We start from the raw sequence: 144,179 nt of genomic DNA on the forward strand, positions 1-144,179 counted from the left end.
TATATATACACATGCCATTATAATATGTGCTGTGCACATGGATTCACTACATGTGGGAAAGTAGTTTCAATTTTTACTCAGTCTGTCAGCAGTCAATAACCAGAAATGCATAACAACAGCTGAACTTTTGAGAAACTCCACTGTTTGATACTTATTGTTTTTCCCCTGCCTAATTAAATAGTCAGTATTATATAGTATCTTTAAAGCTGAAAAGATGAGCTAGGATTCCAGCAGCAGCAGCTAGAAAATATGAACAATATGCTTCTTGAGCAGAAATTGATGCTTCAAGCACACTGACAGCTGGGTCATTACGAAAACCCTTTTGTTCTGAAGCCAGGCACCTCTAGGATCAAAGAACTATCATCAACAGAGTATTAAAAACTACTTGAGAGTCAGAGAAACAAACAAGAATAATAATGTAGTGTCATTTTTCTCTGCACATTTTTCATAGGGAAAATAGGACCTTTCACCACTTCTAAAAATGGACGCTTTTAACATTACTTAGACATGTACATAAATAATGAATTTTTGGTAAACAATCAGAAGAAGCTATTGCAAGACAGATTTAAATGGAACAAAAGAAATTCAATCAGCTCTGCAGATTTTAGAATTTGTTTGGCTGGTCATTATATAAAGCAAACTCTACTCTGTGTATCTGCCTCCATTCTGCTGTTTATTCTTATGTATTTCAGTGGACTACATGAAAAATGAGATAATAAACCCAGAAATCCCACCCACACTTAAGTCAATATAAGTTTTCCTGCTGTCTCCAGGGGATGCATAACTTCATCCCAACACATGCAGGAAGTAATCTGTCCTGAAAAGAACTACAGCACTTTAATCTAAAATTTGCATGGAGCTTTCAGTCAGCTCTATGCAGTCCAGGAGGTTTATATTCCATTTGACGAAAAGCAGCAAATACGTCCTAAAGTTTTTAATGTGTTCTTGTGCAAATGTGAGCCTGAGAACACAAGCTGCCATCCTTTCAGGGAGCAGGTATTGCTCATGGTTTTTAAGTGACTACAGTTCCTGGGCTCAGTTCTGCTAGATTCTTAAAACTGGACATTCACAACTGAATAACCTGTTAGTCCAAGGTTCTTAGAATTAGTGGTTCCCACTGAGGGCAACTCATGTTCAGAGATACCCTCATAATCAGAGATTTAGATACTTGGTGTGAAGCCATCTTATTTGAACAAAACATCATCACTAGCTCTAGAGACTTTTGACAAGGTTCTGTTAGGCTTGGAATGAATACTCTGGGCAGAATTAATTTTGATAAAGTGTGAGAATTAAAAGTAATAACATATAGGGTAATCTTACCTGCCTATCAGTATTTTACTTCAGATGAGATTATGACACGTTACAGAATTTTGCTATAATAGAAGCCATCAAAACTTCTGAATAATTAAAAATGAGTATTATATCTGAGATTGTCATAATGACAGATTTGTATACTATTTTATAAAGATATTTAAACCCCAAAGGTCTAAAACCATTGCAACTTCTTGCATTGTAGCCTGAAATTTTAACCTTATTAGGTTTTTAAAGTTATACTAGAAATCTAAAAATGGTAGCATGGTGAATCATGAAAAAATATGTTACAGAGAAATTCTGTGCAATGAAGTTTGTTGATAAGTAAGAAAAATTACCCACCTTTTCAAAGAGCAAGAACCTGGAGAGTCTCAAGATGACTAAATAAGCTCTGTGCTACTGCTAATGCAGAAAGACAACCTTCCTACTAAGTCTACTTAAAGTGTATTTAAAGCTCAGCCTCTCCAGTTGCATCACCTCAGATCAGCTACGTGCTGATGATTACTGATGATAAAGACTTTATTTTAACTGCCCTTCTTCAGAATATAGAATAAAGGACAGAAACTAGATCTTACCTGCCTGTTCCATACAGCAGCAATTTTTGGGTGGTTTCGAAACAGCAAAGTTGAAACATACTGGGGAGGTGATTGACAACTGATTTTTCCAAATAGCAATTTGACATTCTGATGAATAGCACTGTTGATGTTTATCTCATATTCTTAACAAAATTTAAAAGTCAAACAAATTGATTAGTGTCCATGCTGGTTCCTCCTTGGTTATACTTTTACTATTTACCTGTTCTAAGACAATAACTTTAAAATCAATAGGACTAAAAATTTCTGCTTTTCTTGCACTCTTTGAAACAATTTTGGGGAAATTCATGAAAACATGTCTGAAAAATTTAAAAAATGCTGAAGGTCATATCTACTATTAAGACTCCATGGAAGTCACTGAAATTATGCCATTAGGTATCTGCATTTGATAGTCAAGAGGATCTGAAAGAAAAAGAGGAAAAAAAAATTTTCTGCCCAGCAGAGACTTGGGCAGAAATTTCTTTATTATAGTATTATTTTGTAATTCTCTTTTTTATTAGAGTATTATGGAAGCACAGGACTGAAAGGGACCACCTATGCTGCTGAGTTCTATTCCCAGAAACTGCAGGAGTCACATGTCTAAACACATCCAAAGATGCCAAGAGCATCTCACACATCTCTCCACAAACCATTTCAGTGCTATGCCACTGCAGTAAGGATCACCATTCAACACTTGATGATCCCTGTGGGTCCCTTCCAAAGCAGCATATTCTGTGATTGTGTGATTTTCCCATTTGAACGAAATAGCTTTCACTTTCACTATCATTCTAGGACAGTTAGCCTCAGTAATGCCTCTTCCACTAAAACTGCTCCTTATATTTAGAAGAATTACAGAGAACAAAAAGAATTTTGTACTTACATACTGGCTGAAGGCATTAATGTCAGCAAAAACAAGGTCAGTTTCTGAGAGCGTACAACAGACTCGATTATTTTTAACTTTCTTTTAAAAATATCTTTTGCTGTTTGCATACACAGTATTAATAGCATACTTCACACAATTCTCTTAAAGTAACCAAGCATCAAATTGTCAGAACAATTTTTTCTTGATCAACAGTTTTTGTCATAAAGGACATCCATGCCTTGATGTTTCTGTGTGATGTGGCTGAAAGAGTGGGCTGTGATTTTACTCACATCATCCCAGGTAACATTCATTCATCTCCAGTAACTGTAAAAAAAGGCTATACACAAATTACAGCAACAAAAGTTGCTTGCATTAAAATATTTCCAGAAATTCCTTAGGAGCCAAGGAGAGCATGCCATGCTGACAGGAAGATACACAATGTTACAGCAAAGCAACTGGACCATTAAATAAATGGTTATGGTGCAATACAAGACTGACAGTACTCACTAATGTTCACATAGTTCCAAGTAACTTCTTTCAAATGATTCCATACTGAGAACATAGCTATTCATTCACACAGAGCACTAAAAAGTGATTTAAAAGCTACTTTATTTAACACACTAAAATACCAGTCTACCTACATACGTGATCTTTTGTACAGCTTTTATTGTTGTTGAACAAACCAAAAAATTTTTCCTTCATATATTTTGAGTATATCTCTGTGGATATCATGATGAGTATTACACTGTACATAGTAAACACCAAGAACACTAAATAGCAAGAATGATTCCTTCTTTATATTTACAGATTGTTCTGTGAAATTAAACAAGTAGTACTAACACTGTATAACAACAATAAAAATAAAATCAATTGTTCTTTCCTGCAATATTTAAATTAACTCAATTAATTAGAGTCCATCAAATATTTCAAACCTTTAGTACTTGATTTTAATAACTACGTCTAATAAAGTAGTTTAGAAAACCAGCATTATTTACTGAGGAATTTCTAAGGATAGTTATCATTGTGGTGAGGTGAATGCTGTTTCCCCAGTTGTTCTGACAGAGTCCAGAACTAAATAAAGTTACTTTTACTCCCTGATTACACGGAGAAGGCTGAACAAAGCAAAAAGGAGACGACTACTGCTTTTAAGGATCCTGCAATTGAAAAGGAATAAATAAAGATGAAATGTAAGGAATTAGGCTTGGTTTATCAGTAACAGCAGACCACAGTAACTGCATCTGCTCCTATTCAGTCTCTGGACTGGAGGAGGGAAACCAGCAAAAAGAGAAAAGGAGAAAGGTGATGTGCACATGTGCACACTCAGTGTATATTCTGAAATACACTGCACTATAGATGGAACCAAACCAGGAGATGACTCCTGTCTTTTAGAGAACCAAGCTTATAATTCAAACCTGGATCAAAACATGAACTTTATATCTGACTTTTCCATTACAATAACTCATATTAAATCCAAACTTGTCACTGCAGAGAACAAAACTGAAACCTGTCTTGAAGAAGAGCACTCGAGTCCTTGCTTTGGCCAAAGATCTGTGCAGAGTCCCCAGGCTGCAATGCAAGCAGAGGGAGCCTAGCCAGCATGCCCACAAAAAGACAATGTGGGTTTGTAAACAGCAATTCTCTTGGATTGATCTCTGTTCCCCAGTTTCAATGTAGTCTTCTGGAAGAACTGTTGTGAAAGACTACTTTTGTAGTGAAAGAAATAAGGATATAAGAAGTGAAGATGAAAGCTACTCTCAAACAGATCCAGTATATCAAGGCAAAGAATAGAGTTACCTTGGGAAGAAAAAAACCCTCTTGTTACAGGAAGCTAAGACAAGGCAAGTTGTAAAGCAGTAACATCTATCACATGGCAGTCTTCCCCTCTGACTGGTGCTGACAGGGCAGCAATACAAACCTGTCAGATAAATGCTTTTCTTGTCAGGTTTGGACTAAAAAACTGTATGGTAAGCTTTGTGTCCAGTTGATGATATAAAGTCATCACTGTAGGACTGAAATGGAGGGAAAAGAGTAAGAACAGAGAGAAGGAAATAACAAGCCAAAATTATTCCTACTGTTTAAGTCCTGACTGAAGAAGAAGTCTCTAACAGTTTAATTCGCTGCAAGCTGCCATACTATCCACCAGCAGGTGAAATGAACCATGAAAGTCTGCATGTCTTCACACAGTCTCTGAGGAAACATCAATTCATTGTTTTTACTAAACTCTTGTGAGAAAGCCAAGTTTGAAGCTGCTGGGGACTTGTATCATTTCCAAGGCATGTGGAGAGGGGGTGAAAGGAAACGTCACTTGAAAGAGATACTTGGTATCAAGCATCAACTGTGGAACCTCCTCACGGTTGTTTAGCATAGCCTGAAATCATAACAGAAAGGGTAAGAAAATACTGTATTAAGAATCAAAGCAAAAACAGTCCATTGTTTTCTTCCCATTGCAAATCTCGCTTTTACATTATGTTAAGCAGACTTGTTTGCATCACTTCCAAATGCCTAGAAGATGAACAATGTAGTAATAATATGATGTAAAGGTCGGGTACAACTACCTAACATCAAAAACTGTGTGTGTGAAGTATCCTGAAAGCTGAATATGAGAAATAATAGTTGTAGCTCTTACCTGGACTTTACGAACAAATGATGGAGTCACTCTTTTCTCAAAGTCATCTATCGGAGTGTATGAGTTGAGGATCTTAACTATCTGTTCAAATTACAAAAGACTATTTTACTATGTCAGAAGAAGTGAGAGGACAAAAAGAAGAAAACATTATTATGACATCCTTATTGATATTTAATTAAGGTTTCAGTAAAACATTTTACAGTAAAGAGAGAGTTTTGACTAGTCACCTAATGAATTGTTTAAATATATGATGATTGTTATGACTCATTTCCAGAGGTGTCAGCAGGATCAAGGAGATGTTGAAAAAGCTGAATTGATTAAGGGAAACAATAAAAAAAAACCCTGTGGCAAAGTAAAGAAGATACATTGTGGAATAAAAATGCGGGATAGAACAAAGCAGGCAAGTATTTATTCACCACAGTTAAAATGCTAACAATCAGAAATAAGGAGTTAAAATTACAGTTGAGCAAGTGATGATTCAGAATGCTGATGAATGTTATTTTTATCAAATGAAAGGCCAATAGCCTTTTGCAACAAATTATTTTAGATGGCTAAGATTCTGCAATCAGTGCTGCCAGAAGAAAACAGATAGTTCATTACCTGCACAGTAGAGAGAGATGTGCAGTGCTCACATATTTCCTTGGCATCATCATCTGTGATCTTTTTAACCTGAAGGAGCCAGGCTGCTTGAGATAGCGGCTCCAAAGTTTCTTTGGCATTGCTGCTTTGAAGATTCTTGTCCTTAAGCCATTCTTCCAAGTAGCTGATATTACATCTGGGTTAAACCATGAGCAAAGAACAGAAACGTCAGGTTCCCCTTGACAAGCAAGTTACTTTAAAGACTGCTAAAGAAGAAATATTTCTCTAATGCAGTGTTCAAATTAGTACATTTTAAGTTAAAAACCATAACCATAGATCATAAAACCCAAACAACTAATAGCTTATTGAACTGTAAGTTTACTCCTACTCCTTTGTATATTTCAAATTGGTGTGTTTTTTTTTTAGACGGGGATTGTTTGTTTGTTTTGTTTAGTTTGCTTTTTTGTTTTTATTTGTTTATTTCTCAAAAGCTTGGCTAATAGAGAGTGAGTTATTAGCTGTTGTTTACAGAAAACTACTATTATATATACTGCATTGCCTATTGCACTGTATGTCATGAAAACATTCATTTACAACTGAGCTTGTACAGGAAATTAGGAAAATCTTTGCATGTTACAAAGCAGGGCCAGCCTTACAACTCATGACCTAAAGGTTAAAGCAGCTTTCTTCCAGTAATTTCCCAGATGGGACAAGATTTTACTGATTTTCTTTCACATTAGTCTGCAGACGGACTAATGGAGAATAAATGAACTGTATCTTCTGCAAAACAGGGGCATGTTTTCTTGGTGCTTGTAACAAGACAGATGATGCTCAATCTACATCCTCAAAGGCTCTGTCTCAGTGCTTTTCTTGTCACAGAGCATGAAACATGCAAGTCAGCTTTTGTCCCTCTGCCAGCCAGGGGACACTGCACCTGTTTACTATAGTAAGAAAGAATTAAAAATACTACTGGTCACATCACAAATGAGCTAGCATGGAAAGAATCCTAACCATGCCTGACTATAAACTTCAGATTGTAATTTTCTCTGCCTTTTCCTCCATTAGTGTTTCCATGGAAAGAACAATTTATAATTGTTATGTTGAGAAAGCTCAACCCAAAATGCAAAGATTTACTTTTTCAAAAGGAATAAAAAAACCAACAGGCTACTTCCATCAGAATGGTCACTTAGAGACAAAGGATATCACATCAAAGTGTTCAAAATTCATTCTCAAGCTTGTTGAAACTTTACTGGCTTTACCTTATCTGCATTCCTTTTCTACACGAGCACATGTCCTTGCGGAGGAAGAGACTATTGAGGGTGACAGCTCCAATTAGAAAGAAAAGCTGCTTCACTGCCTGCTTTAGAAGCTCAGAGTCCAAGCCATTCTGACACATAGTGCTATAAAAATAGCTGAGCTGTTGCAAGATAGAGGTCATTGTGTAGGTATCCGTGTCATCTATACTAGAAGAACGTTTACGGAACCCCGTAGGTTTCAAGCCAGAAATTCCCTGAAGACTTTCATATTCCAGCATGCCTGGTACTGAAATACAACAGAAAATAACTGATAAGAACAAAACTCCCAAGGATCCTTTCGGTTACATTAGTTATTGAACAAAACCTACTTTCAGGGTATTTTAAAAGTTAAATGATAAAAGAAAAATGGGATACTGAAAAAGGCTTCTGGAGCACACGTTTTTTAAAAAGCCTTTTGTTTTTGTATGATGCTGCTCAGATTCAAAGCATTATCCCACGCCAGGAAGTGCTGTGAGGAAAAAGTCTTTCCAAACCCTGTGGGGATACACCACTCAGTGGAATTTATATGTGTGGAAACACACATGCTGGAACACATGTATAAATCAACAGGAGAAAAGTCTGTCCCACCCTTTGCCTCCATGAATAAGCTTTATTCATACAGTCCACAAGCTGCATTAGGTGTGTTTGGATTGGTGCTGTCTTACCAATCATGGCCTGAATGTTGTTCTCCATGACAAGAATGAACTGGTGGTATATTCGAATGGCCAAATCACTAAGAATTTGTCTGTATTCTGAGAGATCAAAATGCTTCAAACAGTTCTTATTCTGACGTGGAGTGTTACACTTCATAAATTCCTACAAGTGAGTTGTAAATATAATTATTAGAATCACATAACATTATAGTTATAAATGATTCCCACAATGTAATGTATGTATTAGAGTAACTCATTCCACCTCTGGCTGAACACAGTCTCAGAATGAGTCAAAGCTAGAGGTAATTTCAATGGATGCTTCCAGTACTTAATTTTCCAGTTTATGCTGACATTTACTCTGTTCCTAAAGCCAAGGGAGAGACATGCATAGACTTCAATAAACTTTGGAACAATTCCTAGATCACTTAAACAGAAAGAAAACTTCCCCTGCCCCCTTGCCAAAAAAAAAAAAAAATAAAAAAAGGCAAAAATATAGTTATTTAAACTATGATGTCAAAAAAAAATTTATTGCTGCAAAGGGATATTATTTTCAGACTTTTCATTAGCAAAGTTCTGACTTCAAAAAGTCTACACGGAATCCTAACTTGTGTGAAGTCTTGAATATTCATTAGAAATATGTATTAACAGTAAATTCTGGATTCAGACCTTTGCCTACTGTTGCAACCAAATTATAAAACACTTGGGTAACTAAGTTTAAATGTTTTCTGCGCTGCTCTGCAGCCGTTCCCGGCACGACCACGAGAGGGAGCGTTGCTGGTGACCCAGCACACACTGGGATGCCGAGGCTTTGAGGCATCTCTTTCCTTTAATCCTGAAGACTTTATTCCATTGTCTCTAATTTCATTCAGTCTATCTGAATGTATAAAACCTAGCCAAAAAAATATAGTAAGAGTTTTCAATTGAAAATAATTAAAAGAATTTTGAATCTCAGGATAAAACTTAGCTTAAACAAGCAACTGAAATAAGGAAAAAACTGAACATTTTATTGTTTTGTTTCTTTCCCAAGGTTTTCTTCTGTAGCCTTATTTTGGTAGCAGTAGGTGCTTGAAAGGTCCCAATAATAAAACAGTAAAACTTTTTTTTATATTATAGATAGATAGATAGCTGGATATCTTAAGTCCAGCCTACATTAAACTCATGTGAAATAGTTCAAATTAAGGAGCAGTTCTCAGGTCATGTCTTTAACCTACTTCAGCACTTTGATGTTTCCTTGATTTCACTTGATCTATTAGTTCTATACTGGTTTTTTTATTTGTATAAGACATATAATACCACTGCACAGCAATCTGAATATCTAAATACCTGGATGGAACAGTGGTGAGCTGGTGAATAATCATCTATTATCACTATTTTTAACTCCAATTAAAGTTTATTAAAAGTAAAGTAATGACATTATTTTATTAAATCAATCCTACCTCTTCCCCACTGTACTGTTTTAAACAGTTAAGGAAATAATATGTATTGGAAAGCCAAAAGGACAACATCTCAAAGTCTTCTGAATGTTCCTGAAAATAAGTAAAGCAATCTTATTATGGTATTGTCTCATGAAGTTAATTTAATAACTAAACTTAAGACCATTACAGCGTTGGCATAATAGAGTCAATCTACAGTACAAGGAGCACACAGCACCTGTAACATCCTAGGTGAACAAATCATTTGTGTTTTCAGGCACACACAGCAAAGATCCCTCTTTTATTTGGTAAATACTGTTTAAGTATTCTGATATGACAGACTGGCTAAATGAATTAGCCTGAACAAACAGTTCTTTGCACACTCCTATGGATAGTGTAGTGTACTGGAGGGCTTCCTGCAAAGAAGTGTGAACAACACCTGCACGCACCAATGAAACTGAACTACAAATAAATAATTCTAACTATGTGCAAAAAAGCTTTTCTAATGGATAAACTGTGCTATAAATTTGTTTCTAAACAAACTACAGGCATTCTCTGTACAACATGTTCAACTGCATAAACCACAGTCTATTCCTGTCTGTGCTTGCTTGGTGTTTCCAGGCATAAATCCACAACAAAGCATTCACAGAGCTGAATTTGTTACGCAGATGAGACAACAGGCTAACAATTCTTTACAACTTAATTTTTGTAAACTGGTTGGCAACAAATTTTAATATTGTGGTACTAGTGTTGCAGTACCAAATGACATATCAGAAAAAAACTATTACACTAGTAGAAGAGCAGTGTAAAAACCTCTAATAATTCTATCTGCCTGCTGCCAGACCTACTAACCTTCATTTCTGTCCATCTGACTTTTACCAGTGCTGAAAGCATAGGTGCATTTCACCTAATTAGCTGCTCATTGTAAAATGAAAAATACTTTTAATTACTTTGTCAAGAGGTTCTTCAGATAAAAATAATTTATGTTAATGCATTCTGTGCATTCTGTGTTCAGCACAGCTGAACCTTACCTGGAGACTTTACAGGGATACTACTGCAAACTTCAAAAAGTGTCACTAATGATCATCATTCCATTACAGGACTAGCAGCAATGGAAGTGCTGGCATTCCCCAGGTCCTATGCATGCATCTGATACTTTATGTTAAAAATAAAAAAGTACAATATATTGCAGCCAAACACAATTCCTACCTTAACAACTTGTTTGATACCATCAATGGTTACATTCATGAAAGACTTCAGCATGTCAGCATCATTCAGATAATCTGCATACCTCACACACATGAATAGGATGTGAGCTGGCAGGCCAGGTATCATATTAACTACAACTCCACGTGGCTTTAAATCTGCATAGAGGAGAGTCATCGGGTTTATTATATGAAAATTCAATGATTCAATGTATCATTCTGAAAAAGAAGCACTATGTGGTTCATCTCTTCAGGGACCAGACACTTCATAATTGATTTATTGATGAATTGCTGGTTTCTGAAAACTTCTGTAACAGTATTGCACACATAATAGTATTAATTAAGTTTTTCAGAGAGTTAGGAGAGTACTGTAGCAAATTCTGAGGTCCAGCATGGGTTACGCCAGGCAGAACAACTTCAAAAAGCAATTTGCATTTAACTACCTACTGGAGGCCCCACAAATTTAGGCATTGTTTAAAGACACACCTTTGTTCACAAAGATACATACATTCACAAGGGTGAAGTAGCTGATAAGAAAAGGCAGATATTGTTAATTTAATAATGGTACCAATGTGCATAGAAAATCTGCTGAATTTAATATTGATTGTAAGGTAATGCAAAAAGCTGATTTGGCAGCAAAATTGATATGGTAAAGTAACACAGATGAAGGACAAAATTCTTCTACAAGACAAACATGAAAGTACAGTTCCTTTCAGTGAAGAGAATGATATGGAAAGGACAGACAGGAGAGTAACCATCACACATGGATGTAAGCCCAGTGACTAACAGACTTAGTAGATGACCAGGAAGAACATAAATTCAAGTCCCTGGTGTGCTCTTGAGATTTAGAGCTTTAGAGGTGAATAAATAATAAAAAAGATAACAGAGTCAGCATTATGTGGAGTCAGACAAATGATTTTTACACAGATAAAGCACTTCTGTACTTGAAATGTCTGGCAATAGAAAAAGAGCAATGCAGATCCTCCAAGTTGTATTGGTGGTAAGGGAGTGGGGAAAAAGGCAACTTTGAATGTAAGTGAAATATGGCCTTGTAGTTTTTGTTGCAGTGTTCTGAATATTGTTGACAACTTAGAAAATGTCAAGTTTTACTAAAATACCAAGGATCAGATTTTGAATGATCCTTTCTTCATCCTCTTTTTTGTACTCCATCATTCCAATGTACTCTTTGGACGAAGTTGGCACATGAGCTTCAGCTGTCAAACACAAAAGTACTGTTACTTCCAGGTTAGTGGCTGAGCTAATGGTCACATCAGAGCAAACTATTGGGGAAAAGCAGTTTTCTCTATAATAGAGTACAGGCCTGTTCACATTAATGTTCTTAGCTTATGCTTCCAAGCATTATGAGTTAAATAACATTTATATTGTTCATGAATAGTTTCGCTGGATTCAGTGGAATTACTTGTGTTAATAAGGCAAATAAACACCAACAGCACATCTCTACATTAAGGCACCTCTGCAATATTCTTAAGAGGTTTCTATAGCAAACAACTACATTGTATATAAGAGCTTTGTACAAACTAACTTCATATCAGGAACCACCTGCCACTTGAAGGGTAATGGGAGGAGTTACTCATCCCACGCAAAACTAACTTTGTTGGCTCAGAGACAGTGTTTGGGTGAGGGTATGTGTTAACTTCTGTTGACAGAACCTTATGCCTCTGGCTTAATATTTATCATACAGTCTGGGTCCCATATGTGCCTATTATTTAGCCTATTACAAAAAAACCCAAACAAACCAGGAAATGACTTTTATGTAATTTCTGTTGGTGGTTCCCCTGGCACATTTTCCTGAGGTTTTGAATTTCTAACCCCACCCCAAACTCCACCTCTTTAAATACATTTTTCTTCAAACAGACACTGACCATGCAAAGCTATTAAAAAAACAGATCACATAACAATATCTTACCTTTCTCAAGAGTTTTGGTAAGAGTTTTGATCTGATCCTCCAATTTTTTTATTATTCTATCTTTCATGTCTAATTTTTCTTCAAGATCCTGTAATAATCCAAGTCAGTGAGTTCAGAGTAAACACAATTAAAAATTTGTTTTCTACTGCTCTATGTTATTGCCACAATTAAAGTGTCCTATGATGTGCTTTTACTTATATTTGGTGGAAGAAACACCTTCATATTTTTTTCTCCCTCAATTAATTGAGAAAACATCCTATCCATACCACAAAATCATTATTTCATTCTTTTTATCTTTCATTTCAGGTACAATTTCTTAATGACAATATCATTTCCTCACCATGTTTTCCACATGGAATCGAGTTGTCACTTGTTTTATCTTGCTTTGTACTTCATCCTGGACTTCATCTTGCACCAAACCATTGCTCAGCCCCTCAGTTTCTTGGGTTGTGCCCTTCAGAGTCTCTTTTTGTTTTATCTCCACTTCATTCTGAGCCTCATTAGTTCTAAAAATAGGTAGATAAGAAGTCTTGTCTCTTAATCTTTTGTTAAAGCATAGTTATGTCTTACTCATCCATTACTTATTAACTGTACACAACACTGTAGGGTAAATCTTACATGAAATGTAATACTTTAAGGTGTTTAATTGACTCTGTTACCACAGCTTATAGTGACTACATTTCTTAAATTAAAAAAAAAAATAAAAAAATTACCGTCTCTGTGTTCTAGTCCCTTCTAGCTCATAATGCAGCCGATTAGACATCTCTTTCATTTTTTTTTCAGTAATAAATAGCAACAAAACCCAAAACAAAAGAGAAACAACAAAATCAAAGTCATTTACTGTTCTGTACTGGTATTCAGTTAATCTCTTCTTACGCTCATAATTTTGTTCCATCTAATGAAAGGGAATGACCTGCCAGATAATGTAGCAGAGAAATATGGGACATAAAGAAATTTACACGGGATGAAGAATTTTCATGCTACTAACTTCTTGCAGGGGGCAGTAAAAATACCTCTAAATTTTAAATCAGTTGCCTAGGAAGACACTGCAGCTAGAGAGACTCAGAATGCTCAGCAGAGTATGCTTTCCTAAACTGAGAAGAACTTTCAAACAAGCAAACTCAGCAAGAACTTTTCCCTCTGACTCTGAATCTTCAGCACTCTCTTAAGTCCATCTCATGGAGTATGCCTTAAGTTCCAAATCATCTTTCCTTTTTATGACTGTTTCCAAAGGGCATACTGCACTCCACATATTCTCTGCAGAGCCCCATTGAATACATTTGTAGACATCCAAACTATAGAACTGAACGCCCTCAAAAAGGTAAAAAAAAAAGCACATGCTTGCACGTATTTTATTCTTTAATGAGATATATAAAATATACAACATATTTTTTCATTGTGTCTCTTACATTTTACTAAGAAGAAAAGTAATACAGCAATGAAGCTGTCACAGAATATTGCTTCAACTTTTAAAAGTTCAAATATAGGGAATCCATTGAACAACTGAAAGACAAGGCATCATACTGGTACTTTACCTTTCAACTTTTCAGTCTGCTCTTGAAGACGGTTTTCAAGATCTAATTTTTGATTTTCAAGTTCAGAAACTTGCTGTTTAAGATCTGGGATCACCTTTTAGAGGAAAAGGAGATTTGTGTATCTCAGCATCTTCCTTCTTTTCAAATGCCTGCAGTAGTTCCTGTAACACTTCAGGAGCTTCAACTGAAAATAGTCAAAACCAGAGGAGAGGCTCTGGGGGAGCACTGATACCTGCTTGCCTGACTTGTTTAACTTTGCTGGAGGCACCTGCTGCTGGCCACTGTTAAAAATGAAATAGTGAGCTAATCAAATTGTTTGACTGTCGCAGTAGTACCATTGTTCTGTTCCAGTTTAAAGGAAATTACACTGTGGCTTTAATTTCCCCAGTTCAATTAATAGTGGAAAAAAGCCCTCAATATGCCATAAAATGTTTTTTTTTAAAAAGTAACATTGTAAATAACTTTTTATTATATTTTCAATTTTCATAACTTTGTTTTGAAAATATTTCTTCAATTATTTTTCAGAAAAATTATGCGGTATATGCTATTTTCTGGAATAATATCTGTTCCTTGGGTCAGACAGTTTTGCACAGCACCAATTACCACACTCTTCAGCCATGCCTGCAGTTTGTTTGGTGTGTTTTGCTATGCTCAGCTGCCCTCTGGCGGGGAGAGTCTCAGAACTTCGAAGAGGCTTCTGAAGAAAAATCTCAAACCGGGTTTATGCAAAAGAAAAGGGAAAAGAATCTCTGTGAGGCTGCCCCAACAAACTGTAGAGCTGGACAAGAAATTTGGCTGCTTCCTTACACACCACCCCAAGCAGACAGGGAAAGAGCCTTATGGATGTGCAATCTGAGATGGCCCCATTTGTTTGAGCCTTGAGAATTCAAGGACATGACTGCAAGATTTTGAGTGCTCTGTGCCACAAACACATTTGGGTTGTACTACTACACTTTGATTACTACACTTTGATTACTACACCTTGATCTTACCAGGTTTTCTGAAGTCAGCCTGCTAACTTCAAGTCGAATACCATCATTTATGTCATTTTCCTCCCGGAATAATTTTTGTAGATGATTAATATCTTGACTAAGGTGTTCAACTTTAAAGTTCAAACCTTCAATCTCCTTCTCATATATTTCTTTCTGAGACTGGAAATGACTTTCCAATACTCTGTTAAAAAAAAAAAGGGAGAAAGAACATGGCAGATGCAGAATGACCTTGGTGAAATGGGTCAAGTTTAATATGAAATGAAAACAAAGTACTGTGATTAACACAGAGATATTCCATTACCTCACCTGTGCATTAAGGGAGCTGAAAGTTATGCATGATATCTCAGAGGAAACACATTTCCTTGACTCATACATACACACTTACTCACTGACTTTTAAAGTTTGTTAAACTGACTTTAAGCTGCTCAGCCCATCATATAATGTAGTGTTTGTTCACTTCTTAAACAAAAGTTCAGTGCTGCACTGTCAAATTAGTTACTCACTGATCTTCCAATTTATGTTCTAGATCACAGCTTGGAGTTATGAAAACACTGAAGAACTGAACTAACCTTGTAGCTTTTTTCAAGCCCTCATAAGCAAACCACAGTTCTCCATCCTCATTTAAGTGTTCCAAATCCTCCGCAGAGAGTCTGGAATGCAAGGCAGTACCATGAGTGTGCACGTGAACAAAATGCATCTCTTAAGGGTTTTTTTTAAGAGACCTCAGAACAAAATTACCTGCTTCTCACATCTTCAAAATCGTAACTTTCAAGAAGCTGTTTTGTAATTTCTGACATCTTTTCTGTAAAAAAAAAAAAAAAAGAATTTTATTACATGAAGAAACTAATAAAGTTTATTATACGAATTCTTTTCTCCGCACATTTCAAATTACGCTTAATTACAAAAATTAAACAAACCTCTTCCTAAATCTATGAGGTTCTTTCCCATTTCTTGGTTAAGTATCTGATTTAATACAAGAATACAATGAGGAACTTGGTTTTACTATGGGACATGCAGGTGCATTAGATTGGTGTACCACCAAGAGTACTTTTTTTTTCTAAACACACCAAACTTTCAATGCAAAGTTACACCTTTCCAGTCTGAATCTGAACAACTGCTAGAGCTGTACAGATGATTTGTCATCTAGTGCTAGGTTACTACATTAAATGCTGCAGATACAGGTTTTCTCTATGATGTTGGTATCACTGAACAAAGTCCACAACAGTGGTGCTTCTTAAGCACCTTCTCCCAGAGGGAACCCAACTCAGCAAGTTATTTAAGCATATTTGACATTACTGGACCCAAGGCTAAAGATGAAGGAAAACTTCATCAGATAATGTACTGTTTCCACATTCTTAGGTCTCTGCAAGATATTTGTTAAGCTTTAAGCGAAGTTTAAATTCTAAGTGAAGCTTTAATTATTAGTATTGAATTTTAAACACAAAGGAGAAATGTAAATCAGAGGTTTTTCAAAGGGGTACACCTGATCTCAGTATTCAGTGATCACTTTGTAAAACTCATCTGTTGAGCCTTTTTTCCCCCCATGTGAGTAAATATATGAATAGAATGAAATCAGTATTGGATGGGAAAGAGAACAGGAGTTTCATCAAAGCTAACACAGAAGAAATCAATTTAAACTGTCTCCATGTCATAGTTGGTAAGTTCTCAGCAATATCTGGTGTGTGTCTTACCCCTCAATTCTCGCTTCTGTGAGTGGGCCTGCTTTTCCACATCCAATTTTTGCGTCTGCAGCAGCTCGATTTCCTTTTGTAACTCAGGTATTTTCTGAATCAGAGAAAAATTGTAGACTGAGACAAGTAGTGAAAAACAAGGGCTGAGTAACAATTAAATCATAAGGATAGTTATAATTAGGAACAGGTTCATATGGTAAAAGGTTTGAAATGTGTTGTATTTAAAGTATCTGGTTCTCAGGCATCAGAGCAGAAAAAAAATGTGATGTACTGAAAAAATATGTGTCTGTGCCATGGAATTGACTCAGAGAAAAAAATGTGACTTTACACCAAAGTACTATTTTCAGGTTCAGTTTATAAACTACTTCTATGAAAAATCCCCTGAGAAACAAATACATTCTCAGGAAAAGGAAGGAAAAAAGATCCGCAGATTTAAATGCATAAATATTCAAGTACAATTATTCTTGAAAACATGCACTGCAGTAACTTACTCGTATTGTGTACTACATGAACAGGATGCTACATAATGGTGTATCAAATATAGTTTATTAATTATAACTTGTTCTAAAAGTGCAGTGAAGATAAAAAAAATAGTGAAGATAATCTATAAATAAGACATGCACATTCTCTACTTGCTTTATCTAGCAAAGACTCCAAAATGAAATATGCATCATGTTTCACCTGTGCTTGTTTTGTAAGCTGTCCTACTTCCATTTTCAAGCCATCCTGAATGACACTTTCTTGCTGAATTTGATGTTGCAGCTGAGTTTTTTCTTCTTTCAGAATCTTAATTTCTCCCTTGAGCAATTCAATCTCCTTTTCATAGTCCTGCTTCTGATTTTGGAAGTTTTTCTCAAGTATCCTACAGAAGACAACGGAAAGGTGGTTTTATTTTTCTACAGTCATAAGTGAAAGAGTGGACTTTGTTTTAGTTTTAATTTGAAGGACGTCTCATTGAAGAAAATTTAAATGAACCATAATTACTTGAAAATGCCATCCTGTATGCTCAGAATCAATCTACAAAATGGATGATAATGGGAGAAGAATGTCCATAGACTTTACTACATGTAATTCAGATGCTGGGACGGAATTAAAGGCAAAACTGAGTTTATTCCACTTCAAGGCTAGTTCTCTGACTCTGTGAGTTAGCCTGCCTGAGTAACTTTCCACTACATTTATGGCCACAGTCAGCACTGAAGAAGGACATAGCAAAAGAAAGCCCTGTGTCCTGCTCAGTAAAACACTGCAAGCAGTTTTCCATTTTCCACTAGTCCCTGATGGATTGGACTGGCTTCCAACATAATATAGATAATGGGCAAAGCAGAAAAACTAGCAAAAGTCTAGTTTTAGTACAGTCTGAAGTAACTAGCAGCTGAAATCAGACTGAGCTGGAATATGACACAGCTTCCAGACCTCAGGACTGTGACTGATTGCACTCTGCACTTCAGAAAACAGCATTTTTATGGTACCTGAGGTTCTCTGTCTTACACTGGAAAAGAGTTATTGGGAAATAAGTACTTGATCCAAGAAAAGTATGCTGCAAAGCAAAAACCATTTATTGAAAAATAACAGGATTTTTACTACTGAAAATGAAACACCAAAGGGAGGGGAAAAAGTTCTTTCCTTTATATCTTTAAGCAAATGTCCTTTTACAAACACTGCCTTTCCTTATACTGAATATTTCAATTCTGCCCTTTAAAATTCACTTCACAGGAATTCTGACTGGCATGGCCAGCAGCTGCTCTTCCAGTCCTGACCGAATTCCGAGGATATTTCTAAAGAAACCATCAGATCAAGGTTGCCTTTCAATTCTTAGAAAGACACATGAAAAGACAGGAAACTGAAAAAGCAGGAACAGTCTCATCATGATTTCCTGCACGACTGACCTACGAACAAGCATTTGCTTTCCTAAACTCTACATGAAGTACTTCAGGACTAGCATTAATGTCCAAGAACTTGGATAGATTCATAACACATTTACAGCAGGAGAGAAAGAAAGGTAGGGAAAGAGAAAAAAATGAATGCTGTTTCAAAGCAATAAAATTCAGATTACATACATTCGCTGTTTTTCTTCTTTTTGTACATCACTGAAGAGTTGCTTTGTGAGGTCATCCATTTTCTCTGTCAAAAGATATTTCAATGTCTCAAAGACTTTCATGCAATTATGTACATTTATTAAAACAGTATGACCACAATGAGAAATTTTTGCTTAAGTAAGTAATCCTTAACATATTTTTAGGCTGAAATTACTCTCTCGAGTGCCAAAAATCATCACAGTACACTTTATAAGGAATGCTATAGAATAGAAAAGGTTCTGAAACACTAAATTGTTATTCCTCTAAAGTATACTTGATCTCATGTGCTGCCTGTGTCCTTTGAAGCTAGATTCCTAAAAGGAATCAATTAAAGGAACTAAGGATGAAGCTACACTTTGAAGGAATACATGTCCATGAGACAGGAAGCATAAGAGGAGGACCATTTTTGCTATTGAAAGAACAAATTTAATTTAATTATTAAATAAAAAGCATTTGCACTACACATTCTAAACATGAATTTCAATTAATGTAAATTCAGCATTTATATTGCTCTTATTAATACAAAAGTAATTTAGTTTTGCTGAAAACTTGACTTTACAAATTTACCCCACTACAATGCCTTTGAAACTCCCTTTAGTTATTGTACCTTTCATTTCCTCAGTTTTTTCTTGGAGCTTTATTTCTAAGGTCTCTTTCTGTTCTTGTAATTCTTTATTCCAATTCTCAAGTTTTAAGATTTTCTGTACACACAAAAAGCAAGCATAATATACAAATTACAAAGGAGGAAGAAATAGGTCACAGAAGATGTTACATTTTAACAAGTATCTATGGACTTCCTTCCTTCTCTGCTGCCTCCCACATAAACACAAAAAAGTATAGTTACCTAGCAACTCTCAAATCATGCATCTGATAAATCCAGTAACTGAAAAAAAAAGGATTTAAAAATAAAAGCACCCAGATGGCAATTATAATTTACCTGTTCGCTGTCCTCTTTATACTTTTTCCCTTTCTCTTCGTATGTTCTCTTTTGAGCAGTTAACTTTTCAAGATCTGCTTCGAGTTTCTGAATTGTGTCCGTGTCACTCATGTGAGCTGAAGCCAAATTGGTCAATCGTTCCAGCAAACCATGATTTTCTCTACTCTACAATAAGCAGGACAGGTTAAAAGGAAACAAAAAAATGCACACCTGAAACTGTTCCATAGAATTTTGAAGGGAGCAGCTGACCTGCTTCTGCTCACCATCCCATACCAGTCATGATTATTTCAACCAGGGACTGTTTCCCTCAGTTAGATTAAAACTACCATTTTAAAGATGATTTGGCTGGTATGGCTCTCAAAAATAAAATGCAAAATAAACATAATGTGGAATTCCCAAAAATATGTTGTACCAGAGCAGTATCTCACACATCCTTCATACTAACAAGTAACCCCATCCAGAGACTGGATGGACTACTTAAGAAACATTTTAAAAAAAAAAAGTTCATTGCAGATTCTTCTCATTTGCATAACTAACCCACAAATATAAGGAAATCCTAGGGGATTCTTTCTAGCCTGGATGTAGGAAGTCTAGCAGTTTATTATAAGGGACCATATCCCTTGCATATTCTCCCATCTTCTCAAGTAACATACAGATATTTAAATCCACATAAGCCTCTGGTCAACATAAGCACTTTTACTAGAACAGATGTGATAAAGTACAGATCATAAACTGGTTTCCCTCACCTGTTCCTCTATCTTCTTCTGCAGTTGCTGCACTCTGTATGAGAGCTGGATATTCAACACGAAGCGCCGAATATTCTGGAACCTGCGCCTGGCAAGCCACGCACGGGCGTATTTCTGAAGGACCACAGCCTTCTGTTCTTCACGCATCTTTAAAATAAAATATTAACATCTGTCTGTAATTATCTATGGCTCTGTCAGCAGCAATAACAACAGCCTGTGAGTCTACATACATGGGCAAGCACGATGCTTCTCATGGACGTATCAAAATACTCAAATTACCAGACTGCAGACAGATTTGAGCCACTGTAGTAATCACACAAAATGATCTGCTTTAAGTATAAACCAGACAATGTTCTTGGTATCTACTGTGATTCAGTGTTTTTATAGTAACAATATAAAAACAGAGTAGAAGATATGAGAATGAGATATGCAAAAGGTAAAGTATTGGGGATCATTGTCCTTGTCTCCATTTTTCTCATAGAGTAACAGCTGTTTCTAGTCACTGAAATTAAATTTTTGATGGGCTGTACCTTCTGATATTTTTTTCTTGCTAGAAATCCTCTTGTATAAGCTTGTATTGTTACAGCAGCCACATGGATGAGCTGGCAAAGTCTACGGACCAGGTAACCCCGACAGTATTTCTGAATCGTTATAGCTGCCCACGTTTGCTTCAGATTTCTTGCAGTTATAGCTTGCCTTGATTCAAAAGACAACAAAGTTTACTTAGGTCACATTAGATTTCTCGTGCTCATTCCTTTGGTCAGTCAAATCAAACATACATACACACACACACACAAAAGACATTGAAAAAGGATATTGAAAACAAAACAAAACAAAAGATACTGAAAACAGGCATTTGCTATCTAAAATAAAGCTTTTTCTTCAAGCAAAGTGAAGGAGAGGGAGTTATCCACAGCCTTTGACATCTGTCCCCAAGCTGTTGTTCTGGTCTCTTTTTGAAAATTTCCAAGCCTACACAGAGCCATCTCTCTCTCAGTCTGTTTTGTGAATGACTGGTGCAGTTCCCTTGTTGCATAACTCCTTGCAATAATTTGTGCATAATAATTTGTAGACCCCATAAACTGATTTTCCTTTCTGCTCCCTGATATCTTCTCTGGCCCTGAAGCTCAGCAGTAACCCCTTGCTGACAACTGGGTCACATATCATCAGATAAGGACTGAGCTTACAGGTAGAGAGGCTCTCAGGAATCTGACAGACAGCATTAGAAACCTGTTTAGAGTACATTCTTCGTATCAGCTGAATAACTCGAACATTTCCAAGTCCACAATTACAATCCAGAGGAAATGAAAATACAGCCTGAATTGCTCTTTCATAAAAATGACACTCTGGGCTTTAGTTTGATCTTCTATCTGCCTTCAGACACCCCCCAACAGCAAATTCATTTATCAGCCAAGAGTACCGTACTGTCCGCTGCCCCCGGAAATACTGCTGGATGGTAACAGCTGCCTGCTTTGTGTGAAGGTATTTCTTCCTCTGCAGCCAGCCTCGAATGCTCTTTTGGATCATGATGCACGCATGTCTCAGTTTATCTGATCGCAGTTTTTCTAAGTAAGCAACCTGTCCTGCTCTGAAAAAAATTTTTGTTCTCCCAAACTGATACTGGTTATGATCCTGAAAAAGAAAACAGTAGGTATATTGAGTTTTTAGTTTATTATTGTAGCCCAGACATTCTCTTCCTTTTATAAATTGTCACTTCAGGCAAGCTCTTCTGAAATGACATGATCTTGCTACAGAAGAATATCCTCTCTGTCCTCTTTGTAGATAAGAGTATGTGGGGAGAAAATCCACTTAGCAGGAAAAGACCCAGAGAATTACATCAAAAGTTGCACACTTGTGATCTAAAATTAAAGGGAGGCTTTGGACTTATCATCAAAGCCTTGAAAACAATCTCTTCACCCCCTTCTACAAGTCTCCCAAGGTTCCATGGGTTCAACACTACCTTTTGATGCACAATTCCGGCCTTGAATCAGTGACCTGTGTGAGCAAAAACTCAGGGGTGAAGCTGCTTTTAAGTTCAGGCTCTTACCCTTGGCCTGTGCCAGAGCTATGCAGCAAGTGTGCCTGTGTTTGCTTTTACACATCCCTGAGTCTGAACTCACTCCTGACATGCTGACTTGAGTTGCTGGCTTGACTGAGACCAGCCTCACCACTACCAGCTCGTCTAACAAATAGGAGAGACGTGTAAAATAGAACATTTTTAGAACAGTTCTCCAACATGCTGCATTCCACCATCAAAAGCCCTCTTGTGCTTGTAATACTTGACAAATCTATACCATTTACTGTTCACTGGTTTATAAATATAGGTAGAATATCTTCCATTTTGCAAGTGATAATGCTAAGCACAGAGTGTTTATATTCTCTGTCTATGGTCACATCATGACTGTGCCACAACACAATGTTACTGACTCACAAGCCTGTGTACAGCACACTAAATCAGGAAAAACAGTAATAACGTAAATATCTTCCCTATTTGAGGAGAAATACTACTCTTGGCAAAAGAGACCTTTTATTACTAATAGAAGCTGCAGTACATCTGTGGGTTGGTGCATACAAACCAACCTGGATTAGCCGCTGCAAAACAATCTTGCAAATCTGCTTCTTGTCATTTATGGAGAGCTCCTGCTGGGTCATAAGAATGCTGTAACGGCTGAAAAACTCAATGTAAGTCCACCTGGAAAATTAGAAGTTAACTAATTAATTTCATTTAACAGACAACCAAATATTTTTTGACCCAAGGAGGCTCACTGCCACCCCTACCTGGATGGATAGCTCTGTGCACTAATTCGAATAGTTTCCAAAACACCACAGGCTCGTAGCTGCTGAGTAACTCTTTTTGAATCAAACCTAAAAAAGTAGAGTTATATTTTACATTTCTGCTGGGTCTGGCATGCTGTAATAATTAGAACCATTTTACTAACTGGATTTCTATTTCAACACTGTTCACACTTTTTCTGACTTCTAAAGCTTTTTTAAGTACTTCTGTGGACAAAAGGTATGTTCACAAAGAAAATGGCAATGGGTTTTACTCCTTGAATATAAACTGGTGCTAGTCCATACCATTCGAAATATCCATCAACTTAAACCAAAGGTGGGCAACCTTACCCCTAAAAATGTTCTCACAAATACACAAACACTAATATACAACTTAAAAAATATTAGGATAATAAAGAATTTTTAATGCATCAGTAACTATTACTGAATTATTCTATTTTTGTAAAATGACAATTTTTTTTTCTACTTTAGTTATCTTGCAAGGAGAAATATGTTCCATATGGGAAGTTGCTCAACAATAAGAATTTAACTTGCAGACATGTTGCTACAGTGAAATGGAAAAATACTCTTAATTTTAAAGGTAATGGAACAGTTCAACACCACTAACATACTTACTCAAAAGGCAACTTCTCATCATTTGGCTTTATGCACCGTACATAATGAGGGGTGGTTGCATTGAGTGTCACCATAAGCAAAGACAAAGAATTCCGGAACTAGAAAATACCAGACATAACAGTTTTGCTGATGAAACATTTCCAGCTGAGCAAAAATTCAAATCTTATTCTTTTAATTATTTATTAGGTTTTGGCTGGACACTGGGATATATATTCTTAGTGTTTACATCTTAAATGCAGGAAAATTAATTTGATGTAGCTAGGAGTCTCCTATATTTAAGTTAAACACACCTACTTATACCCAGTCCTGGAGCACTGCACTGTGGGTGGTTCTGGCTGTCCTGAAAACTGGACAGTCCCCCATGAACAATAACAGGATCCAGTATCACACTCTCAGACTGCCCAGTACACTTCCTTCAAAGCACAAGCATCATAGACTGGCACGTTTCTGCAGTACCTTACTGCCAACAGTTGTCCGGAGCTGTTTGTTGGGTGACTTGAGAACAGGTCTTGCAGATTTGATGTTTATAGTTGAACTGAAAGGTGAAACGGACACTGGATTGTCTTGAAAAAAATTTGCACACAGATGAAACTAAAAGTGTGGTGAAAGAATCAGAGTTAAATACTGTGTAACTGTAGCAACATTTAAATAAAAACAACATTTACTACAGCATAAAGTGCAAACCCCTTAATGCTTAGGCCAGGTATTGCAGGACTTGGAACTGGGTATTTAAGCCACAAACAAACAACTGAAGAAAGAGCTGGAATGATTCTGAGTCTGCTGCAAAGCACTTACACGTTTCACAGACAAAATTCAGCAGCTGTTAAGGCAGCCTGCAAAAGCTATTTCAGTATGAGCAAATACGGACATAAACACAGAGCAGAGTTAAAAATAAGACCACTTAAGGTTATATTTTCACAATATGTAATTCAAGATTATGTTTTTTGGTCAGATGAAGCTAACTTCTTAAGTTAACTCAAGGCTGTAGACTTCAAAGGGACAGGGCCTTCCAGCAGACGGGAAGTGGCAGGCACACATAAGACATCTGATGTTTTCCTTGCCTTGGCATTCTCTTAATCTCTTTTGAAGAATAAACAAAGGCAGTTGTTAATGATAAACTACCTATCAAAGCTGCACATAATGACTACAGGAAAAAAAAGTTTTTCGGTTACAAGGATTACAAAATGGCCTTCAAGGGAGATATTAAAAAAACCTCCAACATAACTGGCAAAGTAAATGCACATATACGAAGAAGTTGAACACTGTGGTTTTTCATCTTCTATATTATTTTTATGTTAAAAATATATCCTTGGATAATATTAAAAAAAAATTAAGACTAATTTTATATCAAAACAAATATTTTAAAACCAGATCTGAATTAATTCCAGTAAAATCAGATATTAAAAAAATTAGTCATTACTGATTGTTCACAAACCTTGCTCTCTTTCAAGATTTCAATCAATACTTCATGTACTGTATCTCTGTTTTTTTCCAGAAATCCTTCACATTTATATTCTACCTGTGCAAACAGGCAAAATCATTAACTTCTCAGCAACACATAAACTGTTAGCAAAGCAATAATTTTTACTCTCTCAGTTGCAGTAGCCAAGAGCTCTTTATTAGTCTTAAACATGATGGTTGAAATTCTTCTTTTCCCAGTTCCATTATCTCAAGATTACATACATGCATATTGTAAATTTAGAAGCAAGACAAACTGTCAGAATCCACTATCAACTGCAATTTCCTTCTGCCTTCATTAGGAATTTCTTTCCTCCTTTCTTCATGATACTATGGTTTCAAATCAAAATATCAAAAAAAGGAATACTATATTTGAAATGTAAATAACTGAGATTAAAATGTGTATAGACTACAATTGTAATTATTCTACTTATACACTCTACTCTTTTTCTGCTTTTTATCTTGATGATTTATTTTTATACTCTCAAATTCATTATCTTAAGCACTTCTTATGTTTATATGGCACATTACAGACACTATCACCAATAAATAAATAGCACTATGTATTGAAGATCAATTTTATAGAAGTTCCAAACAAGTGTGGTTAATATTTCCTATTTTCTAATTCGGTTTCTTTTCTGAATGAGCTATTTCTAGAAACACAGTGAAACATTACTGGGTTGTTTACACTCTACCTTATCAGCAAAGTGTTGAATGATGAAAGACGTGTTTGACATCCTCGGCTTTTCAAAGAGTGCATTTTTACTGACAAAATTATTATATAGCTTTTGAAGCCAGTTTTCATCTTTTCCATGAGGTAACTGTAAAAATGAGAAGGGTGATCTCTTTAGCAAACTTGTTGGACTGTTAAGGGCAGCAAAAACACTTACTGTCAATAAATACTCCGAATAAAACATCTTCAGTGAACTATGAGGCCTGACAACAACCAGTTTTTGCATCTTCAAACTAATCAGTGGCTCCCTGTAGCAAATCATTTTATGAAAGAGCATTGTATTAATCCACAAATTTGCTGACTAGAGTTAATTCTCTGGTGAGTCATAAATAATTTTGTCCTGAGAGGATGCTACCTGCAAATGGGGACAATGTGACCCCTGAGAATGCTCTAGTGAGCAGAACATGTTACCCATATTACTCCATGGATTCCAAGAGGTACAGATTGCCAATATCACCCAAACACCTTTTAGAGACCATTTTAACAGGGCTTAACTTTCCCTGACCTGTTCTTCCCTGGCAAAGCTTCTTCGATAGGTTTGGAAGCCTAGAGGAACTACATATAACATAGAAAAAAAATAGATTAGGAATTTCTACAGTCAGGAGAGGACACAGAGAAAAAAATAGTAACACTGAAGAAAGAAAAGCAAAGATGTAGGTTTGGTGCATTCAACAAGTACTTATTAAAAAGCGAGACTGTGGGGGGCTTTTTTGTATCAAAATTAGTGATTTGTAGAATACCTTCATTTTCAAAATACTGGTGGAATAGACCCCTGGAGATTGAATAGTCCAAATTCCTGCTTGGATAACTGCTGTTTGAGCTAAAATTCAGAAAATGTCAAAGGATGAAGATCCCACTGCACCTCTGCTTAACCTGTTCTAGTACTGCACTACCCTCACAGTGAAGAACTCTAATTACTGGATTGTCTTCTAGCTAAGGATCTAGTTTTAGGTTCTACAAGAGCAAAATAGACTAAGAGGCTTACAATTAAAATTACCAAATAGAGGGCAAATCTTAATGTTCCTTTTATGAGGAAAATGCTCTACTTCCCATATAAAAGGACAAAATATGGATTATAAGCCCAACTTGTAAAAATCTATGTAGGTTTTTTTTTTTTTCTATGAGCTCTAAATGCAAGAATTTTTAAATTACCAAGCACTCTTCATCCAGAAGTTCTAAAATTCCCATTTTAGCTTCAATAAGGTCAATGACAGGCTGGTTGTCATAGAAGTCTATTAAAGTCCATGGGATATCTTCCTTCATATATTCTTCTTGTTCAAGTTTAAAGACATGCTGGATATGTGAAAATTATGCAAATGTAAGGTTACGACAATTAAGGAAGAAAATAAATACAGTGTGTGCATGTGCATGGTTGTATACATAAGACAGAAAAAATATTTTGGATTATATTACATGTCTGTCTTGAAAGAAAATAAACCCAGAAATTTTCATATGTATATGTGTATTTATGCATACATGTTAAAAAAAGTTTATTACTGGATAGTCATTATCCAGAAATATCCATTACTCAAGCACAAATAGCATTTGCTAATATCCATTACTGATAATCTAAAAACTGAAGTAAAGTAAGCTAAAGAACTGTAACAAATAAAAGAACATACCAGGTTAAATTGCTGCTGTAGCTTTTCATTAGCATAATTGATACAAAATTGTTCAAAACTGTTCACATCAAATGTTTCAAATCTGAAACACAATTCAAATAAGAAAAGAAAACATCCCTTGATATCAAAATCAAATGGTAGTATCTTTAAAAGATTTCAAGGCTATCCTAATGTTTCCAAGAAAATTAACTAGCCATAAAACCAATGAAGATGTTAAGGCATTTCAAAACTTCTTTAGAAGTTAATGTTACCACACATAACAGAGCTAAAAAAATCCAGAGTTAAATTTAAAAGTATCATATCAGAAGTTAAATTTAAACGTCATTCACAAAAGACACTAATATTTATAGTAGCTGAACATTTCCACTACTCTGGATGCTAAAGAACTCATATGACCATGACCTTTTAGTAAAACAACCCCCTCCAAATCCATTGCCAGCACAAACTGAAAAATGCCTCTTATGAACTCTAAAGAAAAGGCAAATTAACTTAGAAGTTAATTTGTTTCCAGAGACTGTCTTACCCATAAATGTCCAAAACACCAATAAAAGTATGTTGCTTGCCAGAGAACTGCAAAGCTTGGTTAATTCTTTCCACAATAAAGTCAAATAAATGAGAGTAGATCTTCTTTGCCAGAGCATCCCTTGCATTAACAGCCTGAGCTCTTGTCATTGGCTTTATTACAGTCTCTGAGGTTGTGATAATCTTCCGGTGGCACAACCATCGGGACATTTTGTCACAGTTTAAATCCAGAAGTTCACAGAATATACTGAGATGTTTATCTTCCATCTTTAAAAAAGATGAGTAAATATTATTAGATTACATTTATTACATTAACTGTTGTCTAGACAGTGAAATCCTTGCACTGCTGACATCAAACTATGATTTTTATTTTTAGATAGACAAGGGGCTGTGTTTACTACTTTGTCTGGCAAAATACCAAGATGAGCTGAAGCAAATAATACTGGATAGAACTCCTGATACAGGAGAGAAAAACTTGGACTGGGTGAGATGCTTTGGATTAAGACACTGAAAGAAAGTTACTTTAGTCTGTGTTTAGGTGTTCTTGCTTTTTAGATTTGCACAGCTTGCTGGGACACATTCTGAGAAGCTTTGACAAAGCTCTGTTTCCTGTATCCTGCAGAGAGTCCCAAATGGCTTTTCCAACAGCTGTGGATCAATTGGATATGGGGTACTCTTAGCCACATTTTGCCTTTTGTTAAGACTTTCTGAACTTGGGCACAAAACAGCATCTGTGTTGACTCTCGCTGTGCCTCTGTACAGATGAAGATGGAGAAATCAATCAAGTTTAGTACACCAGATTTAACGCTGCTCAGAGCCCCAGATATGAGAGAAACTATTGCTAAAGGACTTCTGGCACAGAATATAATAGAAAATGTTGGTATATGAATGAGCTACTTCCTTACACTGATGGATGATCTTTCATCTCCAGCAGCTGCTATTTCCACGTTGCCCAAGTGTAGGATTGCTGCCAGCATTTTAAAAACATCCATCTGAAAATCCCCATTCAGACCTAAAAAAACAATTCTCAATTATTTTAAATACCCAGAAACAGTACAATTAATTAAAATAGAACAATGATGGACTACTTGCTTTGTTGTGTAGCCAAGAATTGTACAGCATCTCTGAGGAGTACTATGCAAATCCTTGGTTCTGCCAATTTTCTGCCTGTCTGATCCGATGAAAGATTAGGCATAAATTCCTGTACCTCCCCAAGTGCCAGCTCAAGTCTAATTTGGCTTTCACATAAGCCATACAGGGGCAAAGAAGCTTCCAATTCCACTTCTGTCACAGCATGTTAGCTTAAGGGCCAGGAAGACTCCAGCCGTCAGTGATTCTGACCATTAACAATTAACACCAATTGCTAATTGCTCCTGCCTAGTACTTTTAAAACAGACTAACGGTACAATAAATAAGCTATGAAAGAAATTATTTGGTAATTACCACTAACATTTTGGATAGTTCAGAAACAAACCACTTTTGCCCATTTCATAAAAAAAGATAAGTCTATTGAAAATACATCCCCAAGAATTTACCCAGTAAGGCAAATGTCTTCTGAGTTTCCACCATATTTGCTCTGTCATCAACTCCTTCTATTACAGTGCTGCCACCCATCCGTGTGTAGTTAAATTCTTCTGCGCTTCCTATAGATAAGAAGCAAAGCTTGTAATCCTGCAAAAATTAGGGACTGGGGATAGCCATTTGTTAAAACTCTTTATACCAAAAAATTAAAGAGGATGGCAGATGACAGCATTTCAGTGATGAGCTGGAGGTCCTCTTTTCTCTGAGAGAAATCCATGAGCGTAACTCAGTTAAGCTGACAGAAATTAGTATTCATAATTCCTAGAAATCTTAATATTTCATCTAATAAACAATGGAGACTGAGTAAACACATATCTAAGGTCTGCTTCTCCCAGCTTCTCTGTAGATAAGTGAATCAAGCCCCTAAACTGTCAAGGCACCTGTCACTACAGAAAGTATAAGGTTTTCAAAGGCACTTAGGTACTTGATTGTGCACTACTTGAGTTACTAAGGATTTGCTACCAAGTTCAAAACAAACAGGATTAATAGCTAAGTGACTTAAAAATGCAGGTCCCATTTTAAGGCTGTGAGATTTATGCTATAAAGCACTTAACATCCTAGCATTTGAAATCCCAGCCTTAAAAATACTGCTCTGCAAAAATGATGAGTAGATTATTTTCTTGAGACCTACCCAATTTAAGATGTTTATATTCAGGCTGCATAGCAGATGCACACAACTGATAAAATATATGGTAGTTTCTCTCATTCTCTGACTGTAAAATAAAGCAAAGAATAACACTACAGAAAAAAATAATTAACAACAGAACAAAGAAGCAAACAGAAAAACATTTGATATTCAAGACTATTGTAAAGTGATAATGTTGCCTGAGGGCTAAATTCTGCTGCAACATAGTCTGGCAAAGAAATTGCTCTATATTAAAACGGCACATCTTTGATTTCAGCATGATCTTTGGATTCAAGTATACTTTATTTCCATGACCAATATGCTGAGTTCTTTCCCCAAGGATGTTACTATAATAATTTCTTCAGCTCCAACAACCATCTACTAATATGAACTGGCAAACACTGTAAGGAACAACTGTGTAGGAGTGTCAGCTGAAACACTGCCCTGTGGTAACTCTGAAACCCCTCCATTTTCAAATCATCCTTCAGGCAGCAAACATATAGAAATATTTTTCAGTGTACTTAAAAAGTTGCAATACTATTAATAAAGAAACCTTTGTGAAAACAGTTTTATAAAATTAAATGCTTTCTTTAGGATATCATCACAATTATGCCCTGACCCTGTAGTGAGTCACATGCAATAAGCCCTGGCCTTATAAATTTTCAGCCATTTTTTTACTAAGACTCTCTCTACCCTACCTATGCTGCTCCTTTCCAGATACAACTGGCATGTGTTACTGTTGTGACAGCATGTTACAGATTTCTCAAATACTTCTTGCACTTAGCTCAGGGAATTGTCCCTGAGATGCATCCTTCACTTAACAGAAGGAAGAACACGAAGTAAAATAGTTTCTTTTTATAAATAATATAATCTCCTGTTAAAAAATAAATCCAATGCTGATTAGACACACTATTCAGAACTTCACATAATATTTCCTATATGAAATCAGGAAAGTATAGTAAAGTATAGTGCTTTTGTAGCTATACTGACAATGACTATTTTAAACTTTATTTTACCCACCTGAAAGACAACTCTGGATTTCTCAAGGAGGTATGTTCTCATGTTAGCTCCAATGATTTGGCAACTCTGATCAAAACTGATTTCAGTGTATTTTCCAAATCGACTGCTATTATCATTCCGTGTGGTTTTTGCATTGCCAACAGCCTACAGAAAATTATAAACTTTAATGATTTGATTTACTTGGGTCTCTCATAAGAATAATTTTGACAAAACTTGACTCAACTGCAAGTTTCTAAAATCAAAGGTGCTCAGGGATCAATCTCAGCACTGAGTTGTGTTACTTAAATTTTGAGGCCCAAAACTGAAGACAAACCTCAAGTTAAACAGTATAATGTTACATAAACTGAGAACTAGAACTGTTTTTCTGTTATAAGGAACCTTAGCTGGTTTCTATTCCAACTAATAAAAACAAACAAACAACTTATTCAATACTGTTTTCTCATGATCTAATAGGTGGCCAGACAACACTCTGGAGGCAAACTAGTGCCTCCAAAGGGCCACTGGTAACTCAGACAGGACCTTCCTGAAGGTGACTACCTCTGTCCATCAGTAATATTCAGAGGTTAAACTTCTAAATTAGATATCTAACTCAAGCAGATAAAACATCTCGAAAGACTTCAAACAAAGATTCCCAGCAGCCCATGGAATTCTTTCCTTGATGAGTACAGGCTTGAGAGACACCCTCTGAAACTTACCTCAGTTATTGGATTGGATGCCAATACTTTATCCTCCACATGTGCATTGCTGCTTGACTTGCTCACAGTGGCAAAGTACCTCATAGTGTATCTTGCAGACACAGTCTTTCCAGCTCCTGATTCCCCGCTGACTATAATAGACTGATTTTTGTTATTTCTAGAACCAAATAATCAGACAGTTTAAATCAGACAGTTCAAATCAGACATGTCTAAAATCATGTATAAATGTAGGAATTATAAATTTGAAACAGATGTTTGAAATCACAGCTGTGGTCAACTCTCATATATCAGTTCCATCTTTCATCTACACTTCTCTTACACCAGTTGTAATCTCTAGGTTGGTGTCATTGCTATTCACTGAGCTAAGCCAGTGTTTTACTCCCCATCAAGAATGAAAATAGTTATGAACTCTAGAAATTCCTCAGCTGGTTAAGGAATTCGTCCTCCTTTAGTTAAGCCACCTATTCAAAGGTATTCTTAATAGCCAGTGGCACATACACAGTTAAATGACAATGAACACTGCCACTAGACTTCAGGTGTTATTTATGTACATTAAACAACATACTGAACCTTGCCATTTGCTTGTATGCTTCTTCTGCCACAGCAAATATATGTGGATCCATGTCCCCCATGTTTTGCCCACTATATGCATGGATAATAGCATCTCCATATATTGGCAACTCTTTATAGGGGTTTATTGCAACCAAAATTATTCCTACAACCAAGGGTGCAAAACAAAAATAAAACACAGGTTAGTTAAATTAAATGCTCATTTTTGGCAACAACACTTAAACTGATACAAAGCAGCAATATTTTATAAACTAGGTAGGAGATACTGATCAACAAACAAGTCTATGCTCATACATAAAACCAGTTAACATGAGTTAAAACATACTTGAGGAAAATATTACTCACATCATATTGAAAACTAACCCAAGATATTTTTTTAAATTTTTTTTTAAATATTGCATTTTACTTTGCTTACCACTATATGTGTAGATAAGTTTGGACTCCACAAAACGAACTTTGAGATTGTGTAGAACAGCTGGTTCATGGAGATAACTGAGTGCAGTGAGATCATTTTCACCAACAAGTATGTCAGGATTTCGTAGGGGTGGCAAAGCAGCTGGATCAACAGGGTAATTCAGTTCCTGTCAACAAAAACTACTTGAAACATCATAAAATGCATTATGTTTGCATAAACAGGAACTCCTCTTTGACCTTTACACAAAGTTACAGAGTTGATGGAGCACTGTCTGACCTATTTCATCAATTCCATACATCCCACTGAACTTGGGGGACTTGGAGCTCTTTGTTGCTAATGAAAAAGAAAGTTACATTCTCTTTATTTATGTTATTTTGTATTGAAATCTGTAAAAATGGTAAACAGGTTTAGCTCTCTAAACACATGCATATTTCAAGTACAGTAAAAGCAGCAGACCAGCTGCAACTGAATGAAAGCAAACACCTGGTCAGAACTCAAGGCAGCTCTATAACGATCCTTACTTGCAACCATTCAGTTTTCTTTACACAAAGATTATCACTCACTTCTGTTTCTTTCAACAAATCTATTTAATCATTCATTTAATAGCTGTCTTTATGGAACAGGAATACAGAAATGCTGTTTTCAAAATATTAAATCTGTAAAGAACTTGGATGCTAAAATTAACAGATCTTACATAAAGCAACAACTTTAGGGAAGAAAGAAGTACCAGCTAGCTCTGTGAGGATAACTGCTTTCCTCCAACCTAAGATGAGTTTCAGGGCTTGTTTCAAAAGTGATCTTTGAGGTATGTGCTATATACTTATGTTATACAGATAGTAGCATTGCAGTCCTCATATTTTTGAGTAGCAGCTGTTTACTGTACAAATTTCAATATGATGAAAAAAGAAAATATGGACATGTTATTTAGATCTCATAATGATGAGTCCTATATTTCCACATAAATATATTTCAGCAAACCCCACAATAATACAGGCTTTTCTCCTTACAGTTCCATCTTCTAATTGCACATGGAGAGAACGGTCTCCAGCTTTGTAGTTTTTTGTGATTTCTGCAGACTGCCAAACTTCTTCATTATCAGGGATCCAAACCCTATTGTACTAGAACAGAAAAACAAGATAATAGTTAGCTTAGCTATTATCATGATATTTGAATGTAAATATGCTGTTCAAACCATCTAGTTCTCCTTTGCTGAAGGTAAAATGCTGAAGCATAAGCAAACTCTTCAAATGTTCTGCCTGAGAAGCCATCAGAAACAGCACTTCTTAAAAGGACATAATACAGCTGTAAAACTCAGTAAGTAGGGAATTACTTCAGTGATGTGGAGTGTGTCCTTCTCATCCTGACAGGGTTTGACAAAGCAATCTCATCCATCCCTACTTACACAAGCAACCATAATGTATAATCTTTCAGCATCTTTATGTTTTGATAGACAGAACCCTTCATTTAATTCACTTACCCTTGCTATATTCATGGTCAGTTTAAACTGTTTAAATAAACCCATGAGAACTGCTGCAGCTGCTTACTTGAAAAATTACCATTAGTCAAGGATTTCATGGAGCGTTAGCAGACCCACAGATACCTCGGGGACTCATATACCTTCTCATTTTGGTGCCACAACTGTTAGTTTTAGCACAAGTGACTTTTTTCCTCTCTTAATTTGGAAGCTCCAGTAGATCCTCAGAACATGAGGGTCTCTGTCTCAAGAACCCCTACTGAATGATGGTGGGTGCCCACACAGGTCCCTACAAACTGCACTGTACAACAGCCTTCTTAATTCTTATTCCCAAGGATCAACACCCCTCTTAGGGTAAGAGGGACTTTTGCAGGGACATTCTACAATTTAGCTTGTGTTGCTCAGTGACTTCTCCAGGTGAGTTTTCAGGATCCCCGAGGACAGAAACTGATCTTTCTAGTCAGCCATACGCCAAACTGGTTTGCACATCAGGTGATGATCAACCGAAACCTCAGCCTCTTCCATGATACCTCTTTGCTGATGCTTTCAGCAGGATTGCATTTTTTCACACAACATCCAAAATCACAAGGACATTTTCTAAACAACTCCAAACCCCTATGATGTCAATGTTTTCGTCTATCCCACCAAAAGAGATAAAAGCCCAGCTTCACAAATATCTATTTCATGGCCAAATGAAAAACGTGGCTAAACTAGTTTTCAGTTTTCCATGTGTACCTAAGTATAAATTTTCTTTTGTGTCATTCCTATGGTATGTTGACTTCCTGGTGTACAAAAATGCTTGTTAAATTGAGTTCTTTCACAGAATCAGAGAATATGCTGAGTTGCAAACAACCCACAAGGATCACTGAGCCCAACTCTCAGGCCTGTAGGACCCTACCCAACAGTCACACCACGTGCCTGAGAGTATCACCCAAACATCTGGAACTCTGTCAGGCTTGGTGTTGTGACCACTTCTCTGGGGAGACTGTTCCAGCACCCAACCACCCTCTGGGTGGTTGTTGTTTTATTTATTTGTTGTTATGCAAGTCGGAATATCACCACCAAACAGCCTCAGGGGCACACAGTGTGTTCCCATGTAAGAAGGTGAACTGCACGGACGAGAAAGAGAGGGAAAACAACGTGACAAAAGCACTGATTCTTCAGAAAAGGCCCCTGGAGTTGCAGGAGCCTCCATTGGCAAATGCACCCAGCCTACAGAGCTGGCTGTCTCCAAACCCTGCCTCACAGGTAAACAGAAGGGAGTTTGCTCATTCCCGTGTCGGGTTACACCCGCGCTCCTTCCTCCCTTCAGCTCCCTGACAATATTCCAGTGAAAACTGCCGTTTGTTCTTCCAGCGGCTCCGATTGCGGCACCAACACTAAGAACGAAGAGCTCTGCAGCACCGGGCTCAATGGGAGCTCGTTACGGCAGCTGCTGTTGCAACAGAAGAGACATGGGCTTATAAATCACTAACATATCCATGTTGGGCTTGCTATTTAAAGCTAAGCAAACAAATTATACGCCACGACAATCCAGCGACTTACAGGAAAAGCGGGGAAAGTTGTGCAAAAACTTCAGCAGGTGCACCAAGGAGGAAGAATCTTTGTTTCAAGGCCAAGTTCTGCCACACACATTCAATATTTGCCCAGCAGAAAGCGCAGCGCTCCGAAACTGAGCGCCCAGGGGAAGGGCTTTGTTAAACCTTAAAGTTGCCTAACCGCTGGCTAGCACAGCAGAGACCAACTCCTGAAGGCCAAGAGTCTCAGAAAAAGGTGTGTTTTCCGCAAAAAGGAGTATTTCTTCCCGGTGCCCTGGGATCTGCGGGATGATCCCGCAGCCAGCGCACACAGCCACAGGCGGCCCCGCGCTTTAACCGCGGTCCCGACAGATCGCGATCCGCTCCCGCCGGGGCTCGGCCCGGCCGACCCGCCCCGCTGCCCCCCGTGCCCCGCTCACTGCGTTAAAGCTCGGCCAGCCGCATCGGGACTGCAGGTTCCGCATGGCCCGGTCCGGCCCCCGCCCCGGAGCGTGTGGGAGCGGCTCCGCCCGCTCCCTGCCGGCTCACTCGTGCCACTTCCCCAGCGCTCCCCCAGTGCCCCAGTGCCGCTCACCCTGCGGGGCTCGTCCCGCGGCCACCGCCCGGTTCTCACCGCCCTGTACCTACAGTGGAGCTGAGCGGCACTCCCAGGTACCGCACTGGCACAGCTGGCACCCGGAATACACCTTTAGGGAGCGGGAATAATGTCCCTTCCGACGGCCAGAGGGGTCCCGAGGGGAGCGGTCCGGACCCAGCAGAGAAAACCAACAGAAACATTAATCATCGTCCTACAAGGAGTTTCTTTAGCAAACTTGGAATAAAATAAACAAATCTGAATGCATTTAGTAAGCTGAAGGCACTAACCGGTATTACATCAAAATAGCCTTTATGAGGAAGAAGATTTGAATAACCACAGAGCCAGGCTTTGGCAGGTGGCCCACCAGCCCTCCTTGCCTGGCACCAAAGGAGCTTTCATGGCACAGAATGTAATGTCTAAGTGAAGGAAAAATCTTATTTCAGTAGCAGGTAATATTAGGTGACAAAATATCATAACAGAAATGAGCTACGTCGAACAAAGTATTTTGCAATACGCACAGCAGTTTATGGCACACTGCTGCTATCTGGGTGTGTATTTACACATCCTCAGATTGTAACCAACTCCCCTGGCAGTCAACACCCAGCCTGCCATGGAGGTAGGTAGAGGGAACCATGTGACTGTCTGGGGACTATATTAGCACACAGCTCAGGAACTACCAACCAACCAACCAAAAAAATTCCAAAGCAAATAGTACAGTTGTACTTTTATTTGGACATTTTCCAGTGATAGCTATTAGGCTACAGTTTTTATGATGCATACATTTACTAAGTACAACATGAGACACTACCACAGATCAGAGCTCAGGTCATTCTGACAATGTTTTGTTTTTCAGCTATGTACTGTAGTGGCATCGAGTGAAAACCTATGTTTAAAGGCTTTTATTTATCACATGAAGTATCAGCATCTTAAAAAATCCAAGTGTTTACTCATAGTTTTAGTATGGTATTTGAAATGTGTTCAGTTTAAATCACGCATAGACTTTCAAATTGCAAATGCTGGTGTTTCCAAGTTGGGAACAAATGTTACCGGATAGCAATCCACTTTCAACAAAGAAGTTGATCTTATTTTTTTTCTGTGATAGAACAGATTAATCACATTTAACAGACTTAAGCACTTTCATGATCCATCTCATATTGAAGTGTGAGAAGTAATTTTTCAAAATTTGGAGAGAAGACTGTATCCTAAACATCAGAATAAAATTATCACTGGAATAAAAATACACCAAACTGAATGAGGTAATTATTGTGCAAAATCTCTAGAATAACTGTATATAATTCTAAGGGGTCACTGACAAGTATTTTTCCAGCATCTGATAAAATCTATCATCTCAATAGATAATAAATTAAAATATAAAAGATATGTCCACATTAAAAGAGCATAACAATGATTCAAAGGAAAAAAAAAAAAGTTGTTAAAATAATTCTGCATTATATTCCATGGTTAAAGAGATTTTAGTCCTAAGGTGAAAGATATATTATACACTGACACTAAAATTTTACTTTTGAAAAGTGCATGTAAAATACTGCCATGTAAAATGTTAGATGAATTACCAACTACACATATCTATTCCAACTCAAAAATATTTTCCTTTAAAACATGTCAAGCAGCATATACTTTTAATGTGATATAAAAGTAATACCAGTCAAACCACTGAGTTTAAGGATAATACCTATAAATTACTAACCACTACTTTTTTTTAAGGAAACAATACAATAAGGCTTTTTACAGGTAAACAAACTTAAAAAATAAACAAAAATACATTTAGGCATACATTTTAAACACTTAAAACGCTTAAGTAGCGGATACATTTCCTGATCTACAGTATGAACATACTGTTATGCCAATTGTTTGTTTTTCAATAGGAGAAAAAAAATTTGTAGGTCAGCATGTTCTCTTGTATTTTCTTTCCTAACCCTGTTACTGGGTGAGAAGGTTTTCCTATTACATTCTCCCAAGTACAGTACCCCTAACAGTCTGAAAACTACCTTACACCTTATTTGGAGCCACGTAACAGTAGCCGTAGTTTCAGAAATCAAGTAATATTTTTAAAAAGAGTGTTTGGTATACCATGCAGAGGAAAACAATCTCAATCATTTAGCAAAGATCATTCAAAACGTTTTTGCAATGCAGTCGTAGCTTCTTGGAAGTACTGGCATGATCCCTCAAATGTAATATGGGCTGTACATATTTGAAAATAAGATGACACGAGCATCTTAAAATGATACTGACAAACTTTAGGTTGTCTTTACTTCTGATTTTAGCAACCATACAAACAGCATGTCTGCCTCTCAAGTAAAACAAAACCGAAATGTTTCAGTTTGCTTAACAGTAAATCTTTTTTTCTGTGAATTTGCAGGCAAACAGATTAGTACCAAACAGTCTAACAGTGTACCTCTAGATTATTTATCAATATTCTAGAAGAAATTAATGTCAATGCTAAGATGATAATTATTATAATACATTAGAAATATTGCACAATGCAATTAAGCAATGTGTGTGGCTTTTTTTTTTACATGTATATTTGAGCCATACACCACAGAACTGGATCCTTAAGCAAGGCTTCTGCTGCACATTGTGAAATGTGAATTCTGTATAGCAGATCCAAGATGTGTGAGACAGAAAAATCTTTCCAGTAAGATGTGCAATATCCAAAATATCTCAGTCTCTCATTATGAACCCTGGATTTCCAACCATTAAATCAGCATTAATCATAGTCAAATGACAGCATCATAGTCAAAAACTACTTAACGTTCTTGTTAGTCAACCTTTCAAATAATGAGAGCCTTGGGCTACTGTAGAAACTTCCCATTAAAGTTTTTCCTCTCAAATTCCAGTGTGAAAGAAGACTTTTTATTTAAGTGGCAACAAACGAAAAGAGATTATACTCAAAATACACACAGTCAACTCTGGGGTCTACAAACAAAGGACAACATTTGACAGACTATATAATCTAAATAAATACTAAAATCATTACTGACTTCTGATCATTTGCTTCAAGATTCTGTACTTTTAGCTAACTACTTTCAAAAATAACTAGTTTAAAAATAACGAAACATATAATTTCCAGTGTGCTACTTGTGCTTAGTTACCATTTTCCTCTACAGGTGTTATTCGATACCATGTGCAAAAATCCAGTTAAAATAACAGACTGCTACAGGCTGTAAATAAGGTTGACAACAAAAAATGAAGTATCTTATTTTTAGTGCTTAGTATGATACTGTCGTACATTTGAAAGAACAGAAGAATATGCAGCAGCGATTTAGTATGTTTGGTAAACCACAGTACTAACAAATGAACACCTAAGTTATAGCATATAGTGAGCTGTAAGACTTATCACTACAATTTATGTCAAATTTATGACATAAATGAGGAAGTGGTTTAAGAAATAATTTTATATATTGCCAGTTTGTGTTTTTTCCATTCCAGTTTTTATAAATTAAATGTAACAGGCTCCCAAGTGACTGTGTATTCTACTACAAAATGCCTTACTTTCAAGTCTTCCATGTTCAGGACTGTGACTGTCCCTGTTGGTCCCCGCCTATGAGAAGATTACATATGGAGTTTAATTTACACTATTTAAATATGTTACTAAAGATCTAAAAATGTCTCTAGACAGCTGAAGACACAATTTTTGTCCAAGCCCGATTTCCATACTCTGGAAATGTATGAATCAGTGAAGTCCTCATAAATGCAGTGACTGAGCACAAATGCACATCTTTCTCTTAGCCTTCAGTCTGTGGTGCTGTTGTGCAGTTTTCCAGCTACCTTAACTACAGATCTGGGCTTATACAGGCTGTTTGTTCAGAAAATGTGTTTTTAGTGGCTCACTATGTTTTAACAAGTAAAGATATCAGGCAACCGGTTCTCCATTTAACACTGACGGTACATCCTTGGGATCAGACACGTGATATGAAGCCCAGGCCCAAGCTGGCTGGGATCTGAATGGTTTCTAATGCCAGAGAGGATGGATTAAACGGAAAAGTAACAGGAAAGATGTGTTTAGCATCCATGAGCAACTGAGGAGAGTCCTTCCTGTCTCGCAGACGCACCTGCAAAGATAAGAAAGTGATTACATTATCACTCACTGATAATAATCATCTTGCAAAGAGGGAGTATTTCATCTGTGCTCAGACACACGTGTGTGTACAAACACACGCTCCACAGTAACTGGAGCCAACATATTTGCAAGAATTGTGACATTAAACTGTAGTTACTTTCATTGGCTTCAGTTCTGAATATTTTCCCCTTACAATGCAATCTGAAAGTGTTCAGATTCCCTGCAAAAGGAAGATTTAGCCCAGTATCTGGTAACGGTGTCTATTCAGTAAGTGATCTATTCAGTAAGTAACTTTAATTCAGGAATTAAAGTTTTATCTCAGTTCTACCTTCCCAATTTCCCTTATCCTGCTGAAATGTAATTCAACTTCTAACAGACCAGAAAGATCATATTTCTTTCCTTTATTTTGCTCTACTGTCTGCTTTTCTTTGGAGTTTTCAAAACTTTTCATTTTCATCAATATATATAAAACCAGAAGGGGTACATTAAGATCTCTGGTATGAGCACAGGCCTCAGTTTTCAAAGCAGTTGGAACTTCTCTTGAAGATACAGGTCTGACTAAATTTGCATGTATAAACGTTATCACTTGAAAAGTTGGCATACGTGTATTTAAATACACAAAGGTGTATAAGCACAAAAACCTCTCACCTTCCAAAACCCTCATACATATGACAGAGAAACTAACATTTTCATGCAAGTCTGAGTAACCTGCGACTGCTTAAAATTTTAAGGCTGACATCACCTTTCAACATAGTTAAAAAGCAACAGCTAAAAAGCATAGTTTAATTCATAATCCTGAATGTATTTCGGGATGCAAGCTATTTTGGCTCATCAGAGGTTTTCACAGACATAGTCAAATGATTTTTGATGAAAAGATAAGAGACATACCTGTATTGTACGTATAAATGATACCAAGACTCTCTCTTCAAACTCATTAACTGGAGTATACAAATTCAGAACTTTTACAATCTGTGAAGAAGAACAATCACTATTAGGTTCATTTTACTGCTCACTCAACAGATGCATCCATGGTTATGAATAATATAATTTTAAAATTAGCTATTTAAAAAGTAAAATTATTTACAAGTATCTGTTATTTTTTGCTTTATTGATTCATACAGAATTCCATCACCTGCTCAATGCTATGTTATACAACTGCCTCCTTCAGAACACGTGTTCTTCTGAGGTAAAAACTCTAAATTTCTACAAATGTGAGGAAAATATCAAAGGATGGAAAAATCACATGAGAATTAACTGATTGTGTTCCTAGCCCACCCCCCTCCCTAGAAACATTATGTATTTCTCACCCTAATTTTGACACTGTAATCATGACCTTCTGTAGTCTTACAACTTCACTGTTCTTCAAGAGTGAGCTATTTCTCTAAAAATAGGGTTAAAACCACCAAAGGCAAGAACTGCACCACAAGGACTTTAAATAATAATATGGGCTTAATGTGTAAAACCTATTAAAAATTCTCTTTGCTTTTTTATCATTCTCTTTTTTAAAAACCAAAACACTCTGAACACTTTGTTAAAAAGTTAAAACACTTCAAGCATATGGAATTCTTACTTCTTATTCAGTAGAAAATTAGGAGATTTTCCAGTAATGTGAATTACTAAATCAAAACAGCTGTATCAATGCAACTGCTCGCACTGACACCATTATGAAAAAAATAGAGAAATTTCTTCCTTTTCTTGCTGAGAATTGTTCAGTAAGCATCAAAGATGCTTGGATCCCTTTATTCCTGTACAAGCTGTATGTAAATGTAGTATGGTTTAAAAAAAAAAAAAGTGCAACTTATTTGTACAAAATCTATGCTTTCATAAACAGAGGTCTGTTTACAGAGATACACTGGGTTCAGCCTTCTGAGGCTAATGGGTACAGTAACTTAACACTTTTGTTTGCAGACTTGGAGATAACAGCTCTGTTTGAATTGTCCATTAACTTGACTGGACACTAACTCTGATGGCAGAAAGATCATTTCCTAGTATCCCAGGCAGAGCTGTCTGGACTACAGAGATGTCTTCGAATGAAGAGTTTTCTCAGAGGATTTTCACAAACAGAGATTATGTATAGTACTACACCCTGAACACTCTATTGAGATTCCTCTTATTTGTTCTAAACTTATCTTGAACATCAGATGGCAAAAGGGTCTGGTCCCTTTTTAATCCCTCCAATGTAATCTGTTTCAGTTGTACTAATGCAAAATGAAGTAAGAAACCTCCAATCATGTGTGACAGCAGTGTTGGCAGGCAACAGCAACACCAACAGAGCAGAGCTGCTCAAGAGTGACAGCAGGACAGACAGGGAGAGTTTCCTTACCTGGGCAGTAGTCAGTGCATTGCACATTGAACAAATGGCTTCTGCATCTTCATCCGTTTTCTTTTTTACTTGCAACAACTGTGCAGCCTGGATGAGGGGTTCCAGTGTTTCTTTAGCCCCACTATTCATCAAATTTTTATCACGTAGCCATTCTTCCAGTTGACTCACATTGTATCTGTACAAAGAGGTAAGAATATCAAGACATTATCCCTTGATTATTGCTAAACGGAGAGCATATGCAATTTCTCTTTCCCAGTGTTTCTTCTCTGTCCTTACACGCTTTTCCTTCACACTTCTAATTTCCTTTAATTTTGTCTTTGTACTGTTTTTATCTGATTAAGGCAGGAAATTTTGATTTTCATAACAGTTAGGAACTATGGTCAGACTTTCAGTAACTAGCTTTTCTCATTTGTTTCTGTTCCTATTAATTGTAGGAATGTGACAAGAAGAAAGGCAAATGAGATTTTGTTCGTGTTAAAGTACAGTGAGGCTTTGTGAAGTCACTTGAGGGACTGAAACGCCCTGGACAAATTTCCTGACATATGCCAGTAGAGTCCATTGGACAACTGATGCCAAAATGATTAAGATGGCTTTATCTTAGAATGCAGCACACTAGTGTGGATGAACAGGTATTCATTGCACCACCAGCATACAAAAAAATGCAGCGGGTATGTTTGCTATTCTTCTCTAAAAACTGAGAGAGCAATTACCAACCTTTCACCTACAGTTCTGATTCCCACTTGAGGATGAAATACTTTTGGTTTCCTTCTACCACATGTACTTGGAAGTCAGGTAAGATGTGGCCTAAGGCAACCAAGCTCTTTGTAAACGAACCTCACAAAATCAGTTTAGCAGCATCTGAAACTGTTTGTGTGTGGAAAAATAAATATTCCAGATGTATCTGCAGTTCCATCAAAATGATGTTCAACAATGTCAGGAGTTCACTACAATTTCCAGCAGTGCACACGAGAAAAGTATAACGAGCTCTCCCACCTTATCTGCATTCCTTTGCTCCACGAGCACATGTCCTTGCGCAGGAGAAGGTTATTAAGTGTTACGGCCCCAATGATGTAGAACATCTGCTTGACAACCTGTTTGATCAGCTCTGGATCCATTCCATGCTGGCACATCACTGAGTGGAAGGAGTTCAGCTGCCGAATGATGGAGTCCAAAGTGTAGGTTCCTTCATCAGCAATGCTGGATGTTCTCTTCCGCAGACCCGTTGGTTTCACCCCTGAGACACCCTGGATGGTCTCGTGCTCCAGCATCCCTGAAACTGCATTTGAGTGGCAACATTATCATAATGACTTAAACCTACTGATACTCAAGTGTATTGTGGAAGAGAGCAAAACAGAAAGAGCAGGCTAGGCTTTCTGCTAGCCACAGTTTACCATAATTTGCAGAAATTGTGTGTCCCACTATGTTCTGCAAAATCTAAATTTACAGGGTTTTTACAAAGAATCCAGCATGTGTGTTTGAAAGAAATGTCTAACTCTAGCTCAGTAAAATACTTTCTTCCTCCCAGGATCATATGAGCAGCAGAGTCAGCAAAACCAAGAGCTGTTCCATTCTTCTAAATGTTGTGATTGGAAACCATAATGAAAATTTCTGTGAGAGTAGTGTCTGAACAGAAAATGGAAAGTACTTTTAATGAGAAAAGATCTCTGAATGTGAGCTTCACCACTGCTAGCTATTTCATTCCTCATTGCTGCCCATAATAACAACTAAATATTTTTTCCATATTATTTTCAATTATGAGTTCTCAAGTAAATTATCTAATTTTTCCATCGTATATTTTCCAACAGACAGAGCAATAAATATCAGATTGTCCTGACAGCTTTTTCCTGCAAATGTATGATTTATGACAAGTATGAATAAGGTATATTGATTTATTCTGTCACTGCCAGAAGAACCAATCACAGTTTTAGTTTTTCCTCTAATCCAACCTGTCTTTGTCATTTATGAACACAATACCACAAGAACTATTAAAGAAATTTTACTGGTTAGGAAGAAATACAAGATATAGTACATTACCACCATCATAATTTTCATTTTAGTACTATGTTGTGAAGTTTAAGGAATTCAGCTTTGCCTTACCAATCATCGGTTGCAGAATATTTTCCAACACTCGGACAAGTTGTTGGTAAATCTGAATGGCCAAGTCACTCAGTACTTGTCTGTATTCAGCTAAATCAAAATTAGTGAGGCAGTGCTCATTTTGACGAGGTGTATTATGCTTCATAAACCCCTGAATTCATAAAATAACAGAAATTAATGACTCAATGGAGTATAAAAATATTACACAAACCCCGTATTTTCATTTTTTTCATGCAACTACAAGTAATACCTTTAAAGTAATAGTTACAGCCCCAAATTTTAATTTGGAAATTCTTCTGATTGAGACTAATGCTAGGATTTGCTTTTTAACTATGATGTCCACAGCATCTGCTTCCTTAACTTGAAACTTCAGGTATCTGACACAGGAACAAACTCTTGCCAGCTTTCTGGTGGGTAAGACCCTTCTGTCTCACTCCAGCATGGGCATTCTCACCTGGCCAGTTATGGCCAAAAGCCCAGTTAAGTTTGAAAAAGGAATTAGGCATTCCACAGCCTCCAAATGTAGACTGGTCTGCCATACCATGGTTAAAGGGCTTAATACAGCCTTTTTCGCAGGGAGTGCAGTGAATCATTACTAAACAACATAATGGTAGCAGCCAGATTCCTCTACTTAATCTGAGTTGGCACTTTTGTGAGCACAATGTCATTTAGCCTCTGGGCCCCCAGCCTGCAAGAAAGGGAAGCTGGTTCAAATCTTATCCTCCTGTGCTTTCCATTGATGTCATCGTTCCAAAAAGGTGTAGCTATTTTAAGATTTTGACTAGATTTTGAGATATTACAGGGATTTGTTAAAGAGCAGTGCTGACAGAAGTATTGGAGAGCAAGACACACCAGAGTAGGAGCAGTGCTTACCTCTTCTCCACTATACTGCTTCAAACAGTGCAAAAATCGGCAGGTGTTCGATAGCCAGAAGGACACTGTTTCAAAGTCATCTCCTCTTTTCTGAAGATAAAAACAAACACAGTTCAACAAAGATTGGTAGGAGGAATAAAATGAAGAAATGCTAGATAAACAGTTAAACACTTAAAATACATTTTCTTGTAGCTACTCATTCTGTTGTTTTGCAAAACTGTATTTCGGTTGTGTATTAGAAAAACAAGGTTTTTGGCAAAATACCATTAAACACCCTCCCTGTTTTCTGTGGTATTTTTCAAGAACTTTCAGGATATGATTTCCTCCACAGATATGATATTTCTGGTTTTACAGACCCATCCTAAATGTTCTGTGAAGAAATCACATGGCAATATGACTATTCCCAAAACACCCATTCTATGGTACAATGACTCCTGTTAAGACCCCAACAGGGAGGATGGGAATGATGCAGAGGCAGCAGGAGGAACAGGGAACAATTCAGTTTTGATGAATGTCACTTACATCATAACCATTTTGGCAGCCTGACATGGAAAACAAAACAAAACAACAAACCCTTCTCACCAAGGAACACAGAATCTAGTATATGCTGAGTAATATGCTGAGTAGTTCTAGACCTCCATAGCATACACTCCATTCACTTAAATATGTTCAGAAATTCCTATGAATACCTAAGCTCCTGCAGGATTGTTTATGAAATATTTTTTCAAAACACGTAGTTTGATTAAAGGCTTGGTTTTTGAACACATCTGTCTCATTTAAAAAACAGAAAACTATATAAGCACAAAGCATATTTATATCTTAATAATGCCTTCAGGATACACCTGGCCTAAACTCTCCTAGCCAACTCATTGCAAAGACTTTAGGCAGTAACATATTTTCATCATTGTAATCTGTAGGTGAAGCAAATGAGGGAATCTGTTAACCAAAACTGCAAATGAAACTATTTAATCAAGCGCTCTGGAGAAAATTAACAAAGACTCATTCTGCAAACTTTGACTACATCCAAAACATCAGAAGCACAGCTTCAGAGGATGGAGACTATTCAAAACAAAAGGAAGGTAATTGTTTTCCCACTAATTCAAAGCACCTCTGGTACTATATGGATAAAATCCCAGCAATGTAATTTGTTGCCTTTTAAGACAGCTCTTTTGTGACTTCGGTGGGAGTTCATTGATCAGAAACCCGGAGCCAATTAACTGAAAGCCTTTTCCTCATTCCTCTTACGTAAAACCAAAAGCAAATTTTAAATTAATGTTTTTCTAAACCAAGCAGACTAACTAACCTTCAACACTTTTTTGATGCCATTGATAGTGGAAGTCAACAATGACCGCACTTTTTGGTCATCATTAAGGTAATCTGCATGGCGAACACACATGAACAAAATATATGCTGGTAGTCCTGGAATCAGGTTGACAGCTACCCCACGTGGTTTCAGCTCTTGGGAAAAACAAACACACATTGTTTTGTTAAGTTATGAGGTAATTGCAACCTCCCCAGTTAATAGCACATACACATACATATATGGCCTGTGAAAACACAGCAAAACTAGGAAGAGCCACTTTCTTGGTAAAATGTGAGAACAGAAAAAGAAAACATAACTGCCTGCTAAAAATATGCAGACACTTTAATATGTACTATGCTCATCAGGAAGGAAAACTAGATTACAACAGACATTTAGGAATTTCAGATAAACTGAACACTGACAAAACCAAAATAAGCTATCAATTTCCTAATGCAAATTCTGTGTTCTTATCATTCATTTTTCAGAGTGTATGGGAGCAGAGAAGGCCACAAATGAGAAAGATGCTTACCTAAAATAAGATTCTTGACAAGTTTTTGTTCATCCTCCCTCTTATATTCCAACATCCCTTGGAAGTCCTTTTCTTTCCGTGGAATGTTAACTGGACGAATAGGCTCATCAATGATTTGTCCAGGTGATATGTTCTCCATCTGACCCACTTCAGAGAGAGAATGAAAAGAAATTGTATCATATTTTCCAGTGAAGCCAATGCATACACGAGACATTACTGTGACATTTCTAAGGAACATCCTGGCTCCAGCAGGACAGGGGAGAGAATATTAACAGCAAGAGTGAGAAAACCTGTGGGTTGAAATGAAGGTGGCTTAACAAGTGAAGGAAAGGGGGGGGAACGGGAAACAAAGCAAAGGCAATTACTCATGACAACCCCTCATCCCAAGGGGACTGATGCCCAGCCAATCTCAAACAACAGCTACCTTGTATGCAAAAACCCCCTCTTCTGCTTCCTGATATTAGGAGGTACAGAATGTGGAATATTCCTTTGGCCAGTCTGGGTCAGCTGTGTGCCCATATACCCTCCCACCCCCAGCTTTCTGAGGGGGCAGAGCAGGAAAAAAGAGAAAACCTTGACACTGTGCCAGCTCTGTTCAGTAGTTGTCAAAACACTAGTGTGTTCCCAACACTTTTGTAGCCTCAAATCCAAAACACAGCATCATACAGGCTGCTATGAGGAAAGCTAACTCCATCCCAGCCAGATCTACTACATCTTTCTAAGTTAGTTAGGCAATAAACTCACATAACACTGTGTTTTTAGAAACATTTTCCCACTCTGTATTATGTATCAATATTACTATGGTCTTGTCCACAGCACTAAACAAACAATATTGAAAGGCTTTTTAAAAAAACAAACTTAGTTTCAGTAACCAAACCTCACATTCAAAGGAAAACTGGGTAATTTTTTTCTGCCTAGTTCATATTCAGTATTGCTTTTGTCTTGAGAAAACCAGATACTGTCTTTGACATTCCTTTATGTTTAAATATTTGTTTGCCTTCAGAGAAATATCAATCGCCTTTTCTCATTGCTCCATAGCAAGACAGATCTTTTAAAGGTTCATAAAGGAACACAGAGCTCTGAATGTACCTCCTGTTTCTGCAATCAGCAGGAGCTAATCCTACTGAAGACCTCAAGCCCTCATAACAGCTAAAACAGATGCACATGATGACAATCAGATCACAAAAAGTAAATCAAAATCTTTCTCTTTCTCTCAAAATATAAAAGTACCTTCAAGTTCCCCGATCTTCTTAGCAAATACTTTCAACTGTTTCTTTAACTTGCGAACAGTTTTGTCCTGCTTTTCCAGCTGCTCCATTAAATCCTGTAAATTAAAATGAGAGAAAGATTACAATATGAGCAAAATCCCATCATGTGTGACAGAGACAAAATCAGTGCTGTTAGAATTACGAGGCAGTGAGGAAAGCTGACAGAAGTGTCATCCTCTGGCCGAGGGTTGCAAGCTGGTACACTGCCTATAACACAAGCCAAATACTGCAAATATTATTGTTATGTGCAGTAAGATATAAAGGCAAAGCTCTTAGGCAGGCAGATTCTGCAGATACTCAGAAGTAGGTCAGTTCTTACAGTAGAAGACATTTTGCTGCAAACAAATCTTCCTAATGCTTCCTCCCTGCTCTTCCAAATACCCCATGGAAATAATTTTCTTTATTATTTAACAGCTATCCTGCATCATTTCTGCATCATTTATTCATGCCTTAAGGACTGACTCCTTATTCAGGCCTATCCATGTTATGAGACAATAAGAGAGAGATCTGCAGAAAGACCATAACTTGCACTCAAACTTACCAAAACCAAACACCCAAACATGCACCATTTCTTGTGATGCTTTGCCACTTCACATTTTCTGACACTGAAACTGGTGTCTTACAACTTTTTATTCTGTACCTGAACAACATCTAGCACCTAAAAGTCCTACTCTTGCAATAAACCTGTATTTTTCATTCAAGGGAGCACTCCTCAGAAATCTATGTTTGAATAACCCTGACATATTTATCATAGTACATTCATAAAATAATCATGTAATTAAAAAACGGAGAGTCTTTCTAAAGGAAGCAAAACCTCAAGCTCAAAAAACCTGAAAGCCATTTCAGGCTAAGTGTTGGAAAGCAGCTTAAAAGAAAAATCTCATAAGCATGATTTCCTTAAAAGAAAAATCTCATAAGCATGATGATTCTTCATGGCACTGGTAAGAATGTAAGGGATCATGAACTCCTTGCATCAAAAACATCATCTGGGAAACTACATCTCCCCTAAAGTACTGAAAAAAATTAGTGCAGCATGGGCAACAACTTAGAATTAGGTACAAACTGTTCTTAATCATGTACTAAAGAGTTTACAACCTAATATAATATACTTGAATAGTAAAATATTAGGCCTGTTGACATGAACCATGCTTCACATCCAAAGCAGTATTCAATTCTACAACAGAAATCCTGCTAACACAATATACTTATTGTCGATACAACAATTTTTCTTGAAATTAATAAAAAAAATACATGTAAGTTCAACAGACTGTTTCAAATGTATCAGTGAAGGGATATGATTTCAGAACCACCAGTATGTGAGAAGAATAAAGTGCTTTCTATGGTTCCTCTAAACAAATTGAACAGATCTCACATTTCATTAAGATCTGTAAACTCATACATTATATTCTTTCAAGCTTACATATGGTGCTATCTTTAATTATTATGGAAATATTATTTCCAATGTCATCAATGTCAATATTTTGCATTTTTGAAAAACACTAAAATAAGAACAAACTCAGGCTATGACTATATTGCTGGCATTATTCACCTTGGTAAGGACCTGTATGATCAGTCCTTTGCTGAACTGAATTTAAATGCATCGAAGTTTTAAACCAAAAACTAGTTCTGAACCAAAGAGTAGTTTTGAAAATTGAGCATCTTTTGCATCATGCACCTGTTTTTCAGGGCAGTATTAAGCAGTATTCAAAAAGAAAGGGCTTTGCTCACAGTGCAAGATTTGTATTAGTAACAAAACTGTGCATCAAAAAGAGACGCAGATTACACAAAGGACACTAAGACTAACAAAAAAAGCAGTGAGGGAAGTAATTGGCATCGTGAAGCTCTCTGCAGGGGGATTTCCTCTGAAAGGGAGAAAAGGAGGCAGCCTGCTTTTCAATTAGTGCTTCAGAAACAGCGACCAAGACAACAGAGAAAGAGGATTCACGTGATCTACATACAATCATCCGCTTGTAAAGTGAAATCCGGTACAACTGATACTTCTTGGGATCATCTGCATACAACTCCTCATAAAACTGTAAAAACAGGTACAGGATTGTTTTACCCCCTCCCTTTGAGACACTGAAAATTCAGTAAGCACTGTATAGATTAAAACAGAATAAAAAAAGATCAAGTAATCTCTTATTTTTAGGTAGCCTAGGGCCTTAGTTGTGGTGTCCATGTCAGCATCTCCCAGAGAGAAGCTGATACAGATGAGTTGCAGAACAGACAGATCTTTTAAACATGGGCTGTACTAGCACTGTGAAAGCCTGGAATATAACCTTTGTGAGAATCAGGACAGGACATTTTCTTATGCTAATCAAGATGGGATTGCAGTGAACACCACAATTCTACTATGACATCTGGAAAGCCTGTAAATTATTTCCACTCCAGGGCTAGGAGTGGAACAGAAACATACACCCACAGCTTGGAGTGGACTTGCAATGCCCAAACATCAGAAGTGAAACACTAAGGAATTGAGTCTATATTTAACAAGTAAAATTACATTTGATGTATTTGAAAACAAAGAGAACTCCTGTGGGATATAATTACATGACTGTGTCTTGTCTTGGGAACACAGAGTGTGATGAGTAGGTCTCTGGGGAAAAAAAGGCTAAAAAGTGTAACATGACTCAGCAGTAGGATTGAGCTGTCGGAGACAGAAACATTCACCATTTACCTTTGCCAGTGGGAGATTGCTGCTGCTGAGGCAAACTTATAATTTACTTTCAATCAGTTTTCCAGTATCAATTAGCTGAATGATCTGATGCTTTCCTCAAAATCTTTGGCATTAAGACAAGAGACTGACAATGATAACTCCTGTAGTGTACGTAAGCAGGAAACACTTTGCCTTGGCTTGTTTAGAGGAAGCAATGACACTCACAGCATGTGAATAGCATGTTTCCCTTTACCAATATCAAGCCAATCATATTCTAACACAGGCCTCTGGAAAATTTCCCCAGAAATTAAGTAGCCCAAGCACGATGAACATGGGGAAAGGCAAGGAGTTTCACCCAATCCTTTCTTCCTTCGTACAAAAATGTTGGACAGTAAACAAGGAATACCAATATTAGCTGAGTGACTTCTAACCAAGTTTCTTTTTCTCTAATTATTTCTTTTTTCAAAATATACTGAATAGCTGGAGCTCATAACACAGTGGATTATCTGTGTTGCTTCAGGCAGGGAAGAGAGAAATGGGAAGTAAAGTGATCTTAGTCAAAGAATTACATCAGCATTTTCCAACAAAATAAAAAACTAACATATTTCAGACCAAACGTTACTCCTTGGCACTAATAGCTTTTATGACTTTGCTGGATACCAACCATTTAGCCATGATTAAACTCATTGGTTGAAAGCTGGGATCCACAAGCTTTCTCCATGCTCCAAACTTCAAACAAATTCCCTGAAACATTATTATGTCCTGAGCAATCACAAGTCTCTCTCTCCCATTAGCTTACACACAAAAAAACCCACTAACCCTCGTGCAATTTTTTTACAGGAAGTTGCCATCTGAAAAGTGATAAGAACCTACAGGTGTGGCAAGTCAGTAAGTCCCCTGGCCTGCTCCTGCAGCAGCATTTGTCTTACCAAGTTCTCATTAGTCAGCCGGGTGATCTCATGCTGCAGACTGGCTTCAATCCGGGCCTCTGGAGGCAGCTGCAGGTTCTGGGCCAGGAGCTGCTGCTGGCGATTGTTTTCCTCCTTCAGACTTTGGATCTCACCTCGCAGCGATTCCAGTTCATTCTCGTGGCTCTTCTTCTGCGACTGAAGCTGAGACTCCAGCAGCCTAAGGAGGTTGAGCAACAGTTTGTGTGAACACACTTAGAAAGTTGCATCCCCAATTCTCAGAGGGAGTGTAAAGCTTTAGCTGCTGCTCAGGAACAATTAGCCATGGCTTGCAAACGAAAATGAAAAAGGCAGAGTACTCTTTAAACCCTTCAGTATGCCTTCTAATTAAATTAAGTTTGCATGATCAAAAAGTGGAGAGGGAGAGAAGCTAATTGTGGCACTGCTTTGCATTTCCCTTGATTGAACACACACTGGGTATGGTGCCACTGTGGCAATAAATGTAAAGCTAACTCTTCACAGATTGTCACTGCTTTTAAAGGGGCTCTAAAGAGGTTTTACCTCTAAACAAATCAAATAATCTAAGATGAAGGTGACACTGTGTTCGCTTAAGCTAGCACCCTGCATAATTAACAAAGGACAACATTTTTAGAGTTAACTTTTTCAGTCAGAAACCATTTAATTGCAAATGCACATCAACAATCTTTATTTTTACATTAAAGCCAACATTTTGCAAAGGGTTGTCCTTAGTGCACAAAAGGTCAGCAACAGAACCAAACTCGGGACTGGAATCTGGGAGCTCTGTGTATCCTCACCACTGACTTGCTCTTTCCCCTTGGGCACATCACATCTCAAAATATTCTCCTGTGAAACAGGGATAATGTGTACCAGCCTCCTCCTGAGCAGTGCTGGGGGGATCTACTCCTGCTTCCAAAGCACTGTCCAAGTGCTCTGAATCATTTCGTACATACACACACAGGAAATGACAATACTAGTGACTACCAGTGTTCAATTAGACAATCTTTCAGGGTTTAAATATGCATAAGGCAAGAACATTCATTAGTAACCAGACTGATCAGGCACGCAAGGGCAAACAGTCATTTACCTGCACGGCTCTGCCATTTAATATAAAGTTTCTTGTCCCTACAGTGCTAGGACAAGAAGCAAGAGGCGCAGAGCAAACAAATTCCCATCCTGCTCTGCAGAACACTTGCTGCAAGTTAGGTCTTCACAGGCTTACACAACAATGTTAGGTGTAGAATTTGTTAGCACAAGAAAAGGAAAGACTAGTTAGTAGCACTCATTGCAAAATACCACTTTCTGTAGTTACTGCTACCAAACGCATACAATGAAGAACATCGGCAGTGCTCAACTACTGAATTAGTTGTCAGTGCAGGACAAGGAACCATTTTGGAAGTCTGGGACAAGGGTATGGATATGGGGCACAGATGTGCACAGGGAGCCAGAGCTGCGTTTCCTGACGAGGTGACTCTCACCCATTCCAGTGTGTGGATCTCAGTGACTGCACTGAGGCCTGGGCAGCACCTCGAGGGACTAAAGATTACTTCTGTTTCTTGGTTATTTCCTGACTTATGTTTTGGATGTGGCACAGAGAGACATGGGAGAAGAATGTTTAATTTACTAAACTTGAGTCACAACAAGGAGACTAAGATCCATTTCTGCTTGAAAGTTAACAGTACACTGAAGTTACTTAAACAATAGTTTTATAATTACTAAAATGACGGTACTTCTTTAGGCTGAAAATCTGTAAGGAACATCAATTTTGAAACCTGGTGTAAAGGCAGAAAAATAATACATTTTCAGTTGTGGAGTTTCTGGTATTTTACAGTCTATTTTTGTGCAAGTATTCTTATGAATTATGTATTGGTTGTTCCACCATCTTTAATTTTTAAATGCTAAAACCTGACAAGTAAAAAAGTTTGGGGACTAGGTTTGAGGAAACTCTTTTAATTTGTATAGTTTGTGTTGCATTTTTTTTAACCATTAAAGCAATAGAAGTACTGTAGCTAAAGCAAACCCATAGCAAGGGGCACAGTTAGCTAGAAAAGAAGATGCAAATAAAGAAAAAAAAAACATTCTGAGAAGTCTGGTAACCTGTTGGCTTGTTTTAACCCTTCATAAGCCAGCCAAAGTTCTCCGTCCTCATTCAGCATATGATAGTCCTGGGGAGATTGCCTTTCAAGAAACGTGTTTAAAAAAATACAAGAGATATATGTGATGGTGATGAGGTGACATTTAAAGATATTACACACTAAATTACTACAAAAGAGAAACAAAAAACTCTCTAAAACAACTTAGAAAATTACTTTTTCTGTTTATGTGTTTTTCTTCTTAATGATGAAATTCAGTTCTCAGTGACAGCCCAACTGGTTACAGTATTTCGTGCTGTTACAATAAATGTGTTGTGACAGACTCTTGTGACCACTGTGGTACAGAGGGTAACAAACCACCCTGGGGAACAGCACCCAGTTTGGGCAATGCAGCAATTAAAGGCTGATTTTGCACTTCCCCATCATTTCCAAATCCTTTCAAATATTGCATACAACAATTTTACTAATCAAATCAAATTATAACCCCAACTGTGAGTGTTCTCTGAGTATCTAGACATACATGGATGGAACTTACTGAACATGATACACGCAGTGTCACAGCAGACCCCAACTGATCACAGATTAAAGAAAGAGAACTTGTACCTGTTTGTTTCCTTCAGTCCAATATATGCCTGTGCGATTTCTCCTTTGTCTTTCATCTTTTGTACATCCTCCAAGAGGAGTGTAGCATCTGTCATTGTATTCTGGAAAAAGAATGATGATTTCCACAGTAAGTTTAAACAACCAAACTGCTCTTTGAATCCATGTTTTCTTCACTTTACCATCGTGGAACACTAATCCTTGAGTAGCCACATTAAAATCAGTGTGGGTACCTGAGCAGGAGGTTGGTCCATAATTTCTATGTCTATTTGGTGTATCTTTCAAAATAAATGCATGCAACAGAGTCAAATATCAGTCTGTCTAATAAGTGGGTACATGCATTAATCCTTTTTCATTTGTTCAGCATGTAAAAGGAACAAAATAAATTTGAAGAAATGATGAATTTTCATTTTATGTCAAATTACCAGAAACAGCTGCTAATACTGAAACTGAAGAACGATTTTGCCAGCTTAATTCTATTAATATTTCTTAAACATAGCCTTGCATGGAGTCTTTCAAATCTCATAAATAAGGTCTATTTCTCACTTCGTATATTTTAAGTACTCTGTCAAAGCTGGAAATAATTTACAAGGGTTTGAGACTTCCTAAGATAGAGAGCATGGTAGTACCATTTTGTTTCAGTTTAAATATTTACAATGGCACTTCTGCTTTTCTTCAGTAAAACCTGAAATACTTAATAGGTGTTTACAGTCACCTCGGCCAGTCTGATCTGAGTCATCGCTGTGGAATACTTACAGTGGAACTACAGGACTCTAATGAACATAAGAGATGGAATTCTGACCTTCCTTTTTGACTTTCAAAACAAGCAGATGTTATTTTCCTGAGCACAATTTGCAAAGTATTTAAAATAACAACTTTGTGGACATAAATTTTGGAGCCTAGATCTCCATTTCTAGTATGATTTCTGCTATCTAATATCAAAACTAATAAAATATGTAAGCTCCTCAAACAGTTATTCCCAACATGATTACAAGATCTTTGTGGTTCTTCTACTATTAATTTACCACACAGTAAAACTGCTATATCTCATCAGCCAATCTATCAAGCTTTAACAATCTGAACATCTTTCATTTAGAGCAGTTCAGTTTGTCATCCTCCTAAATCCTATGTATTCAACTACATTTTCTAATCAAACATGCAGCAATTCCTCTCCAATATCTGCAGATCACAATGTGAGTCCATAACGTTTGTTGCATGTCGAGGATAACAAACACTCCAAAGAAAGGTACTTCTTTGTACCATAGACTTTTTTCTTGTTGTGAAATTTATGGATTTTGCAAGTTAACAGAGGTCTGATTCCTGGATCACAGTGCTGTTCTTACTCCCCAGACATATTCAGCAAGAAGCATTGATGGAGTTGACTAGACCAATTCCTAAATCAATCCTTTCATGTTCAGGTTCCCATAAAACAACAGTTCAAAATTATTAAACCTGCTTGTTTTGAAGTAACTTGTTTTCCTTGCATGGACCCTGAAGATAGGGACGTGGGGGACACAGAATTATGAGAAAAGTTTTTCAGTAACAGCAAAGTAAAGTGCAAGAACTTGAAATACATGTAGGTTACTTAAGAGGCAGGGAAATCACAGCTCAAGTATCATTGAGGGATTTTTTAGCATTTAAGAGTTCTGGTTTATAACTGTAAAAGAATATGTGTACCTTATCCTCCTGGCAATCAAATTGGTAGGCAAGAAAGAAGAAAAACAAATCATTAAAAATAAAATATGTCTGTTCTGCAGCTGTTCAACCTAACAAGCAGAAGCTATCTGCAAACTGGCTGTAAGCCATCTCAGAGGTCACCTTCATGTTTCCCTCATACCCATAACTGCTGTAAAACCAACACTTGTATCCCATCATTGCTGAGAAAGAATATGTTATTCAAGGATTTACTATTTACAATGTTCTAAATATTGCAGAAAAATGAGTTTTTTCTTTATAATTAGCCATTCAAAACAAGATATATGCACCTTCATGCATCACAGAACTTCCAATTTATTTAGGACAAATATAGACATAACTTTGCAGTAGCAAAGGAAAGATGACATATCTGTTCATTCCTTGCAGTGGTTATGAAACACTAGATAGCTCAGTTCAATGGAAATTACGAGTTCTTTGAGTTACGTGATACATTTTCAGGTTGAATGATTCTTATTTTCAAAGCTATTACTTCCCTAACTATCTCATCAGAATTGGAGCTTTTTAGAAGATAGCATTTCAGTGGGCATAATCTACTCTTCTCAATAAAAGCACATAGCACCTATCAAGCAATAATACAGAATTTACATACCTTCATAGGTCATCTTTATGAAATGTTATTGATTTGCATGCATCTCTGATCCCAAACAGATTTAGAAGAAATTGTTCCTAAGAACTCCTTTAAATTTTCCAGTCAAACCACACAGATAGTAGAGAAATGATACTGCTCCAAATGAGAATTATTTCTGCATTGCTAAAGAAGTCTTGGGGGATCCTGGCCAGACTTTGGTACCTGACAGCTTGTACACCTTTACATGAATGCTGGTAGAGAAACCCCAAATTGGTTTACTAATCCAGTCTCCCAGTTCAGACTGTCACAATTTGAGCACTAATAGTGGATCAACAGATTAACTTAAAAAGGCTTTCAAACCCACACCATTTTCTTCTGCCCTTTCAGGCACCCTATTAAATTAAGTAACACAGTCAGTGATGCAATGTAACTTCACCACGCAGTAAAGCTGACTGTGATTTACCTTGGGTTGAATAGCCTCTTTCTGGCTAACAAGCTGAGACCTCAGGATGAGAACTTCTTCCTTGCGGACTTCGAGCTCTTCACTGACTGAGGTCAGCTGGTCCAGGAGGACTCTGTATGCAGGGGCACCAGGGGCAGTTACCTCTGGAGCTCGTGTCTCTGTGAGGGCCTTCTGCAGCTCATTCAACTCATTCTTCAGCTTTTTATTCTCAGACTCAAGTTCTTGACGCTGCAAGAAATAGGGACAATTCTGTCACCCAGCAGCGTTGCAACATAACTGTAACTCACAGGTACAAAACTATGGATAAAAATGGTAAAAAATGATGACTAACTGCAACAAATCAATCAATCCCTCCTGTATCCCTGCCTCTTGACTATGGTCAATAGTGCCTGGGAGGATTTCACTAACTGGGTTAACCTCCTGTCTGAAGTGCAAAACCAGAACACATACACATGAATCAGATTTGATGGGAAAAAAATTACCAATCCCTTTTCCCTCTTATTCTCCCCTTAAGAAAAAGAAATAAAGTTCACAACAAATAGTAGTCATCAAACTAAGAAGATTCTGGATTACTCAGGGATATCAGAAAATATTTGCAGTTTTAGTGGTCTAAGATATGCATTAATTTAAATAATATTTTTGAAAAAGAGGGCTACATTTATTGCTATATTTTTGCTCAAATTAACTTGCAATTTGTACTAAGTGTTTCAACAGAGAACTCCCCCTAGTTTAGGGGATCTTTTTGTTTTGTAGCCCCAGCTACACATCCTACACCTCAAAAGGAGCAGTCCTGCAATGAAATGACTGCTGGGGAATATTTGTTCTAGTTTCTCCAGTTAATATTCAGAAACAGAAGGGCTGAAGTAATTACCTATGTCGGCACATACAATTAGTGGCAAGAGTTTCACTAGAAAATAATAGAAAACTGTTTTAGAGTTACCTTGAGCGACTCATACTCCAGCTCAGCACCTCTCATCGGAGGCCTTTCTTCTTCCTATGAAAGAAAACAAGTGTGAAAACTAAAAATTCAATCCTTTCTATTCTTTGATTTAGTGGAGGCAGGAAAAGGAAAGGGAGCTGAAATGATTTTCCTATAAAACTGGAAAACACTCATTCTGGTACTGCTAAGTGCTGTAGTTTGAATATTGCCTTTGTCTCTTTTCATTTAATTATGAGTTTATGACACATAATTGGTTAATATAAATAAAATCACATACAAATCACACTACTGTCACTGGTAATGAAAGAGAGCAGGATGAATCCCAGCATGCTAAAGAAATTCACTACTACAAAAGTAGTGAGAACCAATTGGCAGAACTGGTTTCATAATTTTATAAGAGCTCATGGAGACTAAATCAGAGGAGAATTTAAATTATAATTTGCTAAACATGTCTAAGACCACTGCTTTGGCTCTGCATCCTGGTTGAAACACTTCTTATTCTGCTTAAAATGCACAATTACTCACTCATTCTCCTCAACATTTAAGTAGATTTCCATACTGCTTTTCCTTAACAAAAACAGTCTTTTTTTTTTTTTTAAGTAAAGTCTCAAGCACTTTTTGCTGCTATTGACTTCAATCAGAGGATCTCAAGGACCTTGGAAAACTAAATAACCAGTCCCTAGAACTAAGCACCAGTATAAAACTTGTCATTAAATAAAGCAGGCACTGGCAGACGATGAAGATTTAGTAAAAGCCAGCCAGCATTCACACAGCTACTGTTTCACATGAAGGGACACTGGTGTCAGCATTTGATCAGCGAGAAGGAGTCCACCTTAGCTTTAGCACGAAGAGCCTGTTCTTCCTTTCTGTCCAGTTCATCCTGCAGGGATTGCTTTTCTTGCTCCAGTTCTGTAACCCGTTTCTGCAGTTTGAGGAACAGAGACATATCCAGCGGTGCCTTTTTCTCACTTGGTTCCTGCTTTAGAAAGAACAGAAGGAAGTCAAGAAGTTTTCCCCTTCCACATGACAAGGAAGCACAACAGTGAGTAAAGGTGGGAAACAGACTAGGGAAAGAGAGGAACACAGAAATATTGCTTTATTCTGAGACTTGACTATCTAAAATATTTTATCTGCTATCAAACGCTATTTTAAAAAAGTTCTAGTAATATAAAATGTTTCTAAGCCTAAAGCCTAGCAAAAGAAAGCACTAGAGACTACCTAGCAGACAGGAGGTCTATAACTAAGCATACCTTATAGTCTTATTTTTTTGGAGGGGGGAAAGAAGAAAAAGAAAGTCTGTGGTTAGACTCACCTGGAAACAACTTTTTTGTTTGTTTGTTTTTAGTTTCAAATTATTTCTGTAGTAACTTCTTCAGCTACAGAGAAATCTCTCTGGTGATTTACAGGTTAATTTAGTGGGATGTGACACAAAAAATAGGTACCAGAAAATATACTTTATGCCCTTTTCCTTTTATTATGGTAATTATACAGCCTGTTCTGAGCCTAATCCACTAGCTTCTTCCCATTTTTCTGGGCAAGGACCAGCATTTGCACTCTGAAGGTGCATTAGAAATTGTCCATCAGCCGTTTTGTACTTTATGTACTGAGAAGATCAAAGTATTTACTATGAACTGTACAATAAAATTTTAAAGCCTAAAGAAGGAACTAGGAAATTAATATTAATGACTGTAGCAGACAAGCAAGCACAGCCATTTCCACTTCATCTCCTTTTACTGTTGAGGGGAAGAGTCATAAACCACACCAACAGCTCAGAAAAAGAAAACACACTTTGAGTTTTCTGGCTTTACTGGTTTGCATTGAGGTGGACCCTATTTTTTAATGTGGTTTTGTATAATTAATCTGTATTGTTGGTCTAGAGTCAAACTGGAGTTTGAAATGTTAAGGGGTTAAACAAACCCAGTGCTGCATTCATTCACACTCTTGAGTTCATCCTTTTCATTCATATTCTAAAACCCCAAACTGGCTCTAGAACAGCAATTCAGTAAGTCTGTCAGCCAAAGGCAAAGATGACGTTTGGCTCATACGTGAAATGCAACCACGTGTAGTCACACTGTCCTTTTCCTGGCTATCCATGAAGGTAGGGAGCATCATTCTGGAACAATTACTCAAAGTGAAAAATATAAGTGGGAAGGCACGTTATGAAAGACTCCGCACAGGATCTGTGCCAACATCAGTGCGTCAGGGATTTGCATCCAGAGGAGAAAATAATTCTCTGCGGAGGCTTCCAAAAGCGGCAATGACAGAGGCTGTCAAAAGCAGCTCTTGGAGATCCCTATCCCAGGCAGAGGGCAAACAGAGTGTGCTGTGTGCTCTTGCTCACACTTAAGAAGATCTCCAGAATGCACAGAAAAAGCTTTGAGTCTGCCAAGTGCCAAGGACAGCCAGACCACCAACCTGAGGGCTCTGTGTTAGCAGTCCCCCTGCTCTGGGAAGGGCCAAAAGGGGGAGTTATCTTGGAAATACTAAGCTTGGAGTTGCATCACAAATTATTCATGAATGTTATTCATTAGCCGAATCAAGAGAGTAATCTTTCTGCACATTTTTCAGTATCCTGGGATTTGTATCACTGCATATGCAAAAGAATAGTACATTCTGGGAGTTTTATTAATCTCTATGAACTAGAGGAAAACTGATCCAACATGAGTTTCTCATCCCTAACAGGAAACTCATTCCATGTAGCTAATAAAAATACGGCTTGCCAGTTTTAGTCCTTGAATATACAGTATGCAGACTCCTCAGGAAAGTCCCACTGGTTTTCTAAATTCCCACTTTGTGCTGAAGAAGTGATTGTGCTTACCAACACTGACAAGCAAATGTTTCACATGCAAATCAACTGGATGGCCAAGTATCTAATATATGTGTACTGTAATGCAAAGAAGAATTCAAAGCATACTTTGACAAAGCCTTTTTACACAGGATTTTTACATAGGGAATGAGTGTTTTCTAAAAAGAAATGGAAAAAGTTGGATTAAAGCATTAGATATCTCAATATAAGGATATGGTTTTCAGAAACACTTATGAAAAAAAAGAGAGAGGAATGAGTTCAACCATGGAACAATAAAAAGTTGTGGGGATTTTTAACATTACCTCCATCCTCACTGGTAAGTCTTCTGCTTCTGTGATCTCAGAGCTGAAAGTATATTCAGATTCATTGCTACTGTGAGTTGAATCTGTTCTTTTGTGCCCAGGCTTGGGGATGCTCTGAAGTGCAAATGAAACAAATCAATACCACTGTATGGTTTTCCCTGTAACTGTCTCTTCACAACCTCTAATTTAGCTTGTAATGTTTGGTGTTATTTCAGAGCTATTAAAATTTATAAGAAAAGATTTTTGATTCTGGTCTCTCATGCTACCTAAAACCTCTGAGATGCAGTTCACAATCAAATCTATGGAGATAGGTCAGATACTACACCATCAAGAACTGCTGCAGAAAGCAGAATCAAGCAACAATGCAGCACTTCCTGGGAAAGAAAAGTTCCATTTACAGGAAGCACAGGCAGCAATTCTCTAACTTCCTAGACATTCTATTGAGGAATATTTTTTCTTCCTGACACATAAATTCCTAGAACTACTTAAAATTTAACACTGGATGAAGGTGGTACAAACAACTCCAGGACATGTGAATAACTTTAAATCAAAATAAGGGCAGCAGCACGAGCAATACCACTAGCAAAGTCACAGCAGAAATTTAGTGTTGTCAGAGATGTGACGATTAAAATTTTTTTTTTTTAAAATCAACAACAAATTGTAAATGTATTTGTTTTGGCTGAACTAATCTAAGTAATCAGCATTTAAAAGGACAAACTCTCTTTTCAGGTACAGGTAACCACCACACAGCTGACAGCAGATTCAGTTACTAACCTATCCCACTAGACTCTGCCTAAACACGGTTGTGAACAGCTTTTGGTTTCTCAGATGTTGAGCCACTCACCACCATCAAGTTCATTTCATCCTTGAGATCATCATACCGCTCCTCCAAACGGCTGAACTCATTCAGCAGGTTCTGGTACCGTAACCGCTCGTCATTCAGATCCAGCTCCAGCTGTTTTGTCTCCTCCACAAGCTTCCTCTCCATCGACTCTGTCACAGAGAACAGGAATCCAAAGTGAGAATTCCAGCTCTACCCACCATGCAGTGCATCCATCCTGGAGGTACAGGCAAGTCTGCACCAGCGGAACAGCCTGATGTTTGAAGATGGTGTTTGTGCTTCTGTAGGCAAACATTTAGCCAAAAATACGAAGGGCCAAGGCATTATTCTGTGGTAACCACAGAAGGGCTCACTCAGTCAAGTTAGTCATTCTGATGATACCTTCTAGTAATTCCAGGAGGCAGGAAGAAGGGGTGTTAGCCCACTGCTGTGCTGTGTAAAAGCAAAATGTGAGGTGCTTTACACCTCACGTGCACTGACCCCTCTCATCAGAGCTCCCTCCACCACAGTCTTCACATCTAGAGTTTATGCTTTCCTGGATGCTTCTACAGCATCCAGAAAAGTTGTAGTAGATCAACTGTATTAAATATCAGAGCCTCCTTTTTTAAAACTGAATTGCTTTGGAGCATCACCCCTCAAAAAAGGACCCCAAACTCCTAGGATTTCATGGAAATTCAAGTGGTAAATAATTCTGATGCGAGTTCTTAAAACACAAAAATGAAACCACTAGACCAAAAAGGGAAGCAAACTAAGGCAAATTAGCCCAATCTATGCAGTACAGTGTTGCTTAACACGGTAACCTGAAGCAGAAAGTCTGAATGAAGAGAACAGAGCCAACCTGTTATTTCCCTCGCCTGGTCATGGATGCGGCGGTTCAGCTCCTCCTTTTCTGTTTTCAGTAATGTGTTCTGCTCTTTCAGCTCCGATACCAGCTGGAGGGAGATAGTAAAATATTTGACTCAGAATGCAGTTCACCTTTCATCAATAGCTCTAATAGCAATGACATCTTTAACAGTTCAAATACTTAAACTTTTCTTCAGAGAATGAAACTGGTGAACTAAGTTATATCTTCATGGCCCAAATTACATTTCTTAAATATGTTGCACTGCAGATTTCCCTGTATGTTCTGCACTCCATTTCTGATCAGATGCCAAAATTGCCTTGAACCACTCCACAGTGCCATATATTTTTCAGTAAAGTCCCAAGGATGTAACTGGTTCATTAAAACAGAAATACTCACAAAATAGTTACACATTTGGTAGTTCTGTATATTCTACTGCATTGGCTAACATCACAATCTACCATCTTGCCTCTGTCCTAAAGCTGTGCCACTTTACCAGTACCCAGGTTTGCCAATTACTAATTTGTCTCTGATTTTGGTTACTATGCATTCACTTTGCTTAATCAATTAATATTTTTCCTTATGTTTATCTGATCTTGAAATATATCACTGCAGCATCACATAATGATGGATTGGTTCTTCCAACATTCAACTCTTGCACCATTATCAGCAAGTACTCTTGCCAGGAAACAACCTGTTTGATATGTTTGTGGTTAAAACAAAGATAAGAGGTTAGCTGAAACCTGTTGAACTAGACTGTGCACACATACATGTGTTGAATAAGCTGGCTGTTTAAATTAGGTAGGATATGGCAGTACCTTTGAATACTGAGTATGGGATTTCTGATACCTATGTGATTACTCTCTCTAGGTAGGTAAAATGATTTCTTTTTATGAATGCACTACCTCTAATTCAGAGTGCTTAAGCATTTGGATTTGCAAATACTTTCAATATCAAAATCTGAATAGATTGGATACATATATTACATACAGTATATGGATTGAGCATATTCTTCTACCATAGTTGTAGTCATTTAGGTATCAAGGCTATTTAGGATTGTACAGGTATAACATTGCTTAAAAACACAGTAAAAATACCAGCCACACAATTGAAGCAATTAAGCCTGGGCAAAACCTGAGTGGACACCAGGCCTCTGTAAATGTCCCCATGCACCTGAGACCCCATACGTGCCTGCTCGGTGTCGTGTTTGTATTTGTCTGCCCATTCCTCGATGGTCTTCTTCTCCGACTGAGTTTGGTGCAGCTCCTTGCGGAGCTTGGCAATCTCCTCCTGAAGGCTGATGACACGGTTGGTGGCGTTCTTGGCCTCCTCCTCACTCATCCGAAGCCTTTCCACATCATTCCGCAGCTTCTCTGTCTCCGTACTGTACGTGATCTCCAGGTTGCTCATCTTCTCCAGCAGAGATTTGTACTCTTTGTTCTTTGCAAAACACAACACAGACAGAGCAACTGTTGGAGAGGTTCTGGTTTAAGTGAGCCTTTTTGTTCCCTACAGAATATACCCAGACAGGGGAGCAAAAGAGCAGCTTCCCCATTTCAAAAAGGTTTTGGTCTGCTTTTGCAGAATTGCTTGATGAGGTGACAGAATAGTCCAGCCTCTAAGCCTGCACATCCCAAAATAAAATCGGATGGAGAGCCCACACACGTCAAACAGGATCACCTCGCCTTCCCTTAAGCAGAGCAACTGACGTACTTCAAATGAAACACTGGCGTTAAAGGAGCAGATGTTTTCTCTCAGTGCTGCTGAGAGACAAAAATGGATGCTTGACTGTTAAAAGTTCTGCTGCGGCCTCTCCTTCTCTTCTATCACTATTCTTTATCAGAAGAGAGAACTGAGCCCTTACAACGAAAATTCATTGCATTCTGTGAGTTCCCACAGCGCTGCTGAGAAAGGTAATCAAGATTTTTGACACATCTTCCCTGAGGCCAGGGAGCTTTTACCTGCTCATCAATTTTTCGCTGCAGCTGCATGATCTTGTTCTCCAAGCCAATGTGAAGCTTCTTGTAGCGTTCTACAGAGCGGGCCTCTATCTTCAGTTTCTTGAGCTCCCTCTTGGCCATCATGCGCCGGTAACAGCATTGCAAGTAAACAATGGCCTTCAAGATCCGATGGTAGTGCAGTCGAGCCAGCCAGCCCCTCACATGCTTCTGAATAATAACAGTCTTGTGCTCCCGAAGCATCTACAGTCAAGAAAAAAACATGACAAGGGGTGTTAGTGCTCCAAACTGCACCTGTGCAGTTAAACAGACACCATGACGAGGGGTGTAAAGGTGATGTACATAGAGACACCTCAGCCTGCAAAGAGAAAATTCTGATGAAGAGTAACACAAAATGGAATTAATTTAAAGAAAAAAAGAAGAGGAAAAGAAGACTATAATATGGAAAACGACAAGGAGCAAAATGAAAGGGAACCAGAAGGAAAAACATGGTAAGAAAGAACTGGAGGCACACTGAAGCACCAGGCATTCCTTTGTGTTGATGTCAGATGCCAGCTAATTACAAAAATACATGGTACCTGTTGGCAGGATTACAAATATAATCCTTTTTTTTTTTTTACTGCATCTTTATCTTAAACATTTTTGAATCACTGACATATGCTGCATGGGGTTCATCAATGCAAAGTTTAAGATTACCACACTCGATATTCAATGCAGCCAGTACACACCAGAACCTGGAAGAAATTGTAGCAGCTGTTGAAAAGTCCGGGGTTTTTGTTTTGTTTGTGTTTATTTTGTTTTGATTTTTTGTTGTCTTTTTTGTCATATCTTAGACTTGCCAGCATGGAAAAATTTCTGTTTATTTTCATAAGAAATTTGTATTTTAATAATTCCTACTTATTTGATGGCAGAAATTTCAACCATAGCTTTGAGGTGTTAAAAAAAAAAAGGTAATATTTTTTTAAAATAATTTTTAACATGAAACAGTCAAGAATGCCAGCAACCTTTATCAGTGTGTTAGACAGAGACTTTCACTAGGAAGATTCTTCTAGTTGGTTTTGGATCTTTCACCAGCTAATTCAATCAGACATCCCCCAGGTCTGGAGCATCTGAGCTCTAGCAGACCACAGTTGTGATCGGAGAGCCTGCCCATACCCATAAGGTTTCTGGGACTCTGAGAGCATTAGAGTTCACTTAATAAAGCTTCTGCAAATTAAACAGTTTATTTTAAAGAACAAAACTATTAAAGATTTCATGTTAATGCTTGGATTTGATGGTTTAAAGATCATACAAAGCTCAAAGTCTTACACTGATTTACCATGAAGCCGATAAGACAAATTAGTTAGGTAACAACTTTAATTTCTTTTATACTTCTTAACAAATGAACTGAAATGTGTTAGAAGCGTTACAGTTTCAGATCAATGAATTTAAAATTCACTGGCAAATGGCAAGGTTATAAGATATACATAATTTCTCCCTTAGCATTTATTTCTGAATTAAAAACAAGACTTGAAATACCAGCACCCAGATAAACAGCACACCAACCTAAGGAAGCAGCTCTCTGAGAAGCACAGCAAGGTCAAAAGCCAAAGTCTGTCTGACTGCTTGCCATGCAGTTGGCACTCCTATCTCCTTCTTATATGTTTTCTGGAACACTCCTTCAGGTTCCCTGCAGGTGCCTGAACACTTGAATACAACTGCCTTTCAACAACATTTTCACCTCAAGTTTGAAAGCAACAAGTCCTGTAAAATACCTCCATCGTGTAAGGATGGTCCTCATCTGCCAGTGAATTCTTGCACTCATATAATCCAGTGAGGAAACAAGCCACTCCAATGTAGGGAGAGAGGATCAGAAAAGTCACTTAATTTACCAGGTATTTCCCAGGAAAGCTTATGCAAAAGCTATGGAGGAACTAAACTCCTTCTCAGGCAGAGAAGCACATCGCAATGTCTCAGGAAGAAGCTCTCCCCAGGACGTGTGAAACAGATGATTCAACCATCTTAAATTCCTTGTACTGGCCACGTGACTCAACACATGCCCTCTCTTCTAACAACAACAGGTACCTTTCACAATCCTAAGGAACAACACGTGTACCACACATTACTGGCAGAGTCACTGCTCAGCCCAGGTGTCCTGTCACAGGGCAACCTTTCGGTTTCACTCATTGCAATCGTCACAAACTTCAGGACAACCATGTTTACCTTCCCACGGCACATAGAGCTTGTGCTTCTCTCTCTGACCATCCCTGTACCTCAGCTTTAATAAAATTCCACCTCAGGAGGACCACACATACACAGCACACCGCAGGGGCACTTGTCAGACTGTCATGTTTTACTGCGGTGAACAATTCACCGCTCGAGGGGGATCCTCCTGACAGGCAAGTCTGACCACCCCTTACGGGGACTCCTCCAGAAACCTGCCATCTCTATTAAGAGGAAATATAACAGGTTTATTAAACTCCATGCTCCAAGACAGATGGGGTGTGTATTACTCATACAACTAACCAGGCACAGAGAAACATCTCCTATTTTCCTAACCATGGCTTTTAGGTCACCTATTGCTGTGACCCATGTGTCACTTTGTCACATCTGTCAGACCACTGTTAAAAACACATCTTATATAATCTCACAACATAAAATATGGTTTGTAATAATGAAAATGCTAAGAATTTCAAGAAAAAGGCGAGTAGATACCCACACAAAAGAACAGAAGTCAAACACAGGGGTCTACTACTAAGAAATTCTTACCAAGGATTACTTGTTTTCCAACTTTGTGGTTAGTGTATGTTAGAATTCTGTAATTTAGACACACTCACATGTGACTGTGTAAGCAACTTTAATACAAATGAAAAAGATACAGAAGCTTCAAATATAAAAGAGAAAGATATAGAACATAAGCATCAACTGGTTTTTGGTTGCGTGCCTTCAGTATCTACCTGCTCATCAAAAACCAGAATTCCTTCAGTTACTTTTTCAGAGAAACATAGGCTGACTTTTGAGCCTAGTTAAAACAATTCATATAGACAAAACTGCCATCATACATGTTGGCATTTTGCATTTTGAATTATAAGTCTGTTTCCAGCCCTGTCACCACTGAAGACCAAATTGTAATTTCTCTATTGAATTATTTTTTATCAAGCGTAATCAGGAAAGTATTATCAATATCACTAGGACACGTTCATATTGATTTTTTCCCAAAACAAAACCAACATCAATACATTAAAAAATTAGAACAAAAAAAAGCCCCACCCATGCATAAGTTTCAATCTCCTATTTTTGTGGGTATCTCTTTGCTAAAATCAGTCTCCTTCAGTATATTCCATCAGCCTTTTCAGATTACCAGTTAGGGACTGGGAGGAACAGTAGAGCATCACATAGGTACAATGATGTAAACAATTATGATTTGGACTCATGGAGGCAGATAAATGCAAGGCCATCTTCAGTATTTATTTTAAGTGCCTCAGCATTCTATATAACAAATGAAAAAGTGTGAAATACGGTAAATCCCTGCTAGATTCTCCACTGACTGCACGGAAAGTCTAGGTACATCCATAGTAGATGACAACGAAAATATCTCTAAAATGACAGGCTAATTGAAGGCAATATCAGATCCTTCTAATTTCCAGGTGCTGTCCCTCAATCCATGCTCTGGTATCTCGTTTGTGCATTACAACAGCATGCACGCAAACGTTTCACATTCCCAACGGGACACCACAGAGCAGCTCTGTCCTGAAGGTATGTGGAAATAAAGCTAGAGTGAAGAGTGAAGAAGAGCTTACAATTTCTTACCATTTGGTACTTGTTTCTGACCATGTAGCCTCTCAGGAGAGCCTGAAGAGCAATGGTAGTAGCTCGCATGCGCTGGTATCTTTTGCGGACCACGTACATGCGCTGGAACTTCTGGATAGTGATGGCAGCTCGTGTTCTCCGCAGGAACTTGGCATAGCTTAGCAAGAAAAAGATTACAAATAATACCTGTAATTATGTTCCAGTGCTTGAATGTTATTGGGTTTTTTACATCCTATATCTTCAGTTTCTTCTTAACACTGTCAGTGATACAGAATATTTACTTGCTATTCTACTATGTGGCGTACAACTGGACGACAAATTAACAGAAAGCTTGCAAGGCTTTACTGGGAAACATTTTCACTTGCTCTGAGAACTGTACTGTAGAACTGACAAGACAAACTCAGCCTAATTTCTCATCACCTTTAAAGCTGTTTCCACTGTGTCATCTTCCAGATCTCCTAACCTCAACTTGTAAAAAAGTTTGCTTGTTCTTGGCTATCTGTGTAAGACAATTACAAAGCATCTTGACATAAGTGTCTTTCCAAAGGTCAGTTCTTACAGTCTTCATCACCATCTTGTCTTTGAACAATATCACCTGTACTCCACCCTTTTCTCTGGCCCATCCATGGCCATCCCTCAGAAGTCAATCCAAAGAAATCACTGACTAATGTGTCTCCATTCAGAGCTGCACCCTGGATGAGGAATGGTTTCTCCAGCAGGACAGACCCAGCTGGAAGGGCACATGGAAACTGGGCATTAAGGACTCAGACTAAAGTCCTGCTTTACCTCACCTGCAACATATCTCCTAGTACTTGTTCTCTGCTCCCAATAATAATGTACTATTCTAAGCATTATACAGCCAGGGTGCTACTGTCCTCTCAGGAAGGTCAAAATCAGGCAGGACAGACACACTCATTATATTCAATTTCCTTCATCTCCATGGAAAATCATTTCCTCTCAGACAGTAAAGGAAGGAGAAAACAAATTTAAATGCCCTACTTAAATGGATGTGAATTGAGGCTGGTGTGGGATTTCCCATGAGCACTGCTTACCACCGTGCCTGGTAGCCTCGGACGTGTCTCTGGATGGTGATGGCAGCCTTCCTCATGCGCACGTACTTCTTCCTCATCAGCCAGCCCCGGATTGTCTTTTGGATGCGGATACAGGCAGCTCTCAACTTATCTGCCCTTATTTTTTCCAGATAGGCTACTTGACCAGCCCGGAAAAATATTTTTGTCTTACCAAACTGGTACTTATCCTTGTCCTATTTTCAGAGGTAAAAAGAGGGTAAGTCACAGCAGTAAGTGTTAGTGCATATAAAAAGGCACGAAGGGCTAAATGAAAATACAAGTTAGGAAAGAGGCAAAATTATCTGCGTAACATTTCGGATAAACTGAGACTTAAATTAAATAGTGGAGAAGGGTATTTTGTCTGTATGATCCTGTCAAAAAATTAATACAATAAGGCCACAAGCATGGCCCAAAGGAGCAAGGTGAGATTTTTGCTTAGATGAGAATGCCATGAAGATAATAACATGGAAGGCTACAGGAGGTGACAAAGGTGCACAGAAGATTAAAGCAATACAGGCAATGCACATGTACAATTTTCTGTTTAAATTGTAGCTGACCCCTCTGAACAGTCCATCTTCAACCACATTACACAGTACAAACAAAACAGCTGGGGCCTCAGACATGTACACATCGCTTATTGCATCAGGGTTAAAGCAGAACAAAGCTTCTCACTGCTGCTCACACACATCTGGAATTTCACAACTAAACCAGAAAGAGAATAACATTTTATCTCTACAGGCTCTATTACTCCTTGGAGGGAAAAAATGAGAACATACAAAGACATAAAAAGAAATTAATTTTGTTGGTTGTTTGATGCTAAGTTGAAAGGAACAGCAGCGAAAGAGCTACAGCTTAGGATACACTTAACACTATATATTAACACTATACATTTACACTACACATATACATAAACCAAAAGATTTTACTCAGGTCCATCCAATGCCACAGAACTTAAAGTTGAGCCCCAAGCTGTCAGCACAGTATTTATATTTTCCACAGATATCCTGTATCTCCAGTAAGCTTTGTCTCTTTCTCTTCCTAACCCCCCTTCTCCTGAGAACTGACTGGAACTGTCTCCCGGGAGCCTGTTCATAGCTCATTAACAAATTCCAGGAAACACACAGTTCAAGTGTAATGTCAGCAGTGTGGATGGCACAGACTGGGAATGTAGAGCTGCAGCTGGAGGTAGGAGGCAAAGCCAGAGGCTGCTGAGGTATGAGGACAATCACAGTGCCAAGCAGGGAGACATCACAAGGATCAAAGGAGTGAAAAACTTTGATTTCAGCAGAGGAGCTGAGAGGAGCAGTGTGAAAGACACACACAGACAGAAACACATCCACATTAGGAAATCTCTAGATAACTATACCTTACTGAAGGTGTAGTTAATGCATCTTGCCCTTAAGCAAGGTAAGGCTCGCCTTCAACCCACTCACACTTAAAATCACTGTGTTTCTTTCCTGTGATACACTGGGGAATCCTACACTTCCTGTGCCAGTATTAGTGGTTTAGTAGTTTGTAGAAGTACTAAAATAGGGTGGCTATGAGAGAGTAAGTCACACTGTCTTTATTCCTTTGGATTCCAAATGCTCTCAGTGCTAAGTCTAGTACCTGAATCAGCTTCTCTAGGACATTTTTGCATGTCTGCTTACGGTCTCCAAGTACATCTCTCTGTTTCATCAGAACACGGTAACGGCTGAAGAACTCTTGGTATGTCCACCTGTCCCAAAACCAGACACAGTGTCAGTCCCAGCAGTGAATATTACCTTAAAAAGAACTGCAGCTGAAAGCAATCCAAAAAGCAGCAAACACACCTGGAGGGGAAGCCAGCTGCACTGATTCGGATGGTCTCCAGGACACCACAAGCTCTCAGCTGCTGCACTGCCCGTTTTTCATCAAATCTAGGTAGGAATAAAAAGAGCCTGTGGGTGTGGGACTAGTTTTGGATTACTTAGGACTCCCGGTAATGTGTATGCCCAGGACAGGAGTGGCACAGTGGGGAGCAGAGGGGGGTTGTGATGGGTGGTGAACAAGTCCAGGTAGCACTTCTGAAACTCAGGGGTAACAGAGGACAGCCTGGCCAGGGAACTCTTTGAGCCCATTGGCACTGGAAGCAGCTCACCCTGCCCTGCTCCCTGCTGGCCAGCCCAACAGCCATGGGAGTCTTTGTGTGCCCAGGTTTTAAGCAGACTTTTGAGAAAAGCTCTAAGCAAGTTCATATATGAAAACAAAGATAAGGAAAAAGACACTTGTGTCTGCAAAAACAAATTCCATCAAACGAGCTCAAGGACTGCAAACTGTCAGTTACACTTGAAACAGCTCGCAGTGAAAATGATGTAATTTTTTTATCATGTATCACCATAAACAAAACAAAAAAACAAACATTAGAAGTATTTCTCCCTCTATTCATCCCCAAACACCTCCTGCTGTAATACATGTACACACACACACCCCCGCCGTGAATCCATAGCCAGAGAAAGGAGACACAGCACTTTACTCCTGAGCAAGGAGGGTTTAGCAGAGCCTTGACCCTCCAGGGCCCCAGGCAACCCCCTCCCATACATGGGCTACTTGAGCCACATGTGAACCAACTTACGTGAACGGAAACTTGAAGTCATTTGGCTTAATACAGCGCACGTAGTGTGGGGTTGTGGCATTCAGGGTTTCCATCAGCAGATGAAGAGAGTTCCGAAACTTTTTGAAAGACAAAATGAAAAAAAATATCAGGGAACAGCCTCAATAAGCTCAGTCATGCTTGAGATAACCTCAGAAGAAAGACCTGATCTGCACCCTTTTAGTTTAATTATGGCACATATATGTGGATATTTTATGTTTGGCCCATTGGGAACCAAACCACACTTTTGGTTCGAGTCAGACAATGTAGCACGTGATCAAGAAGACTCAGCATAAGATTTTCAACGCTTCTCAGCTTTCAGCATGTTACATTTGTTTTGAAAAGCATCGGTTTTGGGTTTGGCACCACAATAAGAACTGGGTTGCCTGAAATTGTGCCCCCACGGTGTATTAGTAATTAGGGGTTATTTTTCTTCCAACCCGTAAGTCATAATCAGCTGCATCTCTCTTAAAATCACAAGGGATCCCGAGAGGCACCAGCAGATAGAGGGAAGGATTATTTAATAGAGCTGCATCTTCAGACTCACCTGATGTCCCACAGTTTTCTTATGCTCCTTGCTGGCTTGACCTGGCCTGGCCTTGGCTGGTTTGACAGCTGTTCGAGACAGAGGTACACGCCCTGAAGGGGTTGCTGATGTGGGACTGAGGACCTTCTCCTCATCCTGGAATAACTCTGGTAGCAGCTTAAACTGGTATAACAGCATAAAAATACACAGAGGGTAAGAATCCAGCATGTCATTGCACCTGTTTGTGCTTAAGGTTAAAATCTAGGCTCAGCTTTCATAAGCACTGCATTTTTGTTGAACTCCAAAAGGGACAAATGCAAAAAAGCAGACAAGCTAGTGGTAGAGTGAGTGGTCCATGATTTAATACTAAAAATTTTGTGGGTTTGATCAGTGAGTTTCCTTCTGAAAGATAAAATTCTGATTTCAGGCTTTTTCATAGAGCAGCAATAGCTTCCATGTGAAACTGTTAGATACTCACAGCAGTTTCATAAGTACCAACTGCAATTATATCTGGCTGCTTTGATCTAAGAAGGAAACAACAGGGTCCTCTCATATTCCACTGGTGCATCAGACTCCTTTGTGGTTGACAGGTATCTGGGACACTGAATAAGGCAGCAGGCAACAAAGATGACTGCTGCTTTATTACTCGAAATTGAAATAATCAACTTAAAAGAGGAACCATTAACGAAAAAAAAACCACTGACCAAATTTATCTGACTGAGATCTGTTCTCTGTAAGTGGGAGCGGAGGAAAAACCTGAAATATCCTTCCAAATAGCACACAGGACTTCTACTTCCCTTTCTCTAATGGCTACAAAATACACAGCTGCTTTGAAGTAACCTGTAACTAAAAATAACACCACCAGATCTTTCTACTGACAACTACAGCACTTCAGAATCATTATAGAAGTAAGAAAATCTGAACTCCTCTACCTGTCCATGAATAATCTTTTATCTAGCATCTATGCATTTTGTCCCAAGAGATAGGAGCATTCATTTTTCACTATTAGAAAGTGCTTGGGCTAAGTAAAACCTAAAAAATAAAAAACATGGCTTTGCCTTACAAAACTTGGTGAGCATGCATGGGTAACCAATGAAACATGCTGCACAACAAAACGGTACCTGTGCTCTGTGGTTGTGCCAGACAGGCTACCAGAAGGCATCAAACATTCCCGAGGAGCACCCAAGCATAGCACTCCAGCATAACAGAATGACTAAGAATGCTACAGAGGTATCCTAAATTCCTGAACTTAAAAAGGAGCATCACAGCTTAGCTTTTATCTCACCTGAGTCTACCTCTGTAGCTGGTGGAAGAATGACATTTCCAGAGGGTGATTTACCCTTCTCCTTCCACTGACTCCACACAGAGCTGAGGATGACTGGGTCACCACCTCCTCACTCAGCTGCCCATGGTTGGATGGAGTTGGTACACACAGGCATCTGAGCTACAGAACCAGGTCTTTTCATCCCACACCAAAACTTATCTGAACTTAATAGGCTTTTTCTAAAACACCTGATGCTCCCACACACCAGGAGTGAGGGTAGGAAAGGGGTCCCCAGCGCCTCGATCGCAGACAGATGAGGTCTTCTAAGCTGTCCATATCTAAGTCTCATTCCCTTTATCCAACCCTGGAAAAATCTGCCTGCAAAAGCAGGCAAGTGCATATTAAAGGCACCATTTTCACTGACATCATCCCAGTTACTGCAAGTAGAAGAAAGGAGCAACATCTGGCCTCTGCAGCACAGGTCAGCAACAGGAGAGCAGTGCTGTGATGATCCACACTGTGGGGGCATTCCTGTTCCTGTTTGGTTTTGGATTTTAGTATCTTATCAATTTTCTTTGTTTCACAGAACACTAGGAGTGTTCAAAGAGAGGGAAAACACTGATCAAAGGCTAGATAATTCACGTGGCAGAAAACAAGCAAGCAAGCATTTCTTCCTCGTAATTTCTTCAGACAACTTAACAGACATGCTGCTAACAATCTTACAGATCATTTCTTTCAATACAGAGCCACAACAGAAGATTTTAACAACCATTCCAGTAGCAAGCATAAATGCCCAGGACTGTTGTATTGCTTTCATGATACATGCATGGAAACTGAACTAGTTCAAAGAGGTCCTGTGGGTGGACTTACAGAGAAGGCCAAAATAAACAGTTAAACTCTACAGTGCCTGCCAAGAGCAGTGTGTGTCATGCACTTTGGAGAGCAAAGAAGCATCCAAGCTGTATGTGAGAGTGGGCATGGCCAGGATGACAGATGATGCATTCAGTTTAGAATTACCTTCTGTTGGATGTGCACAGCAAACCCAGAAAACAGCAACAACAACAACAAAAAATAAAAATCAGAAATGCAGTCCCACCACAATTACTAATAAAGAAGGGCTGCTGAAAAATAAAAATGGAACATTCTTCTTTGGAAAATCCATTTTCTTCACAGCAGAATTTATTTTTTTTTTAAACACTGGTTTTGGCAAGGACAAAACCATGTTGTTTTTTAGTATTTAGATGGAACTGACTCAGCCTACACTGAGCATGTCTGAGCTGCTGTCATGCTCTTATGGCAGCTCTGTCCCCACTGTCTGTCCCTCATTCACTGGCTGACATCCCTTGGAGCACCCCCCTCCTCCTACCCTGCACAGCTGGAGCCACACAGGCACAGCCAGAGCCACGTGGGTGGCTGGCCCCTGCCAGCTTCCCAAGGATGCCACCTGCCTTCCCTCCCACCTCCAGCAACTGGCTTCACTGAAATCACTCCAACACTTTCCTCAGGGGAAAGTCTGCTGTGTTTTTTTCATTATACCACATGTTTTAATGATTTAGCTTCGTATTATCTGCTCAGAATAGAAACAGGAGAGAAAAATGTTGGTTTTCCTGATAGAATAGCATAATTTAAAATAGCCTGTCCTTGATACCCAGCTTCCTGGGCCATTAGAGCTAGCAAATTCCCAACAGCCATCGCAGTGCAATGTCAAGTTAATTGCCTTTACATTTCCGAGAGCACAACCAGTATTTTTGCCATTAAAAAAGCAGACAATGCCACTGAAGACCTGTTCTATAATATTCCTTCACACAGTATTTTCCAATTCAGATGTTATTTTCTTCCATAGATATGAAGAAGGCAAGACTCTATGAATTCTGGTTTGTGTCCTTAGGGTCTATATATTTTATTCCTCTCTCTTTTTGCTTCTGGAACAGAACTTATATCTCTCCACAAACAAGGAGTTTCTGTTTTCAGGTTACAAAATTAAGGGCTTAACTATTAAGCACTCTTATACTACTACAGTATATCAGAAGTCCATGATACCTTTACAGAAAATATAGTGAAGTTTCGTGAAAAAGAATTCCCCCTCCCCAAACCCACATCCCCTGACAAAAAAAACCCCACACCTAAACGCTGAAATTAGTGGCTAAATATGGACTGATCTCACACAGAGCAAAATCAGGATACAGGACTTTTTAAATTCAGATAGCCAAGTAAAACACAAACTATGTTCAATTTCAGTTCATCTAAGGCAGAAATATTTCCTAGATTTATAAGAAGTTTTATATGACCTTTAAGTCAAGGCTTCATAACTGCAAAGGAAGAAAAAAAAATCCTTATACTAACCTTACTTGATTTTAGGACCTTAATTTGTTCTTCATAAACTGTGTCTTTATTCTTTTCCAAAAAGCCTTCACATTGATATTCTACCTGAAAGCCATCATTTTACAAAAACAAGTGTTAAAAGTATTTAACAAGAATACTTTGCATAGAATTTACCAGCTCTAACATTCACATTTAAAACATAATTCTTGTGGGTGCCAAAAATATCAGTTCCCAAGTGCATCTTTGTTAAATATAGATCTTCCTTAAAGAGCGTGCTTTCCAGTAACATGTAGAACATTAAAAGACATAGATGAATACTGTTATTGCATTGTACCAGATATATTTCACTGCTGAGAGATGCCTGTGGTAAGGCAGCATGACTGAATGGTTACTGTAAAGGTGAAGAACCAAAATGTGTGTTGAGCATCTTCTTCACTGAAGTTATCAGGGCTGCAGAACTGTGTGAAATCCAGATGCAACTGAGAACAAAGTATCTCATCTCATCTCATCTCATTAGCTGAGAGGCTGTAAGTACATCTGCCTGCAGCTGATTATGGAAATGCCTCATTTGTGCTCAGAAAGACTATTTTTACCAGAAGCAATAAAATGTCTGAATGTTGTGATAATACATAACAATCCTCTATCACAGGGCCATAGGGTGTCTTGGGCCAAAGAACATCCAGAATGTTTGATAAAACCCCACTATTTATTTCACTGTCCTAATTCAAGGATGAAAGAAAACCAAAACTGTTGTCAAAAGTCTATTTATCAGTGCTTGCACAACGACACTATATCCCTGATCTGCAAAACATTTCAAAGAATTCCTAGGGGGAAGAAGGCAGAGGATGTCCCCAAGGTTTCTCTGCAGTTGAAAGCCCACTCTTGAGCACTACCTGGGGCACCACTCATGTTCTTAGCGCGGGAGACCGTGCCAGGAGAGGGCAGCAGAATCCCTGCCTTATGCAGAGAGGACAACCTCAGGGCACAGAGACTGCTGACCCACCAGCTGCAGCTTGATTTTTTCCTTCAGGATGTCTGTATGCATTCCCGTAAGTACACAGAAAACATAAAATTCTTAGCACAGACAGCACATCAGAGCTTAGAGCTTTGCCACTACCTGCTAGGAGCTACTGGCCCTTGCTGCTCAGACTAGGCATAGAAAAGCCTTGTTTTCAAGTATCAAAGTTTAGCCTAATGAAGAAATTATGAAATATTAATTAAATCCTTCTTGTTCTCTCATGCAACAAATAAAACAGAACTCATGAATCTAAACAGTTACAGAGATGTTCTTGCTGCTTACATTAAGGTAACGCTAGATGCAACAAGAACATGACCCCACTTCTATGCATAAACTCAAGAGCCCAGAAGAAACAAAGTGGAAGAAAATAAAAGCCTTCAACCCTGCACATCAGCATGTCCACACCTACTAATGAGAATCCCAGATCTTCTTGCAAGCTTTTTTGACAAAGCTGACAATATTCTGAGGCAGTTTCTTTGCTGAACAGGACAATTGGATTAAATGGGGATTTTAAAATTTTTTTGTTTTAACCCGAAGAGTTGCTCAGTTTGATGAGCACTGTGGGAGCTGAACAACACATGCACTCCACTGAGGCACTCCTCAGCCAGCTCCCTAGAAATAGCTGTTCCCTGAGCAGCCGAGGCGAGGGTGGGAGCAGCACATACTGCTCCAGCGATAAAAAGGGTGTGTTAGCCCCTTTCCTCTTTGCACGTTGAGATGGCAGCAAAACCAGCATTGTTTTGTTGCTGCTCTTTGGCCAAAATGAGCAAGATACATGATTTCCTACTATGTGCATTTGTGTTGCATAACTGGAATTGATACAATTATGCTGAGAGCTGCAAATACACTAAGCTTCCATGTTTGGAAAAAGGATGGTTAGTGGTTACAGCATGTGACGGGAGTCAGGAGCTCTTGTTTGTGTTCCTGGCTCTGCACAGCTGCCAGGTCAATTTTCTCCTCCTGACTGGGTGTTCAGGCAGGCACACTTTTTACAAGAACTGAGTGGAAGAGTCTCTGCCTGCCCCAGGATCCCCTCCCACGCTCCAGCCAGAAAGAGGTACCAGAGCAAGAGTCCTTACCTTGTCAGCAAAGTGCTTGATGATAAAAGCTTTATTTGACAGGCGTGGTTTTTCAAAGAGGGCACATTTATTCAAATGAGTATTGTATAGTTTTTGGGCCCAAGAGTCATCTGAGCCCTTTGGCATCTACAAAAGAGAATACAGAGCTATTTAAAACGTCTTGAAAACTTTTCAGCAGCAAAAGAAACTAAGATGGGGGACAGCACTTTTGTGGTTTGATTTCAAATTTCAGCTCTTTCCCTTTCCAGCACTGCAATAAGCAAGGAAGCAGTAACCAGCTGTGTGTTGCCTGTTTTCACACTCGGCAGCAGGTGTAGCTGCTGTGACACAACACTCCCAGCGTCACACACCTGAAGGTGGGGAACCCAGAGGCACTTTATCTGACTGAGCAGAACTCATCCACCACCATTAGAGATTTCTTGTGATGCTTTGTGTGATACACAAGAACCCCAAGCTGGGTTTCCACTGAAGCAGACACCAGGGGCCAACCCCCTGTACATGGCTTGGCATAAACCAAGATAAAAGGCAAAAGGTGAGACACAAAGTGAGAGGCAGCTTGGGGAAATCTGACAGGACCACAGACTACACTTAACTGTGTTTGGGAAAGAGAAAGTTGCCAAAGTTAAAACAAAGGTTGATCAGAGACCCAGGAACAGATACAGACACATGATGGAGGGGAGGGGGCAAAAAATGTGACTAAACCCGTTTTTTCTCCTCCTGTAATTGCCAATTCTGTTTGTATGTTCTCCGAATCCTTTCACCAGCAGTCTCGAAATGACTGGTCGTCTGCAGATGACTTTTCCCTGTGAGGGCCCAGAGGTAGAACAGCTGATGTCCTCTTTCTCTATGAAAACCCTTAAACACACACCTTGCACTCCTCATCCAACAGATCCAGAACTCCCATTTTGGCCTCTATGAGGTTGATGCAAGGCTGATTGTCATAGAAATCAATCAAGGTCCACGGTATTTGTTCCTTCATATATTCTTCTTGTTCCAGCTTAAAGACATGCTACAGGGCAAAAAGAAAAGAATTTTCTGTGAAATAAAATGCAGATTAAATACACTGAACTCTCAATTGAATTCCTCTTGGCACATGAATTCAGGTTGTCAAGTGACACACTAGTTCAACTGAATAAACCCTTTAACAAGTAAGTGAAAAATAAATTAACCTTTTTTCCTGGCCTAAAAACAACAGACTAAATTAAAACACTCCATATTCTCTGAAAATAAGGTCTATTTTTTTCCAATCTTTTTACTATATTGTCCCACAATTATCATAAGCTCTTTTTTCTTATAAAAAACCAACACAAACCCCAGAAAAAGCTTCAAGTGCAGGAACAGTGACTTATAAAGTGGGATGCGCCATGCTTTTACGATATTAAAGTTATGAGCACTGCTCTATTTCAAGTAAAATTTCACTATAAATACTTTTGTGCTTCCTTGTAAAAGAACAGAGCTCCATTTCCTCTTAAATGGTTGAAGATTTTTTTTCTAAGATGACGCACTGCATTAAAATTTACTCTTCAGCAAAAAACTTGCAAGAATGACTGTAGGAGTATTAGCACAAGAAACCCTTTAAGCAAAATTCTGTGACAGATTTATCTGGCACAAAGATCAATAACCATGTACTTGCATATTTATTCAAAAATAACATCACAAACAACCTGCTCGGTTTCAATGAAATGTGCACAGGAGATGAATTAAAACTCGAGGAAGAAACAGAATAAGATATTAAACAGGCAAACCGTGGTTTTAACAGCACAAGCGCTCTAAAAAACCAAAAAGACTGCTGACTCCAGTTATTTCTGACGATGTTTCATCCCCCATTTGCAGTTTTCTGCACACTCGATGCTGCTGTGCCAGGCAGGCCCACGCTGGGAGTGTGCCCCACTGCCAGCACCGAGCAGCAGGTCTGGGTGTCACCTGTCCTGCCACACTGTCCCCAGCTGCCCCGAGCACAGTGCACAGCTCACAGACCTGTCACAGTTCCCTCAGCACACATCTGCCAGCCAGCAGCAGCAAACCACCCTGACAAAGCAGTTTATCCCTTGTATTTCATCAGCCTAACGCCATCCTTTCCAATGGAAAGTGCTCCTTAACCGTGCCCATGGGAGCCATTCCCACCCCGCCGCTTAACAGCCGCGTTACACAACGAGTTAATTCCTGACAGGAAAGCCAATGGCAGCGTTCTGTTGGTGAGTCACATCTAATCCAAGACCTGAAAGAAAACAGAAACCCATTTCTTCACTGTGAAGGACCTAGCAATTAGGTGGTGAAAAATGCCTTCAGACCCGATTCTCCCTGTGTGCTGTGGGTGCCAGGAAGGGGCAGGGTGGTTGGGCTGTCCCCAGGCAGCCTGTCCTCAGCCAGGCTCGGGCCACCACAGGTGGCACATGAAGGTTTGCTGGCTGCCACCAGACACAAGGCTTTAATTTAAAGCAACCTCCACCCCTGTACTTGCATGGCAGTCCTACAGGTCTGTGTCCAGCAGTGCTGGGTTTGGTAGCTTGGCAGGGCACCAACACAACAGCCCTGTTGCTCCTTCCTTTGTGCTTACAGCAACGGCGTGAGAGGGAAGGGAATACAGGGACAGTGATCTTTACTAAAGAAGCAAACCTTTACAGCTCTTACAGTGACTAGATTTTGCTGTAGAGCTGAGAAAACTCCAAGATTTTTACAACAGTTACAACATCCTGCTCACGGAGTTGAATCCAGTCTGGCCCTGATCAACATGGAAAGGGCACGTCAGGGCCAGAAAGCCCAGCCTCTGCTCCAGCACCCTGCTTACTCCCCGACACACATCCCCTGGGATGAACAGGGGTGCAGGGGATCCAGTTCTGTGAGCACACACTACCATGAAGCTACGCTCATCAAGAGAGCTCAGAGCCATCCCGGTGCTGCAGCAGAGCCTAGCAACAGACCTGGCAGAAATAACTTGCCTCATCATTATGCAGGTAAGATATGTAATTGCAAACGTCACTAAGGCTGAGGAGAGAATCGTGATCTCTCCGGAGGAGGGGGAAGAGGTGCCTTCTGCCACACGTCATTCAACTTCAGGATGCAGCTCAAAAGCCTCAAAAAATAACACCAGGGGAGGAAGCGCGGGCGGCAAATCTCCAGCAGCGGAGCCGTGCTCTGCCCATCCAAGGGCTCGGGGAGGTTACGGAGACACCACTGACTCCAACTTCATCCACATGGTGCTCTCACTGACAGGCAATCTCAGGGTCTTAATTGCCAAGCACTGCTTCTGTCTTATAATTGTTACTGTGATCGGAATTTCAAATAGTCCCAGAGCAGCAGTTAGTCATAAAATCTATTTCGAGGTGATAGTCGATCTTTCCCCATCCCTCAAAGCCCACGGCCAGGACAGCTGGTTAATAGACTGAAGGAATTCATCCTAACCACCGGGGACCCAATTAGCAGAATGGACTTGGGTGAGGGGAAAGGGAAGAGGAAATGCCAGTCATTTCCTACTTACCATATTGAACTGCTGCTGCAGTTTTTCGTTGGCATAGTTGATACAGAACTGTTCAAAGCTGTTGATTTCGAATGTTTCAAATCTAAAATATGCATATACCCAAAATTACTAGTGTAGTGAAAAGAAAAAGATTAAATGACCCAGAAATTTTAAATTCCATCCCTCCAGTTAAATTCATTGAATTATGTCAGGCATAAACAACACAATCAAGCAACAAAACACAGGGAAATGGCAAATTACACAATATGGGCAATTCACTGATGCTCCCTCTCTAGGCAGGGATGAGGAACTCAGGGAAAGGACTGATGTTCCTGGAGAGCACATTAGTTATCTTTGTCTTCTCTGTAAGTGCCATCTTGGAGGAACCACGAGATGACAATTTCCCTTGCAACTTTCCACAACAGTAAAAATCTGAAATCCCACTATAAATGTCAAAGTCATGACAAAGATCTTAGATGGCATGTCAAAACTAAACACCTACTTCCTTCAGCTGGAATAAGCTGCTGCTAAGGGTTTGGGGGTTTCTGTGTAATCCATGCAGCACTACATGATAAAGACAAAGATGCTTTGCAGTCAGATAATTACATAAGAGTGTCATATCTCTGACAAAAACTCACCCATAGATGTCCAACACCCCGATGAAAGAATGCTGTTTTACAGTAGCGTGAAGGGCTTTGTTCACATGATCTACAATCCAGTTAAAGAGATTAGCATAGATATGTTTGGCAAGTGCATCTCTGGCATTGATGGCATGAAGTTTAGAAATCGGCTTGATGTAGGTTTCAGTGGCAGTGGCGAGCTTCCTATGGCAAAGCCAGTGGGCCATCTCCTCATACTCCACACCCATGAGGTCACAGAAGATGGTGAGGGGTTCATGCTTGGGCTAATAAAAACAGTCTCATTAGGTCTGAAAACAATATTACCAACAGTAAGCATACAATCATGCAACCAGAAGAACTGCCTGCCTGCAGTGATCCTACAATAAGCAGCAGCAGCAGCTTCCTCAGCTCTTCTTCCTTCAAAACGTAACAAGTTCCCTACCCACTTAGCACACTCACATCGCTGAAGTAAATTAGTGAATAAGTTTCCCCAAAGGTTTTTAATTTTACTGTACTTGTGTTCACCAAAATGTTTCACACAGGGAACCTGCAACCTTCAGAAAAATTAATCACCTGGCTTCACAGGAATGGACTTGAGATTTTGAATTCTTACAGCTAACTGTCTCAGACCAAATGGGCAGTAGCTCTTGAGTGGTGCTCTCATCTGCCCACAGACATCCATGGCAGAGAGTGATGGGAATGGGGCATCATAGCATGAGCCAAGAAAGAAGAGAAAGTGTGGAAAGGCTTTAGTGCTCTTGTTTCAGTACTTACAGTATTTTTCTCAGTGAATTCCTAGGACAAACACTAAGAGATTGCAGCACACAAATGTTGTTCTCTAACTCTCAAACTGGACTGTACAAGTGGAAAAACTGGCCTTCGTTTAACTGGGTAAAATCAACCAGCAAGGCTTGCACGCTGAGATGGGTATATAAGATTTCTGCATAAAAACCCCTGCAGTGCATGTACCGCTCAATGAGCTGAGATACTACACCTTGTGACTAACATGCAAACTGATCACTAGCAATCAAGGAGGACAGACAGGTCTTTCCTCCTAAGGAACTCCCCTAGCACTGCTTCCTCATCACACTCCTTGCACCCAGTGGCTCAACAGCATGCTGATAGTGTCTTGACAAGGACAGACTGCAGAGGACTGTTACTACAGGTCCAGAAGCTCCAGGATACATCAGCTTTATCTGTCTATTTCCACATCCTTCTGACTTCTCTGGGACTTCTTCCAGTCCTTACAGCATGCAGGTCCCATGGCCATGCTGTTACACTTCCAAAATCCAGTTAGCTGAGCATGTCTTACTGGTTCAGGAGACAATGATAAAGTAATAATAATAATGATGAACACTGCACAAAAGAGTGTCACATTAGGGTTGCTCAAGCTGACGTTAAACAAACTGAATCATTCACATTGCAGCCTTTCACTGAGCTCCCTGAAGCACTGCTATTTCATCACCACACCAGAGCATCCCCAGCAGAGCACAGAGCTCTGGGATGACACAGCTCAGGTAGCAATGCCATTGAGCAGACATTCATCACTGCCTGCTGGGTACTGTCACATCAGGATAGAGTTGCACAGGAACTTGCAGCTTTGTACTTGCTCAGTCAGTGGGATTCCTGCATGGGAGATACTCATCACAGCACAGGCAAGCTTATCATGTCCTGAGGCTCATCAGCTTTCTACCTGTGATCATTAAATGAGTTTTGTTTATAGTGAAAACCTTTTTAAGACACAAAGAGCCAGACTATTGCTGCAGTTTCCATTAGATCCCATGGACAGGTGGTGTCAGACCTGGCACACCTGCGGTCCCATAAAGGACCCATTCTCGGCTCCAGAAACTGCCACTGCAGATTCTTCAGAAAAGGACTGAGAGTGACATGAGAAAAAAGCCCTACAAGTGTTGCTATTATTCAAAACAACAGAAAGAAGAAGTCCAACAGGAGACATTCAAAGAAATGCAAAGGAAGAAGCTGGCCACTGTGAATCCAAAGAAAAGAAGGCTGTTTTGCTTCTTATCTCCAGAATATGGACTTTGGTAAGAAGCCTTGGCCCTCACTGAAGGAGAAGGGTTTTTCAAATCAAACTATGTAGCTCTTGTCGCTGATCTTGACAAAGGCAAAAAAGAACCATGACCCTTAGATGAGTCACACAAATCATATCTGTATATCCCATGCTCATGTTTAGACATCCCAGAGGACTTTGTGAAGCATTTGCTTTGCAATTATTTAAGACATTTTGGCATTTAATGGCAAAAAAACCCCATCCAGCAAAGCATTTACTGTGTGCAGGGAAGATACTTATGTAGGAATACAAAGATCTAGACACCTGCTCAGGACTTCAAAGCTGGCCTGTCTGGTAGACTTTTCTAGGACAGATCAATTACAGTTATAATTGTATAACCACTTTTACAATACAGAGAGTACTGTCTAAAGCCTCTAAACTGAGAAGAGTTGAATCTATCTGCAAAGAGAACTGTGAAAATGTTAACAAATTAGAAATAAACAGATTTCTTTCATTTTCATATTATTACTCTTATTCAGAAGATGTTCTTGCAAACAAGCAGAAGGCAGAACTGGCAGAGTGGATAGCATGCCCTTCAGCTCATCTGCTACTCACAGGAACAGTGCAGCTGTCAGAATCCCGAGACACAAACTCCACGTTGCCCAAGTGAAGGATGCCAGCAAGGATTCGAAAAATTCCCATCTGGTAGGAATCACTAATCCCTGAAAAGGGATGAATAATATGTTTTGAATGGAGAGAGCTGCAGTTGATGAAAAAATTTATTAAGGAGAGAAAAGCAGTGACCCCTGTGTGTGACTTTGATATTTGACAGTACCAATTGGCTCCACTTCTATTAAAAACATTTTACAACCAGATGAAAAAAAAATCCATTAAAATTAATAATTTAATTTGCTGTATCAAAGCGCTTTGTCAGGGACCTCCAACACTGTATATGCTACACCAAGGGAATTCACCATTTATATTCACATAATGTGTGCTCCTCCTACACTAGATTCATGATTCCACTGCAATTTAAACACATTCTTAATGCAAGACAAGTATCTCAGTCACAAAGTTTATCAAACTCTCCTGTTTTTAAACACAACAAAATATGAAGAAAATATACATAAACAATGTAGAAAACACTTGCTAGTATATCAGAATTGGGATATGACCGTGTTTTACAAATTACCTAGCAAAGTGCAGGCCTGCCTGGTGTTCACCATTTCCTTAGCATCATCAACACCATCAATCACAGGGCTTCCACCTTGCTTTGTATAGTGAAAGTAATTTGCATTCCCTGTAATAGAAAAAACCACACACTGTACACACATTGATGCAGAAATTCACAGCACATCTGTAAAGCTGTGTTATGATTAAGTTGCTCTTGGCAGAACCCAAGATTTGACATATGTCAGTATGTTTTTGCCTTCTGGCTCATAAAACATGTTTATTCTAGAGAAGATTTTTTCAAGATTCAACAGTGCAAGTAGGTACTCTTAAGCTACCTGGTTCCTACAGTAGGCCCTCAAGCATATTCTCTACCTAACCTTGGTTCAGACTTCCACACCTGTGGAATAATCACTTGGGAAGCAGTTATTCTCCAAGTCTGAGCCAAGTGGCAGGTGCAGAGTTGACAGCAGCAGCACTTTGGAATTATACAGCAGGTATTCTGCTATTAATGCATCAGGATATTGTATAATATATTTTGCCCATTTTCTTCTCTTCTCTCATTTATGCTCTGGCTCACTCTTATGACTATCTGTGATCCCTTCTGGCTGGTTGGAGAATGGAGAGCTTCACACCACTCTGGACAGCACTGGGCTCCACGGGGAGAGCAGCAGCTCTCCTGGGTACTGTGTAAATTCCTACGGTTCCAGTGGCCATGCTTCCAGCTGCACTAAAAGACTCCTTTTCTTCTGATCTGCTAAGGTTCCAAGAATGCTCAAAGAGAAGCCTGCTAAATGGCTTCTTTAGTTATAATGACATCAGTTCTTTTCTTTCCTGTGTCAGCAGATGTGAATCCTAAATGTGCCAGGATGGTGCAGAAGAGCAGAGAAACACTTTAGAACTATATTTCAGAAACCAGCACTGACAGGCTGTGCAGTTTTCCCACTATGAAACTGACTTTTAAAAACATAAAAAGAAGCACTGAAATTTATACCGAGTTGTTAAAATGATAAGGTGATTGCCAGTCTTAAAGTCATCATCATGCCTTTCTTCTACAAAGCACCAATTCCTGTCAAATGAGCATCCTTTCCTTTATTAACATTTTGATTTGAAAAATGAAAAATTTCACTTATTAGTTTTGTGATCACCAGGTTAGCAGAGAGGGTAAAGTAATTGTTGGTAACAGCCCAAGTGAAAGTATGTACATGCAAAATAAGCTTTTCAGGTGCTTATATGAGAAAGGGTAAAATTCTCTAGTGGCTGGAGCAATGGAAAAAAAGTTTTAAAGGACCAAGAGAAGAGAATTTCACCCTCTCCACTGGAAAACTACCCTGGAATCCAGGACACAGTAAGTCCTAGTGACTACAACTGCAGTGTATTAGAGTAAATCTGTTACTTTTATTTTAACAGAAAACCACAAAGTTTGAGTTCTGCCATTTTAGATATTTTCAATATATTTTAGTACTTGAAGGTTTAAGAGTTTAGAATTTAAGAGGCAGCAATTCTTCTTTTGGCTTTTTGGCTCAAAAAGGTCAGAGATGCTGCTTTGTTCCTACAATCCCACAACACAATGAACTTGAATTTCGTACCTAATCGTAGAGTTTTAAACTCGGGTAATGCTGCAGAGGCACAAAGCTGGTAAAAGATGTGGTAATTTCTCTCCTCTTCTGCCTTTGAAAAGAAAGGGATTCATTATTTTTCACCACTTAACAAGTGGCAGGAACAACCATGAGCAGGATAAATTACTATGTATAATGGTTTCTCTAGCAATACATTAAGAGCACAGTAGTCACATGGAAAAAGGAAAGATAAATCAGTATCTATCATTTCCTTCTTGGTTAATTTAATCCATTTTCAACAGCAGGAAGCATGCAGACATTTTCACTTGCAAAAAAAAGTATGATTTCACTTTTCAGAACTGTGGATTGCTATTAAATATAGATCAGGATTCTATGGGTGGGTGAAATGATCATACTTAAAAGCCTTTCATTTTCCAAAAATAACTAATACCATTCACCTCAGCATTTATAGTAAGCTGGTAAAGGGAGTATCTTCCTTGCCAAGGCAAAGCTTGAATTTTAAAATGAAGGACAAACACAGCTCAGAAGGTTATGACTCATGACCACCACCATAATTCTGAACTTAAGCATCTAAAGTTCAAAACTTCAAGCAAAAAAAAAAAAAAGAAAACCACTCTCTTCCAGCTAAACCATGTGGAATAAGTCTCTCATTTTTAAAATATATGACAGCACTTCATGTAACATCCCTACATGGTACAAAGTGTAATTATTATTTTTATACCTTTAGGCAGTCAGTCAAGGATAAGTCCACTTTTACTGAGCTCTAGACTATAAGGTAGGCAAAGATGGAGAGGAAGTGTGGGAGATGGTGGATTGCTCAAGTATGAAATAACAAAATGAAGAGATTACATCAGTATTACCTGAAACACCACTCTTGATTTTTCCAAGAGGTAAGTTCTCATGTTAGCACCAATGATTCGATACCTCTTATCAAAACCAATTTCAATGTATTTCCCAAAGCGACTGCTGTTGTCATTCCTTGTAGTTTTGGCATTTCCAATAGACTGAAAAAAGGGAAAATTGTGAAAGTTAGACACCTTTTAGAAATTATCACATTTATTTAATCATCTACATGGCTCATAAACACTTGACAATATTAATCTAGTCCTGATTTAAAAATAATCAAGAATTTAATAAAAAACTATCTCCACCTAGTCAACAAGTTACACCAAAACATGGTTACTTCATTAATGCAACATCAGGAGCTGATCTTCCTAGCAATTATTTCACTTTCACATCGTCTGATTTTCCAGCTAAATATCCTTCATTGCTCTCAAAAGTCTTTTAAAGGAAATAAAAAGTCTAACAGAAAGCTCATACATACAGATTTTTTCCAAGGACCTAATAAAACTATAACAGTTATTCCACCTGTATATATTCATACATGTAGGTGTTCAGATATATGTATAGTACTCACAACCTCTGTAGATTGACCTATCATAAACTCACAGTCAGCAAACAGCCCCTCTGTTCTCCCTGGCTAACAGTTTGTTATTATTATTACTCTCTAATCACCACATTCCCAAGCTACTTCTACAAACATGTAATTGAAAAATATTTACAGTGTGCCTATGTATAATCTAAACATAAACATGCACAATCTGATGTAATTTGCCTGCAACTGAACCCCTTCCATTGCAGTTTGGTCACTGACCCAGAAATATCTTCAGTGATGCCCTTTGTGCCTAACTTTCTCAGATTAATTCAATGCAGCTTCATTCACAACAAACAGTATTTCATGTATTTCCTCTATAGTTCAAGGGCAAATAATGACTGTGGTTCCTACCTGGCCTTGGTGCACCTTTGCCTTACCTCATCAGCATTGGGGTTCACCCCACAATAGGCACCAGCTGGATGTATCAGAACTCAAGGCATGCAAATCACAACATGCTAAACTTCTAAGAAAAGCATTTTCTATTCTCAGTGGTTTAGACATGACATTGTCATTCACTTTCCAAAAAATTCCTAAAGATATCTCTGTATCAAAAGGACTGGCATTTGGAATAATTCAGGTGGAGCATACTGCCTTTTATCACATGCCACTGTGTGCATGTTATCAAGCACCTAACTCTGAGGTGCACCACAGTTGTATTTATGTCCTAGTTTCCCAGTTCACGTAGCCATCCACAGGAACTCTGTACTGAAATAAACTTGAGAAAAACAAATGAGAGCAAGCAGCACTGCTGAGTATCCCAAATCTGCAAGGAAAAGGCCAGTGAATGGGTCGGTGCCAGCTGGTACAGCCTGGAAAGTGGGGATTAGACTGTCAGAACCCCACGACAGCAGCAGCAGCACACACACACCCAGTCGAGCAGATGTCAAAGTGGGCATCAGATGGACAGTGGCTGTAAAGGATCTAGGAACAAACTGCATCTCTGCAGCTCTAAGAAATACTGAATTCATTCAAACTGAACGTACCTTAACTGCATTCCTGCGTTTAAAATTATTGGTCCTGTAATATATTTTGTTGTTCATTGGAGCAATATAATATTACAATATTTTCAGAAACCAATTATTGCTTTGAAAGGTATTACTGATAAAAATAGTTAAGAAAGCCTTTGGGATTATAAGATTGCTTACTAGAGTACATATGAAGCTGTACCATTAGCACAGCTATAGAGGGTAACGAGGAATGAGAGGCAGAAAACTACATACAAAGATGTGTTTTATGATTTGTCAATTTCTATACTTGCAATAGGAAAAATGTATATAGTTGCTGACTACAAAAGTAATCACTTAAATAGTTGCTAGAAATGCACAGTGGTCTTTTGACATTACAGAGTATTTAGTAGGCAAAGATGTTGTGAAATTCTGAGACGAATGATGGTAGCTCATAAAATACTGATGTTTAGGTTGTCCAAACAGAAATTTAAAAATAAAATTACCTTCTGCTCCTAAGATTTTACAGTCAGCTCAGCAAATGAGGAGATTCCTGTTTTTAAAATGAATTACTCATTTTCTTCTTTGTTAATTTGTGTTTCTACTTATTTGTCAACTGAAGAATTCAAAACATTAATTATGCTATCAGAGTCTGTCTCAACACTAGATTTTACAACACTCACTCTAAAGCTTACTTAAAGTTTAAGAGTTTGAAGTTAAAAGGATAACTTTCATCCAAGTATAATAACCTTCGAAGTAATTTAAATATATATTTAGATATATCCATGTTCATGAAATTGTTGTTATCCCAAGAAAATAAAAATAAATCATCATCATTGATTTTTAGTGAATGAAAAAAGGTATGGATGGAAAGCTCACTTTTAGTCCTCGACTTCCTCGCTTTGGGAAATTAACTCCATTAGTGTTTGAGCTGATGGTCACTGACTAGGATGTGGGGTCCAAGGAGTGAGAGAGGAGAGAGCAGGATGTTTGCTTTAGGTTCTGAGACCAAACAAAAGAAGTGGCACAGGAAAACCTGTAGGGAGTTTGTATTTCACCCAGTGAACAGCCAACCACAGACCAGTCCTGCAGAGCCTCTTCCCAGAGCTGGCCCTTGGCAGGCTGATGGTGAGGATGGGACCATCACCATGGGGGGCAGGGGAGGCAGGAGGGGCCCTCAGCACCCCTGTTATCCACACACTGGATCTCAGCGTGGCCCTGGATGGTGTGCTGCACTTACTGCAAACACTGGAGCAGTGCAAGGTGTGCTCTGGGCTCAGCTCACACCTCCAACAATGCCACTGCTCCCCAGGGCACAGGCTGCTCCCCAGCCACTGGGGCAGGTCCAGCTCCAGGCAAGGTTCAGCTTCCCTGGCTTCTTCCCATAGCTGGACATTTGGATGAGTCACTGCACAACACAGCTTGTTTTATCACACAAAAGTTTCAAAACACCACACAGCACCACAAACCAGGCACTATTACCTTGAGACAGACACACAACTGTGATGGGGCAGCTATAGTTTGACTATCATGAACTCCTCGTGCCAGGAGGAAAGAAGGAATAAAACATAGATCATTTTTTAAAATACCTGAGAAAGAAAACAATGGCAGCATTTTGCATTTCAATTTCACTGCATGCAGTCTATTTACTCATAATACTTCACACTACTGCACAGAGATGCCCAACATCTACCAAGTGGTCCTAAGCATTTTCTTAGGCTGTTCACAGGCATGAGCATGTGTGTGCCTATGGGCAGTGCTACTTCTCTTGAGAAATTCCCCCAAGACTTTCTGGTGAATCATTTCTTAATGTAGTTCCTTAACTTCAGCCACAACTTGAATCTACACAGGTTGGCAAAACCACAAGAAACAATTCAGATAAGGCTAAGAAATCTTTTCTGCTTGGCCATGACATCAGAATTGCACCACCTCCTGAGTTTCCCAGAGAACAGGGATCCTGAAGCAGGAGGCACTGTACATGTCCTCTCACAGTGTATTGTCAGCATCTGTGCTCCCAAGCCAATGGCTTTGGGACTTGACTATAGTTAAACAAATTTCCTGAACTGAAACACTAGTCTGAGGCAAAATTACTTCCTCTGATGTGTTTTTTCTCCTCTGAAAGAAATGGTGTACATTCCATGTAACTCCGTTTTCTCAGTCTCTCTCCCCTAATTTTATTTCCTAAAATTTAACATTTGCTTTACTTAACAACTCTCTTCACTTAAAAGTGTAATCTACCTGCCCCCAACGTGTGATGTACATGTTCAGTGGGTAAGAACAAAAGTTTCATCCTCTTTGGAATTTTACACACCAACCCAGTCTTCTGCAATTGCATTTGTCCAGCAGTCTTGGAACTACCAGTGTTGCAAAGCTGAAGAGATTTAAAGCAGTTTTGATATAAAAATTACTTTGTTATGTAAAATACATTAACAATACTGAAACATTACCTCCCACCTTTTCTCAGTCTTTCATAAATGCTACACTAAATGATGCCTAAAGCAACTCCTTGTAAATGGATGAAACACAAAATTTTAATATATGTTTATATATGTTTTAAAAAAGCATGGATTGCTCTCTCTATTGAATGCTTATGCTAGACTCAGAATAATAACTGCAGCTGGGGTGGGGGGCTTAGTGCTGTAGCTCTCTTACCTCCATGATGGGGTTGGAGGCCAAGACTTTCTCCTCAACATTGGCTTCACTGGCAGATCCACTGACCGTGGCAAAGTACCTCATGGCATACTTAGCAGAGACAGTCTTTCCAGCTCCAGATTCCCCACTGACAATGATTGACTGATTTCGCTCATCTCTGAAACACAAAGACATGTTAATTCCCAGCTATTCTCTCAAGGACACTTATTTTCTGCATTCCCCAGCTTGGCAACAACCCTTCCACCACAAATGTTAGGAAAACAGGAATAAGGTAAATGCACACGGCAGAGACAAGGCAGTTAGTTACCAAGCTGCCTGAATGGCTGACTGGACTGCCTTCAACCAGGATGCTCCATCAGGATGGATGCTGCCAGGACAGCCCAGCCAGCCAGCAGAGCTGCTTCAGAGAACCTGGCTACACAAAGGACCTGTTACCACTATTCACTAGGTGCTTCTGCAGCTACTTCTATCCAGAGTCTGTGGTATAGTGCTCCACTAAATTACCAGTGTTCATTAGTAAAGATCATGAATGCCATCTTACAGATAGAGAAATCAACAGCAGAGTCAGCCACAGAAACTTTTCGTCCTTCTGATCTAATCACCAGCTTTCCCCAGAATTGTTCTGGATCTGAAAAATTCAAGCATGGCTGTTCAGGACACAAATAGCAGCTTTGGAGTGAAGACAGTCCCTTTGTTGTGAAACAATTTATTTTCACTTAAAAAAAAAAATTTCCATTTGCTACTAAAACAACTTTCTCTCAACTCAAAGGGCATAAACTCCAACTGTATGACTAAACAACAAGCTACAAAAAACCAAGGAGAGAATTTAGCATTTATAGAGCCTGAAACTTTTAAAATAAAGATCATATTTGCTTTATACAGTATTTCACATTTTCAAAGCAAACTAAGTTAAAATGAAAGATATTTCAAAGTACTCCTCTGAGCTGGGTGAGCTTAACTCTATCTTACACACTGGAAAGTGCAGAAAGGAGGAGTGATACTTTCCCCCAAAGCTTTACAAAGCTGGGGCTGAGAGTATAGCCAGGCTGCAGACCAGGTTGCCCTTACAGCACAGGAACTGTGAGCAACACTTCAGGGACACACATATTCAGGCAGCACATACACAACAGGACCTGCCAATGCCTGCTGAGGCCATCAGTAAATGCTATGCAGGGGGAACAAAGACATTCCCACGGAGAAACTATCTGTGGTTTCTGTATACCCTAAAGGTCCTCCAGAAGATCTGTGGTTCTATTTCTGGGATGGTAAAAAAAAAAAAAAAGCTGCTGATGAAATGTTGAAGCTATTTATCAAACATGTATAAATTATACATGTTCCTTTTCCAAGTGATGTATGGGCAGCCTATCCACCTCAGTCAGAATGGGTGGTTTAGTCTCGAATTGGTGTTCCAGGTGACATGTCAGGCTTATGAGCCTGTTGGTATCCCTACATTCTATGAGCCCCCAATGGAAACTGCATAATGCATCCACAGCATATGTCCTTGGCAGGGTCCATGGTCCCAGAGGTGAGAGCCCCTCCTCCTCATTGCTTTCTTCCTCTCTCTCCCAGGTCCATGTCAATCAGTGTCCGTGGGCACAGGCTCTGGGTAATAACTATTTACAGATGGTGTTGCTGTTCTCAAGCTGCTACCTATCTTCAAAAAGAACACCAAGCCCCCAGATAAGAGCACAGCTCCATCATCCACTTTGTGCTGCTCAAAGCCACAGGCTCAATCAGCCTCTGGTTCTGTCACCCATCCCTGGGAGAGCCAAGGTGGCATTCGTTTAACCGAATGAAGGTATCACTTGAAGCAGATTTTCCACGTTTTGGTTAAAGGAAATTATTTTAAATGGCTCAAGTGCTGCTTTAAATGTAATAGCAAACTGTTAAGAAGATCAAAGCAACCTAATTTTACATTCTCAACTTCCATGTAACACATGCAATAGGTGTGAATGACTACAGCACAGTTCACACATTCATACACACCAAGCTGTCTGTCTCAGTAGGAAAGTTGTGGGAAAGCAGAACTGTGCAGCTTGATACTGGGTTTGTGTAGTCCAGGTTACAAAGACTGAACTACCAGAGATGCCAGCTTTGGCCACAGGTCTCATGTGACAGGGGTCATCACACCTCTGTGCAAGCTCCCAAGGGAGGTCTGTGTGTCAGGGATAGTTTGCAGTAGCAATGAAGATTTCCAGCTGTAAAATGTACGAGAAAAATTCTTGTTTCTTCCCTATTCCACCTCCCAGAGTCCACTAATGGTAGACAGAGGTGTGGAGGAGAGAGCCTGCAGCTCTGCACGTCAGGAGACCTCCTGGTCAAATAGAGCAGCAGCAGGACGTGGGAGAAGTCCAACCAAATGCCCAACATCCAGGCTTAACTGGGACAACTGATAACAAACAATTTTGCTCTCCTGCAGACAGTTCCTGCAGCGAGTCAAAACCAACCACTTCTTCACAGGACTGGCACTACTTCTCTTTTATTTCTCCTATGCTCTTTCAAATAGAAAAAAATTCCATGCCATTCTAAAATACAAAACTTCTGGTCTGATTTCAGGAGTTGCCTAACACAGGAGACACCAACATAACAAGCTTTTCATTTGTAGATCACCAGTTTTGTTTCATGTATTAAATATCATTAAATATATGAATACTCAAGAACCTCAAGTCCTATGAAATAGATCCTTTGATGGTTAAGCTTATTTTTAGCTTAGTTCTCAGAGTACAAAAGGCTTTCAGAAAACCAAGGAATGTAAACTCAGTAAGACAGACTTCTGACAAAACTGTCAACAAAAAACAAACTCTGTTGCCAAACTCTGTTCCAAACATGGAAGTAAAGGTGTCTCATCCTAACTGTCACATCCCTCAAGGACATGTGTGGGAGCATGGAAAGTGCACACTGGTTTAGCAGCCCCTACTCCCTTCTCGGGATCTTGATATTTACAAAGACACTGACGAAAAAATGAGTTTGAAATAATTTCCCCTTGGGGATACTGTTGCTAATTAGCCTAGAGTTTCCTTCCCCCATGTCATAAGATACGAAGATATACTCTCCTCCTTAGCACTCATTCATGTGCTCAGGAATAAGGGATTCATTATTATATTACTAAGTACATACACACATTTCATAGATTTGCCTAGGGAAGATACAGCTCGCCCTGTGTGAGCTGAAAACATTGCTGCTGTCTCTTCTGCAATGACTCTCTGTCTGCAGCAGCTACAGCCATCACGAGAAACAAAGGGCTCCCTCAGCGTCCTCTCACCAGTGCTCCATCCACGCTCAGGGCTGCTCTTGTCTTCAACAGGACATTAGTCCATTGTTTTGCTTTAACACACTAGAGTGGCCATCCTCGAGCATATTATTCTTTCTGCTTTTTGGCGGAGGGAAAGGAAAACACAACAAAACGCCCCAAGATCACGCTGGACACTTAAAGGAGAAAGGACAATGTAACACAAACACCACAGCAGCAGGGGATGAGCTGTTGCTGCCACAACCCCGGGGAAGACTTGTCTTACACATGTCCTACCACAGGCAGCAAGACACTTAGTCTATGAAGAAGGAGGGTGGAGTGGTCCTGCCAGGCAGCTGTGCCAGCTCAGCAGAGGGATCTTTTATGTCATTAAACTTCAAAGAAACAAAACGCCAAATTTAAAAGAAAAATAACAAGTAAACTAGAATCAAAATACCTCGGGTAATGTATGAAACGTAGTGAGAATTATCGTTAATGATTTGTTATAAGCAGTGGTCCTTCCAAAATATAACCTCTGCTTATGTCAAATTAAATTTCCATAGTCAGGTTGCACTAAAGACAAAACAAAATTTAAAAAGTGCCAAACAAAACAAAGGAAAAAAATCTCTACAAAGCAAAAGTAACATCCTCCCTGAGTTCTTTATCAGGTATAAATAACACCTTTAGAGTTATTTTTAGTTAAACCATTAGCCCCTGACCTTTGACCTGACATTTTGAGCACTTAACATGTCACCAGTCAGAAAAAAAAGCTATAATTAAAACTTTTAGCCAATGAAACAAGTAAGTAGGGCAGCAGCTTTATGTGACACCACTGTGCAGCCAGATGCCACAAGCCATTATCTGTGCAATACTTCATCTCCTTGCAGTTGTTTCTCTGCATAAAACACATAATTAGATGATTTTAAAATTAAGATTACTCCTGAGTAGAGGGAAGATTTTAATTACGCTTTTACAAATAGAAATGAGGAAAAGCAATCTGGGAGATGAGAGGTGGAGCAGTCCTCTTTCAACCCAAAGTGTTTAACAATCAGATCCTGCTATACAGAACTACGTCACAGTGAAGCAATACTAAGCCAAATTATCCTGAAAAGAGGTATTTAACCCCAGCACACTGAAAGAGTTTGACTGGGAGCAGTTTATCACTCATGGAAACACCTCATGTTATACTCAGGCATTGGTCAGGATTACATTCAGCTTCTGCCATTTCTGAACAGTGCAGAAGAATAAAGGAATGACAAAATCACGTTAAAACTTCCATTTTAAGATGACAGGCCCAGACATTCACAAGCTGGAATGTGAAATGATAGGCCGAGATTGCTTACAGGATCAGGGGACTTGGATCGGAAACCTTCTATATAGTTCTTTCAGGCCTATACTTTAGGAATCATGTGAGGGTAACAGCTATTTCTTGACAAATAAAAGAGTGAAAACACACTACAGAATAAATAACTGATAATTTAAAGTACTGTTATCTATGACAAAAATAATGCAGAAACAGATTTTTGCACAGGGTGGTATTTTTAAAGAAAATTTTGCTTTATCTACAGAATTCTGTCAACAGGCAATATGTTTCTGAGGAAATTCACTGTCAGAGTGCCAAAGCAGAATAGATGTAGACTTACCTAACTCCTGGAAGCTTGAGATTACAGCCTACATACCAGCAGGGCTTTTTCATGCTTTGAAAAAATGCTGCAAAATTTAACACTGAAGATAGCTTCTGCTCAAAGGAGGTTCAGCTTTGAGGAAAACAGAGTGCAGCAAACTGACTTGAGATACCTTACATGCAGAAAAGGGTTCTGCAGATTATGAATGAAACGACGATGCACAAGAAACCAGCAAGTGGTTTTAAAAAAATAACCTTGCTTTCAAGAGGTGAGAAACAGCTTTTGTTGAGGATGTACATATATCCTAAAGCAATGCTTCTAATAGCAGTGACTACTACTAACTTTTAATTCTGTATTTCACAGAAATCTATGGTAGATGCTTTCAGAAGAGCTCAGGATGAAGGAACTGCTACTCCCATGAGGTCACAGCTGTCAGATAAATTGGAAGCAAGAGCAAGACTGTCACTGGGCACCTTCAATGTGTAGAGAGTGCTGCAACAACACTGACTGATCATTGATAGCTGTCATCATCCAAGGCAGCTTTTAATGATTTCAGTTGACCAATGGAAAAATTGAGGCAAAAAAGAAAAAACAGTGCAAGAAATGAAACACTGAAGTTACTAACATTAAAGGCAGAGTTGTCAATTTTCAAACAATTTTCATTCAAGATCACTGCACCCACTTAAGCTGGTTCCCACAAAAATCAAAACAGCTTACTGCATCAAAGCCATTACCTCCACAGCAAACTGTCCAAACAGATCAGGATAATCAAGACATATAGACTGAAAAATCCCTACAGATACCTTTGTTTACCTTCTTCCTCTATACCAACTGAAATTTCCTCTCTGAAGCAGGAACACTAAAACAGTTAAAAACCTCTCCATCAATAAGTATTTCAGAAGGGATTAAAGAAGCCTGGAGCTATTCAATTTAATCATCAAAGCACAAGACTGTTTTTGTGCTTTTTTTGCTTCCTACGACTCATGCATCGGATGTACCACTTGATCTTGTCTTTCAGACTCATGACTCCACAGCAAATAATGTCAAATAAATGTATATAAGCACACACACCACAAAAACATCATCCTGGGAAAACAAACAAAAGGAATATAGAACTACTGACAAAAAAAGTAACACAGGAATTATTGATATCAATCTCAATATTCCTAGCAATTCATTCCTACCCAAGCTACCAGCATCTCTCCCTGGCAAAAGCGTATCATTAACAGCTGATTTTAAAAGATTCTGATATGGACTTTGAAATGTTCGCCTGTGATGAACTACATCAAAGTTGAGTTGTCTCAATGTCATAGCACAGATGAGATTGGCAGAAAAGATCAGAGTGTAATATCCTCGATATATCATGAAGAGAGGAAATAACAGGGCAATTTGATGAGAAGAACATTAGTACTTTGCCTTTGATCCTAAATCATCTATGTTCGTTAACCTTGAGGACACTGCCAAGGTGCTGATGTTTTTAAGGAAGCTTTTTGTCAGGGTGATTTGAAGGCCACCACCTTCAGGACATCTTCCCCCCTTACTGCTTCAGTGCTAAAGGTTAAAATAAATCTACTACCCTTTTTTTTTTTTTTTTGTGAAGTTGCTACTGACTTATTCTTTTCCTTTGGAATAAACATGTTTAGGTTATGGCTAAGGGCACCAACCCCATTGCATATGACAGTTTCGTTTTTTATTTAACTCAAAACAGCACAAACTGCTGCTAAAGGCCTGATCCTGTGATCTTCAAACATTGAAATCTCCTACTGCTTCAATGCAAGAGCACAATAAATAGCTTTTACTTAATCCAGCAGTGACAGTCTGGTCTTCTTTATCTCACTGCTGTTCTTCTACTGCAGTTGTGTGGTGATAAGGTAGACTTGTAAGTCTGAAATTGCTTTACATTTTCAAAACAGTGAATTTTGAATGATCAAAGTACCTGACATAAACTCCTAGAGAAGGAACCTGTGACTCAGGGAACATTTGGGACAGATCCTGTCCTCATCACACACACATAATTACCACTAACATCGATGTGCGTCATACCCATCGAAGACAGAAAAGGAACTTAGTGCTTTGCCATCCTACAGCTAAATTATGGTAGCAGGATAAACAACCCAAGAAAATAACTTAAAAACTAATGACACCGCTGAAAGGTCAGAAGGTCAGATAGGATTCACTCTGAAATGCTGTCAAGGTTTGAAATCTTGCTGCACTTCCATCAGCTGCAGCTGCTCTGACAGCCATAGGATTAACCAGGGACCAACAAAAACCTGCTTTAAGCTTTGTTTCATGCTATACATTCTACACCATAAAGTAGATTTCCAAACCCCTCAAGGATACACATACATACATCTGACATGATTTAATGTCTCCAGCAATACAAACAGAACTCTGACCTAAGTAAACATTCTATTTTTTGCAATCTCTGAGCATCCCCATTGCATGTTTGTGGCAGCATATGACTAAAATAACCTGCAGTATCCACAGTTAGAACATTCACACGTCTTTGTATCTGAGAGCATGACTAAAAAAACCTGTATAATAATTACTGTTTTCCCTCCATGAGGTTCTCATAACAAAGCCAAAATAAATGAAGTTTACACAATGCCACTTACAATAAAAGCAGTGTGAAAGTACTAAATATCATTGTAACTGCTTTACTGATGTTCACAAATAACTCAGAAGTACTGTTGTTGATCAAAGAATCACAGAATAGAAAAATACATCTAATAATGCACATGTTCCAAATAGCTCATTCAGTCTTGGAATAATTACCCACAGAACAGATTTTGAACTCCTTTTTGTGAAACCCATCAGATTTCATCAGGTATCAATATAAAGGCAAGAGTTCTCTGTAGTGTTCAATGTTTTGTGAGCTTCACAGAAAGCAGCTTGATTAACTCATTAAGAAATTTAGGAAGGACTTCCCAGCTGCAGGTGGCCAGGCCCAGCAGGCTAAAGGGAGCACTGTCTCCAAGGGACTGGCATCTTCCAATGCAGGAAAGAGGATGCACAGCAGACAAATGCAGGGAAAAGAATAAAGCACCAGAAGGACAAATCCATGGTATAAGATGAATAAGGTTTTGCACAACTCATCTGAAGGCTCACTAAATAGGTCTGATTTCAATAAATGTTGACATAGAGTGTTTCCTAAAAATATCAGTAATCATAAACTTGAAACCAAAATATACTTTTTTTCCTAGGACACACTTCTTTTTTCAGCTCAAAATGTGGTCTGGGAGAGATACAAGGAGGGTTTTTTTGCAGACTCATCAGTCTGTGCTCTCCCCAAGATCTGTCCTCCCAGCCCCCTGCCAAGGTAAGTCCCAGGTTCACTCTTTGGGCCATTTTGCTCCACTTTTCTGTGATGCTCCCACTGTTACAGTTACTCGTTTTTCTAAAAGACCAAAAGTGCTTCTACACTAATCCTAAAATAAAAGGCAGCTGTAAAACCCACCAGTGCTGGGAGGTTTAACACGAGTCAATGCAATATATTTAGCTTCCCCTTTGCCTAAGGGTGGTGTTGTGTGGCAGCAAACAAGGCTGTGCCTGCTCAGCCACACTCCTTCAGCGCAAAGGCCTTTGAAACTCAGCCCAGGGCATGCAGCATCTGTTAGAAGCCATTATAAAACCTGGCAGCTCTACAAACCCAGGATTTGCTTTTCAAACAGAAGTAATTTAACTGTTCAATAAATAAATAAATAAGCAAGAATTCATTCAGCAGTTTTCTAATGCTCTTGGGCTGATGCAGAGCAGCAGCAGCCAGCTCCAGGCTGCCTTCCCAGCACCTCTCACATCGAGGGCAGGAGGCAACATCTTGTCCTTCATCAACCTTCTGAACAAACTACTTTAATAACACAGCTCTTTGCAGCCCTAAATAAATTCTGTTATTCCCTGTTTCTGGATTTGGGTGGTGACCTCCCTAACATGGGAAAGCACCCTCCTTTGTCCTCTTACTTTCCAACTTCTTCCTCGAGCCCACATTGCACAGGTACACCCTGCCATTCTCTCCACTGCTGCTGAGCTCCTCTCCCTGGGAGGTGACCTTCCTCTGGAAAAGTTCTTCCCTGCGACCAGGCAGCCCTGACAAGTGCCATCCCAGCGCTCTACCTTCACCCCTACTGCAGGAAACCCTTTCCCTTAATTTCTGAAGTTTCCTTCTTGCAGTGCTGCATTGAACAGCAGGCACAGCCCCTCCTTGCCTGCAGAGCAGTGTCATCACAGCATTCCCAGCGCCAAAGCCTCCAAATCCACTTGTATTGGCACATCCCAAAAGGTGCGGCCTGACACAGATACATTTTCCACCCTCAAAGGGCTGGTGTGTGGACTGACAAAGTAACTGTAAAACGTCCAGAATGTGCAAAGTGCTATGTAAGTGCTCAGGATGATTATCAGAGACTAAAGCACTTCAAACCTGCTCTGTGATGGGGGGAAAACAAAAGCAATGAAAAAGTGAGTCACTAGTGCTTTCGCCCCAGGAGCAAGTGTCACTTCTCACACAGAACAGCAGCCACATTTCTGGGTCTCTTGCACCTGCACACCCTGTACCCATCGGTTTACTTTGTCTATCTGGATCTAACACGCCTGACACATCCCAGTCTTCATAGGTGCCATGCATTAATGATTCAGAGGATTCTCCAGCTGCAACCTTGAGTCACAACAATTGCTCCCGACTAAGCAGTAAATGAATTCTTTGTAAAATCATTCACTTTTAATAGGCATGAAGCATCAATGCCATAAAACATGCTCTTTAATCACATTTATAAACGTATTTCCAGTTTAGCTTGTTCTTTTAAGCCTAGCAGCATTTCTCACTGACATCTTTAACTGCTGGAGAAAAAAGGATGTTCTGAGCAGAGAACAGGGACTGGAAGCTCAGTGCCTGGGACCAACTGTGGGCTGATCCAGGCACAGCCACAGCACACCACCTCTGCCTTACTCGACTGCTAAACAAGCAGAAATTGATACACTAGTATTAGAGGAGACAGACTTTGGTGAATGTTTGTAAAGTGCCTGGAACACATGAAGTCTTCTGTGAAAGTAAATGTTATTACGCAATGGTTGTTACCTGGCACAGAGACCCCTTAATGCTGCAGGAAAGGAAGGCATGAAAAGTACAGCATGCTCATTTTTGTACACTGAAAGCATTGAACTGAACTGTTGCACTATCAGTTATGTACTTTATTCTCAAGTATTTTATTGTCAAGCTGATGTGATTGAGGCATCAGACGCAGGACCAGGACTTTCAATTCAGGGGCTCTGTGCCCTCCTTTTGCTGCCTTGCTGAACTCAAAGCTGCCTTCCCACTCCCCATGCCCATTTCAGCTTACAAAATGGAAATAATGATACTAATCTCTTCTGTAGAGGACTCTGAAATCTGCTCATGGAACATGTCAAACAAAAGCGAAATATTACTGTTATGCATAACCTGATTTCTCGCAAGTCTGTTCCAGCTGCAAACTCAGCCACTCCAAAACACCTCAGGTTGTTAAGCATCTTTGCTCCTCTTCAACAAGAGTCTGGTGAAAGCATTCTGTAATACTCTCACGACCAGAAGATGCACCTTTTTTTTTTAATTAAAAAAATGCACCACTTGCCACTGTAATTGTACCCAGGAAACACAGCTCTTGACTGTAAAAACGTCAAAAGGGGAAAAGACCATGAATTGTCAGTAACATCTCCCAACACATGCAAATGAAGAAAACTGAGGTCAGCACATGCTACAAACCCATGACAGATTGCACTCCAGAGGAGCACAAAGATGAGCCAGCACTATGCAACTGATTTATCTAGGGATTAGTCAGAGGTCGCTCCTGCAACAGTTTAGGAAAGCTCATTGCTTAGCTACCGGCAGGACACCTCACATGAACTCCAGCTTCCAGCTAGGACCATACTCAACCCTTTTGTTGCCTAAAAACAATCACTGCATAGAGAAGTAGGTCCCTTATGTTATATCAAGTTGATTCCCCCACCTGCTGTCTTGTACCTGTAACACCACGAAACGTCAGACCCAAAGTATTAGAGACTACTCCAAAATCATCTCATCAGAAAGGACCATTTTCCCCTTTTCATTCTAATTTTAACGTCATAAGCCCAAAAATACCACTTCTTTTCAAGGTAGATATTTAATTTAAGAAGTCCTATGTCAAGGCCAAAAGTAGAAGAAGGCTGTTGTATGTTTGTCCAGCACCCACTGCAGCAGGCTCTCATTCTGTTGTTAATCATCCCCTTCCTGACTTCTACCAGTGGAGAACAGAGTATCCATTTATCACTGGGAAGCAAAGCAGCAGCTGATCAGATGGGATAAGCTGGGATGCCTAAGGTAACTGGAGCCTAAGGTAACTGAAGACTGTCAGTCAAGTCACCTGCTTTTAAAACACCTACTCAACAGCTCACCAAGCTTTCTTTTGAACAAAAAGTGACAGAAAAAAAACCTTCCTGTAGGTGAAAGCCATCAGACACATGCTGAAAATCTGACAAAACAGAGAGGCAACCTGCTGATTACAGGTAATTTAATGAAAAGATACACACTAACATTGAATAAATCATTATATTTTGTCCAAATTGAAAAAAGCAAAACTTTGGAAATTGACACTAAAAACTGTTGCTTTTCACACTGGTATTCATTAAGTTTTATATAGGTCTCATCAGTATGTAATTCTGTTTGCAAACATTATTTCAACTTGCATGATGCTAGACAACTTTACTAATTAATCAGAAGGAAATCTCACAGTTAATTTATTAAATTGAATCTGCTCTATCTGTCATCAACCACAAGTAGGATGGAACGAATCAGACCAACAAAGTTCTGATAAAAAAATTCATTATCTTAATTACTGCAATATACCCTTAACTAGGCAGGGGAAGGAATCCTGTGCAAGAGTGATTTTGAACTTCTTTCCCTAATAGTGTTAGGACACTGGTAATCATAAGTCTCATACATTAATGCAGGTATCATGCAATTCTTAACAGTTTCAAGAGTATAATCATCAGTGTCTTACTGCAAACCATACAGTTAAAAATGGAGGCTTCTTTGAATTACAAAGAAAATGAGCCACCCCTGCTGATGGTTATGATTCCTACTGAAGTTGTAATGCTTTCCAAAAAAAAAAACAGAGGAAGAGACCTGCTCCAAACCCTCACACCTGTGGTCTGGAGGCTCATACAACCCAAACCAACAGAGTTACTGGTAAGTATGAAGCACACATAAACCTAAGTCTAACAATTAAAGTGCAGTTGTGAAACTAGTTCACTGCTTGTTTTGGGCACAGCAGAGGAAAGGTGTTGGAAACAAAGCTGTCAGTCTGTGCAGAGGAGCCACAGGAGATGGAGAGAGAAAAGGAAAAAGGTACAAAGGCACAGATGAGAAGGGAAGAGCAGGGAAGAAAAGAAATAATAATTCCAAGTGAGATTAGTCTTAAAAGAGCTGTACACATCTTCCTGCACTGAAAAAGACAAGAAGCTACCGAGCAAACAGTAACCACTTATTTCACTGTCAGCTATGTCACACTGTCACAGATGAGCCTTGTTCCTTTCCACTAACCCTCCACTGGAAACTGGTGATGGAACTGCTGCTGGAAGAGGCAATACTGGCTGCTAAAACAGGCCCACCACCCCACAGCCACAAATACCACGTCATTTGGCTCCCGCTGCACAAGAAATGTCACATGCAAAGGTATCCTTATGTGCTGCTTTACACTGCAGTTAACCCCAAGCAGTTGCTGAATATCATTTTTCATGCCAGATGTGTGCTCCAACCATGGCATTCCAGTGGTCAACATTTTTGCACTGTATTTTTCTGAGCATGCAATGCAAATATTTCTGGTGCAACCACTAGCTTTCCTGGTTGCTGCCATGGGGCATTTTCTTCAGATGAAGACTACACAGATCACTTAGTTATAACCATGCACACAGAAGGACTTTCTCAGCACAGCAGATAAATTAATGGAGCTGGAAAGAACAAATTCTAAATCACTAAATTATAAATTAACAAAAAGACCTAAGGAGTAAATATTTAGAAGAGCTCCCTGAAGCCTTACGGATAGGAGCATCATGACTAATTATTCCAGTGATCATTTAAACATGGAGTTAGGAAATATTATAAACAAGAGAAAAATAAATCTCACCAATTTCATGCATAAATGCAGATTAATGCCATATGAGTAGCTACCATATGAATATTCAATGCACTTATTAAAGCATTAATAAAACAGTCACAGACAATCTGATTTTCATTTTTAAATAACCAGCTGCAGAAATGTAAAACTGCACACTTTTTTTCTTTAACGTCACAATTCAGAAGTAACAGGTGATTTGTTCAGAGGGTAGAAAGTATTGGTGAAGTTAAAGTACTGTCAGTCATAAAAGAATAACAAATTGTTTCTAACACGCAGTCACACAAAGGAATTAATTAAATAATGCAGAAGGACTATTTAAGATAATTTCCATGGTTATATAATTTCTCATCACTTGTTTCAAAAATGAACTTCTACCGCGTCTTATTTGTTGTTATTCAGGACAGAATTGCCAGAGGGTGCAGCAAGAGCTGGAGAGCAGGCAGTTAAAACAAAAAGGAAAAACCACAGTGGAAACTCCAGCCAAAATCTCAGTCCCCCGAGTCTTCCCCTGAGAGCAGAGAATGCCAGTGATGGCAGACAGACATCTCCATTGCACAGGTTCCAGCTAACAGGCCACAGAACACAGGCAATGCAGCAGCTTGAAATTTCAGCACCAGTGAGAGGTAAACCCCCTTCACACAGTGGTAGAGTCAGCCAGTGGAGAGAGATCCCTCTTCAACCTCTTACTTCCACTGGTTAATATTAAGAATGAAAATTCTGGGAATTTGGATGACATCCCTTACTGACATGGTCCCTGTACTGTGCCTCAGACATAAAATAAGGCTAATAAATTATTTTGTGGAGCTTTTAGAGGGACTTAAGCAGCAAGCCTGTATAAAAGAGCAGTGATGAAAGAGCCATGATACAGATGTGCCTGTCATTAAACACAGTTCTGCCTTTGTATTTCCATACCAGATTGTATGCCTATTTTCTCAGCAAAAAGGAAGCAAAGCAAATATCTCTGCCACTCGACAGTGCAGATGTAGGGTTGTCCTGGTTTCAGCTGGAAGAGAGGCAATTTTCTTCCTGGTGGCTCGTGCAGTGCTGTGCTTTGGATTTAGTGCAAGAATAATGCTGATAACACAGAGACATCTTGGTTGGTGCTGGGCAGTGCTTACCTGAAGTCCAGGACTTGTCAGAGTCTCACACTCTGCCAGTGAGCAGGTGCACAGGAAGCTGAGAGGGAGCACAGCCAGGACAGCTGACCCGAACTGGCCAGAGGGATTTTCCATACTGGGGAAGGTCATGCCCAGTATATAAAGTGGGGGGAGTTGGCTGTGAGCAGCTGATGGCTGAGGGCTGCTGGGGGACACGCTGGGCATCGGTCAGCGGGTGGTGAGCAATTTTACTGTGCATCACTTCTTTTTCTTGGGTTTTATCCCTTTTTCTCTCTCTCCTTTTCATTATTGTTGTTGTTGCTGTTGTTATTATTTTATATTATTTTACTTTATTTCAATTATTAACCTGCTCTTATCTCAACCCACGAGTTCCTCTTCCCCATCCCAGCGGGAGAGGGAGGGAGTAACCGAGTGGCTGTTTGGTACTTAGTTGCTGGCTGGAGTTAAACCACAACAAGAGTATTTTTGAAACACTGGCTCTTTTGCATAAAATGCTGTACTGCATTGTACTGTTTTCTTCTGAAATTATCAATTATGTGGGTATTGTGAATCACTGTATTCACATATACACCTGATTAACTTCACAGCCTAGGGAGCATTTTATTCATTCTAGTTTTTATGCAGATTCTTAAATGAACAGATAGTTAATTTCAAAGATGAAGATTTTATCATTTTCAATCCATTCTCCCCTTGCCTCCCCCACCTGCAGTACAGCTTAAGGGTCATCACAATTAATCCAGAGATATCCCTCTGTTTTACTCGATTAATTTAATCACAGGCTATATTGTCAACAAGGAAAACTGTATCAATAGCTGGCAGCTATCCAGTGAGGATACCAGGGACCATCTTGTTAACCAAAGTCCACATAGTAGCCCAAAAGATCTTTATCCTAGAAACGAAATATTTCAAAAGCTCCCCAAACTGCAGGCTCTTGGGGTGAAGGAGAAGAAGTTTCTGATAACCACCGCCCTTGGGTGACAAGTTCATTTCATGCAACATCTAAAGAAATGAGGATTTCCTGCACAGCTGTTACAGTGTCCTTAGAGACTCAGTTTTCAGGCGCTCTGTGCCATCGTCCCTCTGCTCCCTCTTAATTCTAGTCAACAACAGCCCCAGGCAGATTACGTAGCTGGGACATGACCAACACGACCAGGAGCCTATAATAGCACTCATAAGCCGAGTGATTTCTTTTCTCTTGTCAGTATGACATATAAATACAAAACAGCCAAGAATCTGGCACTTTTCTCTTTAATAATCCACTGTTGATTAAAAAGTACCTCCTCATTTTGCTAATCAAAGTAAAACAACATAACCATATAAAGCACATGGCTAATTTTAGCCCTAAACACTGACGAGATCTGTGGTAATTCCTGTTAACTGTCAGTGGCCATGAACTCCACAGCACTTATAATGCTTTACTGTTCACTAACTTAGGCAATTTATCCTCTTGTGAAATGTACTAAAGCACTGGATAAAAGACGGATCTTGCAAAATATTTCACAAGCTACAAATTAAAGAGAAGGCCGTTGGCCAGCAACTTTGTTCTATTCCTTTCAGAAAAACAATGACTTAAAAGACTTGTGGTGTACAAACCTGGCCATCTGCTTGTATGCTTCCTCAGCCACTGCAAAGATATGTGGATCCATATCCCCCATATTTTGGCCACTGTATGCATTGATGATATCTTCGCCATAGATAGGCAACTGTTCATAAGGATTTATGGCCACTAAAACAATACCTACAAAGGAAATGAAACAAAAGGAATCAGTAATAGTTGTTTCAAAACAAATGCAACCAAAAATGGCTTTAATATCAACTATTGTTCAAACCTTTCTAAAAGTACCAACTAAAGAATAAGGATCTGATATTACTGACTTCAACAGATATTTATTGACTACAGTTTTGTGTATAAAAAGTGTCACAAGAGTTTACTTCCTCTCTCCTTTGGTAAACACATCAGGGACAACTTTTTACGTTTTCTCTCTATCTGCCTTTTCTAAAGCTAGCATGCACAAAACAAACAGATTGAGAATGTGTTAATTTGAAACACTGCCTGTTTGGTGCAGAAAACCAATGCATGTGCATTGTACTTCCCTGTGTTTTACTGTGAATTACAGATGATAATGTGATTTGTGAATTATAATGACCTTGCTGACTGCCAGTTCGGGTATGTGATGTATGTTAACCCTTCAGCTGTTGTACAGTGCCCAGGAATAACTCTTTCAGTTTTTGTGTCAAGCAACAAAGTAGAGACATGGTGTAACCTCTGCCAGTCAGGCAGGACAACCTCCTGCTCAAAGGGATCAGAAAATCCAAACAGTAGACACATTTCATAGGGCTAACACAGTGTGATAAAGTCATGTAATTAGGTAATTACAGCTCTAGAAGGCTTCATAAAACATTTACCTTACACATCTGCGTGTGTAACTACTTACACCTTCCATTTTCTTCCATTTTCCATACCAATTTAACACATATCTGGCTTTGTTAACACCATTCATCATTACAGCACTTCTGAACTCATGCCATTATTTCACTCTCTCCACACAGGAAAACTTGAGTCTTACTCTGTACAAACTTCCTAGACACAAAGTGAGACCTCAAATGCTTTTGGAAACATTTTATTTTTCATGAGAAATGTTTATTCCTGCCAACAGGAATAATCTGACAAAGATTCCTTACACATCTCTCCCCTGCAGCATTTACAATGGGTAGGGAACACTTATTTGCCCCATGCAGGGGTGAAAACACTGATCACTGCCATGTGAGACCCAGCTGTGCTCTCCTCACATGGCAATTCCTCCCCACCTTGGGAGTGTGATAAGGGGGAGGGGAAATAGAAACTCTAATTTTAACTGTAGACATTTTAAAAATATAATTTCTTCTTACATGTATGTGTTTTGGTGCCTAAAAGTGACAATGCAGGTGCAGATGGCTGCACAGTGACTACAGCAAGCCAGATACACATGCGCCTTGGACAAGCCATCCCCGAAGAACCTGCACCAGAAACGTTTCCATAGCACTCAACTCGCTTCTAAATTTGCTTAGAAATTCAGCCTTACATGCACAGACTTCCTCAGTGCAGATCTCAGCTCTCTGCTCTGTGCAGATCACAGTGCTGTGATGTCTATCTAAGAAATTTTCCATCGAAAAACTGGGAGAAGGGAAATGAAAGCATCTACAGTCTGGCACTGCTGCTGGGAGCATTATCCCATTTTTAAATCCTGTCATGCATTTATATATCAAGCACAAGCCATAGCAAAAACATTATAAACAAGAGAATATATTGCAGGAACAGATCTGAGAGATCTCAATCTATTTCCTCATATATAAGGCAAGTTTAATGTCTCGACACGCCCATGCAGGGAGAGGCTGTGTTTTTCCATCAGCCATGACTTCACTGAAATGACTCAGGAACTCCAGTGAAAAGTCTCTATAAACGTTTATGCCAAGTTCTAGTGCTGTAATGAAGACCCAGAATATAAGAGGGGGGTTAGGGAGGGGAAGCAACCTCAGTACTAGAAGACTCGAGGAATATTTTCCATGTTGATGTTTAACATCTGCCCATTCTAACCGTGAAAAAGTAGTAAAAAATGAAGTACGGCTGCACCACCAAGCTGAGCCTCCCAGGCTTGCAAGTCTCATCCAAGAGACTTTAAAAAAATCTGTGTGAGACTTCAGACAATTCCCTCCTGCTTTTGGCTACGCTGGCAGAAATAAACCCTTGAATTCGAAAAAAGCAGCCCCGTGACAAGTCTCCATCATATAAAACATTTAACTTCAGTAGCGATCTGTAAAATCAACGAGCAACTACCATCTGGAAATAACCAAAACAAGTGAATTAGGAATTATTTGCTTCCTGCAGAACTTTGAAATCAGTCTGTCTCACAGGGCTATAATCCAGATTAATTTACATATAACTTCTTTTTATCTCCACTAAATCATATTGCTATTTTAAGAAATATAGCCTTTCCTAAATCAGATTTATGTGTGTTTTTGTTTCTACAGTTACACTAAACTGAACTCTGGCTACTCTTTGTGCCATTCCTCTTATATGTAACCAAAGTAGGTGCATCTAGTTCTTTTATCTTGAACGTACTCACCCATCTGAGGCCATATTGGACATAAACATAAATAATTTATTAATTTAAATTAAAATTCACTCTCCTGCACAGCAGGCAGTACTTTTTACTAATCTGAACTAACCAACAGTATTCACTGAGTTCTCATCACAGCCATAGCAGTTTTTCCATGTAAGCAGATTTTCCTTTGTTACTTTTCAACCTCCTTCATTAATTCCTCAGTTCATATTCCCAGTAGTAAAGCAAAGTTATAAATCACCTCTGAATTGCTGGTGAAAAGCTGTCTTGAAATTGCGAAATCAGGTTTTCTGTTTAAAAGTCTGCATTACTTCAAGGTGAAATTTTGAAGAATTTAATATCAATTTGACATATTACACTAAGACAGCATGGTTGAATTCATTTCTAGGGCCTTGGACATCCATCCATCCGTGCATTTCAGTTCTAGTTCTGCTGGTTGAGAATAATGTTACCCTGATTCTCTTGGTGGATTGAAGTGGTTTTAATTTCCTTTGGGCTACATCAGCTGTGTTAGCTGAAACCACCTTCACAGGGTATTTAAACTAACCTGGCTAATGTGTGAGTGAGATTAAGGAGGCAAATGCAGTCCCTCCTGCAGGCAGAGCTCTAAGGCAATAATCTTTGTAGAGGGGAAGTAACCTCTACTCACGCTGGAAACTGATGGAGAAGTTTGCAAGGTGGATGTCCGTGGCCAAAGGATCAGGTTTTTAAAGGCTGGCATGCCAACTCTATTTTCCTTAGTTTATAAGATAACATACACTTCCTACATCCCAAGAGAATAAATCCACAGCACACTGTTCAGCAGGGCTGAACCTCCATCACAGCCTTCTCCTTGACCACCAGGAACTCCCACCCCACTGGATCCACACATTTCTGATAAACCCACATGTAGCTCCCAGAATCATTTGAGTCTTGCTTGGAAGCAAACCAGCTGACCAAGCTCCACCATCTCAGGCCCTCTGGCAGACCCATCCTTGAAGAGCTAAAGGCCTTCCAGCCCCATGAGAAATGACAAAACCAGCCAAAAACACCACTACAGCTGCACTGGGGAAAACATGAAACGTGTTGTTTTCACGTTTTCCCAAACACAGCGAAACACAACTAGCAGACAGCACATTCCTTCTGAAAGCCTTTCAAATGCTGCCAAACACAGAGCAGCCAGAACACAGCCTGGGCAGGCTGTCTGATGGGAGGGCTATGGTGGTGCTCAGCAGGCAAGAGCCCACCAAACTGAGACTGAAAACCCCTTACAAGCTCAGGCCATGAGACTCCAGTTGCACAAAAGCCCTTTCACAGAAGAGCTTTGCCGTGGGGGCACTAGGGAGAGAAACACAGATGATGTCTCCACTGGGGGAACTGAGGTGGTTTCCCAGGGCTGGGACCACAACACGCACACTGAGCAGGGGCTGCCCAGAGAGGCTATGGTGTATCTCCAGCCATCACTGATGATACTCCAATGCTCTGATACTTTGACTGGTCCAAGCCCTGAGCAACCTGATCTGGTCAGACCTGTTTTAAGCAGGGAGCTTCACTGAAGACTTCCAGAGGTCTCCTCCAACCTAAATTATTCTGCGCTCTGACTGCATGATGGGATGAGATGTGGTATGAGTCATCTCCCACTCCTACAGGAGTGAAGTCTGGCTGCAAGTAGGGGGTGGCAAAGTCTGATCCAGTCCTCTGTGATCTGGCCACTGCTGAGAGCAGGACTGGGAACAGATGCACTCTGCTGAGAATCTGCAGATTAGGAACAGCCGGAGTGAGCAAAATGCAGCAGGATGTTAATGCCTGCAGTCTGTCTGTCACAACATGTTTAACGTGCTGCTTGTCATAGCTCTCCATACCCATCACCATGGGTGGAGCTGTAACAGATGTCAGAAGTACAGATAAACTAGAGAAATATTTTAAAAAATTACAAAGTTTAGGTATACTGAAAGGTTATATTAAAAGCCAGCAATGTGTTTTGACTAAACACTGAGATTTAAAAGAAACATATGCACACAGACAAAAAAAATCTCAGAAGCATCAAGTCTAAATTTTGAGGCTAAACTACCTCACAGTGCTTTAAAATAGACCACTCAGTTACAATTTTGCACTTATGATAAAAGTGATCATTAAAGTAACTTTTCCCCATTCTGGCCATCTGAAAGTACCACAGGCAATTACAAGTTTGGGTAACCTCTACTGTGAGTTAAACAGTACTTTTAAAACCAAAATTGATCGTAACTGTGATAGGACAAGCACTGCCTCAGGAACTGTTACCTTCCAACAGATATCTTCCAACAGAGATGGAGGAACAGAGGTTATAGCTGGGCAACAAATTCACCAACCACCAAGGCATCCTGTATCTGCACCCTGTGAGGCCCCTCCTCCAGCCCATGCTGACCTAAGCAAGCCTAAGGGGAACACCAACCAGACAGGAATCCTACTGGCAAGCTAAAATTGCTGAATATACATTTTACAAACAGAGTCCCTTGGGAAGCTAGAGGAACACACAGTGAAGTCAGTTTTCTCTGAACCTTAATAGTCTCAAGCCTACATGACCACAAACATGGGGGTTTTCCTAAGAACAGCCCAACATGCCCTATCATTAAACGATTTTAAGTTAAAGGCAGATATATCAACAAACTACTCTCCTCTTCCTGTCTAGGGCATTCTCTGTAAAGATGATGGTATGAAAAGACAGTACTTGCCACAATAGGTATAGATGAGCTTAGAGTCTATAAATCGAACTTTGAGGTTGTGCAGAACGGCAGGTTCGTGGAGATAACTGAGCGCTGTGAGGTCATTTTCACCAACAAGTATGTCAGGGTTTCGCAAGGGAGGGAGTTCCTTTGTCTTCGGATCTAGGCAATATTCTAGGTCCTGAAAATCAATTGGAGACGCTGAAAGAGCTGCTGTTTCCGTCTCTAGTTCAGTCCCTCCAGCCATTCTTCCCAGCAAAACGTGCCCAAGTTACAAAAAACACAATGCAAGATTTAAATTATCTGGTGATTTGATTAAGCTATTCTTTCTCAAAAAATGTCATTTAAAATTTTCTCAAAGGGTTTTCTACATGTACAATGTGCAACTGTATAGAGATGCCATCTTTCTAAACTATTACTTAAGCAAACCCCGTGCTTTTGCTGCCATACCTTTTTATTAAATAAACCAAAATACACTGTATCATAAATCTGACCAGTTTTCCCCTATTATTTTCCTCTTGAGCAGAACAGGCAGGGGAAGCAGACTCCCACCAACCTATAGCCAGCTTCATACACACTAACACAACACAAGAACACTGGCAGAACGCTGTGAAGAATGCAAAAATGGAAAAAAATGCTACTTACAGTTTTTGCAGATATAAATTAATCTCTAACACAGATGTTTTAACTGCATCTGTCTCTAGGTCTAAAATCACTTTATTTACCTGCTACTGCCATGACAAAATCCAACTAGAAGGATGTGAGCTTCTTGTAGACATGTCACCATTTCTCAACAGAGCACACAGCATCATTTTTGCAATGCCCTTAATCCTTGCCCTTTTTATCTTTATTCATTTTCTGATGGTTATGCTCCACCTAAAAGTCACTGTTCCTTCTCTGCACCACTGTTCTCCTAGCAACACTGTTCTCCCTGGAATGTCAAACCAGGGTTATAGCTTTGATGGCATAAGTAGAAAAAGGTGATGTGATTGAACATAAGAGAGTGGATAGAAGCAACTATTTTTACATTTACTTTAAAAATAAGGCAAAATTGATTTTTGTAACTAAACGGTAAAATTTAGCACACCAAAAGGCTACAGGAAGTGAGTGGACAAAACTAATTGCACACACCTAAAACCAGATATATTTTGATAGCAGAGCTTCCTGCATTAGGTGCATCGGTCCCTGGTTGAGAACAAGAACAATCAACCTACGAACAATACACAGACCTACCTTGCCTTCTTCAAGTCGAAGCTGGAGGACTTTATCTCCAGGTTTATAGTCTTTGAGAAGTTCTGCCGACTTCCAGACCTCCTCTGGATCAGGGATCCAAACCCTGGCATACTGCAGTACAACAATAACAGCAAAAGATCAGTGAGTTTTTGTTGCACTATAGTTAAATCATCAATATAGAGGACACCAAAACTGTTTTTTTTTCTTTTTTAAATACATGTTTAACAGACAGACTCTTAAGCAAGAAAAGTTAATTAGTACATCTGAGGTGAATAAGTTGTTCTATTGATAAAAGGCTACACAAGCTTCATTTTATTGCCTACACAGAGAGAAAAATGCATTTTCCATGCAGAAAGTGTTCCAAGATGAACATTCAATGCTGAAAATCTACAAAGAAAAAAAATCGGTGTTTTCAGAGAGATTTAAAGCTCTTTCCTTTGTAGTTACAAATAGAGCAAGCTTAAAATGGTTTATATCCGGGATGCCAAAGGAAAAAAACTGAAAATATTTGGTTGAAAAAGCCTCCAAACAGTAGAAAAAACACCACAGCAAACAACATTCCCATTAATGGCCATTTTCAATGAAACTTTATTCATAAAAGTAACCCAGTACAAACATATGACTTGTTTTCAAAAACAGAAAGAATATTCATATTTTTGAATGAGCGAAGATATAATGGTTATCTCATATTCAAGAATGAATTAAAGGTGTATGGAAACCATCTAGTTACTTATACAGTTGCATGTACATGCAAAACCACACAAATGAAAACAGCTCTTGAGTAACACAAGGAAAAGGCTGTGACACTCTTAATGTATTAAAGCTTCTGAACTTAAATGCCTAGAGAGCACTGAGATCACCCCACACCCACCACCTTTGCAAACAAAACAGGTTCTTGGCTTCAGAGGTACAGTCACTCTCACCTCATTGCAAAACATTCTCAACCCACTAAATTATTTCAAAATAACCACATTGTATTTGTCAAAGCACGGCATTTCATGGCAGAGAAAACTGCATTTGGTCATACAGCTTCACCACCTAACCTTACACAACTTATTTTTGTATGGCATCCTCTGCCTCAAAGAATGATGAAGTTTTTTTTTTTCCCCTCTTATTAACCCAGTTTTCCCACTACTGAAAATTACAAACTGCTTTTTTCTGTTAGGGATTTTCTGCAAGACTGCATGCCAAACTTCATATTGCTTTCTTGTTGCAAGACAAGACACGACAAAATGTGTTGCTTTTACCCTTAACAACCCAACACAAAACGTGTTGCTTTTACCCTTAACACATGGCAGCCTTTAAAGCAGTGCTGCTGAAAGCTCCCAAACTCCTGAGAAGCTTAAGCCACACATAAATCAATTCTCTCTACTGATACAGATAATGAACTAAGTAAATAAAAATTCACTTTCATTGTTCCCATTACACAATATGTCACGCTCCCACACCTGCTCTTTCTTCATCATCTTCATTGGATGTTAATGACAGCCCTAAGAATGTACTTTATACAAATACAAGAAACTTTTCTCCTTGTAGTAAACTTGTGGTTGTGTGGCTTATTTTTTTCTTTGAGCTTTATTAGTTTCATACCTATTTGTTAGTGTTTTCAGTACAAAATTGCCACACTACTTCAGTATTTACATACATTTTTCCTCACTCCCCAAAATATTGACAAACTATTTGAAAAATGAAAGATACCCCAAAACAATTCTTCAGTACATGCTGCTGCCACTCACAGAGCACTGTATATGACAACAACAGAGGAAAGCAGCAGCAGAAGCCATGATTTGGGCACTTGGATTGGTTCTTTTCAGCCCTGTATCCACAATTCACAAGGTAAGAAACCTTGTTTGAGCTGAAACGAAGGTGTGTGCTAACAAGTGTATGTGCAATGCAAGTACAAACCCACAGGAACTACAGAACAGTTCCAAAACTATTAACCAGCACTTGATGACAGAGATGCAGTATTCGAGTCGAGTGCTCAGGAGGAATGTTTTCTTTCCTTTCTGCTTGGTTTTTAAACAAAGGATTCCCTATAAAACTTCATAAATCATAAACTCATGATTTCTTATAATAATAATAATTTCAATTCACAATTTCGTATCATAATTTCAAATCATAAAATCAGTATTTCATAAACTCCATACATCCAAACATACCACAATGTACCTGCTCAGAGAACTCTCTATTACTAAAAAAGATCCAAAACACAACAAAACAAAATCCTAAAAAAATCGAAACCCTGCCAGAAATCAGGGAAGATTTTTTAGTTTAACACAAAGATGCTACAGCATCACACACAGCTGAAGACTGAATGCATACCACACTTTGACCAGGTTCCACCTCCAAGCTGTAGCAGAAATATCCCCATCCCCAATATTTCTGAGGGGATATTCCTTCCAAGGAATTAACAGAAAGCAAAGCAAATGTAACACGAAAAGAGGGAAGCATTTAATTGCTGTCTAGCAAAACAGATCAGCAGGCTGGTTTCCTCTAGGCTACACAAAGAAACGTTTCCTGATGTGAAAAAGGAGCAGCCTGTAAGACACAAATGCTGTTTAACTTGAGGCAGCAAATGCTGCGTAGCAGTTTCTAACTATGTGATCTGTGGCACCATGAAATAGGCACCTTTAATTTATTCAGCTGAAACTGTACATTTTCTACTGTCTAGAGAAGGGAAAGAGAAAGCAGAAGACAGATCACCATAGAAACTGGGTTACTACAGACAGCTGAACCTTCCACATGACATAACCCTACAGATATTAAAGTCATCCTATGAGCACTAGGCTGTAGCTTTTCATCTCTAGCATCAGTGCCTAGCCTTAAATCCCTGCCAAAGAAAACACCTGGTAAAAAGAACAGGTGGGAGGGAGAGAGATGCTCCTAATTACAAGCACTGAGTCATTTCACAACATTTTCACCTCGTTAATTTAGCAGAATGATGAGCAAAATCAGATTTTCATGCTATCTTTTATATAATCAGTTGACACTAAAATCCCATTGCTGCCTAGCCTGTAGTGGGATTCAACCCTATAGAGTTAAACAAAGCACCACCACTGGTGGAAACAGGACCAAGGGCCTCTCTCTTAGGAAATATCTTACTCTGGTATCTGCTATTCATCCCTCTTTATTTACTAGTACATAAAACCATGTTTATGACAACGTTAAAATAAGACTAAAATAAGACAAACTTCTAGAGACACTGACACAAATCAGCCTGCCTTCTAAAAAGGAAGTTCTAGTCTAAAAATGACAATAATGCCTAAAATTCTAGCACTGAAATGACAATAAAAGTTACAGCAAGAATCAAATGAACTTTAGTGTAATCGTGCCTGATTATGATCCATGAATACATTACTTTTTATGGCAGTTCAAGGCAAATTTTGAATAAAACATCTGATAGGGGAGATACAAGTATGATTTACTCAAGGAAAGGCAGTGAAATTAAACTTTACATAAGTATTGCTACCTTTCATGTCAGCCCAAGCTTATCAATAGTGTCACTTGCACTTTATATTTCAGTATTGGTTTGGCTCAAATAAATTTAGCTTTGCTATCCAGATAATAATGTTGTCCTTTCTCTGTGAGTGTGATTCTGGCTCACCACTGATGACTTCTTCCTCTCCTCACTGGAAATGTAGGACTGAAAGAAGCATGGGAAGGACATGCAGCACATCCTTCCACCCTATGAAAAAGGCATATTTCCAGCCCAGTATTCAAAGGACCATTCCTTAATCTAAAATAGTTTAGAAGTCAGAGTGAAAATACTAAGGGTAAACAGATGAGATGCCCTTGAATTCAGAAGGAAAACAAATAATTAAATGTTTCCTGCCTAGACTCTCTTCCAGCCTCATCTGATTGCTGTAAAAAACCCCAATATTTCCAAAATCCCATGGAGGTGTGGAGCACCATACTTTGTCCAAGGAAGGACAAGTGGGCTGCTGAAAGCCAACAGTTTATTGATATCTACAGAAAGACTCTAAAAGAGTTCACAGTAGAAAAGAAACAGAAGTTTTCATGTTTTATTGGTGGGTCAGAAAATTGGCTGGATTATTACAATTTTATATAATAAGAAAACATAATAGGAAAACACAGCATTCTGTCATATCTCATGATTTCTTCTTAGATCACATGAAGAAATCAGCAGACTATAATAATTATCTATCAAATGAGACCATATGACTCACAAAGCCTCTCTTCTGAGATATTAACCTCTTGAAGTACTAATTGACATTGCTGACAGAAGGGAATTAGCAATGCAAGCAGCTCAGCAGTCACTTCAGCAGTCAAATAGTTTTCTACTTCCCTTGCATGATCACAGACACAGAAGGAGGAGATATAGCTATGTTCCCAGCTTAACTGCTCTTTGGGTAAGAGCTGAAAGAGTTCATGAAATGATCAACATTGTAGAATGAAAAAGGAAATTTCAGCTCACAGAAAATTGTCCCTGGTTTCTCAGTGAGATCTACCCATACAAATGAAATTGTACAATTTTCAGTCCAGCAGAGATCATCTCTTTTTTTATTTACAGCCAGCCTCAGTAACCACAGTCTTTCACCATGAAAAAAAATACAAGGGACATTGCCCCCTTTGCTTTCAAGAATGACCTTGGTTTTGGGTAGGAATAAAGCAGTTCATTCATGTCTGGATCAAAGAGATACTGGATCAAAGAGATCAATTCTGGCAGCAGGAGCTGAAGGAGCCAATGGAACAGCAACAGCTGGTGAAAGTCAAAGCCAAATTTCACCAAAATCATTCAATGTGAATCTGTTGCTGACTGAACATGGCCACCTGGACAGAGCTGGCTGCATTATTAAGCTGGTAAAAGAAAAGTATCTCTGCCAGTAAGTCATAACAACAAAACAGAGCACAAAGTTGTCAGAGTTGACAGGCTTGCTCTGACCACACAATCTGATGCTATTAGAATAATTTCCTTTCAGCTTTATATTTTCCCCTATGCCTGGTTCACAGTGCCACTGCCAAGGATGACAATACTGAGCCTGGAAACACCTGACACAGCAAAGTTTAGCTTTTATGGTATCAAAATAATCAGATGGATGGTCAGGTGAGTAACAGTCAAACACAAGTCTTAATTTGACCAACCTGGATCTCCTACAAAGGGATCATGATCACTCACACAGGAGGTGGGAGGAGGTCCTGCTTCTTCCACTGCTAAAAACACTAAAATTTGTGCCCTCCTGTGACACATGGGCAGTCCCAAGGACACACTGCACCCCTGTTAACAAAGTGGCTGCACTCTGCAAAGACACACAGGACTTTACTCTCCTTTCATAAAAATGCCAGGTGACCAGGGAGGACTTGAAAGCAGAGCATCTTCATGACAAGTGGGTTGCTGCAAAACCTCTGACCAACCCATCTCAATTCTTCTTATGGCCTGAGGGAAACAGAATCATTAATATTTGGAAAAAAATCCAAGAAGAAATTATCGATTTTCTTAAAGGCAATAGCACTCTTTGGGCATGGAGTGCATTTTCTGTCTTGTTGCTCAGCAACAGCCATTTATAGACCTTTTGTACAGTTTAAGGCCTGATATTTGGAAAGCATTAATTTAAAAAGACATTCAATCATGATATATAGGGGAGGAAATGTAAGTGACAATTTGTATTGTTTTAACTGAAAAACAATCTCACACAGTTAGTCCACCTAACAGGAAGATCAAAAGCCCGGTGTTATTCTGTCTCATGGGAATTCCCTGACCAGCCAAACAGCATCCAGGGCACAGCAGTGACCCAGGCTCTGAGCTACCCCCTAAGACACCACCACTGTGAGTTTGCACACCACTGACACTGGGTCTGCAAATTTGGGTCATAGCACCCGCAGTGCTCATGGTTAGGCAGGTAAGGCACTGCATCCTTCTCCACGCAAGAGGAAACTCCTTGAATCACAGCTCAATGAAAAAAAAAAAAATCTGTTGTACTTGAGCACTTCATCTACCCTATAAATATCCACTATATTTGAATCATAAAGACATAAAAAGATTTTTTCCCCCCCTCCTTTCTTTCCTTCTTTTAAGCATTTTTATAAGGCATTCTTTGTATTTAGGGCCTGGGGACTTGCAGTAACAAAAGCAACTTGTATGTCATTTGCCAAACATCCCTTGAATGTACAAGGTACAGTCAAAAACTACCAGCATCCCACACGGAATCACTGCACCAAGATCTGCATCTTCAGCCACTGGAAAAATGTCCATTGACTTACATCTACCTGAAACTTCACCTTACTTCAAATTGCTGCAAAAACCCCTAAATCCCAAACACAGTATATCTATACACATGCAGACAAATTTGATCAGCAAACAGAAATGTATATTTTTATATTTCTTTAAATATTACAATTACTAGTAACCTTTGCACTGAAATTCAGAGAAAATTGTCACCCAGGAAACCTACACACTGAGCCTGACATCCAGGCCAAAAAACTCAGTGTTTTGCTTTAAACTATCAAATCTATCAAAGAACAGTTATATTCCAAGGTTGTAATTGATACGATTTTCATAAGAAACATTTTTAAGGAGCTAAAACACATGAAATGTTTAAAAGTTGTGAATTTACTTCATCTTTAAAAACATTGCTTTCTACATTTTATGTTGATTGTACTTGACCTTCTCTTCAAAATGTCACACAGAGGGAGACAGATGTGGTTTATAATCAGCTGTTATTAACCCAGACAATACTTCAGCTATCAAAATACTGCCCATTCACCCCCCTAAGCTGCTGCATACGAGAACAGCACTTGTTAGCTCCTGTTGTATTTCACAGATCCCCTTTCACGGGCTCTTCTCCACCCTCCCCAAGCAGCCACGGTTACATCCTGCACTCGGTGACTGTTCAGCACATGATGCCAGAAGCACTCGCAGCTGAAACCACTGGGCAGGGGTGGGAAGGCACCACCCACTGCCTGGGCACACCATGAATTTGCCTACCTGATGCTTCTGACAGGGCTCAGGCAAGGCTGTGTACCATCAATGACAGAAAAAGGAAACGTTTCACAAAGTGGCCTGGCCAGTCTGTTACAAGGGAAGTGCAGCCATGTCTTTCCCTACATCCCTGCCACCATTAGGAGGACAAGGACTGATGCTCCTGTACCACTGATGATGCTCCTGCACCACTGACCTGTGGCTCCCCACCTGCCCCATCTGCCCACAGGACTCCTCATATTCCACCAGTCATCAGCAAACCTGCAGCGTAATAACCCACCATAAACCCTCAGTGAAACAGCAGTGCTGCTGTCTTACCTCCTGCAGTGTGCTATTCTCATTTAATTCAGTAAACTCCTCAAAAAAAAAAAGTTCTTTTAAAGTAAACAGGATTAAAAAAAGATATTCACAGAAATATCAACGCTGAAGAAAATTTTGTGTTTGAAACAGTTTTGGTTTCTAGACCTATCAAAGGAATGAACACAGCTCTGCAAGATCTTTGAAAAATAAGGCAATTACAGCTACACCAAACCCACCAATGTCTTGGTCACTGCTTGAGACACAAAACAGCTGAATAACCACAATAAGATCTGCAAAAACACTGAGCAGCAGTGTGACGCCTACCCCAGACAGAGCGACAGGAAAATATTCTGACTCATGTAAAACTTCATTTGGGGTCATATCCACAGAGAGAGACATCTGCTGTACTGCATTTCGATCCATACCACCAAAAGGAAGGCCAAAGCCGAATTACACGCTATGATTTCAAAAAGAAGTTAATTATAAGTCTTCCTTAAAACTCAAAATTCATCCAACCTGAAAAACATGTTACAAGAGTTGTAGAAGAGTGCCCACAAAAATTTAAGGGCAAATGAAAAAACTGCAGTTCCCCTGAATATTAAGCTAATGAGACACATTGCACCAAAGAAAGATTATTAGGAAAAGGATACATGATTTCATGTTTGTGTGCTTACAGTGAATGCCAACAGTATATTACGAAAATTCTCCAATTTAAAAATTTTTAAAAAGTCTATACTTAAGGAATACACACACACACAACAATACTCAATGTTATGATTACATTCATGGGGGCCCAAATTTAAGATTCAAGAACACAAACACTTTTAAGGGCAATTGAAACAAAAGGAAACACTGAGGTGATGTAAGTCATAACACAGACTTCACAGCATAATTACCTAAACGCATAAATAAGTATTATTTCCAGACCCTGGTACAAATTCAGTCCAGACCCTCATGTTCCTTACATATTTTTCAGGGCACAGCCCTGGTTTTGCTCGTGGGTGGAGCAGGCCCATAGCTCTGGCTGCAGCTGGGAGTCCAGCCTGGGCTCACACACACAGGAGGAGGAAATGCTCTCTTTAGTCTCAGTGTCTCTGCTTCACCACTGAGCCATCTGCATCGCTGCCGTGAGATTATCTGGTGTATCTACAACTTGCTTAGGCAGGAAGGGAAAATAAAGGGCTGTATTGATCAGACAGATGCACCATGCCGTGCTACAGCAAGGGAGTTTGAAACAATGAGTTACTGAGGGAGTGGTGGAGCCATAACTGATCACCTAGCTCACAGAAGTGAAGTGAGGCTACATTTTCTCATATCTGTAAAACATCTGGAGCATGGACAATTGCTGACTTAACTGTGAAGGTTTAATTTGAAAGTTAAAAAGGAAATATATTTGACACAAACTTTGATAGCAGATAAGGCTGTACTTCTCTGAGTCTTTTTCTGTAAAGTTGAGCTCATGTCCAACAGCATACCCTTGCATTTACTTAATCCTAGCCCCCCCAAAAAGTCACATTTAAAGTAAAACACCAAATTGAAGTTTTAAATATCAAAGATTAACTGAGTATTTTTCAATAGACCAACACAGAAGCCCCAGGCTGACATGTAGCTTCATCATTAAAACGAAGTTTAATTGACTTAGCTTGAGTTATTCAGGGAAAACTAGTTTTACTTAGCAAACCCAGACCGTATTATGGTCCAGTCCACACCACAGACACCCTTCTGCCACATTAAAACACCAACCTGACTCCACTGAAGCACATCTAATGAAGCTGCATTTAGTTTCACCATTTTTTCATGGGAAATTAACAGCAATTAACAGTAAGTCCCCACACCAGGAAACCAGAAGGACCTGGTACGAATGACCTGGGCAAGCTCAAACTCAAAACCAGTGAGCAGAGATAAACCTCCCTAAGAGACTCTCCACAAGGAGTGGGGGAAGCTGTGAAAGCAGAACTGGGGTGAACAGCCACGGTGTTACCAGAAACTCTCCAGCAAGAGCAGCTGCATTTCCTCCCGTGGGATGTCCAGCCCTGCCCTCACCAGTCCCCCCAGTAGAATGGGGCAGAGGAGCAGTGGGGCTGCAAGTCCTGCCTGTACCAGCCCATTTCATCAGTGCAATGCTAACCTTGATTAGCATGGGAAGTTATGGGAAACACCTGTGTTGAAGAGGGAAGTGAAATTAAAGCCATTCACACAAGCTGAAGCATACTTCCAATCATACCATATTTAGCCTTAGAGAAACCACTCCTCTCCTCTACAAGTGTTACCTATTTGACTGTTTGCAAAAGGTTTATATCACCTTTACACTTCCGATACATAAGACTGTCACAAGGAAGAAGTGCACTCTGACATCAAATTCCAACAACTTCTGCAAATATTTCTCCTCTTGTCATTTTTTTTCCTAAGGGAGATAATCTCCTGAACAATGAAATGAATGTCTGGCATGCTTGAAAAATTCTTCTTTATGTATCTCCAAAATCATAAGTCAAAACTCTACTTACTATAAACCTTTATTAATAAACTATTATACTACAATATTATGATAGTAATAAGCAATTATATGCTTGGCTATACAGACCTATATGCTTATGTTAAAACCAAGAAGACAATCAAACATATTCTACTTACTTTAACATACATATAGTCTAAAACATCTATTTCTGTCCCATATCTCCTGTAACACCGATTTGCAGCACTTTCAGAGGCAGTTGGTGTTTCCTTTCCGGGCAAAATAGGCTCAATCTCCATGGAATATATTTCTATATATCTTGTTTTGGTGTATACTAACTCATAAGGCAACTTGGGAACCTCTCTCTCTGGTTTCCTCAGCAAAACAACTGAGGTCATCTGCTTTAAAGATACTTATGAATAACCCATGGAGTCTGCAGAGAGTAACGTGTGACAAGCCATGTTGGGGCAATGAATTCCCTCATTGTTAGACTGACTCATAGTATTTTTAGGCTATTTCTCTGTCTCTACAAAGAGGAAGAGTGTCCTCCTGTAAATCACAAACTAATCACAAAATTCTCTTGTCTCGTGATAATCAAATGGAAGAACTCAAAGACACCATTGGTAATTGAGGAAGACTTCATGATTTTTCATATCCATTTACAAAAAACAGACCATATGGGTATGAAAGTCACTCTGTTGAAAAGTCTCTGTTCTTCTACATTTAGGACTGTCCAGCTAGAAATGTGCAGTTTACACCCACCCATACAACAATCCTGGAAAATCCTGGAAAATGACACAACATTTCAAATCTCACCCCGTGTTAACACAGAATGAGAGCCCTTCAAAGCAATGCTGCTTTAGCCTTTACATTTAATCTTCAAGTGATGAAGGGCTCTCATCAGACCACAGTGTAAGTAAGTAGCCCGGAAGAGTCTGCTCTCAATCATCCTCACTGTCTCCTAAGAGTTAAAACTCAACAAGCCACTTTCACTAATTGCTAGAGGCAGCTTTTATTCTGTGTGAATTACCCTGGCAGCCTTACCTACAGCCACACCTGAAGCAGGGTTACATGGCAAAAATGGAGACTCATGAGCAATGAGGGAAGTGCAACAGCTTTCAAGATGTTCAGAAAATAGCCACAACTTTCACCAAACAGCACGGAGGTGACACACACAAAAACACAGATGCATTCTGCATTCCTGACTGATTCTCCTCCAGTTTAATCTTCATGCTGCTCCCTCAAACCATTCATCAGCGTGGTGACTTCTCATTCATACTTGCTTTTTGATGTTAGGTTTGCACCTTCTTCTCCCTTAACATTTTAAGAAGCTTTACCCCAGCCTCGAGTACTTCCATAGCTATTGAAAGATCAATAGCTACGGAAGATCAATAGCAGTTCTTGCTATTGTCCCTGACTAATAGGCCAAAGAAATTAAATCCATGCCACTAAGGAGAACAGAAGGTGTAAAGCACAAGGTCTATGCTTCCATAAGTAATCCATCTGGACCTTCTTCAAAATAAACATTAGAATTTGCACATACATTAAAAGCTGGGTCAGTATATGCAGTCCACAGACATTCAGTAGAACTGAAGTATTTAAATTTCATTTTTGGTGCCTAATGTTTCCTGTGCCTACATTCCAGCTGCTTAATGCCCAGAATTCAGCAAGAAAGGCAGTTCTCTAAGGTAACCACACTAACTACTCAGCCTCTTTTTAAAAACAAATGAGAAACCGAACCAAAACACACAAAACCCCACATACAAACCATTTAGCCAGCACTGATCTCTTCTTCACATTTTATTTGAATATAAACAGACCAATACATAGAAACAAAACTATTAAATACTGTAACTAACTGCAAGCAGCAAGCAGCTGTACTGCTCCTGCTGTGATCTGGACTGCCAGGAACAGGAAGACCCCAAAACCATCAAGATCATCAGCTTGATAATGGTGCTTTTCACGTTTGTGCAGTGCTGGGCAGCCCAGGTGATCCATCTCACACAGGGCTGCATGTTAGGCTGCTGCCTGGAGCAAACTGAAAAAATGGACCAGGCTAAAAGATGAGGGGCACCATGAGATGGCAAGGGTCCTCAAAGGGAAACCTCCTCCTGAAAATACAGCTATTAAACATTAAAACTGGGTTTTAAGTAGACAGGTCCTAACTTACTGCAACGCTGAGAACACAGAGCTATCCACAGAGAACTTGACAAGATACATGCTTAGGATGTTTTAATTTGTTTTCCTGCACAAATTATTCCAAACATATGTATATGACAGCAAAATTATTTCCCTGCAATAAGAAGAAATAGAGAACAAAAGGTTTGATCTTTCAGATTTATGTGCTTGATTTCAAAGCACAAAATTAAGCAATGTATGATTACTCACATGGGATAACGATAAATCTTTGCAGAATCAGGCTTAAGCAAACCCAGAGTTAAGCAAAGCCAAGCAACCCTGAGAATGAGGAGGAAATGATGCAGTCCTAAGCAAAGGGTGGCACCAGCACAGGCGTGTGAGTGCTGTTCTCTGCCAGGAAAGCCACTAAAAGCCTTGCCATTAGTGTTGGTAAACAAGGCCTTAGCAACCCAATCACACAACTCACTGCCCTGGATGCAGCTCAAAAGTAAAGCCAACAAAAGGAAAAGCTACTGTATGAAGAGCCTTTGAATTCAAAACAGCTTGAATTTTTCTCTGTCTCACATGGATTTTAGAGAACAGGTTTAATTTCATGCCTAATGCTTTTCCACGTACTTAAAAGTTTTGATACCGATTTAAACCAATCAAACTCCCAGAAGCATCACCCCCAAAACAAAAACATACATCTGCTGTGGCATATCATGAGTGGGGTTATGGTATATGAAAATAAGCAGAAAGACTCAGTTTGATGAAAAAGTCAACATCACAGACATGATGAAAATTTCCAAGAACCATGGGATTATTTCTGACCCTAACTCCATATTTTCTGCAACAAGAACCTCCTATTATTGATGGGAAGTAGGAAGTTCTTCCCTTGCTATTTCAGCAGCAGAGAAGACAAGCAGAAGGTGCATTCTGCTGCTTCAACTCATTCGAGTAGCTTGCTAATGAAGCATCAGGAACAAAAGCCTTGCCCAAATGCCTTTTCTTGGCCCTGGGCCCAACTGTACAAATAACTCACTATCGGAGTCAAGCTCAATACACGCAGGAGTAAACACTGCTCCACTACAGTGAGCACCAAATTAGATCAGAGATAACCTCTGCACCTTCAAGCCTGTGAAAGAAAACACAGCTAAGCAAAGGACTCCGCTCGTCTCTACATGCACACCAAGGTAAGCTGACTTGAATCAAGAGGCATAAAACAAATCACTGACTCTTATCAGAGGAGCTCTTGCTGTGTGACAGCATAAAGCAAACCTGCATCCATCATCTTCCCTCCAGCCAAGATGCCTTTCAAACCAGCAGCATCTGTAAGTATGCTCATATATATGTGCAGGTGTCAAAGTCTCCAGTAACACAAGCAAAACTTCAAACAATTAAATACTTGTTTTGTGTATGCTTTGTGCTGTCAAGGAATGAAACCTGAATTCAATAAATGTGTATAAATTAACATATGAATATAATATATTATTATGCATTGGTGTGTATACATATCTGTGCCAAGAAGATGGAGCCAGGCTGTTCTTGGTGGTGCCAATCTCTAGGACACAGGGCAATGGGCAGAAACTGATGCACAGGAAGTTCCATCTGAATATGAGGAAAAACTTCGCTATTGTGCAAGTGGAACAGTTTGCCCAGAGAGGGTGTGGAGTTTCCCTCTCTGGAGGTTTCCAAGAACTATCTGGACACAACCCTGTGCCATGTGCTCTAGGACGACTCTGCCTGAGCAGGGAGGTTGGACCGATGTCCCACTGCGGTCCCTTCCAACCTGACCCATTCTGAGATTCTGTGAATGTCCCTGTAGGCCACCCCAAACTCCTCCAGGGTCTGGTGCAGAGCCTAATCCAGGCACAGGCCCTACAGGTCAACAGACTTGCCAGCTGCACACTGCTTTTCCTGCACAGCAGAAACACCACCTGTGGTTAACCTCACTGTCGCTTCTTGCTTTTTTGAAATCCTATTAAAAATAGACCATCCAGAAACAGTGCAACCATGTGACACTGGACATTTGTGTGACTTCCTCCAATTCAGCTGCCTCAATGAGCCCATTTCAATAACAAAAATGCTTTTTTTTTTCTACGGAGATTAAGCAATGAGTCTCATAAAGAGAGAGACAAATTACTTTGTTATTAGAAGACATGGGGTGGATTAAACTCCCAAAGGCCCTACAAAGAGACCCTAGAAGATAGGTAAATCTGCCCCACAGGCTCCCTATCCCTTACAACTCAACCTGGAAATCAGTGGCTCAACAAAAGATAATGGTGGTCATTACACACATTTTCTGACATAGCAGGAGCTCAACAGCACTTTCTTTGATTATTTATTTATCTAAAAAATAATAGTAATCCATTACCCAAGCCATCTGGCACATGCTATAAAATCCCTACAGTAGGAACAGACTGCAAATAATCAGTGACAGTTCCATGTACAGACATTACTATTCTGCAAGGATTGCTGATGACAGTTTGAGGGGGATCCCATGTAATCCACTAATATTATTAGGTAAATGTTTTAACATGATAATCAAAGAACTAAACAAATAAGACCAATTATTATAAATGAGACCTTCACAGTTCTTTACATGTAACAAAGAATTCCTACAACTTTCAAGATCAGATCTACAGGAAAAAAATAAGAACATCTTAAAACACAAAGCTATAATCTCCCCTTCTCAAAAGTAGCTCCCAGTGATGCTACACTTTCAGTGTTTCTTTAGGACTACAGGATACACCCTCCCAAAAACTATCTCTGGGCTGTGAGAAGCTTTCACAAACAGCTTGGTGTGTCCCTGCCCACACCAGGGTGGCATCATTTCCTGCTCCAGACACACTCAGCACCCAGGGGGGCAGCTCCAGTGCAGACTGGGCTCCAACTTAAACCATCACTCATCCTGCTTCCCAAGGCTCAAGTGTATTTTAACAAGATGATAGACTGCTGACATGTCACGAAACTGCTGTCAGAAAGCTAAGAGCTTTTTAATTTCTTAGGCTGCTTTGGTTGACACATGACTACAGGAAATTTCTTTTACACAAACAAAAATGTCAAGGTTAGGTTAAACCAACTATTGTTAGACTGTTGGGTAATTATATCCTCAGCACCTTCAGTTTTAAGGCAATAGGAATAAAGTGGGTGCACACTGTTGTGAGCTGTGACTGGCAGGGTTGCCATTCCAGTGAAACAGCAGATCCCTGAAGCAGGGAAGCAAGTGAAATATTCCCTCTTCCGCTGCTGCTGCACTAGATTTTAAGAGGAGGCAGAGGCGCAGTTATAAAGTATCCTGTGAAGGCTCACTGTCATGTGCAGATGCAATAGCTTGACAGTGCACATCTGATTTCTGCAACAGCTTCTCTGGTCTGAACTGTCCCATCAGACCCAGAGCCGTGCATGGAGACGACCCCATCTCTGCACTGATGGGCAGCAGGGTTCTGGAAGGACAAAGCAGTGACCTACTGAGACAAGTGGTAACTGTTTAATGCTTAGAAAACACTCAGGTCACATGCAATAGTTTTGTTGCAAAATGTGGAATACGTAAACATTTTCTTAAAAAAGAATGTTTTTTGATGTTTGATCTTTGTGTACTTTCAAGCCTAATCAACAAGAAAGGAGATTTAATCCACGAAACAGCAGCTAACAAGCTCTAAAGTGATGTCTAGGTGTTAGAAATTATTTGTTGGTAGAATAGCTTTATTAAGGTTTAGGGCTTGACACGGCTTCAATGTTCTCAGACCTAGGGGGAGGCTAACAAAGCTTAGAAAGAAGGCTGTCCACTGATAGAGGACACAAAGAATACAGAATTTACAGGCCACAAGGACATTTGGCAGAACCCCTGATAAGAAAGAAATTAATAAAGCCAACTCATCAACTGTGCTGAATCAGCTCTGATTGGGTAAAACATAATTTCGGCAGGGGAAGATCATGACCAACTCAAAGACCACCGGCCCAAGAAACCCAACAACCCAAAAGAAGAGAAAGACTGAGCATGTGACTAATTAGCACAAAAAATGAGACTCATTAACCAACAGAAGATAGAATACAAACTATTAAGAGAACTAGATAACTTGTAGCCAATGAACATTAATGCTTTTGTTTGCTAAAATGTATACATAATGAAGAGTTTTGGTAGTCATCCTGCTGGCCTGGTGGATTTTCCCCCCAGCCCCACTTTCTGTAAATAAGTCAAATACGTCAACTCTGTGTGTGGATTGACCTCTTGCACACTGGGTGGAAGAACCTATTCTGGGACAACAGTTTGAACAGCAATATACAGGACTATATAATTAAGGCAGCTTTTTTTTCACATTCCCAGGAAAAGCCCAATAATAGGCACAGAAATTTTGAAACAGTTATATTTTCTCCTTTATGCTCAGCTTGTTCTTTTGCTGTATTTCCCTGCCCATGTACCACAAACGTACCCAAGAAGAGCCATAACCTGGTCAGAATCTGCCATTTGCCATTTTTGCACAACTGAAGAAGAGCAAGTCTTGTAACACCCTTGGCTTCACACTCAGAGCAGCTGCTGCAAACAGCCCCGGGAAAGCAAGAAAGGGCCACTTGCGATGCTGAGGACTGCACAAGCAGCTTTTTGTTCTGTGCAGTTTCCTCTGACACTTCCCTAACTCAATTTACTGCTCATAAATCCCCAAACTGAACCATTTCAAGGTCAGCTGCTGAGTTCAGCTTGCCCAGACCATGCTGTCCAGCAAAAACTGTTTACTGATTCCTCTGTGTTCAAAGGAACATTCCCACTCACTTTAACTGAAATTGGATCAGGCCCTAAGTTAGGACCAATCTAGCTGGAGCTAGCTAGCCCTCACTCCCAGATAATGGAAAGGGAGGAGCATATTGGTAGCAGCAAGAATGAAAATAAATGAATGGATAAGTAAATAAATCAGTGTACTGCATACAAAAGGGAAACAGAAATCCCGAGAGGGCAAAGCAGCACGCTCTAGGAAAGCACAGCATGAAACAGAAACAACTCAAACCCAGGGAAAAATAGATGGAAATGGAGAACAAAAATGACTGAATTATGTCAACTCTCCGCTAAGACTTTAAAAGAGGTGGCACAAACGTAGTGTCTCATCTGTTTTGTTGATTTTTGTGTATAGGCAGCAAGAGCACGTGTTGGGGCTTGGTTTCACCCCCCTGAAACTCACAAAGGCAACATCTAACATAAACATGGTGCTCTCAGCAGTGTGGAAGTCACATGAGTTCCAGTTCTAGGCAAAGCATTCTCACTTGTTCTTAATTTCCAAGGAAAGCAAACTACACTCAACAAAAGCTGACACATGGCCTAGATTGTCCCTGTCAATTTTTATGGGTCAGCAGAAGTAGGTACATATCTGGTGTTGGTCAACAATTACTGAAATGCTTATCAACTATGTCCCAGCATCACTCAGCAGAGCAACGATGATCCAGAAAACACATCAAGATTCTTTCAAGTTTGTTTCCCAAGTCAAAGAACCAAAACTTTCAGAAATTACCTTTCAGCAGGACCACACACCTGCCACTGATATATATCCAATAGAACAAGGCTCAAAGGCATAATATTTTAAATAAGAAAACCTGGGATATAACCCATGGAGCAATTTTAAGCTGCTGCACCCAAAAATTGAAGCTGCTGGCCTCAAGTAGAATCTGTGTTTGCAGTATCACTGGGCTCAGGAATACAAAGCCTGCGTGGTTTGGGCCCATTGCTCACAACCAGCAATACTGAAAGCTCTGGTACTTTAAGCAGCTGCTCTGAATGAATATCTTGACTCTGCCTACCAATATAAAAAAGATGTGAAATTCGCTCTTTCTGTGCCTACATATGTCTCTAAAGAGGACAAGAACAGCCTGTGGTGTGAGAGTAAAGCACAGAAGCAGTTTCACTGGCCTTCATCACCCAGCAAGTCCCTACTGCAGGATCATCCCAGCGCCTCTTTGACTTTGTGTTTGCTCTCTTTACCTCTGTGTGCTACGACCTTAAATCCATTGTTTATGTTACCTAATCAAGGATAAGTTACTGAATGGGATTTAAACAGCATGCAGCCATTACTTGGGGAAAAAGCCAGCAGAGAGGGAAGACAGCAGAGAGTCTTTCTTGAACACCCAGCAGGTTTCCTACCCTGACCTGCCTGATTCTGAGCCAGGCCTTCCTTAGGAACTACAAGGGGCCTTGAGCTTTCCACTGTAATGCAGTTCCAACACAACAGCACGCCCACATTTTTGGAGCAGCTTCTGACCAAAGAATTGAATTCCACTCAAGGAAGGGAATTCAAGGTCAGACAGGGTTGGAAATTAAAAAAAAAATAAAAGAAAAAAGAAAGTATTCTGATCAACACTTTATGAGAGATTTCAATTCCATAAGGAGAACATCTACAGAGAGAGATAAATCAAGAACACCTTTCCAAAATAACTCCTTACATAGAGAAGGTCTATTGGACACTTGGGAACAACTCTGCAGTACCATGGCTCTCTTGACCAGAAAGGTAATTTTCATCCCTTTGGGCAACGATGGTTCAAAGAGATAGTTCTGTGACACACAAGACACCAAGATGTCATATACCACTAATGTAACAGCATTCTTTAGGGGGTGCTGGCATGCACCTCACCTCCTCCCATTCAATCTCTCTTACACAAATATACTACTCAGATACAGTCAAGCCTGTTGAAGGGATGCCCAGTTCGATTTGTCCTGATGCACAGTCAGTGTGCTGTCCCATCACTTCTGAGTGGGAGGACTCTACCAATGAAGTGACCTATTCATGCCAAAACAAAAAGTCTGTTTCCTTTCCTTCCTCACCCAACGTGCTAGACTGGGGATAATTTGGGAGCATTTCATGAAGTGGCTCAAGGATCTAGATGGCATGGCTTTCCTAATGACACACTTTGACTGTGCAAGCTTTTTGAAAGAAGTATTTGCAGTTTGTCATGTTATACTGTACACCCAGTTCTGGTGACCCCAGTCATTCCTGCTGCCCTTAAAAACCTGTTGTCTGTCGTTTTTTCCAGATTTTTGCCCTAGCTCAAGGCAGAGTAATGAAAATAAGGCATGGCTAGGGCACAAACCAACCATTTCCACATCTCCATTTGCAGCCTTTGCCCATCATCAAGATGCATAGGGCAGGAACTGTTTCCAGGTGGGAGCTGACGAGATACTAACACACAGGACTAAAAAGATTAGAAAAACGTCTGATTAAAGAGCATATGAGAGTCACGCTGCGCATCACTGCTGACTGCAGGGCTTCTGAACGGCTGCCAAAAGAATAAATATAATCCGAAGGTGCAGTGTCACCAGAAAAGGGTAGTTGAATATCAAAGCGCTCATGTCGTAGAAGTCGTTTTTCCTCAGGGATGGGGAAGGTGTTCCCGAAGGCGATAACCGAGCGGCCGTGCTGACCCGCCGCGCTTCCCCGGCGCGGTCCGCGCGTGCCGGAGCGGGCCCGCCGCTCCCCGGGCCGGCCCGCGCCCCGCCCGGCCGGGCGCGCAGGGCCCCTCGCACAGCGGGGGCGTCCGCGCCGCCGGGTATGCGGGCCACCGGCGGACGGAGCGCGCCGCTCCCGCCGGGGCGCGGGCGCCAGCGCGGTCCCTGCCCGCGGCCCCAATCGCGTCCGCGGATGCTCGCCGGGCATGCTCGCCCGGGCCGCGCCGCTCCGCCTCCCGCCCGCGGTCCGGCCGCCCGCGCAGCCGGCCCGCCGCCGCCGATGACTTGTGGTGAGGCTCGGAGGCCTCCATGGCGCAGGGCAGCGGGCGAGGCGGCACTCTGCGGGCAGGCCGCGGCCGGGAGGCGGAGGCGGGCGGGGGAGGAGGAGGAGAGAAGGGGGAGGAGTAGGAGGAGGATGCTCCAGGCGTTCGGCCGCGCCAATGTTGCTGATACCTGGAGAGGTCTGGGCATTGTGAAGGAGCGCGCGGGGGACGGGCAGGACGGAGGGCGGCGGGAGCGCGGATTCCCCCCGGGCGGGGCGGGACTGCGGACCGGCCGCGCCAGGGCACGCTCGGAGCGGGGGGAGCCAGCGCTGCCGCTCCCGGACCCCCAGGGGGTTGCGCGCCCCCACTTTGTGCCAGGACCGGTATTCCTCCTCTCCCTCGGGATACGGCTTTTTCTTTTTATTTTCTTTTATTTTTTTTTATCCTAGACAGAGCAAATCACTTGTTTCGTCGTCAGGGATGTTTATCATTATCGCTGCTCCCCAGCCCGTGCCCTGCTCGAGGCTCCGCACTCCGGACACCACCAGGCTCAAGGAACGGCCCCTTCTTTCCCGAGGGACCTCTCCTCTCAAGGCAGGCGGGAGAAGAACCTTCTGTGCAGCTGCCTAATCTTTCTGGATTTACATCTGTGTCACAGCCTGCTGAAGCCTCTTGTGTGCCTCGCTGCCATCCTGCCAGTTATTCCCATTGTGTGTTTTGACTTGAATTTCTCAGGTGCCAGGTTTTTTTCTCTCCGATTCTGATCCCATCCTTCAAACTGTTTACAGCCTCTTTCAGCTTGACTGAAACCACTACTGAAAGTACTGAGGAGAACTGGGCCCAAACCAGCTCCTTCAATAAGTCCAGTTCTCACCAAGACATGGAGGTACACACCTTTGAAAAGTTTAACATCCATGTCAAAATGGAAGGAAAAACATAACCCATGTCCAGCTAGGTCTCAAGATGACACCTCCTTGCTTTATGAATAATTAAAGAATGTTTTTTACAGCAAGAGTTCTTTGACAGCACAACTGAAGCTATCACTATCTTCCCCCCCCCCCCCTTTTACCTTGGAAATGCATCCTACTAGTTCAAGTGGTCCAAAATACAGAACAAGTTGAAACAGGTATGTTTGCCACACTGTCCACCAAAGTGTTTTTGACTATTTATCCTCTCTCAAAATTCACCTGTTTAGAAAACAGCTGTGTATTGAGTGGGTAGTATCTGTACTTTCCCTGAAACTCACTGTGACTATTAAAGAAACAGACAAACCTGTTTACAGAGAAAATGAGCCGCGAAAGAGATGGGTCAAAAAATCACTCATCAATTTCGTAAACAGCCAGAGATACAACACCACTTTGATTCCCAAAACAAACACTCTAAATAAACGCCATAATCCAGCTATACATTACTGCTGCTATCTAAAAGAAAGAAGATGGAGAAAGCAGCAAGCACAAATGAAAAATAGCCAAGATGAAAATATGGAGCCTTACCCAGAGCTGTTTGCATTAGGTGCAGATATATATGGCCTTCACAGCTAGGAAACTAAGGTTAGTAAATTGAGAATAGAGATTAAAAAAATTCTTGATTCTCCTGTGAGTTCAAAATACTGTGAGCTGAATTTAATACCTCTTCCTGCGTTCTACCAGTATGCCCAGGATTATCAACCACAACTGCTGTTACTGTCTCGTGCCAGGAGGGTCAGTCCCATCAGCAGAACTGCACATTCAGTGCTACGAGAAGCCCAGAATGGGTTCCTGGGAACTGCAGTCCAGGTCAGGGGTGAGGTTTTGGCTAAGCAGTTTGCATAGCTGCTCTTCATCTGTATGCTAAGGCAAAACAGATCTATACTAAAGCTACAGGTCATCTTTCTTTCATGTATAACAAAGAAGTGACTTGTTTGTGGTTCATTTAAGGTGTAATCATGTCCCCTGAACACCCTTAATCTCAGAATCTGCTTGTACAAACAACTGAAATTTCAAGTTTTGTTCGCAGAAGGGACCTGAACCTCCCCTCTGACTGTGCTGCTTCATATTCAGTATTTCGTACCCTTTCTTTAGGGTATCTGTTTTAAATTCAAAGACTTTCATTTCAGGAGTTCACTTGGTGGTGGATTACTGATCTCAGCCATTCACAGATGGAGCTCAGGAGCCAAATGTAATTATAAGCCACAGCAAAAAATAGATATCTGAGTCCGAAATATGCTATGATTTGACACAATTTGCATAAACCAGGATTTCAAATCTGTCATTAAGGACAGAAATTGGGGGCACCGAAAGTTGCCAAGAAGCAACCTGTTTGTAATGTATCCATACTGACTACCTAATTATTAAGATGCATCTCCTGCATCAAATATTTGTTGATAAGATTTTAAATGACATAATCTCTTATCTTGCACAACATCTTTTCAAAAGATGGCATTTTTTTCGGAGAATATATCTTGGATATGCCAGATGTCAATGTATAGTTGATGCAGCTGATATAGTCCACATGCAGAATTTTACACTGAATTTTTCTGTAATTTTTTTTCAGAAAAAAATTACAAAGCATCTGTCCTATCTCTTTTCTTACATCTGTGGTCTGTTCGCATCCATGATCTGTTAAACTGTGGCAGAAAAATTCCCTTCTCACACAGGACTTCCTATTCTGCTGCCACTGTTCCGCAAGTGAGCAGCGAGTTCTCTCTTTGCCAAACAAAAAGGGAAATCATTAAAGGCACAGCAATAACATTTAGTGCCTGGCCAGTGCACGGGCCTACCCACTCCTTCAGAAAAGCACTGTATATTCAACGCTGACCATCAGTTTAACTCCATGTGCCTTTCACCAGCAAGACAGACAAAGCTGAGGGATTTACAGGCTAAAATCGTTCTCCTACCCTTTCTCATATTCTCACACTACAAGGACCAGGCCTGGAGCTTTTAGCTGTAGAAAACTGGTTGAACGGTAAAGAACTCTGAAATGTAATGCAACAGATATGTAGGGAGAGAAAAAATCATGTGCCATGCAGGTATGCAGAGCAGAGAGGGCGTTACTATAACCTTGGTGACTGAGCTCACTGTGCAAATACAACACACGGGGCTTGGAGCTACGCAGACATCAGCACCTAAGTCACAGGATAACTATGAAATTAGTTGGACTTTTTCCAGCATTTTGATTTCTGGAAGTGTTGCCATATTTAGGCCAACTGTCCATAGCAACAGTGCAAACTTCTATATGCCAAGCTACTTCCCAGACATCCCCTTCACTCACTGCAAGGGACCAAAACAATCATCTGTTCCGGAGTTTTCAAACAATAAGCTTTAATTGCCTTATTAGAAAAATAAGCACTGAAATATATATAAATGTGATTACATTAAAGTAATTCTGTAGTCTAACATACTAGAAACCAAAGCCCAGTCATATTTTTAATGATACAGAGTAGCAAGATTTAGGATTTAGAAGTTTTCCATAGAGAATACCGAAGTATCCAGTATTGTTTAGGAAACCACAGTAAAGATGAGACAAACCTCCACGTTGCAATAAAAACTAAGTAAATCAATTTATTCTGTATACTATACAATGTGTAAGTTTGTAAAGAACAATTGACATTTTTATCACCTTAACATCTTGACTGGGTGTAAATATGTCCAACAAAATGTACTCCTGTGGCCTTTACACAAACACTGTCCTACTACACCAAGAACAATGAGAGGGAAGCCTTTGGTGTTACAGATTTGGGGACATATCTGTGAAGTTGTAATTAATTCACTTAACTATCTCAAATAAAATGTTGGTGCTAGCTGCTATTATAAGTCTACATGAGTACTACTCTAACAACTAAACACTGTCTATCTTTAAAGGCAAGATATGAAAGGGACTGCCAGTCTACAGTGTGGACAGGTTTTCTTTGAAAAAGGCAATTATCAAATGGTAAAACTCATATAATACATTATGTACATCAGTTTGGATAGCTGAGTTAATCTTGCTGGAGTAAGCTGAAAGTAAGCATCGATTTGCAGTCATGTTTGATTTACTGTTAAGTGATTATTGGACTTAAATTTTTATACAGCTGTGCCTGCTGCTGAGGTCTGTCAGATGTGAAGGCTCATAATCAGTCACTGACCTAGTTAGTATTACAGTACTTCAAATATACACATGGATAATATGTTCATAGCTGAATTTGTGGTAATCCTAACAACTCCAAGTCACCGAGTGAGCATCGGAAGAGCTTGTGTTGTCCAACCAGCAGGACAAGCTGAGTCACAGCTGAGTGAGTGGAATGTTTAAATTTAAATGGCTATCTTTTTAAACCTTCCCAAACATCAAGAAAACTCACCTTACGGGAGCTACAGAGTAGTGCCACCAGACAATACACAGCAAGTCACCTTAAGTTGTTCAACATTTGTTTCAGGCCCAGTCCTATCATTAAGTTTCAATTTCACTTATGCATAGAAAAATAAAGAGGGATTTTGACATTAGAATAAACATCTATAAAAAGTAGCTTGCTTCAATATTTCCAGTTTCCCTGTCATTCTTCCAGCCTGATTTCTTAAAGCAGTAGGTCCATTTCTTCAACCTGTTCTTTAAAAATCACAAATTTTTTATAGTACTAGTGGAGGATAAGGAATAAGGACAGGCCTGACAGAGCCCATGTAATTACTAGAAAAGGGCTATACAGAAAAGAATCAGTTTAGCAATTCTGCAATTCTCTGGAATTACTTTTCTGAATCAAAGACATTATGCAGACACTGATATTTTCTGATCAAAACCAGACCAAATAAAGACTATTCATTTTCTCTTGGCCATTTTATGTTTGCCTTTAGAGAGAGCATTGCAGAAGATACGGGCCAGCATTGTTTTTGACTAGCAGTCCTTTATACTGCAAGACCTTTCTGAATAAGTCAACACAAAGATTCTAAAAACATGCATCTTTAAGAGTGTTTCTCTTATCATACCTACACTGGTTCTTTATTTTTAATAGGCTGTTTCAGGACTATTTATTTAAAGAAAAAGGTATTCAGCAAACCGGTCTTTTTAAAGAGTTTCTGGTTCTCCAAAAGAACATGAAAATCAATTACATTATGGATCATACTGCACTTTTAATATTCTGATTTCATTGAACTAACATGCTTTTAAATGCATCAAGTCACCTGTCTAATATCAACTATGTATTTTGTCTATCTAGTACTTACAATCTGCATCATAAACCTGAGCAGGAGTTCATTCCTACTTTCTGATATGAAAAGTCACCTATTTCTCACTAGGTCATTATAGAAATACTATTTCCAGGTATTTGTTTCCCCAAAGCCAATGAGGGGCTGCTGTATAACAAAGAGAAAAGGAGACAGTTTATTACGTCCTCAGGAGTCCAAGAAAAAAAGAAATTACACCCTTCTGCTTCCTGAAGTCTAAAATAGCCCAAACACAACTGCATATCAAACGTCAGTGAGCTTAGATGTGATGTTTGTCACACAGGGAACTCTCTAGAACAGTACATTTAGCCATATTCCATGTCATCAGACAGAGCATTTCAGCTTTTAAAGCTTAAACAGCTGCTGAACAAAAAGGGCACTTGCCTGCAAATGTAGGTACAAATTCCAGATTTATATTTGAATGCTGGATATTGTTGCAAACAAAATTTAGAACTGCAAAAGCATAAGGTTGAGTCAAGTGTCAATGTGTTTCACAAATTTCAGGTACACAATTTTTACTTTCAGTAGCAAGATTCTGGGCTCTTAGTTTCAGGACAAGACTTTGAAAGATACAGAATCACTTGTGCTTTGATTGGCACATTATCTGCTTTTTAAAATGTAAAACTAATAGACGTTTGCAAAAGGTTGTGCAAAACTATTGTATTTACAAAAAATGGCACAAGAGTGAATTCAACAGTCTATGCACATGCACACTTCATTCACATCTTCAACAAAAGTGTGTCCTAAGCTACGGAACTGAAAAGAATACCAGCTTCAACAGGCAGTTGTCAATAAGCACTAGGTTCACAAGAGTTACACCAGAATGGGCAAATATTGCCCAAGTAAAAACTCTATTGTTAAAGCTGAAACAGGTTTAAGGCCGTTCAAGTTCAAAAGCAGAAACAAAATTCAATCAGAGCCCTGTCTTTGTTTTTGTACATGCTTTACCATCTAGCAACTTGTGGTCTAAACCTCTATTTTAGACAACAAACCCAAACACGGAAGAAAAACCCAACACAACTGGAGGTTATATTAAATACAAATATGCTGTAATTAAGATGAAATAACAAAAGCAGAAACATTAGAAGTTGTAAAACTTGCGATGTCACTTGCTGGAACCAGTCCTACACTAGGAAATGGGCAATATGTACATTTTCAAGTAGATTACATTGCTATAACCAAACTTGTCCTTTTTAATCAGTGCATTGTTCTCAACTAGTCCAAATACTACATTTTACTCTTAACAGTATTCCCTTACAATAGCAGCACATGCTATCGCTACCTGCAAAGCTGTCAGTCTCATGACTTAGTGTAAGAAAGAAAAAGGGTGATGTGAGGGTGAGAAATAACTATTAAGGAGAAATAACAGGAATGAGAATAATCATGCAGTTCAGCTGTTCTCGTCAGCCAGCCAGCTTGCTAGCAACAAGAGATGGTTTCCGCTGTGGAAGATCCTGTGGAGTAGGAATATGGTCACCAGTGACTTCTGTCTTGTCAGGAGCTGCAGTAGGCAGTTGCTTATTTTTCATCTTTGCTTTAGCCATGTTGTAATCACCAGAATCAAAGTATTTTTGCTAGAAGACAAAAGCATACATATATTTAAAATCCTGAAATCTTATGACATGTATACACTGAATTACATCATTCAATAGGTAGTTTTAATTTTGAAAACAATTATAAAACCTTCCCAATTCATCAAGTGGCTCTACATCAATTAAAAAAAATATGATCAAGATTATTAAGCACAGACAGCTAAACTCTTAACATCAGGTAAATATACAGTTAAGGTTCTATATATGCCATTAAACTCACACCATACATGAACATTATTCTTGCCTTAGTTTTCCCAAAAGTTCGTCTTTGACAATTGAAACCTTGAGGTTTATAAATTCTGTTGCGGTGAACAAGTTCTGCTACACAGAATAACCAAACAATGCATGAAGTAAAGCTGGAGAACAGAGCCTGCTCTATCATATCAGAAGATGAAAGTAGCAGGAAACTGCATGATAACAAGAAAACCAGTTTTCTGCATACACTAAAGCAGTGAAACTATAATCCCTAAAATTCCCAAACCAATTATTTAGCAAAGTCAAATCTACAATACAGTCCTTCTGAAAAGCACTGTGTGAAGGAAATTCTTACCCCACATTCCAGGGCTTAATACAAAAGTAAATTAAGTTTGAATTTCTAAAACAGTGTTCCTTAATCCATCAGCAAATTTTTATTAGCATTACCTTTTAAGAGTTGTCAGATTTCTCAAAATATTAAGTTATCTATGGATGTTAAGGCCAAATTACTTATTTATCCACATCATGGCAAGATGAGGCATGGAATTTCATCCAAGCTCTGCATCAAGTCTTCAACTGCTCACTGACATATCTTGCAGGAAAAGTTGTATTTTTTTACATCTTACCATGAGGTCTACCATTTAGGCACTTGTAACCCATGACCTGGAACAGATTTCATATGAGGCCAAAAAAAAATTAGAATCAGTATTAAGATTCACACCACTAACTGTTGGTTACAATCACAATCATCTCTGAAGAGAAGGCCCCCCAGTCAGCTTTGTATAGGCTTAGTCCTCAGTCAGTTGAAGAAGAGCCATCAGTACCTCCTATGTTTAAGTGCTTCCAGGCAGTATATTATTACCACACTATTCTGCAGCAGTATTAACCAGCTGCAAAATGTTCAGTAGCAGCAGTTGTTAGACAGAAGTAATGTGAACACCCGATTTAACAGGTCTTTACCAAAAGGGGAGGAGGTTGCTCAGGCAAGGCCTCCCGAAAGTGGCTTTAAATATTCCCCGTCAGAGCCTTAAAGTTACCAAATCTCTTTCTCCCATGCAGTCAGTAATACATCTGAATCACACACTTTTATTCAAAAATTCAATTTTATTCCCAATTCAATCTTTTTGATGGTGTAATCCCTGTTCACACAACAGTGTTCTAGCGCTACACCTGCAGCCTACACCTCAAGTTAGAACATGATCTGATTTGGAAAAAGGCTTTCACATTTTGCCCTTCAAAACTGAAGCAACCAAAAGAAACTTTTAAACAGCAATTAGGTAATAACAGAATCACTCAATCTTTAGATGTGTTGCAGCTGTTAACAGATCTATTTCTGTCCACGTAAGAGTTCCAAATAGAATCCCTCCACAGGAGCATGGTGGAACATTGTTCTCGTCTACCACTATTCTGGAGAAAGTGTGCTAATAATGGTGTGTGCACACAAGGCAGAACATTTCTGGACAGCAAATATGAACTGGCAGAGTGTGTCCTAGTTGCCAAATTGAAGATGATCTGGGCTACAGCTGCCCATATACATGTACAGGAATATCTGAGAAAACCTACCATCCTTTATGCATTAGCATATCAGTCCATTTCTTCCTTCAACTCATTCCTGTATTTTCCTGATTTATTTTAGCTTCTCACAGATGGCCTGTATTTGATCATCCCTTTCAAACTGACAGTGTCTGTCCAGTGTCTGTCTTTGTGTCACAAACACTATCTGAAAGCACACTCACTACCCTCACCTTATTTTAAACTTCATCAAGTACACCAGGACCTGTACACCAAGTACACCAGGACCTGTATCAAGTAAAGATGACTCCTCATTTAAGACACTGAGCCCATAAACAGAAACAACAGAAAACAAAATGGAAGAAAGTTATTATCACCACATCAGGAACTCAAGGAGACATATTAAGAATTGGAATCCACAATTTTATGCCATCTTTCATCAAAGTAGCAAAAGCCAATTAAGATGGCCACTGATCTGCCTCTGCTCAAATTTGAAAGTACATGTTGCAACAGCCTTTACATTCCACAGTGTATAATCAAGATGAAGATTTGTACAGGTTGTTCTTGCTGGTGGAGAGTTTTTCTCACATTTGCACCAAGTGCAAGAAGTCATAATTCCTTTATGGCTATCAATCCTTGGTGAGTGAATGCTGGTCTGTTTTCCTGAATTATCACCACAATCCACACTTACCTGTCCCTCCTGTGTCTATACATACACTGAAACA

The 144,179-nt window shown here is 39.4% G+C and overlaps 3 protein-coding genes across 3 annotated transcripts in view; all 3 read right to left on the reverse strand.

Moving 5' to 3' along the window:
• Nucleotides 1-4,960: 4,960 nt before the first annotated feature.
• Nucleotides 4,961-34,559, reverse strand: MYO5C (myosin VC). Its single transcript, XM_029958794.1, has 42 exons — nucleotides 34,545-34,559; nucleotides 34,075-34,185; nucleotides 33,068-33,233; nucleotides 32,653-32,797; nucleotides 32,083-32,239; nucleotides 31,388-31,531; nucleotides 30,374-30,455; nucleotides 29,697-29,804; nucleotides 29,067-29,173; nucleotides 28,163-28,428; nucleotides 27,640-27,721; nucleotides 27,170-27,310; nucleotides 25,980-26,105; nucleotides 25,262-25,345; nucleotides 24,283-24,417; nucleotides 23,827-23,924; nucleotides 23,197-23,283; nucleotides 22,999-23,110; nucleotides 21,839-22,050; nucleotides 20,949-21,114; nucleotides 20,419-20,565; nucleotides 19,673-19,837; nucleotides 19,343-19,436; nucleotides 18,718-18,781; nucleotides 17,342-17,522; nucleotides 16,661-16,754; nucleotides 15,708-15,771; nucleotides 15,539-15,619; nucleotides 14,970-15,150; nucleotides 13,978-14,071; nucleotides 13,156-13,207; nucleotides 12,783-12,948; nucleotides 12,443-12,530; nucleotides 12,216-12,218; nucleotides 11,634-11,729; nucleotides 10,520-10,674; nucleotides 9,335-9,424; nucleotides 7,911-8,061; nucleotides 7,210-7,492; nucleotides 5,972-6,146; nucleotides 5,372-5,452; nucleotides 4,961-5,113 (listed from the first exon to the last, which is right to left on the reverse strand). Exons 1-42 carry the CDS (start codon nucleotides 34,557-34,559, stop codon nucleotides 4,961-4,963), a joined length of 5,202 nt encoding a protein of 1,733 aa, XP_029814654.1.
• Nucleotides 34,560-38,906: 4,347 nt separating this feature from the next.
• Nucleotides 38,907-109,201, reverse strand: MYO5A (myosin VA). The gene is made up of 39 exons (XM_029958683.1): nucleotides 109,068-109,201; nucleotides 93,386-93,542; nucleotides 89,215-89,358; nucleotides 88,364-88,445; nucleotides 86,797-86,904; nucleotides 86,220-86,326; nucleotides 83,612-83,877; nucleotides 82,995-83,076; nucleotides 80,385-80,525; nucleotides 79,517-79,642; nucleotides 77,441-77,524; nucleotides 73,855-74,016; nucleotides 73,290-73,387; nucleotides 72,508-72,594; nucleotides 72,305-72,413; nucleotides 70,679-70,890; nucleotides 69,627-69,783; nucleotides 65,841-66,080; nucleotides 65,071-65,319; nucleotides 63,877-63,970; nucleotides 63,042-63,190; nucleotides 62,198-62,311; nucleotides 59,922-60,068; nucleotides 59,090-59,143; nucleotides 58,150-58,377; nucleotides 57,080-57,088; nucleotides 55,406-55,506; nucleotides 54,807-54,887; nucleotides 52,713-52,911; nucleotides 51,086-51,160; nucleotides 49,090-49,183; nucleotides 47,860-48,006; nucleotides 47,331-47,485; nucleotides 46,028-46,117; nucleotides 45,155-45,305; nucleotides 44,051-44,333; nucleotides 43,058-43,232; nucleotides 41,623-41,703; nucleotides 38,907-40,726 (listed from the first exon to the last, which is right to left on the reverse strand). Exons 1-39 carry the CDS (start codon nucleotides 109,127-109,129, stop codon nucleotides 40,574-40,576), a joined length of 5,253 nt encoding a protein of 1,750 aa, XP_029814543.1. The 5' UTR covers nucleotides 109,130-109,201; the 3' UTR covers nucleotides 38,907-40,573.
• Nucleotides 109,202-138,263: 29,062 nt separating this feature from the next.
• Nucleotides 138,264-144,179, reverse strand: part of ARPP19 (cAMP regulated phosphoprotein 19) — a 9,407-nt gene continuing 3,491 nt past the window's right edge. Inside the window, exon 3 of the mRNA XM_018069765.2 lies at nucleotides 138,264-141,729. Within this exon, the coding sequence (XP_017925254.1) occupies nucleotides 141,559-141,729 (171 nt within the window). The 3' untranslated portion in view covers nucleotides 138,264-141,558. The remainder of the gene's footprint in view (nucleotides 141,730-144,179) is intronic.

Source organism: Manacus vitellinus, unplaced genomic scaffold (genome assembly GCF_001715985.3).
Source record: "Manacus vitellinus isolate BGI_N305 unplaced genomic scaffold, ASM171598v3 scaffold_16_pilon, whole genome shotgun sequence".
Classification (NCBI taxonomy): Eukaryota; Metazoa; Chordata; class Aves; order Passeriformes; family Pipridae; genus Manacus; species Manacus vitellinus.

Excerpts from the sequence above, each read along its gene's own strand:
- MYO5C (XM_029958794.1), bottom strand. Across the intron at positions 10,675-11,633 it reads CATTCAAAATCTGATCCTTG|ATTTAAAGCCACGTGGAGTT; the intron begins GTATTTTAGTAA and ends TCCTCTATGCAG. Across the intron at positions 7,493-7,910 it reads CAACATTCAGGCCATGATTG|TACCAGGCATGCTGGAATAT; the intron begins GTAAGACAGCAC and ends GTTGTATTTCAG.
- MYO5A (XM_029958683.1), bottom strand. The coding sequence starts at position 109,129 with ATGGGGGATATGGATCCACATATCTTTGCAGTGGCTGAGGAAGCATAC. Across the intron at positions 88,446-89,214 it reads AATCAAGAGTGGTGTTTCAG|GCAGAAGAGGAGAGAAATTA; the intron begins GTAATACTGATG and ends TTCTTTTCAAAG. Across the intron at positions 80,526-82,994 it reads TGCAGCAGCAGTTCAATATG|CATGTCTTTAAGCTGGAACA; the intron begins GTAAGTAGGAAA and ends TTTGCCCTGTAG.